Genomic DNA, 122,530 nt, shown 5'->3' on the forward strand with positions numbered 1-122,530 from the left:
CTATTTGACACTTAATGTCTTCTCATCACATTGAATAGTTGACTTTTGTAACAATATCATTTTTTAAAGGCACTTAATATGGTCAAGGCATGTTGTGACTTTGGATATTAAATGGTATAACATTTTCAAAAGTTGGGATTTACTGTAATAGCTGACACTTAATATTATCTTTTAAGTCATAAAGACTTTATATCCAAGACTCAGCACAATACAACCATCAAGACATACTGACAATTTTAACATTTGAGACTTCAATAACTAAGAGCATGCTGATTACAAGATAATAATGTCAAAACATTAGTAAATTTCTATATTCCATAAAAATTTGCTGTTTTCTAATGTCTTTGTGATGTTAGAACTTAATAATGCATGTACACATGATGTGGCACTGGAAAATGTATGCAAACAATACCTGTGGACTTCAGTCATGACCACAGGCATCTGCAAAATATATTGCATAGGTAAGCAAGATGACAAAATAATTTCAAAGCTCTAACAAGGGAAACAAAACTGATAATTAGGGGGTGGAGAGTACCCTTGTAGATGCCCTTGGTCATAACATTACAAAGTTACTCATTTGAAGCAATTCAACAATTTCAATTGGCACAAATTACCATCTTAAGGCCCATTTTGTTTTCAATTTAAACAGTTTACCATTTAAAAATTAAGGTTTAATTTCAAAGGAATTCATAAATATGATTACCACGTATTCTTATATTTCTTGGCCAGCCTACTTACTTTTAAAGAACACATCTAACATTAATTTCTTTCCAAACAAGTTAGTACCTGTTACAGGCTACTGAGAGCAAAGCTTTGCTTGCTTTAACACTTGGTATATTTTAAAACCTAAATCTTTTCATCATTACTAATATGTTAACATGTTGACTCATTAAATTAATACTTTCATATTTTCCATTGGCTTTGCACTTTCCTTATGACATGCAGAAGAAACAGGCCTTTCCTACTTTTCATGTAACAGGATACAATGGTGTAATTGATATGCTTGTTTTTTTATAAGCAGAATAAGCTACCAGTTTACTCATTATGTGAATCAGATTTAATGTGTGCAAGTTTCACAATTTTTGTTTCATTCTGATTTATTTAATATTAAAAAATACAAATCTTACAAGGGCTTCAACAATCATTTATTTTTCTAAATACACAATACACGAAGCTGGAAGGTGAGAGAACGCAGACACTCATTTGTGAGAGCACTAAACGTCCAATTTATGAAATCATTAAACAAATAACCACAATCATTTTATACAATTCACAAACAATTTACAAAATCTGTCTGGCATTAAATTAAGGCATTGAAGTTGCCAAACACTAGTTCAACTTTGGCAGTGATTTTTTTTTTCCTTTTCAGTTGTCTTGGTAACTGATAGTATGGTATCATATGAAATGGGATACAAACATCCACGGGCATTAGCGATTATTTGTTTTATCAACTTCACACAGTGAAGATCAGTTAAATAAATAAATTGCTCAGATATGCAGAAAAGTATGACAAACAGGTTAACTGAATACTGGCGACTGTTTGAACTACTAGGTTTAAAGTACCATCTAATCAGTTATACAATGCTGTTTATTACTGAATGGTATGAACTGCTACTTTGTGGTTAAGAAGTTCAGCACCATTAACTAGATAATTAGACATCTGACACAAACCAAGGACTAGATTAGCAGTCCATTTCAGTAAACTTACAACTAATTTTGTGAAGAGCTTTCAAAAAATGTAATAAACAGCCTTTTTTACAGATATGATATTACCAACTGTTTGACGTTCTAACAAAAAATATTTAACTACAATTAACAAAACTTTTTTTTAATAAATATGCTATAGTTTATGGAATTTTGAACCAAAACATTAATTTTATTCTTACTTTAATATGTTAAAGTTTCATCTTGTTAACATATTATGACCAATTACATATCTGCCATAAACCAAAGTGTTTACTTTGGCATCTTTTGTGTAGCTTGTCTGTCAATCTGGTATATTGTTTATGGTATGATGGTCACTTTGGCATTAAGCATGTAAGTCATCTTTGCATCTGGTGTTAACATGGCCATCAGTATCATCTATTATTGGTATTAGATATTTGTTTCAGTTACCACTTAAAAGCTTGATGGAACACATTTCATGATCAATTAAATACTTAGCATAAGTTGCTGGTTTTTTAATTACCCATTAAATGCTAACTATCACATATGATCAGTGATATACCTTAAAATTCTGGGATTGTGTAAGGCAGTTCCCTATTTAAATGTAGTATATAGACAGCTAACATCATAGAATATTTCACAGATACTATAAAAGTTGAAAAGACAAATCTTCCAAGTTAGTCTTATATGCTCTCCCTCATTTGACAGGTTTGTGTTGAGATTTATGACACTTGTAACATTTTTGAAAAGCCAGGAAACAACACACAAGATACAAATAAAATACATTTACAGCTGTCTCAAATTGCATTTTCAAGTAACACAGCACATTTTCACAAGCACTGAAACAAAGTTTCTTCTTCTTTAGATATTTCCACATATTATCCTACAGTGAGCAAATTTTGATTGCCAAGTGCAAAAAAAGGCAGCCTTTAAAAACTGTAATTATAGCAACAGCACTTGACACTATACTACATAAACTGGTCATAATAATAGTAACAAAACAAAACAGGGAGACCATTACTATCACTGAATGCATATACAGTGCCACTAGCATGAATCTAGATGAAAAACATTAAACTTGACCCTAGTAGACTAACATTTCATCAGTGATCAATTAATTACCATATGGCTGAAATGCTTCTGACAAAACACGACAAAAAAGATATTTCTTTTTCCTCTGCACTGGCAAGACTAAAATATATTTTGATCATTCAGAACTGGTCAGGAAGACAACAACTGAAACAAGAAGATTCAGTGGCAATTGTTTGTAAAGACAAGTTGAAAAGTTACTGTCTTGATAACGAGGGACTAATGATTAAATCATACTAAAACAAACACATTATCAGCAAACTGTGGTATTTTAAGACAAAGAAATGGACTTGCTGTATTTGCTAAACACACTTAAGACAACTGCACCATAACTACCTGTTCTTATTAATATGAACACTGTCAACAACTACAAAACTCTTGTCTTTTATAACAAAAATTTGGCAGTTTATTTTAGAGGGCACCTTCAAGTCTTGTCCACAAGACTGAAAGAGATACTTACATTACACACCTTCTTATGTAGATCTGTTGTTGGATGTTTTTCACATACATCAGGTATTTGTTAAATATCAGACATTGGTTCTGATTAAAGAACAAAAGAACCAACCATGAAGCAGTGGTTCAAGAAATGGACACACACACACACACACACAGAAAAAAAAAACTACTGTGCTACCTGTAACACAGTACTGACTGGTTCTGAGGAATGCTGATTCTTATGGATTGTGTCTTTAATCTTGTGAGACTTCCAGAAAACACTGACCTAATAATCTTTCCTGGAAACAACAGATCATACACACACATACACACTAAGTCTCTCATGCCACAACCACATTGATTCTGAACAGAGAACTATGTTTGTGTGTTAATTATAAAAGGATAAACTACTCTAATTTTAAGAAGGTGAACACTTAGGGTGCGGCTTGAAGTCTCCCTTATCTGCTTGTCGTTGCAGTTGAGTTATGGTTCTATAAACAACAGATGCACTGATCAAACCAAAGTCAAACAAGTTTGCCAGGTGCAACAAAAAATTGCTATACAAGTTCCTTCTCAAGACTTCATGGCCATGAAGTTCTACAAACATAGAACATGCCAGAGATATCTGACAGTCCCCAACAAATCTGAAAAAAACAACAAAAACATTATTAGACGTTTTGATGAAGAGAGAAAATACTGTTGTATGATTTCAATCTTTCACATACTAAGATGAAAAGCATAAAAATACATGACATTTCCCTAAAATTAACATATATTAGACAGTAAATACAGTAATAGTGTGTGTATATTAAGTATATCTGGGCAACATTATTTATAAAATTAAAATGCAAGAAACTATTAGAGTTTAATTTAGGAACTTGTCACTTAATTTATACAACAATAAAAGTGTTAACATTTCACATATTTCTGTATCAATTTAGTATGAACATATTTCAAACTACTAATGATTTATTATGTTTATAACAGTTGGAAAGTGCTCGGGATAAAAATAAATTAGATATATCAGATATAGATAGAATAGAAGACTTTAAATTCCTGTAAATGGCAAGTTTAACACAGAAAATTGCCCAAGTTATTATCTATTACTCTGCAATACAGTAATTAAAAATATTTTAAAGAAAGATTACAAAAAACAAAAAAACAGTTATCACTGTTAAATTGCAAGCCCACTTTTGGAAGAAACTTTTGTCATCAAGAAAAATTTAAGACTAAGGAAAGATTTTCAAAGTTTTTTATTTATTTATAGTCATTGTATATGCACATTAAAATACATGAATTCTGTCTAATTTCTAACCAGCAATAACAGTGCAAAAAACAATTTATGATATTAGCAGATGAAACAAGTACATAATTCATAAAAAAACTTAAAATGATCAGGAGCACTAACATTTTCATATAAAATAAATAGATAAATATACAAGATCATAACAATTACACTGAATTTAAATGAACATCATTATAAACATATGGTCAGTGTCATCTGCCTTTGGTAAATGTTAATAAACAACACTTAATTTATCTTTGATGTCAAAAAATAGTTAAGCATATATGAAATGCACTTCATTTTTTAAAATTAAGTATAGGTTTCACAGTTTCTCCATTACTTGAAGATTAAGATGTATTTAAGATTTTGGCATTAAGAATTCACACAATTATAATTTTAGGTAAATAGTTATACAGCATGAATGTCAAGTCTAACAACACAGATAAAATATAAGCTGATAATAATTATGAATTAACACCAGATATAGAAAATACTGGTTGTGGTGAGGACTAACCAGCAACAAAAAGACAAAGAAGTTGTCCTTTACTTACCACAGTACATTTATGTACTGAAGGTACTAATGCTGTTGATTCATTTATTATATATACATGTTAGCATCTATTGTAATTTGGGTAGTTAGTTATTTTCAACTTTGCAGTTTAACCATTTTGTGCCATAGAGCCTACAGATTTCTGCACTAATCCTCTTTCTACATATCCTTGCATAAAAGTATTTTTCTTGATAAGGTAGACAATGCATCACAGCAAAATGCTCAAGTTTACATGTGGTTACATGTTACATAGGTCACAGTAAATCATAAGAGTATTGCATATCTTCAGCAGAATAATATGTTTTCACAGACGTTTTGAAAAAATAAATCCTGGGATTTCTCAAATATTTCTTGTTATTTCTGCAGCTGTATATTTCTTTTTGACTACAATAAACTAAAGCACTAAATTTTCACTTTCCAAAAAAATCAAACATTAAATGTTGGGAGATAAAAATGATGTAGGCCAAACACATGTGCAAGTGATATTGGGTGCTATTAAAATATTAGTGAATATGACATCACAGAATAAAGGATTCTACCAGGAAATTATAATTTGTTTTAGTGGTTTTTAATTTTTAATGGGAGTTAATGACTATTTTAAAATGTAAAATACTTAAAAGTATATTAAAAAATAAATGTGAACTGAGCAATCATAGTGTCTTTATCCCAATTTTTGTAATTAAATTCAATGGGTGTGGCATTATCAAATCAACCTATTACTGCAAAGTTAGTAATACAAACAAAAAACTTCCATGCTATGAGAAACAAATCTTTTCAAATTTTATGTCTCATTTTCCTTTTAATCAACTGCCAGTTACAAGACTTCTTAAAGAAGTTTGTAAATGATATTTATGGAAACATCTATTTCAAAGCCACTCTATTTTACAAGAAAAAACCAACAACAATAGTTTGAGAAAATGACAAACTACACAACCTACCAATAATTAAACAGACAACTTTCAAAATAAAAACCAACCATGTCACAGCATCCCATACAAGTAACCCCAATATATAAATATAGCAGTAGTTTGGTAAAGGCCTCAGAATACAAACTGGCAGCCAAACCACAAATGAAAGAACTACAAGAATTAATTATACTTTCATGCAGTTCCACAGATGGATGGTCTGAGAGCAGTTAAAGTCAGTGAGAAGCAGATGCATCACTTTTAATACAGTGAATAATGACATGTAATAAGACAACTATTTCTTCACAGCTTGGGAAGCCAAATTGAACAGAATAGACAGAAGAGAAATATTGAGAATGACTCACATCAAATGACCTCTACCACTGTAGAAAAGAATGGGCTCTAAGAGCAAAGTACATACAGAAGTCAGTTGTTACTGGATCTATACATTAATGTTTGTTGACAGCAATGGACATCAAAGATGTTAACACACTTTCTTACCTTTGAGGACATCTTTACTAATGAGTTTAGGTTTCCAAAATTCTTGGAAAGAGGACTAAGGATTTTCTCTGATTCATGTGTAAGCAACTAAAATACCATGGTATTTCTGTTATAATATAATGTGCTATTTTGGCAGCTTGGCAAATGCAGCTGATGGTTTGTGAAGAGATCACTGCTACAATATACATTACAGTTTTCAATCGATGATTTCTACCTTTCTATTTGAATGACTAGCTTAATGAATAAGGTGGTGTTTTCAAGTAGGATAGGGGTCTTCTGTTCCTTCAGCACAAACCACAATACATTTGCTTGAATATCTGAACATTACCACCTTTGTTAACCAATCAAATTACAAAACTTGTTAATGAATTTGAATGTAACATTTCTTGCCATGTCAAGAGTAAACAGATCCTTTCTCCACATTCTACTGGCATCAACTGGAAGAAAACATTCATTTGAGCTTGATGACAGCCCCAATTGATGTTTTTCATTTCTATTCACTTTGGGTACATCCTCATCTAAGTTTTTTTTTTGTTTTTTTTGTCAACAGTAGGATACATTCCCACAGTCTCAGATTTCAGCTCATATAAATAAGACAAGCAAGCTCATTTCTGCCTCACAAACTGAAAAGAGGAATCATGCTAAATACTAACAGTAATCATGCACACTTAGTTTCATATGTTTGTTTTTCAAATAAAATAGCATTCTTTCTAGAGTGGATTTTTATTTATGTTTTCAAATACTGCACATAATAAATGGAAGAATTTCACATTCAATTACTTGAAATGCTGAGACTCTGTATAACTACATGTATGGTGTAAATTTAGTACTCATATTCATGCTAGCTAGTACCTGAACAGTATTACTAATCTCCTGTTGATATCTTTTTTTCTTCTCTCTCAAAATTTCATGCTTGTTATTTGTATTTCAATATTAGAATATATCAGATATCTACGTATTTATAATTAAATCATAAAAAAAATCTAAAAATTCTATGCCCGTCTGTATAGCCATGTTACACTTCTCACATCTGAAAACATTTGATACAAATAATATCTTGCATTTTAGACTAAAAGATTTACATTTAATGTTTACAGTCAAACTCAAATATATACAACATACCCATGTTTCATGACATGCAAGTTCCACATCTTCATTAAGTCTTTCTCTCCCTCATTCACATCCGTAAATTCATCAATCATCTACAAGAAATATTGATAGAAATCAAAATATTACAGTAAACCAAAGTTCATACTAAAACATAATTCTAAAGAGTTACCTCCAACTTCAATAATTAAAAAACACTCACCTATTTGTACACTTGTTTTTTTAAGAAAACCAAAGATGAGAAGCTAGTTTCACACTTATATTTTGTAACAAAAGACACTAGAATCTGCCCACTTTTTCGGATAACTCTGTATATTCATTTCAAAAACTCAGCCAAAAAACCAATCAAGGATATTTATCAAAATTGTTTCAAGACAGTGTCACAGGAAAGTTAAATTAACGAATCCACTTCCTATTTATTTAAATGTAAGATTTCTTCATTTTTCATGTCAAGAGTAAACAGATCCCTTATCCACATTCTACTGGCATCAACTGGAAGAAAACATTCATCTGAGCTTGATGACAGCACCAATAGATGTTCTTTAATTACTAAAAAAGTTGCATCTATGGTGTTAATTCCAACATATTTCTCTTGTAATTTAGTTAATAGTACAAAATGGCCTAAAGTTCCCCTTTTCAACTCATTGTGTCCACAATTGAAGTTATTTAATTGTTGCTTTAAAAATATTTATGTTGGTGCCTTATAAATTTAAAATAAACTCATTACAGTACAAAATATGTCATATAAATAGGCCACCTTTGTTAACCAATCAAATTACAAAACCTGTCCAAGAATTTGAATGTAACATTTCTTGCAATGGAGGATGTTACAAAAACAATAACACCCTGTCTTTCATTTCAATAAGTAGTTTTAAAATGTTTCCATTTAGTAACCATTGAGTTTTACAGTGTATTAACAGTCGCTCATGTTCATTTCCAAATACTTTGCACAAAGTAGCAAAGATCCTGGAATTTAAAGGACAAGATTTTACATAATTTATGAGCTTAGTACATTCTTGAAAAGTTGAACTCAAAAGTGAGGGCATAATTTCACAGCAAGATCCTTTCTATGAATTCTACAATGCACCCATACACAGTCTGGCATTATTGCTTGAACCCTCTAGAAAAGCCTGGTGTGGTGACCTGCCACTGCCCAAACTCTATCATTACTCAATCCAACACATTTTCTCCAGCAAATGCCATTTTGAACGATAAAAATCGTTGATAAGCTTAAAGATTTCATCAGCTGTTGTTCTTGTTCAAAGTGATTTACAAAATATTAAAATATTCAAACTTGTATCTTAAAAAGCACATCAGATTGGAATTGTGTGCTAATGCTGTTCTTTCATCCACTTGTAATGAAACAAACAAATTATTTTGTATTTGAGGTATGAGCATTTTCTGCCATATCCTCAATTCTGCATTTCACTGTATTATTGGATAGAGACAGCAAACTCAACAAATTTTATTGCTTTGTTCCATAAGCACAGTGTGTAATCTAATACCATGCAAGTAGCCTGTCTCAACTATCAGTTTTGAAACTTCACATGATACCAAAACCAAATTTTCATTGAAAGAATTCAATGCCTTCTTGCTGTTGTGTCTTGAACTAACTCAAATGTTATAGTATTCAATGGCCTCATTTGAGAATGACACGAATCCACCAACAGCAATGCTTGAAAGCCATGAAATTCATGTAAATGGCCAGTCCCACACAAAACCAGTCATACCATGTCAAGTAACATTTTATTGAGTTCATGATCTTGTACGATATTGATAGGATAATGTGGTATTTTTATATTCTTTTGAGGACTGGTAATGGGCCGAGGACCATACTTATGGAAACAATGCACCATGATAAAAGGTAAAAAATCCCTAAACATCAGATACTGTCACTGTCAAGTGGGTAAAATGGAATTTTTGGCCAGAATTTAGCAGCATGCATCCACTCAGGTTTAAGGAGTTAAATCATACTCAAAATGTACTATGATTAAAAATAATCAAATCAGCATAAGTAAGAGTTGAGTTTTCAAAAACAAAGATAACAGATACAAACAAGTTGGGTTTTTGTCCTAAGCCACTGAGGGTCATTCTCTCCTTCACTGTCAATATCAATTTCTTGTGGTCGTACAGCTAGACATGTTCCTGTATGATAGTAGAGCCTGAAAGAATAAGTTTTCTAATTAATGTAATAACCTCACTTAAAGTACTACTACTAGAAAATATTAAAATGCAGGTTATATGGCTAAAGAATGTGAAAAAACTTCTCATAGATGCATAAAAACAAGAACATCCTGCAGCATAGTTTCGACAACAGACTGAGTTCAGTGATTTCACCTTCTTTTTCTTGACCAAGTGAACTTCTTTACTTACAACGAATCAAAATCAAGTTTACTGTATAATCCAATAAAGTTCAGCAAATAAAAATGGAGCCAGTGTGATACATTCAGAACTGTAAGCGAGACACAATTAAGCACAGTAAAAATGTTAAAGTACAGTTTACAACACATTCAGAAAATGAGGTAGATAATATTTGTTACTAATTATACAAGCCAGAAAATTATTACTCAAACAATGTCTATATAATTATAAAAAAGCTGACCTGTTATGTCCTGATATGTATGGCCTTGGACCATCAATATCTGTCTCATCTGGTTCAAGAAACTCGGATAAGCTAGGAGGTGGTAATCTTTTTGGCCTAAAGTGTAAAATTTTATAAATTAACAACTTTAGAAAAGTTAAGTGTTTTAATACTGTACAAAAAGTTAGAGACCAGTAGGGAATATGGTAATTCAAAAACTTAAACTCTTACTTGTGTTCTTCTTTTACAAGTTAAGGTTTTTAGGAAATAACTGCTCATACCCCTCAGTTCTTGAAATCATAAAACATTCAGTACATTTCAGAAAAAATAAATCCTCTGCCAAGGTAACTTGAATTAATTTAATGACTACACAAATATAAAAAATGTAAAATATAGATAACATGTCAGAATTTTATCTTGAAATGTTCTAATGATGTATAATGACTTTTGTGTTTAACAATCATTTCTGTTTTTACAAGGTTCTGACAAATATCTGGTAAAATTGTTTCCACTGTTTTTAAAAGTTTTGTCATTTGATCAATTAGTGCTGTTGTGTAAGTTTCCAAATTAACATTAATACTTGGTACACTCTTTTTTAATAAAAGTGTGCCACATTTCAAGCAGTAAATTCTGAATTGCAATTACCATTTCTTTTCCATTATTGGGTAAGGCCAATGGATTGAACCTTTGAATGTTAGTGAATAAAGACTGAATATCAAAGATGACCATAACAAATTCGTTTGCATTAGGAAATTTTGAAATCTCTTGAGCAAAGGAAAAAATTATTTTTAATGGTAAATTCATTAATACTTAATAAGCTAAGTGCATGTACAAAATATTTAACATGTTAGGAGACATGGATAAACCAAAAATACTGAATCACTTGCAATTAGGCATTTTTTGATACTACCATGTTTCTAATATTTATTATAAAACTTTTGGTTAAAGTACCAGAAACATAAATGAAGCAGCATTCAATTTGAAGAAACAGACATTGTTTAAGCTACAAGTCAAGAAAAATGTTGGTATCTTTTGGTGATATTAAGCAAACACATTTTGTAAAATAATAAAAAATACAACAATTAGACAACTTTAGTTTTTAATAATCAAAAACACTAAATCTTGTTTAAACTAATTTCTGAATTAAGCTACCACTACACATCATTAATATAACACGATTTGTTGTAGCTACATATTTTGTTTCTGCAACATCAAAGAATAACTTCACTCTGCTTAAGATGTCAAGTGTACCATAATTTAATAAACTATTATTTAGACATTTGAAGTAAAAATATATATAAAATATATTGTTCAAATACAAAGATGAGATCAATCTCTAGTAATAAAAGTTTATGAATATTTTATCAAACAACTAAATTTTGAACAATATTTACTACACTGTTCAATAGCTAGTCAAAGTTTTGTGTTTGTTCTACATCTTAATATATACATCATTGAACTGTTAAGAAAACTTTATGGTATGATTGAAAAAAAACATTTTTTTATAAGCATGCATAATATTTAAAAAACCACATCTCTATTCTTAGAAACTGTGCAAATACTCAAGAATTTGAAAAAAAAAAATTATGTTTTGAATGTACTGAATTTTATGCACTTAGCTTCAATAAAAATTGGACCTTCAAATTTCTTTAAACATTTTCATGATATTTCTTACTATTAAATACTAAGTTTTCCTAACCAATTTTTTTTATTTATAAACAGGACTAAAAATACTGTAATAAACTCATGTCCTTATACCATAGTTACCAGTAATAATTCCCTGTTCTAAAACCCACTGGTAAAATGCTGACTGACACAATTCACTCATATATACACAAAAAATATTGAAGCATAAAATTATACACAAGTCATTTGCAAATGATACTGAGGGATAGTATACCACTTAAATACAGAAATACCTATATACCAACAAAAAATTAAGTCTAATGTTGAAAGTTATGCTGGTGATGGTATGCAAGATTTCTGTTGACCAAACATACTACTAAAAATCAAGCTTTACTTAGTGCTAAAACAAAAGTTAATAATTTATAAACTGAACTTATTTCTTAACAATTCTTTTTTATTATATAAAAGACCATTCTTCATATCCTATTTAATTCCCCTATACATTTTTCATTACCATACTCAACCTAATTGATCAGCAGTATATTAATGCATCAATACTTATACTGTAATCAGTATTTGACAACTTTATCATAAGTTTTGTGTCAATATAATATTAAAAAAAAAAAAATTTATACAATTAATATAAATTTCTAAAAAGTCTTAAAAAAAGCAAGATAATCAACTGTCTTTTGTTTTTTTAATTTAGCTGTCACTTCAACATGTCATATACTATCAAAGCAAGCATAGTTAATTCCCAGGCACAAATTCACAAAGCTGACAGACTAAAATCAAACTATCTATGGTTTATCATTCATATGATAAATAAGGCATTTCAAATTTTTTTATTATAAGACCTAGCTATCACATAACAATATTTCATCAGTCATTAACAAATTACACTTTTAACAAACTTACTTGCTAACCATAACATGGGTGACTGGTGTTCGTTGAGTTGGACCACTACTGTTAAAAGCCATACCTGTCTGCGAGTACAAATCATGAGGATTACCAACATATGAGCCATCATAGCAGTCATTAATGGACACATCTATTCCTGCCCCCTTAGGATGAGGCTGTGAGGAAATAAAACAATACTAAATGTATATGCAGTATTAAATCTCAACCTAACACCAAATGCTTTGCACAATTAAACCAGGCAACAACATTTGTAGAGCACTGAATCTATAAACACAAGTACTTATATAAAATTACAACAATAGTTCTTAACAAAAACAACTAGTCCACTAAAATGTTGTCATTTCTTTGAAAACTCTCACAGGAGTTGATTACAGAAAATAGCATTTCCTTTTGGAAAAGTTTGCTATTTCCTTATTTTGGGAAAGAAAAAATATGACACACTGCACTTCATAAAATAAAATGCTCAGTCATCAATGAACTAAAAACATAAGTTATAATATTAGTATCCACATTCCTTTCCCTGTTTCCCTAAATAAACAAATATCTCAAGTTTCATAAGCTTAGGACTTTCCATAATGCTCATACAAACAAATAAATGTCATGCCTTTTCTCTAAACAACTTAGAAATGTTCCCTACGACTTTTTTAGACTAATTCTATTTTTGATTATTTAGATGATACTGAAAATTTTCACATTTTGAAAGTTAAGAAGCAAGTCGGGTAACAAAATGTATTAGTAAAATATCTGAAACCATATTTTCCAAAAATATTCTATGACATGACAACACTTTTCCGAGACACTGGAAAAGACAAAAGAAATAAAGTATGAATCATTGATAGAAATATATGACATGGTAATTTCAATAAACTGAAGATGTACAACCAATCTGAAATTAGAATTTTATTATTTTTTTTTAATTTAGGTGTTAATACTGCAAATATAACACAAATATCTACCTCTGACCTCATGTTAATATACTTCAATCACCTAGATAATACAATAAAAGGATTAACAAATTTATTTTCAGTTGTGATTAGCTATTTTGTATTCATGTGATCACTTACAAAAATGAAGTCTTAAACTTGTCAGTAGCTTTGTACAGCTATGTTTAATAAATACTCTACAGTAATATTGTAAGAATACCATACTAAGACGGTGGTAAAAGGAACATAAAAGTTTAATAACACAACAAGAAAAACTTACAGAAGTGTAAGTGATTATACAAAATAAAGACAGTTTAACTTCCCTTCCTTGTTTCTGGTATGTCAGATGAATTGTAAATTAATAAGAGAAGTGTTAATAACATGCAGGTGTCCTAAGTATGATACACCAAAAAGAAAACAACACACACACATTAAAAGAGACATAAAAATGAACTTACTGTATATGTAAAAATAAAGCGACTGTGACATAATTTGAGATGTTTTAATAGAGAGTAAAGTTCTACACAGTTCAAAGAGCACCAAGGACAGTGTAGATCGTCCCTGGCTTCTGTTTGCTGTCGAGTATTGTTGTTGTAGAGGAATTGGTAGAATACTCTTTGTGGCTTCTTCTTTGGTTTTTCTACTGCCCGAACACCTCCACCAGATCTAAGATCTATAGAAAAATAATGTTATCATGAGATTTCTTTGTTATTAAAAACCTCCAACTACTAGTTCTAAATAAGAATGATTATTAACCATAATTAAATAAGTTTTTTCTTCTAAAAAAATGAAATTACAGTTGGTTGAAATATTTAGCCCATAGATCAGAGTTTATTTTAAACATCACTATCACTTAATAGGTTAATTCAAACATCAATGTCTACTACTATCTAACAAAGTTACTAAGATGAATGGAAGTTAACTGAGAATTAATGTTTTCCTAAGTTTAAGGGTATAGCTACAGTTTTATATGAAGTTCTTAAGTTGTCCAATAAATACTTAATAATGGAGAAAAAAACAACTATGAATTTGGATTACATCAAAAAAATGTATAATGTGTAATCTTCTGTCACAGTTTGTAATCAAATGATTCAAATGTAAAGAAAAAATATTTTTATACATTGTGTTTTAAATGTTTCATCAACAAACATAAAAAACAATAAAAATATTATGATTTTCTTGAGAACTTCATTTATTAAAAAAATTTGTGTGATGTACCACAAATAATTAGAAAGATTCATTGAACAATACTAATAACTAAACAATTTTATCTGAAAACTTGTTGCACTTAATTAAAAAAAATGCAAATTCACTTCAAAATGTCTAAAGTAAAAACTAAAGTTATGATAAACGTAACTGAATATAAATATTATTGAATCTACAAATCACTGAAGTTTGTTTTATACTTTGGAGAGCATTCATTATTAATGAGATACAAGTTTCCTTACAAGACATCAACAGATGTGTGAAAGAATATTTATTCATAAGATGTACTAAAGTCTATGTACAATCAGCTATACAAATGCTTTTGACAGATGTTAATTTTTAGCTAGAAGTTGTAACTACTGCAGTCATCAAAATAAGCATCAGTATAAGCAAAAAATATAGCAATAACAACAAAAGTTGGAATTTTAAGACAAATAGATATACTTTTAATGGGAATTTTTCAAAATAGTGTCACTCAACAAGATTTGGGAAATTTCAAAATATAAAAAACAAAAAAGTAGATGAAATTGTACGTTTTTTAAAGCTTAAACAAGATACTATTTAGCAAATTTTTACTAACTTTTGTGCTAATTAGTATAGTAATTCCACTACAAGAATGAAAAAATAACCACGTGTCAACAACACTGTTTTGTCCAGAAAGGGTTATTGTTACTTTCATTATCAGTACTAACTGGTTTCAATACATACATTTTTTTTTTTCATTTTTTTTTTTAAATAAAAGGGTTATTTTGTAATTTTAGCTCAGTATTTGGATTAAAAAGTAATCTAAATCTCTTAACTGGCCAAATTCTGCAAGATATTATTAGAATTACTGCTACTGATTTCTATCTAGAAATACTTCTGTAGGTAATAACCTTCAAAATGCCAGTCCAATTAACTAGCAACAATATTTTAAAATATAGTGATATTTAAATTCCTATGGATGAAAGAGTAACTACTTAATATCTAACATTAGGAAACATTTTATGTTACCCTTTTTTCTTATTAATTTCTTACTCATTTTGCTTGGGCGTTCTTCGTGATAGCTACTGAGAAACATGTGGTCAAGAGATGGTATTTCATCTGAACCATTGATGAAAGAATCATTCCACGCCAGATAGAAAGACACCAAAGGACTGTTGTTGAAAACATCAAACTGACCAATAACCTAAAACAATAAATTATTTAGCAACTAAAAAAATCTTTGACTGTATTTGACTACTTGGCTAAACATAAAGTTAAAACATAAATAAAGTCATAGGTTGATGTATTTTGGAGTTTCTAACTTTTCTTTCACAAGAACACCAATGGCAAGAAAAGTAGAAATAGAAGAATACCAATTAACAAACATTAAAAACACAACAAAAAGCTGTTGCAATATAGGATTAACATTATATGCTTTAAAAATCTTTGCTGAAGTCATAAACAAAACAAAAACACCAAAAATGTGTAAGTTTAGTTTTATTCAAAATTAAACATATTTAAAATCCTAAAGTCCTAATACCAACTAAAATATTTTAACCCAAGAAAACCAAAAATTCCAATCTTTTCTGTCAATACAAAAAAATAATAAAAATAAAAAGGTGATTACCATGTCTCAATACTGCTACATGTTCTTACATAATGTTCTTGTTTCCACTTAAAAGTATTTAAAAAACTTTGGCCTACTTCTTGGCAGCTTCTGTTTGAATGGTTTATCTTCAACATCACAGATTATAAATATTCCATTTTCTTATCCATTCAGCTAATTAAATTGGTAGATTTGTTTTATATAAAAAACATTCCCTTAAATCTGTGAGTTGTTTACCCTAGGACAGTTGCTATTAAAGTAAACTGCAGACTGCAGTACAGTGCAAGACTTCCATCATGATGGTATAGCAAAACGACCTATAGTGGAACCCCTCTAAAGCAGCCACCTTTGGGACTGAGACAAACTGGCCTGATTAGAGGGGTTCCACTGTACATAATTAGGGATTATGTAAACAAAAAAAGGGACTGTGATTGAATGACCGCTTTCAAGGGGTGACCGAATCTGAGGGGTGGCCGCTTAAAGGGGTTCCACTGTATATACATAAACTTGAGATATTTGACTTTCATGTACTTAGTGGCTAACTTTGGTGCTCTGGGTTGAAAAAGGTTACTAAAAATTGTCTGCATCATCATACTATTCAAGAACTTTGATGATATTAGTTTCTTCATATATGGTGCAAATTGTGCACAAATATAGTTAATCATTAGCCATCTTGAATGTTTAATTTTTCTTTATTTTGGCATCTTTAAGTATATTTTCCCATAAGTTTTGAAATGGTTTTAGTTAGCCACTGCAAGATAATCATAGGGGTGCTTTAAGGCTAACTACTAAACAGCACTTTATTCTAACAGTTTGAACTTCAATATAAATATACTTTAAAAATTACATTTACATTGCTCTCACACAAATATTTTACATGATACAATTCCTCGTGTACTGAAAAAGAAAAAATCCAACTTTTGTGTAAAGTTAAAATTACCTTATCCTTACTGTCTATAAATGTCTCCCACGAGGATGGCTTACGTGGAGAGGCTTTTTGTCCAAACTCCTGCAGTACAAGTTGATACTCCCCATCTGTTAGTAGACACTGTTGTATCTTGTCATATACAACCAGCTCAGCACCAAACTGCCACAAGTCTTCTGGAGAACCTTTGTGATTTTTTCTTCGTTTATGTGGAGGGTCTTCTGTTTAAGATTCATTATTCTACACAAAACTTTTACTGCATGACATGTGCAGTAGTTTATCCAAATATATAAATTTAACAAATATTTTGTTAAGCTAAAAATCTGTACAAGGACAAAGTTTTAAAATATAAATATGTCAATAAAAAAAACAATCAGCTGTAACATATTCTAACAGAACTAAATCCTGAATGAAAGACAGATTGCTTTAATAGATAACTCCAATAAACTGACACTAGACTACACCATATTTTTTCTTCAATATATGAAGTTTAGTAATCAATATATATACACATACAGTCAAGTTTTTGGTTAAATCAGATTAGAACCACTCATATATCATTTTTTGAGCTTCAATTTTAATAACACTAAAATACTATATACATACAATTATTTTTAGAACATGTACCCACTAATGATTACAAAAGTAAATTCAGTAGTTTTGTTTTATTTAACTCTTAAGGTTGAATTTTGTAGCCAATTTAGATTAATTGCACATAGTATAAAATTGAAAGGCTTTTTAGGTCAAAAATTTGTTATTCATGCAATTAATCCATCAATATTATGTTGGTGATATGTTCCAGTTTGATTTTACAGAACTGCTACAAATAGTTTGAAATGCAAATTTCATAATTGTTTAATTTAAATTAAAAGCAAGGAAGAACGAAGAATGACGTAAAGCAAATTTATTTTTAAAATACAAACATTTATTTCTTTTATGTAGTTAAACCAAGCATCTTTTACATAAATTCTTTCTTTAGGTTAGATAATAAAACTATCTCATAGAGAGAAAAATAAAATAAAATACCACCGTTCATAAAGCATAATTAACTCCAATTTTTTTTGTTGCCCCACTCCAAACACACAGTGGTATTAAATTACTGCGTGTGTATTTAGTTGGAAAGAAAATAATTTTTTTATTCAAAAAGTTATTCATTTTGAAAAATAGAACTTGCAAATTTATTCCTTTTTTTTCGATGACAGTGTATTAATAAACCTTCTCTTGTTTCAGACTAAATGATAGACATTCGGAACAAAATGTTAACCTAAAAAGACCCAAGAAATGAATACAAATGAGATACACACGATATTGTATACTACATGAATTTAAAATAGGTTCAAAAGCTTCAGAGGCTACAAGAAATATATATGTACAAGTTATGGTAAAAATTCGTCAAACATTAGGAAATGTCAATGATGGTTCACAAAATTTTGATCAGGAGAATTTAATTTCACAGATTTCCCACATACTGGAAGTTCAAGATCAACTGATAAGCATGCCCTGCAAGCCAGAGCTAAAGCAAATCCAAAGATGACCATGCAAGATATAGCTCAACAACTCCATACAACAATCATTACCACCTCTATGAGCCTTGAAAAAGTTTTGAAACTTGGACAACGGGTTCTGCATGGTTTGATGGGCAATCAATGTGCTCAGAGGGTCACCATTTGTTTATCTTTGAGAATAAGACATGTTAATGAACCATTTCTATAAAGAAATGTTGCTGGCAATGAAAAGTGGGTTCCTTGTGAGCATTTTCAACATAAGAAACAATGGTCAAATTTCTGTCAGACACCTGTTCAAACATTGAAGAGTGGTTTACACCTAAAAAAAAGTGTTTTTTTTTTGTGGGACCTAGAAGGTGTAGTCTATCACAAAATTTTGAATTCAAATCAAACAATCATGGTTGGAATACACTGTTATCTGTTGAGTATTTACACCAAGCAATTAGTCAACTGAAAAGGCGTAATGATTTTTCATGACAAAACAAGACCACACACTACAAAATCGACCCAATATTAAAATGAAATATGAATTGAAACAAAAACATACAAGTTTCAAATGATATCTAACACATTTTCAAACTGATTTGTTTATATTCACTATAATTTAGCATTTTAAGAATTAAGAATGAATTCATTCCAAACTGTCTAAATTTCTCCCAAAATTATTTCTGTAAGACTTACGCTTTTTGAATTATAAGATCTATTTTAAATTCCAGAAGTCATGGGTAAGAAAATATAAGGTTCCCTACATCTTGCAAAGAAATAGAGACCAGTTTGTAGCTCGATTATAAGAATCAATAATATGGCTAGTAGGCAGTGATAAATAACTAATTTATATTAGTAACAGAGATAATGATTACTGATAAGCAGATTGATTTCTTTAGCACTGATATCAGATATAAAATAACCATTACTTACCCGAGTCACTAATATCTCCATTGCAGTAACCATTTTGTTTGGATTTATTCCCATGAGCTATGACTCGAAGCAGCAGAACATATGACTTGACTAGATGTCCATTGGAAAGATTAAAATTGTCACTTGGAACAGAGATGGCAGTAGATTTATGAGGTGGGTTATTTGGGTCAGGGTTTCGAGGTACTTCACATCTTCCTACTAATGAAAAATAATTAACTTTAGCCATGGACTTTGAGATCAGAACAGCACAGATATAACTATATATCAATATCCTATTAAGAAGTAGAGTAATAAATGGAAAAATTTAGATATACTTTAATTTACTAAACACAAAAAATTTGCAATATAAAACTATTAGATATGAATGTTTCTCATGAAAACTACAAGGAAATATTTTACAAAACAGATGTAATATATATTTATGTAACAAACTAAATTTTTTGTAACACTAAAGAATAAAAAAAGACAATAGACAATTATCATTAAGGTTACTTGAGTTTCTCTCACTTCATTGTAAATCACTGAATATTTCACAACAAAAGCTAGCACCAAAGAATAAAAAGTTAAAAATGTTTTATGTATTAATGAAACCTGTTAACGGTTGGAGAGAAGATTAAACATTTTAAATACTTCTGTTATATGGAAAAATACATATTTTACCAACTATAAGTAGCTTGTCATTAAACCATTTTGAGATGCAGTAAGATGTAAAAAGATAAAAATTCTTTAAATTCCTTCTATAATAATTTGAACAGAACTTACATTAATACATACCTGATAACTGTATTATAGGACAAGAAACATCCTTTCTTTTTTTGTGGCAAATTTTGAGCAGAATTGCTTCAACTGTGACAAGGTCTCCACCAACTAGGAAGGGAATAACAAGCCTTGAAAACTGAACATCTTTTTGGAACTAGCTTTCATTTTATGCATTCAATGGATTCTTGAATTTTTTTACAACTTCTACATATATAATAAAGAAAGAAGCTACGGTATCTTGGCTGTGTTCATAGTACAAATAAATATTACACTATTTCAATTTACAAAATCTATAATTGCTTTAAGCATTAGGTTAATTCAGTTTCTTTACATTTCTTTCTGCTCGATTTGCTTTCCACATTTTTAAAAACTAGCAAAAGCTACAAATAGCTTTTTCAATACATTTTGCTACAATTATTTGGATTTCACAGGTCTTGGCTGATTAACCTGGCTTTACAACACAGTGTTTTTCAAAGTGCAAGTGTTTTTTTGCATCTGTTAATTAACTTTATAACTACTGGTTTTTCTACAGGTAGGGGTCAGAGGGGTCATACATGGGCTTGTATTCAAAATTTTATTGAACTACTATTTTCTGAAAGTACATCATTACGTTTAGCATTAATTTACAATTAAGAGACTAACTAATGTATACAACTAAAATTAGTCTCTTGCTTTAAAAGTAACTGTTAAAATTTTAAAATTTCTAAATATCGTTTTTTTTTTTAGTGTCACACTGTATGTTTGGTCAAAATACGTTTTATGACACCCACAGTACAATATTTAGTTTTTTATAAATTATAAACTCAAATTACCAATATTTACAAGCTAGAATATACAATAAGAACTCCCTATCTTTTCTACTTATTATTATTATTATTATATTTAGCAAATCTACCACTGTGGCTCTGCCCCTTTTCCATTTTTGGAAATACTTGTTTACAGACACCAACTCTGCTCTGTTAAGTATTTATAACCAATCAAAAGCTAAGATTTTCTCCCATATAGTTTTATCAGCCTTTGTAAATTATCTAGCTTTAGAAACAGGTCTTTTGGTTGAGAGCTCAATGAGTAGAGATGAAACAAAACAGTGATCGGGTACAATATTTTTTAGACCCAATACAGCTAAGTAAACCTGACAAATTACACAGAGAAATTATGTTGTATTGATACAACTTGTAATTTTTTTTTTTAAATTTCAAAATGCTTAGATAAATCCTAATAAGATTATTTTGTTTTACAACCTCCACATGCTCAATTTAACTAGACTTAGCAGTTTATGACAAGCAAGTTCAAACTTTTTCTGTTTTAACAAAAATAACTGAAAGTTAAGAATTTCTTTGCAAACAGTAATAATACATATAAATATGTAATGTATCATAACTAAAAGATGATTGTATTTTACAAAATACTGATGCACTAGTACTGTAAAGCTTTGTAAAAGCCACTTTTACGCTATTGGTTATATAACACGAGTTTCACATGCAACACGATATCAAATTCTGTGGCGCTATTGTTAGCCATACATGGTTAAAAACCTAATATAAATACTTGCACAATGTTACAAGATTTAAGCTATTTAGAATAAACAACTGTGACCTCTTGTTATGAACTTCAATCATTCTAGAAAAAAAAAAGTGCAACTTGATTTACATTTTTTTAAATGATGTATACTGTTAAGGTAAATAAAATATACAGCTTTTCTTTAAAAAAAGAGTTTGAAATATATTTACATGGTTATATAGATAACACAAATGAAACTTGACAAGTTTAAGATAAAGAAACATTTTTAATTTTAAAATTAAAATTACTTTGCATGTTAGATAGTCAACATTCTGAAAGAGAATAACTCATGATAAATCTTTAATTACAAAAAACTTGATGAATAAAAAAACCTGATATTTTGTGTATGGTAGCCTTGTAATATTAACTGATAATCTGCAAAACTTTGCCAAGATTTGAATACATTATAAAAACATTATACTGTGACTACTGTCACAGATAATTTGGTTAGTGCCAGCTGGGTGGAATCCACTCAGCCCAGTTGTACAGTTAAAGATAACAGGCTGCTGCTCCTCACATCACATCACTGTAAAGTCTCTAAACCTCACACATAAGATGAAAAATAAAAAAAACCTTTATTACTTATTACCTTTAGATGAGTAATCATGGATCCCAGTGAAGGTGAGAGTTAGATTTCCTAGGGGCCTAAAGTTAGAAACCAATACCATCAGATTATCTTTTGAATCTATTAAATTATTCAATACAAACATCCTTACAAAATCAATAGCCCATTATACAGATTTCAACAAACATCCAAGCTATGACTTTTTTGACCAAATTTTATTATCCAAACATTTACAAACAATAATCCAAATTAATCACCTTGTGATCATTTTCAGCAATAGAAGCATTAAATTCTGGTTTAATGTTTAAGGTATGAAACACACTTGCTTAGAGAGAATGCTAATAAATCCCACAATATACTGCACTTTGAGCTGTTTCATCACCAGTGAGAACAGGCAGATCAATCTTATACAAACAAACTTAGCACTGATGCCTGTGGAATTTAACTGAGAAAGTTGCTTTATTCTATGGAGCTGTTATACTCCCCAGAAATCTACTCATTGAAGAATATACAACTTCACACTTTAAGAACAGTAAAAAGAGATAAACAGAAATGCAAATTTTGACTGTTTAATGTATTGTAATTACATATACCAAAAGTGGAGATTATAAAATATTATTTGCACTGAGAAAATTAAATGTTAACAAGAAGTTATTGCATAAAACACATTTAGTGTTTATTTTATCTACCAATTTTTGGATCACTACTTTAGTAATTTTTCTTACAGAGTGCAAGTCACAGTCCAGTCATGATAGAAATGTTTTTTGTTTTTTTTTACAAGGTAGAACAAATTAGAAGTACATAAACTGGAAATTTTCAGTACACACCTATATATTATTTCACAGATGAAGAGGTTTGACACTCAGTTCACTGGTATAAGTTGACACAGCAATATTCAGCTGATTATTATAAATTTTGATATTTGGTATGAACAAATGTTTCATATTTCAAAGTTCAAAAGAGTATAAAGAGTCTATACATGAAATTATAACATTCTCTATCACCCAAACTAGTTGGGTTGATGAAAGTTCATTCAGCCTAAAAGTGCAGTATATTCAGCTGCTTAATATCTGTGTGTGTTATTCATCACAGGCAGACACATAGTTCAAATTGTACTACTGCACAGGGAACAAAACTCAAGCATTAAATTTAGCTGAAAATTAGATAATCTTAAATACTTTATTATTAAAGAACACACAAGTGTGTAAATAAATAAACAAATTCTGATACAACTTCACTTAATCCTTTCTGGACCAGAATTGGGTGTGTTAATATTCCTCAATTTTTTCTCTCCTCCCAGTAGAAAGAGTTAACCCTACTGCATAAATCTTATTAAAATTGTACCAAATAGTATCTGTTTCTACTTAAAACAGTTAACATGACTATGTTGTTTTTGGTTTTTTATCACTTTTCCATTATAAAATTTTGTTTAGACACCTTTTTTACAAAAACAAATTCAAAACACATCTTTTCGCCTTAGAATTTAATATTTTTTCCCTCATCAATCAGGAAGTTCCACTTTATATATATAGTCAATTTCAATGTAACTGATATTAATCAACTTATTTCTTTGACACTTTAATTTTGCAATAAATTTTGAAATAAAAAGAATTTCTAAAGAAATTATAAAAAATCCCAGATTTGTGGTTCATTTGTAAGTCTTCTAAGCTTCCAACTACACTCTCTTATTATTCTCTGCAGGAGTTACATGTAATCACTTCTTCATAAAACCATAAGTTACTTCTCATATCACTTTATTTACTTTAAATTGCCATAAGTAATTTATAATCTGCTCTGTTCAATTGTATTTAAAGACCTATTCCTCATTTATAGTTGCTACCACCCTTTTATATGATCTCACAGTATGTGATAGGAACAGAGGCCTGTAATAGTAAAACTTCAGACAGAGGAGGAAAATCACAGAGAAACATGACTTTGCTAACTGTATTTTCAAGGAAGGATATATTCTTAACAAATAATAAATGCTCTTGGATGAAGACAAGAATTCTAAAAGAATCTTTATGTGCATTATTGAAAAGCAAGACTCCTTGGAGCTGCACAGAAATGCAAGTTTGATTTAAAATAGTTAAAATTATTTTTAAATAAATTTAAAAATTTGATATACAGATGTGTGGTCAAAATGTGAAGCATGCTCAATGGTCCAGAAAGGGTTAAAACATGATGAAAATCAATATATACACACATTTTCTATTTGTATATTTTAACACTTCCATCAAAGTTAAACGATGACAAATATGCATGTACACCACTATTTACAAAATTCACCATTGGGCCAGTTTTTGACAATGAGTTAATAAATTGGTTTGCTATATTTTACAAGTAGTAATATGGAATTTTATTCTTTAGTTTTCTGTATTATACACACTTTTGAATTGCTTTAGAGCTCATGAAGTCAAATGAATATTTATACTACTAACATTATGATCATGACCAACAATAAACCACACAATGTGATACAATTCCAATCACTATTCATGTGACAATTTTGTTGAAATTTGGGTGTACTACTTGCTTTTATAACCACTTAATAAAAATTTTGAAAACTGAAATCTGCTGGATAACTAAGTCTCCTCTGAATGTGTTAATTGTCTGCATCCAATTAACATCTTTTTAAATATAATTTTGGAAAATTCTATTTTAATTAGATGTTGCAAATCAAAATACAAAATATCTTCCAAGAGCTTATAATAATCAAATTAACAGACTAGTTGTAGAAGTAAAACAATCATGTTGTAGCAAGTTGCTGTAACTTAAATCTCATTTCTTCATTAGTCTCTTACATGATTAATTAATTAATTACTCTATTCATTAATACTCCAAATAACTGATAAACACCTTTTCACTTTACAAGATACAGTGAGCAACACTGCTCACATCTGTAAATTTGCAAATATATGAATAAATACTACCAATTTCATCAACATACCATAATTTTATATGCCAACTATCACTTTGTTATGTTTATACCACATTCAAAATCAGATTTGGTTTGGAACTTTTATTTGTGATAAATGTTTAAAAAGTGAAGATAAATTCACTATCTTTCTCAGTTATTTAAGCTAATTAATAAAGATGGGATGTTCTTAACACAAAATTATTTTAAAACAAAACCACACCCCACTAAACTCAATGGTCTTTCAAGTTCAGTAAATGTATCCTCTCACAAGTAATATCTATTATCCTAAGATATTAGTTATTTTTCATGTCCTCAAATCTTCCAAAACACAAAATTAAAATCTATATAAAAGAAGTTGCCTGGTGAATTTATTTATATATAAGAAACAGTATGAAATAATAGCTATTACCATGTACAACAATTTATGTTCTTTCAGAGAAGTTTATTTCACCACAAGCTTTAAGCCATTTTTGCCAACAGCTTAGTAATGTTAAAACAAAAAATAACCTTCATTTGCTAATGATATTTTTTAAACTGAATTTTACACATGTATTATTTAAATTCTTGTGGGAAAGAAAAACCTCTTAGAAAAATCTACAAATGTTTCCAGTTTCTTTTAATTCAAATCTGTAAATAAGTAAAAAAAACTTAAATAAATAATTACATTTGTATTACAAGAAGTAGAAAGAGAATTTTTAATCAGTATTGTTTTAATTATTTTACCCTCGAGTTTCTGAAGCTTTCTTGAGACGAGCCTCCACCCTGGCTAATATAGAATCTACTTTAAATGTTTTCCTGAAAAAACAAAAGTGAAATTCATATTTATCAGAAAATATTAACTAAAACTTAAATTATTGAAAATTTTTATATAATTTCAGTACAATGTTTTTAAAACAATATTCATAATGTTCAATTATGAGAAGTGTAACTCAATAATTAAGGTAAATTGTGTATTTACTAAATGCTGTTTTAATTGTTGATACGTAACTATTTCAGACGAGATCGATATTTGACAGAACTTCGTGGATTCATATGTACACACACACAGTACAGTACAACTGAACTACTAAATTACACTTCAATTTTGTACGAAGTCTTATTTTGCCTCCTCGTGACATTGAAGAGCAGGAATAACATCAAAACCTGATGTCACATTTGTAATTTTCAAAAACTTCTCTTATATTTATCTCTCCAGGATAAAAATGACTTTCTAGTTCATACAACAGAGTAATTAACAAATTAAACCACTAAACTTAATAATTCACCTACATATTGAAACTTATCAAATCAGGAAGGTTCAATTTAATCAAAACTTTAGTTTAAAAAGTCTAACCATTCTTTTTACAAGTGTTGAAAAAGAATTTTAATTTTAATTTCAATTCTATCAATATATAAAAACACAAAACATACAAAATTATTAATACTATCTACATTAAACAATCTTTTTATTTATCATGACACAGATTAGTCTATTTCTTGGGAGGCAATATCTGTTGTAACAAATCTCTCTCTGGAACATTAATGACTAACTGTTCTGTTACTCTTTTTAGTCATTATCTCTTCGTATTTTGCTGGGGATTGATTTTATTTCTAACCAATCACTAGTAATTCCATGATTTCTACCAGTGCAAACATTGCCTTTGTTTATTCATCTACTTAGGTATTAATCTTGTATTTTAGACACTACCTGCTCTTATCAATCTCTGTTTTAAGCTTCAAGAAATTTTCCAACAAGATTTACATATTTTAAAGTTTGGCCAATTGGGTTTTGGTTTAATCTGTTCTTGCTACAAAAATTAAATTTCCAGATGAGGATTTCTTTTTACTTACTGAAAAATTGGCTCATTACAAGCATTTCATATCTGTCAAACATATGGTGTGGTATTATCAAGTGAAACTGATTTCCTCAAAAAATATTAGATAAGTCTACTTCATAATGAGGTTTGACAAGATAAATTAAGAAATTAGACTGAATTTAGCTAAAACACACACACTGTCTTTGTGTTGGTAACAATTAAAAATTGTTTTTATCCTGTTATAAGTCATATGCAGTGTGTTTATTTCTTTATTTAAAGTCAGTTTTAGCTATGACAATATTATAGTGAGTGATTTATATTTAATTTCTTACTCTTTCAAAGGGTGGTGGATAAAATATAGAAGAAAAGCAGCCTAGAGAAAATGTAATGTGTGTCACTCTAGGAGAAATTCTTTTTTCTTAATATTTTCTTGTAGAATTAGGAACTTAAAAGTTATATACTACTATAATTTGGATTATTAGCTCACTTTTATGCTATACTAATTGGTATAACTAATAAAAAGGAGTTTAATAAAATTTTGAACAGAAGATATTAAACATTTCTGTCATGAACAGCAAAGAATATCCAAGATGAGCAGGTTTAAGGAACGTTTTATTGTGAAACATGATTTTCAGGATAGGAAAAACTTGTACTTATTTTCAATTTAAAATTTTCATATTTTACTTGTGTAATCTCTAGAAAATCCAAAATGAATATAATTTTTTTTTTTAAATAATATTGTATATATTATCTGTGCTAACTCCAGGGCCATTAGAAACATTGTCAAAGAATATTAAAAATAATGGTTGACAACCCCAGTTCTTTCCATTTCTGTATTGACCATGAAATTAAAAATTACTTGTATTCACTGTTTAAACCTTTATTTTTATTTCTGTTTTATTTTTACATAAGTAAAAAGGTTATTTAAATGCATGGTGGTAAATTTCCTAATGTCAAAATTGTGTATGAACCAATTCTGTAGAAAACAAGACCAAGACAAAATTCAGATGCTCTATGAAAGATGAAAATATACTGTTTAATGATAATTCTAATGTTAGACCCATAAATTTCATTTTATGATCCCACTACTGCAAACAAAATATTTAAGTGTGCTAAGAACATAAAATAATGAAAAAAAGTAAATCTGTAAATTGAGCGTGTCTTTGAAGTACTTTCTTGAGACTAAGTACACAATAAGAAAACAATGAGGAAAAAAAATACTAAATGAAGAAGCTATGTTGGACTGGCTACGTAACTTTAAAACAGGAACCTAATAAGTTAGAAATGAAGTGAACACATCCCTTGATTGCCTAATAATCACAAGACAGACTAACTATCCTGACTTTATATGGATAATTCCCGTATTGCTAGCTTTCATATTTTGTCTATTGAAAGTTTGATGTTTGAATAAAATCTCTGTTTTTATCACACCTTTTCTTTAGTTAACCTTAGAATTCTATTTCATAATATATTAACATTTTACAATTGGAGACATCTTCTCTATTTTATTCACCACCCCTCAAAAGAGTAAGAAATTAAATGTAAATGACTACTTATAAAATTGTCATTGCACAGACAAACCATAATATTTATAACCTTTAATTTTGTTTGGTTACAGAGCTATCAATAGAAAATCAAACCCCTCCTGCCACACTAACTTGTCATATTCTCTCTTTCAGGATTTGTTAATAATTCTCTCATGTTTAATTATACAATTATACATTATTAATACCCAATATAAAATTAAGGTTTTCCTCTATCAAATGATGTATTGTACGATGTTGGGTTCTGAACAGATAAGCATCAATTTCACTCAGAATACAACCTTTGTTATCATGGAAGACATAATGGCTAACTTTGATGAATTTGTAACAGCTCTTGTCACACAAAGTCAGAAAACATTTGAGAGCTAGGGGCAATTGTCTACTTTTTGTATGTTATTAGTCTCAGTTCTTTGGTGTGTTACTTAAATGAATAAAAGTATTTAGTAAATTACTACCAAAAGTATAAAAAAAAATGTTTAATTATACCCTTGACAAACAGCAAGAAAAACGAAGATTGGGTTAGTACTTTATTTCTTGTTTATTCTTTATTCATTATTATAAAACTAACTAAAATGTAAAAATAGGTATTTTTAGGTTAGTAAAGAGTAGACTATATCAAGTAAGTAATATAATAAAAATGTTTCATGAGGCACACACACAAGCAGTTCATCGGTTCTTAAAATGAAAATTACTTTGCACATGGACTATTCAAAATAAATACTCATGTTCATAGATAAATCTTTATTTTAGTTTATTTAAAAAATTCATTAAAAATAATTTTTTGTATGTGAAAGACTTGTACTGTTGTATTAAATCTATGAAGACTTTGAACAAGTATAAAGAGATCATATAGTCAGTCAAACTGACTCAGCCCATGTTGAGAGAGCTAATAGCAACTGCTAATAAATTGGGTACACTTCTTTTACTTCAATCATGTAATGAGTATTAGGTATTTGTAGTAGAATGAAGTTGCCAAACATTTAATTTAATAAAATATACATATAACATTATGCAATACAACTTTCATTGTTTATTACTTCATATTTATAATTAATCAATAATGAATTATAATACTAAGTTTATGAATGTGATATTTGCCTGGCTTTATCCAATAATGATTTACACTTTTGAGAAAAATAAAATAAAATATCAGAAACAGAAAATTGTTTAATTTTATATTTTGATTGAATGAAAGATTGAATCAGACATGATTCTAATGATAATTTTTATTATGAACCAATCTTTCATTTATTTTTCTACTAAAAATATTTTGTTCACTTTATATAGATATAAATATGTACATATACGCAAATATTTTCCAATTTCACTAAACAAATCTGACAGCAACCCTAAACAAAAAGCAGAACAATGACAACAAAGTAAACAATAATCACTTCATAAATTATATACTAAATCCCTACATAGAACAAAAAAATTAAGGGGTTCGTATAAAACAAGATAGCTAACCTAATTAAAATACAAAAGTTTTTGAGACACTTCCAGAATCAAGTCTGACTGAAAAAAGCCTGATAAAAAAATTAAACAATGGGAAATTATTTTATCATACTAAACTTTTATAAAAAAAACACTAAAAAATTGAGTTGTAAAATAAAAATTGCCAGTGATTAAGTTTCACTTTACTAAAAAAATCTAATAACAGATTATACAAAAAACTATCTGCAGCCAATTGTTATGAGACAAAAAATATTAAGTTGAGAAATTTAAATAAGGTGACAGAATTCTACTTTTTACTTTAATGATTGATTGATTATGATTGTTTCTTTAGAGGAATGTCACAAAAGATTATCTGGTTTGTTCACTGCAGGGAACCAGGCTCCACATTTTGACATTGTAAATCTATAGGTTCACTATTGTCATATAATAAGACATAACCAGCAGTTCCCAAACTATGGGTCACATCCCCATGTGGCATCAGAAAATGATAGGAATTAAGCATAGTTTTCTTCTGGATTAAAAAACTTTGAACATTACCCTGTGAACGTGTCAATCACTATGTTATGATGGCTGCTACTTGGGGACTTGTAAGTTTTTGTTTCAAAATGTGCTCATATAGGACAAAATCTTTGAGTAATGTTGTTATACACTGAAAGATCAGCAAAGATGAAACAAACTACTTAATTCTAAACTACAGCAAAAACTTCAGGGTACCATGACAACACTAACAATGCCAAATAAAAGATGATCAATAAATGGGAAAGGAAGGAGGCAGTGCAAAACTTCATTATTGTTATTTTTTGTTCATATTTAAAACTCATTAAAAGATTCTTTCTCAAGAAACTAATTTTTGTTCACTGCTGTTCAGTATACTATTATGAAATTTTTAAATCCAATAGTATGAAGAAGAAATGAGGTTTCATAAAATGCAGGCTAGGATTAAAATTCTGAACAATGAAATAAGTATTTACCCTAACAGCATTTACCTATTCAAGAAAGATTAAATTCAACTTTGTTTGTAATTCTTGGAAAAATCCAATACAAATAATACAACTAAAACATGTCTAATTTCATTTCATGTAATTTGCTATGAAAAAATAATAAACTAGTAAAAATTAAAAATACAAATTATTCACTTACACAAACATGCCATAATGTAAAGTTAAAAAAAATTATAACTGCTACAATCTTCCTGTATTAATCCATGCATATGCAATTCCAATTATTTTACATGAACAGTTAGTTTTATTCCCAAGATTCATTAAAAACTTACCTATTTTTGTGGGTTCTAGACATTCGATGTCTCATGTAACTTAGTGCTCTATTCAAGAATATTGGCTACAAAAAAAAGTACAATAAATTACACAATAATGAATAAAAAACACTGATTTGGGACTTCCTCAAAGAGAACTTTTAATTGATATATTACTAAAAATTCAAAAGTTAAAATTGTTGCATAAAAGGAAGTTTTTGCACTCAGATATTTATATGTGAACTCTAAGCAAATGGCTTGATAAAAAAAATTTATCACAAACTGTATCATTTGATGCTTAAAAGGAGTTGTCACTTAGATAAAGTTGCTAAAATTTAGTCATTTGTTATTTTAAGACATCCAGCAATAGTCCAAAAATCATTAGAAAATATTTACACAAGTTTCCACAGGCATGATGTAGCCTGCTTCATGATAAAGAGAAGCAAACCAGAAAAATGACTGATGAAAGATTACATATGAAGCAGATGTTTATAAAACAATCACAATGTTTAAAAATTAAGTACACATTAAGGTCATTAAATAAAGCACTATGGCAGTGACTTCTTACAATAGGTGGCAGTAATGCAAACATTGCTTTCAAGCTGTTTTATTCTATCAGAAAACAAATACTCAATGAAACAGTTTGAAACTTGAAATGAACTTCTTACAGAATGCATAACTTATACAAAAATCTTACTTTATATGTGATACCTATATTAATTTGTAACTTTAAATTTCAAAAATATTTCCTTGTGTTGTTTTAAGAAACAATTAGAAATGCTTAAATTTTTCCTAATTCCAATTACTGATATTACATCTTACATTTTTGTAAATTTTCCAATACCATTTTTTATTTAATGAAACTAAGTTTTATCTCTGCTTCTATAAACAATGTAGCTTCATTGTTTACAACCACTGCCTTAAAATAATTTTGCTTTTACCAAAACATTTAGTTAGCTGGCTGTTATTATTAATCAATCTCATTTAATATATATATAATGCATTTTAAACCAATTTTATATTAATTGATAAATTCTTTTGGTGCTTTTTATTTTCCCATTCAAGCAGTTACTTAGGTCAAGAAGACAATGTAAACATGGCTTAACAAACAGAAGCCTAGCTGGTAAAACTTGATATGGTTAAGAGCAAAATGATGCAATTAAGCAAAACTCATTTTCCATGATAACATTTCCCTTCCTAATATAATGCAACATCACTGAAATGAAGTAGAATAAAACAAAGAAAGAGTTTTTTTACATGCTGAAAAAGTGTAAAAAATTGTTTACAAATATTTTTTCTTCTGCAAAATTTCATCAAAGAAAGTTTTTATAACTTAGGTTCTTATTTCTCTATGAAACTGAAAGCCATATTGTCATACATATGAGAAAAAAACAAGATTGTTACATATCTTGATCACTAGTCTACTGCTTTTCAAAGATGAGGTACAAGTAATAATACCACACCATGAAAACCAAGGTTTGGAAACAGTGATTACGTAAAATTCATAGAACTATATTAAAATAGTCACAAGGTTCAAATTAGTGCTGTTTTGTCTACAGTTATTTCAAATTTCATGCTAGAAGTCTACAAGTGTTGTATTATATCTAGAACAATTTCAGGAAACTCTTAAACACTAATGTTTTTATTTGGAATGAGCTGAAGTTAACCCAAAGTCAATAGGTGTAAAATTAAAGAAGTAAAACTTTTTGTTTATTGAACAAGTTTCAACTCCAAAGTATTTTAACAACACAATTTGTGGAAGGATATCTAAAAGTGTATCTCCTTTAATTTAATTCAATGGTACAATTTCCCTCAGAGCAGAATATGCCCATCTAGGAGTTGTAGAGTCAATTCTAATTTCATTGCTAGTAGTTCAATGATATATATACCCCGTGTTACAGGTAGAAACATATATAACAATGACTCAAGAAAACAGAACCTCTACCTTGACAACACAGGATTTAAAACTATATCTCCATGATAGAACATAAATGAAATGCAACTTCTCTGATAACAAAACTGAGAACATAAATGTGCATTTCAGGTTAATCTGAAGATGACCTAAGAAGTTTGAAACATTGTTCTCTACTTTATTAGTAAGTGTTAATTCCTATACCAGTCTTCCTGAGACACATTTTTACTTCAAAGGGGTTTCTCATCATCATGAGAACATAAACCTTATTTTTTCTATGATATAAGATCAACGAAATATATCATATATGACAACACTTATAATATAGCAGCTTCCACAAATAGATATGTTATGAAATCAAAAGTGAAATATTTGTTAAATAAAAGCATTACAAATTATAACAGGAAAACGTAAAATAATTCAACTATTACTTATTTCAAATTATACAAAGTATATTTTATTTTTGGAAAAAAATCATTTTACATCTTTAGGACTTTTTAGTCAAACTACTGCATGTCCATTAATATTATGCCACATTTTGCATCTAAGCTCTTCATATATATTTGTTCATGCATTATAATGTTTTTAACATATAGTCAACAGGAATTTACAGTGCTGCATGTAGAATACTTAATACACAAAGTTATCATGCTTTTGTAACTTTTATTATGTTATATACTCCTTCTAAAACTAGTAGTCTAATTTTACTGGGCTTCTACTATAGATAGAAGCAATGTAATGATTCTGTTTTATTAATTTAAAATATCTGTTCCTGCATGTGTGTGTATGCAAGACAGTTTGTAAACTAAAGCAATATATATATTTGTGAATAATTATGATTCATAGTATGCATTTGTAAGTGTTTGTATGCAATATGTACATGCAAGTTTTTGAAAGTTCAGAACTTACGACCTTCTGCAGTTTCCTAAAAACCTATCCAGTGCTTATCTAGCAAAAGAATGAACACTGTATTAAAACAAAAGAAAACTACTTATTGCATAAATCTATGAACATTTGTTACTGTATTTGTGACTGGAGATTCAATTACATCAGCCTACAAATTAAACTTCATAAAAGTTGTTTTTGTTTTAATGTCAAATTTTCTGTAATTCAGCTCCACATATTTCAAATGTTCATTTTTTCTATCACATACAGATTTTTAACAAATCAAGAGAGTAAAAACATAATTAGATAAAAATTGTTATTTCATTTGTTATTATTATGCCTGGGTTCTATAATAATGGATAAAACTCTCATATCATGATTGGTATAGAGAAACATGTTCAAAAGTTGACTTAGCATCAATTCTAGTTATTACCAAGTATATGTTTGCTTTTCTAGAACATATTACTTTAGTTCCCTCACTGAGAACTACATCTTCAAATAATATAAATTTAAGGTAAATTAGGTCTTATCAGCATGCACATATTGAAGTCACCAAGTTCTTTCACCCTGATGTAGTAAGATATTTACACAACAATTTTGTATGAAGATGGATATTATAACACATACACACACAAAAGAAAAAATATTACAATCATAAAAAAACTTCCAAAGAAATTAGAGAACACTAGGGATGTTACATAAATGTACTTCTAAATGAAGCCATTCAGGAAGTAAAATCAAATAAGGCAGTTCAACCCAATACCAAGAACAAAAAACATGTTAAAATAGGAAAAAATACTTTTCATTTAGTAAAAAGGCAATTTTTTTCTATTTGTTCAAATTACAAAATAAATTCTTTGTTCAAAAAATAAACTTTCAGAAAAGACAATATATCCAACTCAACATTAACTTAGAATATCCTACATTATATAAATTTAAGATAAGCTGACAACATTAGTAACTGAAGGTATGTCATAAAGCTACGGCAGTGCAAAAGTGAGTTCACATTCAGTATAATATAAAATTAAATAAATAAGCTTTTACATTACCTGAAAATACTGATTTCATAGTCTTTATTGCAAAATATAGTGCACATTCAGGAAAATGATTGTACAATAAACACACTAAAAAATTATTCAATCAACATTTTAAGAAAAACTTATGAAAAACCTAAACAAAAACAGTTTTCTTATTACCTTTAACCCTTTCATTACAAGCTTAGTATATGAATTCGTCTACACATTTGCATCATACCTTTTTATGCAGCAAACCTATCTTCACAAAACTTAGTAAGCTTTTAGTAGATAAGTATTTTGTATACAAAAGTTCAGATTTTTTAATGAAATATTTTCACCTAACATTTGTTGGTAAAAATGGTATTTCATTATCAGTCTGAGTGCAGAGATTTCATGTTATGATTAAAAAAATAATAATGTTCTTCCTCCCCAAAATCTCAAATAGTATTTGAGTAATATCTGAAACCTATTAAATACATTTCAAATGTTTGTTTTCAGTAAGACTATATTTTATGTTAATTTCTATACTGTAATTATGTGGAGCCTGTAACTTTACCAACCTCGTAAACATCATAAAAATTAGGAAATATAAATTATGCATTTTTTCTGCTACAACAACTGCATATTATAACATGAATATACAAATGTTTAGTCTAAGTAGCTCAGGTCTCATAATGCTATGTATGAACATATACAATTATTAGTTTTTATTGTACTGACCTTCCAGTCATGCCTACCTAACATTACATAACTTGCATTGAGGTAGTGCACATGCACTTATTGTCTTCTCTTATTGTTTCAGAGAATTAGCTTTTTGTACTATACAGTCACATCAAGTATTATACACCATATATGTGAAGAACAATGCATCAAAAAGTACAGCAAACAATTATCTCTTCTTGCAATGACCTCTGTACTTGGTTGCTGCTGGAGATAGGTTGCTAAGCTTTTTAAAATTTGCATGTGAAAGATATCAAACAAAATTGTTTTTAGGTTTTATACACAACACAGTTGAATAACCAGAAAATCATAAATAACTACACTTATACCATACAATTTTACTATAATTTACTAAGCTTATTAACAAAGATGTATTTACTTATTTAAAAAAATATGAAACTCTGAGCAGACTAAAAACACAACCTACCTCCTTTAAACCTTGGAACGAAAGAACATGGTAGCCTTTTCAAATATTAAAATGGTCAAGAAAGCCACTCTGGGAACATTCTAAGTTGTTGATTGGTTATTCTTGTGTCTTTTTGAAGTAAAGTTTATAAAAGGAACAGTTTCCAAAAATGAAAAAAGGTGAACAAGACCATTGTGTTTGATTCAGTACACAAGCCACATATCAGCAAAACAAAAAGATACGAGGTTCTTATTTTATATACTAGCTTGACAGCATTATCAATTCAAGTTCCTAATTTGTATGAAACTAAAGACTTGGTATTTTGACATCACAAACATTTAATTTTAAACAGAGCTGCATTCAACATACTAAGAGACTCCCTAAAATTCATATTTAAATGTGTTCTTTTAATAAAAACTCAAGTTTTTAATCTTGAAAATGTTTATAATATTCTTAAAATAAAGCTGGTGAATTAGCAGTTGTAACCAAATTTATATGTTCTACATCTTGAAATAGATTCTCAAACACAGAATAACATTCTAGTTTTAGTTGCATCATGGCTTTACACAGATTAAAAAGTCACCTCTGTGCAAGTTTAAGAAAAAATAAAAAATAAAATGTGATTATCTTACCTCATGATAAAGGAAACTTCTTTCCTCATAATCAATTAGAAATGTTAAATTAAGCACTTCTTTCCTTAAACTTATTTAGTATAGTTTCCATTTAATAATGTGTGAAACAACTTGCTATTATGTGAAACATTATGGCTTCATGCTCTCTCACATAGCAATATCTGAGCTTCATTTCATACCACTTTTTCAATACACAAAATTTACAAATTTACTTCCTAATTGTATCTATTTAACATTTTCTCTCCACTCAAATGCAAGAAGTCATTTTCAACCTTCTTTCCTGTGCAAAACACTAGATCCATATAAGAAAAAGCCAGAAAATACATATAATGAAACTACTCTTCAGATACTGAACAGGAACTTGTAGATAATAAACATCTTATGTATTTGTATGACTATTCCTGCAACTAGTTTTAAAATGTTTACCAATTACAAAACAAATTATGAATTCACCTAAAATCATATCACTAGAATTATACTTACATTACTTGAGGAATCTACAGGAATGTATTACTGAAGTAATGACTATGAAAATAATAAGTACCAATAAATCACAAGTCTAAAAACCATAAATAACAACCAAGACTCATTTGTTACAATTTTATCTCTCTGAACCACCATAGCTGAAAACCTTAGTATTATCACAAAGAAAAAAATGATAAAAATTAAATTTACAATGAAATTTCTGTTACTTTTACAAACCTGTATCCCCCATTATAAAATACCTCTTCAGAAATTTTAAATGGCAACTGCACAGACTGTTTAGAATCACTAAAGATATTCTGTTACCAAGGGCAAACTAAAAAGGAATATCAATGTTTTACTTTTCTTACACATTATGTAGAACCTATCAGCTACCTTTGCAATACATTTTTATGCCATCATTATGTAGAAACTACATAAAAATAGTGGAAAGTACAATGAAAATTTTATACAATGTAGATTTACATGGTCATATAAAATTGCATTCCCTCCATTACTGTTAATTTTATCTTCATCAAGTCTTGAAGTTATTAATTTTTCACTACTTGTTTTAAAACGTCATGTAATATCATCAGTAATTCAAAATAAAATAAATGACTAAGACAAATGACATATCAGAGCACTAGTATTTTACGTTCAAGTGCAAAATTACACTATGCTCAAAATGACTATTGAAACTCACTTTTTAACATCATAAGCCCTCAAGCTTACTGCTGAGCCACTGGAGTGTTAAAGCATTTTATGTCAAAGTTATTAACTTGTATTTGACAGCTTTCACATAATCAATACTTATATTTTTTGTAAAGCCTATGATTAAACTAGATACAAGATAATTTAAAAAAATATACTTACTGATATATGATGTCTTGTTCTTAGGTAACGGTAAATCTGGGTTGGTTCTATATTAACAAAGAAAATTAATTATGAAAACGAAAGATCTTCATGTATTTTTTATGCTAATTCAACTATTCTATAAATAGTTTCTGTACCTCAGAATGGCTGGTATGCATATTAACACTTATTAATATGGAGAGAACAATGTTTCAACCTTTCTAGCTCATCTTCAGGAAGGTTGAAACGTTGTTCTCTCCTTATCAATAAAAGTGTTAATACCCATACCAGCCACTCTGAGATACATTTTTATTTCAAGTGGGTTTCTCATCATAGAGAAATAATTTCTGCATTTTAATTATAACAATACAAGATTTCCATCTTACATATTCCTCTTCATACTAGTTCATAATTCTATAGTGGTGATTTGTGTGTGTGCGTGCATGTAGCAGAAACATTAAATATTTTGAATGCTTACAGGAAGTTGCAACTTATATTCATATGTAAAGAATATGTTTGGAATAAGACTAGAGCTAGACAGTCAACTCAATATAATTGATTATCTATGAGGATTAATACATCAATGAGTGTCGGGTATGATAAATTGATTAAAACTATAATCAAATGATTAATTTCATAAAAATAATCAGTTACTCTTTTTACTCATTCCAGCAGTTGAAATAATCAAAATATTTTTCTTATGATTATTATTAATTAATTCAAGGTTGTTCAACTGATTAGTGTCACAACTCCCAAAATATATCAGCTAATCAAAATTGCTGTTTCTCATTAATATTACTTTTATTTTCCCAAGCACGATGTGAGAGTATGTAATTGAATAATGAACCCAATTATTATAATTAACATTTTCCAACACTAAAAATAAATTTCCAATACATATTTACTTCCCCTCACATACTAAATGTTCTACTTTTTGTACTGCCTTTAAGCTCCCACCTAGCATCACATGTTTAAATGTAGTACAGCTGTATTGTAGCATGTAAATGAACATGCAATAAACCTCCACCAATAGCAGTGCAATGCATCCTTCTGGCATAGAGCATAACCATTACTTGAAGATTAGACAAAAAAAAGTGTGGAAAATACAATGAATTGTAAAAGGAGGTAATTATCTATCAGAAATACAATTTCATTTTTGGAAAAAGACAGCTTCCAATAGAATATATTACCTCCATTCAAGTAATAGCTAAAATCCCAGGTGGAGGGAACAGTGCCAAAGTTACCTAAATTAGCACTCTTCAGAAAGTGTTTGAAGAGAACCCGTGAAATGTGATACTCTAAGACAAGGGTTCTCAAACTTTCTAGACCTGCAGAGCTTCACATCAGAAAGAAGAAAAAAACATATTTGGTTGGTCACCTCCAGTTGAAAACCAAACAGCATCAGGTGTCTTTCTATCTGACAAAGGAGGAGGATCCCAACTTTTTTCATCTCAAGACCAAGAAGCACAATGGAAAAGCAACTTCCATTCCAATAACCCACCCAAGATACATGTACAGATCCAGTATACAGCCAGCACCAGCCCACCTGGGAACCCAATATCTGGAGAAAAGTAAGAAGAAACTAAAAAAACCTTGTGCATCAACTCCAGTCTTAAACCAGGTGCCACTGGGAATTTTCCGTAAGATTCAGGTAGGAGTAGAGTACTTACCATCCTCACCAACAGAACACCTTTGCTCTACTTTTGAGTGAGTAGATGCTGTCTCACTCAAAACAAAGATTCTATGGTCCACCACCCCATGTCCTGTACTCTACTAGAAGATGAGGGGAAATAATACAGTGAAAACGTATCTCAGAATGACTGGTATGGGTATTAACACTTTTATTGATAAGCAAAGAACAACATTTTGACCTTTCTAGGTCACCTTCAGGTTAAGAAATGACCTATGAAGATTGTAACATTGCTTATCAATAAAAATATTAATACCCATACCAGCCATTCTGAGATGCATTTTTATTTCAAGTGGGTTTCTCATCATCAAGGAATACAGTGGAAAGTCTGGAGGAATGCAACACCTGGAATGGGCCTTATTTATCATGCAATATGCTACAAGGTACCAATCAGTTATCTTACAGAACATACAATCTAATTAATTAGCATTACAGACCTTTAAAGGTCACATGATGTGGATTAAATGGAAATTATAACCAAACTGGCACCACTTGCCACTGAGCAATATTCAAAGATTTATAATTATAATTATAAATTAATTATAATTTATAATACAGGAAAGATGTACAAAAAGAGAACACACTTACAGCCAGAAAAATAGTATATAGAAGGGACAAGAGGAAATCAATATCCAGAACAGATAACCAAAAGATGAAGAAAATATGCAATGAAAGTGTGTGTGATAATCTACATTACAGTTTGCAAAAAATCTTCTAACAAATGATGGAAGTAAAGAGCCAGAGAAAACTAAGGGGTCGAATTTAGTGAGAGAAGACTTAAAAGAGTTTATGTGAATTTACAACCAGTAAAGGATAGAACAAACAGATTAAGTGATGTAGCTATTCCTTGAGAGTAACACAATAAGTATTTTGAGGAGATGAGGAATTCCAAAGAATAAATAGATGGGAATATAAACTGAAAAGGAGCAGAGTAGGCCAAAAAACAACAAACCACAAGCATGGGATAAAGAAAATGACATGAAACAGAATAAAAATAGTAGAGAAATGGAAGACAAATAACATAAGATGAAGTAATGGCATACACACATTGTACCTTCTATAGTCAAAGGCAAAAGAAAGGAGTAGAATCTAACCAAAACATAGTACCAGGAACAAGAGACTCAAGGGTCTAAAAGAAAAAGGGTCAGGGCATGGAGAGCAATATTCAGGTCCAAATCAAGAAGGTGGCAAAAAGAACAAAAAAGCACAGAAAAGATGAAAGGAGGGTACGTAATGATAAAAAGAAAACCTGAAAATATCAGGTAGAACAACTTTTTAACCAGCCATGTCTAAATAGCTGATGGGAAAAAAAATCTAAAAGACTGAAGATAAAAGAAAGGGAATAGAAGAAAATGTGACGCAAGGACCAACTACGGAATATGTGCCCTTGGAGCGGATGGATAAGGATGGGGAAGAACAAACTGAACAAAAAGGAAGAAAGGTTATAAGTAAAGAAAGTTTGGAATATTTCACAAAGGACTGTACAACACACACGAAGTTGGAGTGACAAAATTGCTAGATGGGAGAGAAAATTATTATGGAAAGAATGTTAAAGAAGGAAAAATAATGGAAGATATTAGTGTATGTTAGGTAAAGGTTGGGAAAACCTAAGCAAAAGACAAGATACGATCCCCAACTTTGAAGAAGAAACTTCAGTGTTTAGGACTGAAAGAAAAACAATACAGCACAAAGTCTTGCCTAGTCTCATGAAGTAACAATAAGTAAAAAAAGTCTTATGCCCGAAAGTAATGGTGAAAATAATTGATATGAAAAAAATAACAGAAACCTAGTCACAAAAAAAACATATTGGGGTAGAAAATGAGGCAAAAACAAGTGAAAAAACTGGCAAAATCTTTTCCATCACAAAGTAGAAACACTGACAGAGGTATTTTAGGCATAGAAAGCCCAGGCTTCATGAAAATAACTGCCACCAACTTCTTCAAAACTGTCATCTATCCCAACAGATCCTAAAACTAATGTTGTTTACTATCACGTATCACTTTCTTACTTGTAGTGGTTTGTTAGTGTGCACTGATAAAAAGTTGCATCTAATCAAAAACAATGAAAACAAATGCAGTCAAAAACTAATAAGCAAGCAACTTAAAGGAATAAAATAAAATTGGAGGCTATACTGATAGCTACACTTACAGCATTGATAAAAAATCTACATCAAACAGCTAGCCTGCGTATGTTTCACCCACCACCATACCACAAGTTAAACAAAACAAGCAGCCTGTAAACCAATATTTTATTTTAAGGTGAGTACTGTTTTATGCTTTGTGTCAACAGAAAACTATGGAGTTGCGACAACAAGCACACTTACAAGCCACAATATTGTTGTTGAGAATAAATTAGTCTAGGTAGCATTATTTTTAATTTCTCTGCAATCAGTTTAATGTGACTGGGAAATTCTATAACTTTTACTAATTCTAATCGCCCAATTGATTACCAATGAAACACTGCATAATATAACTTTAAATGAACACAAAATGGTTTAAAAACAGAAATAGTGAAATTCTCATGATGGTCTCACTCCTGTGCTTTTCATATCGATTTCCTTAATTAATTTCACCAGATATAGCAAGAAAAGGTTGCTATCATCCCAGGGGTTAAGAAAGAACTACAGAGCCTTGTACTGTACCAGCCAGCTCTGTTGAGACACAGAGAATTCAAGAAGATAGAGATGATCAATACCATTTAAAGATCTGTCTGAAAGCTGCCAGGATCACTGGTCAGCTCCTCATTATGTTACATTCATCTTCAAAAACTGACTTGAGTCCCATAACACCTATCCATCCATGGTACTCAGGGTAAGTGCTGGCAAGGTCCAGACTGAGAAGTTGGAGCAGAAGAGTGACTAAGAAGGGGAAGAAAGAACAATCCAAGAAATGGATGTGATATCATTAAACACTGACACTTATGCATACTATATTTCCTTTCATTATTTGTTTTGATTGGGAAATCATACTAATTTAACTCATTACCACCCAAGTCATGTTTAGAACTGATTTCATGGTTTCCATACTTTGAGGATTTTGCTTATTACAAATTTAAATTCATGATAGACTAGTTAACTATTTTGAGATGTAAAAGAACTGATTGCTATAAAGTCAACGATAATGTAAATATGATTTTTCCATCTCTCCATCAAAAGTGTTTGACATTTTATTGACAAATACTTGTCGACAAGAGGAAATGCTTTATATAGGAACATTTTCTTTCATTATTTGTTTTGATTAGGAAAAGATGCCACTATAAATGGAAACAAAAAGTTACTGTTATACCACACATTAGACAGAAATTAAATATTATGTATAAAACTAGGAGAAATGCCATCCTATAGGTTACCATTTAGTCAGGATCTTAGTGAGCTAAACGGTGTGCTTTTATATCACAAAATTGCTCCTGACTTCTGGCTACATCTTGGCAAGCAATTTCATATGCTTTTGTAATTCAGACTTGTTCCAGGCTCATTCTCATTGGATCTTTCCATACGATTTGGTGAGCAAGCGTATCTTTCTTTTCATAAATTACATCCAGATATTTAATTTCCTTTCTCAAGCCTTCAGACTTTCTGTGGTAAGTCACTTTTCCATTTGGCAAATTTTGGCATTGTGGTTTTTTTATCACTTTATGCTCATACTGAAGTAAAGAAATACTTATTTAACTTACGAATATTGCCACAAAATTCCCATGAATTGGTATGAAATGAGCCCTGTACAAAGGACTTGCAATTCCTTTAGTCACAAAACAGTTTAAATCACAGCATATTGTTGGATTCTCAAGCAGAAAAGTAATTTCTTCCAAAATATTACACTGACTATCCACCAGAAAGACTTGTTTTGAAATTCTAAATTAAAGTCACTTCACCACCATATCAGTAGTTTTATTTAAAAGATTAGTTTTGTGGATAATAATAAATGTACAAAATTAATGTATATTATCAGTAAAAAAAATACCACTTCTCCATTAAAAAAGTGGTTGATGGGAAGAAAAATTATAAAATAAGGTCCTATATCTTTTAATTTTAGCAAGGGTCTATTTTATATTTCATTTTGGTGCAATATAAACTGTTATTGACTTGTTTCTTTAAGAAATGAACACAAGCATAAAATAATTTTTTTTAACATAAGAGACACAACTGTAATGAAACTTTGTTGGAAACTTCCAACTATGATGTCAAAAAATCATGTAAAGTTTTATCCATGTCAGACTTAAATTGTGGGAGGAGTTTTGTGCACAGAGAAATATTAGCCTGTTTCAGATATATATAAAAATCATTTACATGTTCTGAAAAAAATGAATAGCTTGTGTTTGTATTCATGAAATATAAGTTCACAATAAAAGAGATATGTTGGTATTTTTAGTTTCTTTTCAATTTATGCAACACCACTTATTTAATTCACTAATTTTTATTATTATTATTTGTTTTTACAAGTTCCATTATATAGTACATTTTACAATGAGCTATGGGACTGGCCCCAAAAAAGGCATGTTCCAGGGGCCCATCTGGATCCCTAAAAAAAGTAAAAACATGAGCCCAAAAAAAGCCTACATTCTTGACAGCTTCAAACACTGTATTGTGTTGGTGTACACTTCAAAACAGGGGTAGAAATATTCTAAATTTTCAGCAGGACACTTGTCCTGCTGGACAGTGAAACTTGCCGGACATTTGAAATTTTAACAGGGCACCTCAAAATTGTCACCGGACCTTACCAAAAACAAGAAATCAAGTAGACACAATTATTATATAAAACAGAATCATTTTATTTATGGCACTGAAACATTATTTCAAAGCAAGGCTTGTATCCATTAAAAATGACACATCAATCAAACTGGTAGATTTAGTCATCCAGCACTAAGACATCAGCTGATGTAGACTCAGTATCTCTATTGTCTCTACGTGTGTGAGTTCCATGTGGACTCACAAATCATCTGTTTTTTTTACTCTCCTTCCACCAGGATTCTACAGACTTGCACAGTAATTCTGTGCTTGCAAGATCACAGGTCTTATTCTTAGCTAATTTTATTGTCATCAAGTCATTAAGAGAATCATTTATTAGTTTGGATGGCCAGTCATCCTTAATAACTGCCATCTGGGAAAATCCACGTTCTGGTTCAGCAGATGACATGGAAATCACCTGCATGAGGCATACCAAAGACAACACTGTTGATCCAGGGAAAGGTTTACCATCCTCAACAGTAATTTGACTTAACATGTGGGCCCACAATCCACTTACACGACTAGCCAGGGATTCATCTGATTTGGCAAGTCTTGTGGCTTTCAGCAGTGTCTCATGTAAGTCAGCTTGGCAAATATCAGCTGCAATGTTGAAATCCTTAGCTTCTAGCAGAGCACCAAAGTGATCCAATAGTGTCTGGAGTTCATTATAGCCATAAGATGACAATGCTTCCTTGCTTTTAGGCCAGTTGCTTGGTTCAAGAATTTGAAAGACACCAATAAAATCCTTATCAAGTTTATCAAATCTCTCATTCAGATATGTGACAATTTTACCTATGAAGATGGCAGTTTCTTCAACCACGGATTGAGCAACTGTCTCTTTTGTGGCACTTTTTGAGCCTCTGGCCCTTGTCTGACCACTAACAGCAATCACCTTTCCTCTATGTAACCACTTACCAGTTTGTTCACATGTTGTGAGCTCTAACAGTTTTCTGGGAACTCTCAACATGATTCAGATTGCCCAGCTTCTCTCTGTAAACAGTGAGTTTGTCAGAAACAATGTTCACAGTAGCAAAACTGTCTTGTATTTTGAGACTAAGAGATGTCAAAACAGTCAGAACTGCCAAGATTATGTCCATGTACAGGATGAATTTAAGGCTTGTCAAAGTACTGTATAATCCTGCAGCTTTCTGTCCACATTCCCCTTTGTCATGCAGCTTTACTTGATACAAATATTCTGCTAAAGCTGGCCAGTTATGAGAAACTGACTCCGGAGCATGCTCTTTGTAGGCCACCCACCAGGTTCCTGTCCCTTTTGTTGGTTTTACCAGATTCTTTGAGGCCAGCCCAGTTCTGTGGCAAATTGTCATAAAACTTCCATAGGTTTTCTAAAAAGGTTTGGATACTATCAAAGTATGGATGTCCTTGATGGTCTTCTTAATTGCAAGTTCCAATCTGTAACTAACACAGTGGATCCCTTTCAAATAAGGTGTTTGCACCTTCAATCTGTTGACAAGTCCTTTATTTGTGCCAAAAGTGACAGCTGCCCCATCAGTTGTCAGGCATACAATTGATTCAAGCCAGTCAGGAAACTTGCCATATATTGACAATGCTGCAAGTACAAAAAAATTAGTACCCAATATCAGTTACTTTCTGTTAAAAAAAAAATGTAAATTTGTACTTTGGAAAATTCAATTGCTCCGTTATCTATGACGCTAGTTGTGCTAGTTTAAGCTCCAATTCTGTCAGTGATAAATACATGGTTCTTCTAGGTTTAAATCAATTGAAAAATGTTTGAGTTTTCATTGATGTATATTAATAATGGAATGACTATGTAAACCTGAATTAAAACACAAATATACATGAAATATTGTCCATTTTAATTTTTCTTAATTAGGAATTCAGGATAAAACCAGAAAATTCTCATCCCAGGTAATTAAGAAACCTTTACCTGAACTAAGTGTCTATAGCAAGTGTTCAGAATCAGCCTTCTCAACTGACTGCAGACACAGGAAGTGGGTTACTGTCCAAGTATCTCACATAGACTATCTCCTGCTCAATGTTGGCAGTGTCTGTTGAGCCCAGTCATAATGCCAAAGAATAATGAGGTGTGCAGACGAGATATGACATTAATTCTAATTGTTTCTGCAATATACTTTGTAAAGATAACTGCTTGTTTGTCATTGGCATAATGTTCTGTTAAGTTCATACCAAAGTTGTGCTCCTGCAGCAACAGAAGCTCTTGAAAATTGCTGAATTGTTTGGCATTCAAAGCCATATAAAGGGCAGTCCTGAACAATACAAGCAAATGATCTTTCTCAGTCTGGTTAAGTTTGCTAAATTTTTTCATCATGGGAGTTAAATCAGGTGTTTCTTTTGCTGTCTTAGACTGTTGGCACGACTGTTTTCATGCTCCTTAACAGCACTTGCTCTCAGGTTGGAAAATCTTGTTATGAAGGTGTTCTTCTTCCTTCCACTACTTTGGTCATATTCCTGACAAATTGAACAAAACATCAGTCCGGTAGCGTTATTATATTCCAGTCATGGTCGGCCTCTATTCCATTCATCCTGGAAACGACGAGTAGGCTTAGCGCCAGTACTAGCAGTAACAGTTTTTGCTTTAACACTTAGGCTTGGGTCAACAAGCTTGGGCTTTTTCACTTGGGGTTCTGTAGTATTGTCTTCTGATTCATTAGTCTTGCTCATGAAGCGAAATTGAAATAGATCATGAGACTTTCCCGTTTCTTTACTATCAGATACCATGATCAAATCGTCATGAATGTTTGGCAGTCACGTGACTATCCGGGACCGCACGGATAAGGCAACCTAAAAAGCATATTTTGTGAGAGTTCACGACAGTTTTTTTAAAATTTGCTTTTTTTTGTCTTAAATTAAATCTTAAATTTTGCAAGTTATTTTCCACTCATTATAGAATATACTTTTAAGCAAAATCTTCGGGCTGTACATACACAGATTTTGCCTTGCTTATTTTTGAGGGGACAATGTAGTTGTGTCCAATATGTTAGGAATATGACCACCGGTCACAATGTCAGGTGATAGATGGGAAAGTGCCAGTCAAACATGATTTTTTAACGGACATGTCCGGCTTTAAATAGAAAATTTCGATCCCTGCAAAATATATTTTTCTTATATACCATTTGTTCTTGATATAATTGTAGAAAATTACATCACCTTTGCTTTATTCCCATACTTACCTCTAGGAATCATAAAAACCTTCATGTGCTCAGTTTGCTGAAACATTTGAGAAATTCCTCGACTAAACATAAAAAGGGTAGAGCCAGAATGCCTTTCACTCACTTGGTTGGCCACTTCACCTTATCTTCTCATGTCACATCTGTGACTTAATGAAATTCTGCAAAACTTTGTGGTTGTCTTTTAAATCTTTTAAACTCTAGTTATGCAAAGATAGATTATTTTGTATTTTTTAGAAAATCATTTGAAATGCTGGCTGCCTCCAATTCAAGCAAAGTCCAAAAGTACAAAAACCACCCAAACAACTTCTCCTACATCTATGAAAAATACTGCAGTTTCATGAAGGAAAAACATTCTACTCATGATAAGGGTAGCTAACTACCACTATTTTTTTGGTGTAAAATTAGTAACCAAGAAAAACTGGGCTCCACATGTGTATTATAAAGTATGCATGAATGGCTTGACACAGTGGCTAAATAAGGAGATAGTATGATTCCAAAGATCTAACTGCTTGTTATTTTTCATGACTAATGTTTCTGGATATTCAAGCAAAATTAAATAATACAGTAACTATCCATAAATTGCACCTTCAATGAAACAAGCATTGATATGGTCTTTCAGTGCCACATTCACCAGTAAATTTGGAAACAGAAGAGTTATCCTGAGTAAAAAACAATAAATCATATTCATCTGGTAATTCCATTCCTGTGGCACCTCAACATAAATTACCTCATCTGATCCACAGGAATAGCTAAATGATATGATTTATAATTTTTCTCTACGAATGCAACATGAGAAACTTCTTAACTCTTATTAACAGCAGTGGAATTTAGTAGCTCCAGGAGCAAGAGTTTAAATTTACCAGTCGTCATCAAAGTCTTACTTCTTCCATTAATGCATCAGCATTTGTACAGAAATGCAAAGTATCTTGCATGCTGTAGAAAGAAGCAAAAATACTTTTGCACAATGGGTTAAGCCACTAAAAATTATTATTTAACATTGTATAAGCAGACAAACATAGGAGTCCATTTCTTCCAGAAATAAATAACTAACTTAATGTTTTATAAGATGACATGGATCTAAGGAAGAAGAGAATAGGGGTTGGGACCCCTCCACCTATCTCAGAAATTGATAATTCTTTACATTTATAAGTAGGTATGGATCTACAGGAGAAAACTGGGATAGAGGAAACCACTATTTTTATTAGGTGCAGATGTAGACATCTGAACTCCACTTTTTTTTCAAAAATTTATAAAAGTAACAGAAGCCCATATGCTACCCTATAGTATCACAATGAAGAATCAGATGTCATTTTTAGTGATCAGTGATGTCGTGATAACCCACTTGAAGAGAAAAATACATATGTAAAAATGGCTCGTTTGGGCTGAGAAAATTTTTTTATGTATAGAAGCGAACAACGTTTCAACCTTCTTCGGACATCATCAGGTTCACAAAGAAAAGAAGAGGTAATTGACCAGAAGCTGACCACATATTTCAAAACAAGCCATTTTTACATACATAGATGTCATTTTTATTATAAAAGCTGTTTTTAGATTTTTGAAAATCATTACAAATTTTGTTAACAGCAGTCCAGTTCTGGATTAAACTAATATTTGATTATTTCTAAACTAATACAACAATATAAACATTATAATCTTTAACATAGTTACCATGGTAAATTTTGGTAACATAGCTTTTCTTCAAACATTAACGTCTCGATTTTTTTTGCACTAGTTAGTATTGTTTACTGCAATATTTTTTTGTTTTTTAAAAGCTAGGTTTCTCATAAGAAAGTAATTCTTTGTATTGTTGATGTCTAAAATAAGTAAAAATGCAAGTGTTTGTAAGTGTATAAAAATACTTTTTGAAAATATTTTAAAAACCAACATTATTTTAATGCTGATTGACTTAAGTTACTTTTGGATCATATGGCCAACATCGATTAATCCAAAATGCTATACTATTACAGTGGAAGTCACTTCTTTCAAGTAAAAAAATACTTAAAATTTGGTTACAATGTCATATAGCTAAATTTTAAAAAGTTAATTGGTACCATGCCATCATTGTAAAAATAAGACATTACTGCAGATTGTGTAAAGTTAAATATTGTTATTATTTAATAAGACAATAATATTATAATCTGAATATTTTCTAGTTTATAATCTTATCCATTCCTTAATGGTTTTCAATATTTGAGAAAGTAGTTATAATTATCAAAAGTCTTACTTTACAAAAATAAATGCTATTTAAATTAGGTGCTACTATAGGATGCAGTCTACAAAGATATACTATAGCATATGATTGCACAGATACTATTATCATCACTGTTTTAACTTGTGTGTTTGCAAATGGTACAAGTTATTATACATAAAGCTTTCAAACTAATAAAGTATAAAATACTATTACATAACATTTTGGTGGCAAATACAATTTTAATGAAACAAGTTGCAATAACCAAAACCAGTACAATTGTAACCTAAATTTAAAGTACTCTTTTGGAAGATGCATCTTATTAACTCTTTCACCATGGGATCAATGCAATATACACAAGTTTATCTACACATTTACATATGTTAAGTATTTGGATTATTACTTTTGATACAGCATATGTATCTTCATAAAATTTGGTAAATGTTTAGTAAAGATTACAAATATTTTGTACACACAAATTTTTATTGAAACTTTTTTAAAAGTTTCATTTGTAAGAATAGCATTTCATTACTAGTCTGAGTGCAAAGAATTGTTATTAAAATCTGTTCTTCATCCCCAAACTCATAAATATTATAGTATCTAAAACCTCCTAAATACATTTCAAATGTTTGTTTACAGTTAGACTATATTTTGTTATTTTCTATACTCTAAGTGCAGCCTGTCACCCAATCAACCTCACAACCATTGCAAAATCAGGAAGTATAAATTATGCTTTTTCATGCAAGAATGACTACATATCATAAACAAAAATACAACTGTTTAGTCTAAGCTTACGTCTCATAAAGTTATATATATTTATTATACTGACCTTCCAGTCATGCCTAGTTAACATTATATTAATGTCAACTAATCATTAATCACACTGACATGCACTTGCACTCATGTTACATATCCAGTAATGTAAAACTGACCTTTAGTCTTCCCTGTCTTGGCTGTGCTTTAGTGGACTTGTATTTTGTAATATATAGTTACATTTCAATTATTACACATTATATATTTTTATATAGATTATTACAATTTAGAAATAAATCATTAAACTTATTTTCTTAAAATAAAGAAAAATAAATCAAGAGGTAAAGCAAATGATCTCTTCTCACTACAAATTTGTACTGCTGTTGCTGCTGGATATAGGTTGCTAAACCTTTTATAATTTTGCACAAAATTTTGTTTGAGGTTTTATATATGCATTGGAACAATGAAAGCCCCAGTGCAGAGCCGAAGTCCTTGATGATGAAGAGGGTCTAGCATCTTTAAGGCCGATGGTCTGGCAGAGCCACAGACCAGTGATCCATAGTCTAGTTTCGATCGAATAAGAGCACGATATTTCTTTAGCACAGAACATCGATCCGCTCCCCAAGTGGTGGAAGAGAGGACATGGAGGATGTTCAGTGCTCTTGTACCTTTAACCCATAGCTGCTTGATGTGTAATATAAAGGTCAGCTTACAGTCAAAGATAAGCTCCAAGAACTTGGTATCAGAGACCACAGGCAGCACAACTTCACTGATAAGGAATTCAGGATCAGGGTAAATACCCTGTTGGCAGCAAAGGTGCATACAAATGGTTTTAGAGAGAGAGAAGTTAAAACCATTTGCTGTGGTCCACTTCAGTAAATCATTGAGGGCAGTCTGTAGCTGCTGCTCAATATACCTCATGTTTGACGACTGACAGATGTGAAAGTCATCGACATAGAGCCTGTTTGCAACAGTGAGAGGGAGTTGTTCAGTGATGGCATTAATTTTTATACTGAGAAGTGTTACACTCAGAACACAGCCATGAGGGACTCCAAGTTCCTGCAGAAAAGAACGGGAACATGTCGAACCCACATGAATTGGAATCTCCTGTCCATTAAAAATTAATAAAAATGGGCAAATGGCAATGTAACCCATATATGTGGAGGTCTCGCAAAATGCCATACCTCCATGTTCTAACACAAGCCTTCTCAATGTCAAAGAATATTGATACATGATGTCGTTCGAGAAAGGCTTCTCTGATTGATGTTTCAAGTCGAATCAGGTGGTCCATGGTGAAGCTGTGTCATCGGAGCCCACACTGGAACCAAACAAGACAAGCATTAACTATCCTCTCTAAGGTCTTATAAAGACAGCTTGTCAAAGCAATTGGATGGTAGTTTGAAGGAATCTTGGAATACTTCCCAGGCTTAGAGTAAGGTAGGATAATAGCCTAGCACGAAGCATCAGGAAAAACATTCTCCTGCCAGATCTGGTTAAAAACAATCAGAAGAATAGCAAGAGAAACAGGAGACAGATGGTGCAGCATTTCATAGTGTACATCATCAGGTCCAACCAATGTACTGCCAGACTGGTGAAGGGCCAGCTTGAGTTCCACCAGTGTAAAGGGATGATTTCTGTCATAGAGACAATCAGCTTGAAAGGAAAGATGTGATTGCTCGCCCAAGTCTTGATGGCTAAGAAGGTGGAGGAAGAAGCAGAAGTGCTAGATACCTGGCAAAAGCTTTAACCTAGAGTATCGGGGATGCTTCGGATATCAGCTAGTTACTGGCCATCAAAGAGCAAGATTAAGAGGGGAACAAAATTATATTACCCAGTGACCTTTCAAATCTTCTCCCATATGACTTTGGAACTGGTGGTAGAAGATATGCCAGTTATGAACTTAATCCAAGATTCCATCTGGCTTTGACGTCTTATCCACCAAGCAAAGTGAGGTGGTTCGAGAGTGTGGAATATCTATGGAAAGTATCCCAGGCCCATTTTTGAGCCTTCCATGCCACGTGGAAGGCAGGATTCCACCATGGACAAGGATATAGTGGGAAACGTCAAGGTTTTAGGAATACACTGAGCAGCTGCTTGTATAATACAGTCAGTTACTGCTGCCACACAGCCGTCTATTGACTAGGCTTCTGCTAGCCATTAGCCACATCGCCATTGGCAAAAAGAAACAGCCTGTGGCTAAAAAATCTAGTGTTGGTTTTGCCACAGTGGCAAAAGATAAGTTTTCAGTCTTGGATGGTTTTCCTTTATTTATTCTGCTCAAGTTTTGGTCTTAACAGTTTTCGTGGTTTTTATCACCATCCATGCCATTAATGATGACAAATGACCAGAGGCACCCCCCAGCAAGTTGAAGAAACAAGAAACGTCTTTAAAAACTACCACTGACTGTAATCTATATTTTCTTTATATATGTATTTTTATGATTTCAGGGCTATGACAACTAAAAAATTAAATTTAAAAAAAAAATTATTACTCAGCTGTGCTAATGATTTCTTTCATTTTCATTTCTTATGCAACATGTTTGATTCTGCCCATGGTACAAAAACAGCAATCATAGAAAACCTGACTTTCGTCAAACCAACATATGGTCTGTATCAAAGTGGATATCCCAAGTTTTGTTTGACATTTGTTTGAATCGAGATCATGACAACTCCTAAATCAGATAAAAAGACATCTAAACAGTTAGATATAGTTTTTTTCAAAAGAAGGTCGAAGCAACAACATCAACTGATGGTGGGAAATCCACTTCCAAAAGAAAAGACAGCTCTGAAGAAACTAAAGCTCACAGCAGTGATCAGACCATCGGTGTGAAAAAAAATATACCCGTGATTTTCACAGAGTTGTTAAAGAAACTTGGTTTTTACAGTTTCTTTGGCTGGAACATGTTTCCCAACAAAATACATTTCATTGCAAATTATGCAGGGACAACAAGAAAACAAATATTCATGCTACCACTGTGAAAACTGCTACTAAACCTATAAAAGATGACTTGGTGAAGCATGAGCAGTCAGAAGATCATTGCAGTGCAGTAGCATCACAAGTTTTGAAGAAGGATATGTCAACTGCTGCTGTGAATGTGTATGTGGCTTGTACTTTCTACTTGTACAAGCAAAGGAAGCCAACCAACTGTGAAGTTTCATTTCTTCCTTTCACTACAAGTATTCAATGTAAGAATATTCTTCATTCTAGTATTAATAAGATACTTTCTGTTTTCTACAGTATTTTCTTAAAAGAAAAGGCAATTTGACAATTTTCTAAAAGTGAAATATTTTGAAAATATCTATCAAAAATTAAGTAGCTAGCCAACTCTTCCAAATATCTTTGTTTATTACTTTAATTGGTGGTCTTATTTCAACACACAAGTTCTTATATATTTTTTAACAGGGAGTGACCTTTCTAAAGAAACTACAGACTCAATCACAAAGTGGAATAGAGAGCTTCATATACACCCACAACCAGTGTGGACGATATGTACAGTGCCCTATATCATGTAGTTCAGGATGAAATGCAGGCAGACTTTTGGGTATCTTCTTTCCCAAGGCAGATCGAGGATTGTTTGATGTTGACTTGGTTGGACTTGCAACTGATGGTGCAAATGTCATGGTGGGAATAAAAACAGGAGTTCCTACAAAATTTAAGGAGTCATTAAGAAGTCATTGTTTGACACACGGATTACAGTTGGCAGCCGAAAAGGCAGTAAACCAGGTGCCATACCTTGTGAAGTACATTTCAGTTTTGAACCAGTTTACAAAAAGCCTGAAATATTCTCCCAAATTGTGTCGGGTTCTGGAAGAGAGCAAAGTATTGCATGGAGAGAAAAGCAACAAAATCAAGCAAGTGTTCTTCACATGATGGCTCTCTTTTAATGATTCCATCCAAGCACTAGTCAACTGTATTGCATCTGTGATAAGCTGCCTGCAGGTCGTAGCAATGGAACGTAGTACTCCAGGCCAAGCCTTGCTACATAGTCTAGTCCAACAAATGTCATGCTACAGCTTTGTCATGATAACACTGCTGTTGGCATTCTTGGACTTTTGTCAAGATCTCTACAGAGAGCTGATTTATCTTATGATCAGGCTAAAGCAATTATTGATGAGTCAATTCTGTCACTGGTACACATCCCTGGTCCTTACACACAGACTGCATTGAAGGAACATCCATGAGCTCCTGATGCCAGTGGTTACACTTCTTATACAGGCCATGACATCAAAGATATTGATAAACAACGTGAAAAGTACAGATCAGCTGCTGAGTCATTTGTTGAAGTAGTAGTCACAAACTACAAGTAGCATCCCCAGATACTAACATCATGTCATTTTTTTCAATATTTAGCCCATGTCACAGCAGAGCAATATCTGATGAGGATGATTTGAAGAAACTCATCCAGCACTTCTCTCCTTTCGTCAATGAGGATGAGGCACTGACTGAAAGGCTGCTACTAAGGAACATAATGGAACAGGATGCTCACAAAAACGGAAACATGAAGAGCTTCTGCAAGAAATACATCCACCAGATCCATCAAACTTTTTCAAATCTGTCTCAACTTGCAGCAATTGGATTAATAATTCCAGTTACCTCTGTTGACTGTGAGCAGGGAATTAGCAGGTACAACAGCATCAAAACAGATGCCAGGAGTAGTCTGTCTGTGGCCAAGACAGAAATGTTAAACTTATCCATGGAGTCCAAACCTTTAGATCATTTTAACTTTGGCTCTGCATTCAGATACTGGGTCACTCACAAAGACAGCCGTGGGTACCATTCTCTGTTGAAGAAATGTGCTTCGGAACCTCAAGTGTCAACTTCTACCACATCTTTTGTTGAGAATGATTTGGCTGAAGAGCTGCCATTGGATTTATCTACTTACTAGTCATACTACTATATTCTAGTTTTAAGTCTTTTTTTTTTTATGTTTCTCTGTTATTTTGAGAAATGTATCTCTTTATTTTCCTCTTTATCCTGTTAATTTTGTTATTTTGTTTGTTTTGTTTTTGGCAGGGAAGATTGCTGAGGAATAAAAAAATAGTACAAAACTTAATGTCTTGTAGATTTTCACATAATTACAACTATTTTTTACTGGATGGAATTGACGCATATTAAAAGTCACGCACCACATAGTTTTTGGCAACCTAAAATTGTGGCTAAACAACTGTCACTGTGGCTAAAAGAAAATTACTTTGTTTAGCCACAGTGGCTAAGAGAGTTATTTTTCTAGTGGAAGCCCAGATTGATGGTTGACAGATGATGGCAGGATCAAGTTTTGCAAGAACAGTGAAAGAGAACCAGTTTGCCTGATCCAGCTTCCACCAGGGCATGAGGGTCAGGTGGCATCGACCATGGACAGTCTCTCTCAAGATTATAGGAAAATGATCACTGCCTCATGGATTACTGTCAACCCACCAAGAAAAATGGGAGAATAATAAAATAGAGCAAATTGAGAGATCAATAGCAGTAAAGGACTGACTAGGTGCATGAAAATAAGTAGAAGAACCAGTTTTGAAAATAGAAAGGTTGTGATCAGAGAGCATACACTTTACAGAGTGACCTCTTCTATCAATATCAGCACTTCTCCAGAGGGAATGATGTCCATTAAAGTCTCCCAGGATAAAAAAGGGAGACGGCAACTGTTCAACGAGAGCATTAAGGTCTGACTGATCATGTGTCTCTCCAGGAGACAGGTAGAGAGAATAAACAGTGATGGTATGACCCAAAGAAACATGGATGGCTATGGCCTCGAAGGGTGTGTCGAGTGGCAAAGACAGGGTGAGCACATGCTGATCAACCAACAGTGCCACCCTTCCATGCACTCGTCCATCACATAGCCTGTCATTTCTGTACAAAAACTGCTGAAAGGTGACTGTATCAGCAGGTTTCAGAAATGTTTCCTATAAGAAAAGACAAACAGGATGGTAGAAAGCAATCAGTGTTTTGATGTCATCCAGATTAGAACGTAAACCTCGACAGTTCCATTGTATCAGGGTGGCCATTTTTATTTACGTGTAGGCAAATTGGGTAGAGAATCCTTCTGTTTACGACCACATCTTTTTTTCCTCACTGTCCTTATTCGAGGGAGGTCTATTGACCTTCACGGATTCTGCCCTGGGTTGACTGGGCAGGTCTTTGTTGTTGGAAGAGGATTCCAGTGACTGAGGACATGAACGAATGATCATTTTGCATCTTGGGGCGGGAGAAGAAGATGTATCTGAGGAATTGCCTGCACCTGGAACCAAAAGATGTGAATCTTGGGGTTTGTTAGAATGTATGTAAGGGACAGAGATAGGTGTTGAAATTGATTTATGAACTTTTTTAACAATGTAGGACAAGAGACTTTACATTTTTTTGGAGAACGATTCTTTTGGAGGCACAGAGAGATCTGTCTGCACTTCCACTGTAGTTGTGGAACAAAGTGCAGCAGCATACTTCTGAGATGAGGTGGCTGACTGCAATTTTCGAGCATCAGGATAAGTAAATATTTATAATCTTTTACTGTTTCTAAATGTTAAACAATCTAGCTGCATATGTGAAACATTTCACACACAGTTTAGGCCTAAAAAGTAATTTAATTCTAAATTACTGTGCTTGAAATCTAAAATAAGATTTTTTCTGGGTTTTAATGTTTTTAATAAAATAATAAAAAATGTTAACAGAAATTTTGAAGTTTAATATGTTAATTTTAACTGTATTTCAACAAATGTTGCTCAAAAATATATTACAATTAATATTTTGTCATTTTCTGATGTGTAATTAATCTTATTATTAATTAAGAAAATAGAAAGTTCATATTTTCATTTCTGTTAAGCTGTAAAAATTGTCCAGATCATTATTTTAAAAGAAACATTAATGGACAATTTTTGTTTGTGAAAGAAAAAAGAAAAAAGAGGGCTATCACATGAACTTAAAGGTAATTCAAAAATTACTTAAACACAAAACAATGTTAATGGAAATAGGAAGATTGAAAATGTTATAAAACCAGCACACATCCTTTATTCTGTACAAAGATCCTGGACAGAGTTACAGTTGACAATCCAAATGTGTAGAAAGGCTGTTTAAAAGAAACAACTTTCCCTAATTACATTATAATGAAATCCTATTCTCTTTAGACTTACATTTAATATTTCTGTAGTTATAACCCAATATTCCATTTGTTCTATTACTGGTAACATCAAGTTGCTTGGATGGCTTATAAACTAAGTCATCAAAACATGAAGACCATATACCTTTGTAAAAATATTAAAACTATTCCTAACAGAATTATTGACATATATTATGATATTCCACATGAATTACTTTTATTATAATTAAAACCCATCTGCCATTTATTTGCCCAACTCACAAAATGAGGATGGTTGGTATCGATATTAACACTTTTACTACTAAAGCAAAGAAAACATTTTGAATTTCTTAGTTAATCTTGAGTTTAACAAAGAGAGAGTATACAACTGACTGCTGCCAGGTATGTCTTAGTCACAAGAGGATAAATGGGTGCAGGATTAGATGTTAAGTTATTAATTAGTATATGTATAAAGGTGTTCCTTTATACTGGTTTAATTTTGGTTTGAGTTGTTGCATAAATAGGGCTTCTTTGATTTTGTTTGTTTATATTTGTTTTCCTACTTAGTATCTGTGTGTTTTCTGTGGTTATGTTGTGTTCTTTGAATCTGTCTTCCATTTTAATGCTTGTTTCTCCAATACAGAAGTCATAGCAGTATTGTTGGTGTTGTGTTTGTCAGTGTATTTTTTTTATACAGTATGGTTTGTTTTGAATTTCATGCAAAGCTACACGAGGGCTATCTGTGCTAGCCATCCCTAATTTAGCAGTGTAAGACTAGATGGAAGGCAGCTAGTCATCACCATCTGACTCTTGGGCTACTCTTTTACCAATGAATAGTGAAATTGCCCATCACTTATAATGCCCCCACGTCTGAAAGGGCAAGTATGTTTGGTGTGACGGGGTTTCAAAACATTGACCCTTAGATTACAAGTCGAGTACCTTAACCACCTGGCCTTGCCAGGCCTACATAATATGGACTTTAGTTTTGTACCTGGTTTTTCAATAAATTTGGTGTTTACTAGGATGTTGTGCTTTGTTATAAATATTTTCCAAATGTTGATTATTTTTTTGCTGATGTCAGGAATATATCGTATGCAGCAGTGCAAGATTTTGTAGTTTGTTGTATTTTGGGATTTATTACTGTTTGTTGTTAATTTTTTTTGTGATCAATAGTTTCTGGAAGAAATTTGTTGATGCTGATGAACACAACTAAAACCAAAATTAAACCAATAAAAAGAAACACCCTTATACCTATAATAATTAATAACCTAACAATTAACTGCAATGCTCCATACAATCCCATACCCATTTACACTCGTCTCTAAGACATGTGCCTGGCAAAAGACACTTGCAAACTCTTTGTTAACCTGAAGATGATCTAATAAGGTTGAAACATTGTTCTCTGCTTTATTAGTAAAAGTGTTAATATCCATACCAGCCATCCTAAGATACATTTTTCTTCAAGTGGGCTTCTTGTCATTACAAACAACTCATGAAATGATTTGAATCCTGTTGTAAAAAAGTAGAAGCATGACAGCCACCTTTGTCCAACCAAGAATATTCTTTCATCTATGCCACTGATGTAAATCAAAATCAGCAGGAATCCTGAACTGCTCCCTGACGTATCCTACTTTTGTGATTAACCCACTTTGACTGAGCTTCAATTATAAGAACCCTTCACTTTATTCAATACATCTAGTCATTTTTTTTTATCTTACGACTAGTTACCTTCCAAAACCTTGGATAACTTTTAAACTAGCTTTTATGTGGTACTTTGTATAATTCTTTCCGACAGTCCAGATATACCAAATCCACATCTTTACCCTCATCTACACAATTCAAATATTTGTTTCCAAAACAGTCTCTCAGAAAGTTTGGAAATTTCACAAGGTAAAAAATTATACAAATATAAATTAAGAGCTTTTTTTTAAATTAAACATATTTACTATTAGCTAATCTTAATGCAATATGAGAAAGCATCTCTACTATATATAATAATCCAAAAAGGAAAAGGTTAAGAGTACAATCTAAATTATGACTATCTTACAGTTAATACAATTAAAGATAATTTGCCATATTACCACAGAAATAATCAATTGAGATAGTCATACTATAATATGATACAAATACCCATGAGATTTATGTCATTCATAAACTTTACTAATTAAAGCACCTCTCAATATCATTAAAATTATAAATAATAAAAAGCAAAGGATAAGCACTAACCATCAATGCATTCTACTAACAGAATGGGCCTGGTCCAATGTGCTCCCTTAATAACAGCTTTTTGGCTTATAAAATTCAACTACCCTACCAATCTAATTTACCAACCTCTACCAATATAACTTTAGCTAATCTTTTGTTTGGCATCTTATCAAAAGCTTTTTGAAAATCTCAGCACATCCAGTTCTCAATAACTTGGAAGCTCAAGTATTCCATGGTTTAAATTTTCATTTCATGCACTAAATTCAAGTCTAATGGGCATTTTGGATGCACAAAACTTTGCCAGTAAGCATTACCAAAAATACAGCTTACTGGTTAAATTAGTTCTTGTTACTCATAGAAAATGTAAAGTATGCAATGTCAATCCAGTTCTGTTATCAACAGCCAAGTTGTATTTCATGATACATCACAAATTTTAGCTATGCTTAAAGACCAATCAGTGAACAGCAGTGATTGTATGACAATCACCCATAAACAATTAAGTACTTCCTATATCTGTTAATCATTTAAAATATGTCTCACAATTGTGGGGGTGGTTTGGTAGGAAATCTAATTATCTCTTGAACTTTATTACAACTAGATGACTATATAGGTTTTATACATTTGAATGACAAAACAATTACTTTTAACCCCCAGTTAATTGTCTGATTACCTTAAGAATTTTCTTAATGGATAAATGTGAATGCCCTAAACTTAATAAAATTAACTCTGATTTATTTTTTTTAATCATCTTGAAATCGGACATCAAGCTTCACTACGAAGATAGGCGAGAATACTTTCTTAAAGCATAATTTGACGTCTCTATAAAATGTATATGTATGTAACATACATTAAAATACTTTATGGAGAATATACAGTAGTTAAATTGTTTTCATATTGTTACTTTATCTCAAGTCAGTGTCAAAATGCTCATATAGTACTGAGGTTAGAAGGTATCTCTTAAAGTTCAATTTTTCACTCTCACTTTTCTAGTTTTCACCAATGAGATTTGACACTAAAGATTATTTCATCTTCAGTCATGAAATCCTAGTGAAAACCAAGACTTCAAGTCCAAAACCTTTATATTACATAACAAAAGTTCCACAGATAATTAATTGAGATTAACTTGTCTGATAATTGCAGCACTAAAAATACCTTTTCCTTTCTTTCTAGTAATCATAAACTGTCACTGGTTTCAAAATTAGCAAACACCAAGAAAAAATATCTTCTTTTATTTCTACTTATAAACTATTTTCATTATGTCAGTAGTATATAAAACCACTGCAAATCCAGATGCTGTAACCATGTGTAATGGTGCAATAGTTAAAGCCATGATTTTGTATTGAAGGTCATGATACTGAACAATTGGAACCTTCTGTACAAAATAACTGATTTTATAAAACTTATCCTCAGTTTATTCACAGTTACACAGTATCTATCAAGTTCTTAATATCTCATCCCACTGTCATTTGACAACCAAGGAAATGTGCACTTCTTAGGAGCTTTTTCTACTTTTGTATGCCACCATCTATGCACTTTACCTGGCTTATTCCTACCTCTTATAGACTTTGTGTTACCTTACTTGGAATGAGAAATATAAAAATAAAAATTGATGAATTGTTTCTGCAGATGATGCATATTGTATTTAGATACTTCATGCACAATGATGATGACCATCAGTATGTACACAAGTCAAACAATTATTATATATAGACCAATAATTTATTGAATGATTACTGGAGCCTCTTTAGTAAATAAATCTTAACTGAACTGAGTGAAAAATGTTATGAAACTGTTGTTGAGAATAAGATAAATCCTCAAAGTTTTATGGCATTTATTTTATCTTGTAAAATACTGTTTGAAATACCTCGTGAAACATGTAAAACTTGTGTTATTTGCCCTACAGGACTAGAAGCCATTTCAAAAGTTTTTGAGCCTTACACCATCCAAATAACATGTAAAACCCATGAAAAGACTTATCAGTCAAGTGAGGATTTCTCTTCATTGATTCCAGTAACAGGTCATGAAACTAAGTGATTCAAAATGCATAAAATTCCAAATTCAAATACAAAAGTATTTTAACTTCTCTATGTTTATATACAAAATAATATCAGTCACTAACAAAGGTTGATATAATACAACTAATGAATATTTTTCACAAGTAACTTTTAATGCTTCCACTTTTATATTGTGTAGCTATACTAACAAACTGATAATGACAAGGTTTTGATTAATGATTTACTTTTACGTCACTTTATACAAACAGTGCAAATCTTTACAAGTTCTGATTTAATTTTTAATTCATTTTAAACATTAGGAACATGAACTCCACATCTGATTCTTATTTTTCCAGTGTTATATCTCAATTTACATTACAGAAACTTATTTCAGCATATCTGCAGTCTTGACAATTGTAGATGCTTTTAGGTTATTATAATCTACATTTACCTTGCACTGCTTTTGTTTTGTTTTTTTGTTGCTGAGATACTTGTTAGTCTCATGCTTACCTTGATTTTATCTTTGGAATCCTACTAGTGATTTTATCTCAATCTGTTTTGAACTTAACCGAGTTCTATGATATCCTTTCACAAATGCACATTCCCTGTTAGTGAACCATATTTTAGTACTAGTCACACAATAGTTCTATGTCAAGTTGAAAATTTTCCTGGAAATATTTTTTACAGGTTCTATTCATTGAATTCTGACTATATTACCTAAATGTCCATTTTACTGTAAAATTTCTAGATTTTTATATTACCTACCTCTGTTTTAAATAACACCCAAATTCAGATATATAAGCCTTTCCCTTTTAATGTTAACATATTATTATAGATATAGTGGTAAATGCCAAAGGAATTAGAGTTGCAAAGTTATTTCCATTTATAATACAAGTAGAAGCTACTCTGGAAATTGTTACCTTACTTCTATAGTAGGAAAAAGTTTTAAATATAATTATAGTAGTTTTAAAGCTTTATAAAATTACTTAGTGTAATATTTTATTATAAAATAAAGCAAAAATCACTTTCATCAAAGGAAAATCTTGCCTTTCTACTTATTTTTTCTAAGGATGCCACTTCTTATCTGGGTGCTAGAAAATTTATGAACTTGGTGTACTAAAATTTTCCAATACCTTTTTATAACATACAAACAATTAACTAAGAAAATTACAATGGTAGGGGTTAGGGAAAGACAATTTAATTGGAAGTTGGATGAATGAAAAAAAAGCAAAAGGTTATTAATGCAGTCCAGTCAATCTAAACCCTTGTTATTAGTGGAAAACCTCATGGGTCAGTACTTGGGCTCTTGCTTTTTCTTGTGTAATTAATAATATCTGTAAGAGACCAATTAGATATTCAGTAATGTTTATTGATGTTATTAAATCCTTTGGTATTTCTGGCTACCTTGTTTTTGAAATGTTAGAGAATGACTAATCAATTGATATGTTATACAAATATGTGACAAATGATATTTAGTAAGTGCAATGTAATGCATTTGGATCAAACGCTTAAGCTAAAGCTTACTTAATAGCGTGACCTCACAAAAAATAATAACAGCAATGAATAAGTCACTCTAGCCATTCAAGCATTGTTCTATTGCTAAAAAGAAATATAATTTTAGGGTTTATTTGTGGACACACTGATTACAATCAAAATATGAAATTAACTTCCTATATAAATCAATAATTAGGTCTCACTTGAATTAATGTGTACATCATTGGTCTCTATTTAAAAAAGATACTGACTTACTGGAAAGGGTTCAGAAGAGGTTTACTAGGACAAAAAGGTTATCATACAGGCATAGGAAAAAAAAAAACCTAACTTGTTTTTTCTAGAAAAAGGGGGTTATTGAAGTTTAATGACAAAAGCATAGTATTTTTAATGTTGTAGTCCAAATAGAACAGAATAGGAGGTCACTAGTTTAAGTTTAAGGGGAGCTATCATTCACAGTGCAGCAGCAAATAGTAAAAGTTTTAAGAAGGGGAACTGATGATATCCTGAAAAATAGAGTGGGTTAAAATATTTACTTCTCTCAAAAGTTAGTGGGAAATGATACCCTTTCAGGCTCAAGTTGTTCTTTGTTGTCCATACATAATGTTATTCTGTCAGTTGCATAATGCAAAATCTCTTCTGTTTAAAGCCATATTGGTGCCAATACACCACTGATTTTGGTTGTGTTCATACTTTCAAATAAGTTTCTTAAACTAATCTCTTTGATAACATACTTTTTCCTTTGGGAAGACAAATCTTTAGTTTGGAAGTTCTAGGTTTTTTTTGGTTTTTTTATTTCCCTAGTTATGTTAGTAGCCTACTAATCAGCAGCACTACTTTGTAAATCCCTATACTATGGGATGATAATAAGTTTGATATACAACAATTTTTCGAATTTAAGTATTAACTATCTACTATTTATCCTAATTACCATTACTGATTGAATATGTGAATTATATTTATACAAGCTATTTTCAAAACCAACTATACCCAATTAAAAAGCAAAGTGGCTATAATTCTCAAGTTAACTATAGCTTAATTTTATAAGAAACTAATTTAACACGAGTAATCCAATTATGTATCAAATAGTACTGCGTTTAGGACCCAATGTATTATTAAAACGTTATTCTTAACGTAACATTTCTATTAGGCCTAACGACGCTGCAAGATCCGAGAACTCGGGAGTTGCTCAGTTTCATACTATCACAAAGGCGAGTTGGGTGGGTAAAAATATCGTTAATACAGAGCGTCACACAACTACGAGTAACAGCAACTTATATTTTCAAACTACAAAATTTTACAGAACTTACTTTCAAAGGCTTGGAGAAACAGCTCATGATCTGTTTGCAGTTTTTCAGAAAATGTTTGTTTGGGTGGTTCAATAGGTTTGTCTTGCTTCTTTGGCGGCATATTGAACCCGTAATTCAAATAAATCAATAAAAAATCCGCGGGAATACTCACGGAGAATTTCACATTAAGTTGTACGATTCGGGGGAATTATGGGTGCTTTTAACACCATCTTTCGGGGACAAGCTCTGATACCCCAGAAACAAACTACACATAAAAAAACAACAACAATAATTTAAGTGTATAAGCAAATGAAGTATTTAGACAGTGTAGTCTAATAATAACAAAACATTTAATGTTAATTATTAAATTAACGTAGAAATTTTAAAACAAATTTGCGGTAAATTTTAAATTAATGAATTTCTGAGGTTAGGTTTGTTTGTTTTTAATTTCGCGCAAAGCTACTCGAAGGCTATCTGCCACAGCTGAAAGGGTGAGTTTGGTACGATGGAGATTCGAGCTCGCAACCCTCAAATTACGAGTCGAGAGCCTTAACCACCTGGCCATACCGGGCAAATTCTAAGAACAAGTATCATCAATTTAATCATCTAAATATAAAAATATAAATTTACGCTAAGAAAATTCAGCATTAATTTAATAATTAAAGAATTACATATTAAAGTTTAGAATAATTTTTTGAAAAAAAAAAGAGAAAGGAAAGTGATCAACTATGCGTATAGTATAAGTATTCAATTTAGTAGTGTAAAAAAATCACTCCAGACGCACAGTGATATGTTTGTAGGCTTATGACCCTAGAAACTATTTTGATGCTCGTGGTGGGTGGAGCTCACACGGTACGTACGGCACATTAAGTACATTTTTAGTTTAGCAAGGGGAATTGAACCAACGATTGTAACATTGTAATGTTGATTTACTGCTGTCCCACCAAGTAACTGCATAAAGGAAAGATTTGTAGCCAACTAATTGGAAATATGAATATATACACACGTGTGTGTGTAAATTAATTCAGCTTAAGAGCTGTGCTTCCCTTTATCACCAAAAGCTATTGCAAATTTTATATCATTCCAGTTAAAATTAATCTGATTGAAATTAAATTTGAACAATGATACTAAATGGTAATATAAAATTTCGTTTAATTTTAGAGGCGCTTAATGCACTCTTTTTGATATTTTACTATATGGATCACAACAAAAAATATAATGTTTATATATAAATATGGACTAAACATTTTGCAACTTTCAATATGTGTATGGGTGTGTATTTATATATATATCTGTGGATATGTAAGCTTTTATGAACGTATAGATAAATATATACAAAATAATGCCAAAAATGTTATGCTAATCTTAGAGTGATAGAACGATACTATTTTGTTACTTCCAGATAAGCTATTTTCCTCAACACATTTTATGAAACCCGTAAATAACAATAAGTTCTAGCAAGAAATAGTAGAAGACTGAAATTAAATGCTCATGATTTTAAATGAGTGTAGAGAATAAAGACAAAGACTGGACAGAATATAAAACAATAGTAAACTAACTTTATTCGACACTTAAACACAACGAAAATGGACCTGACATGGCCAGGTAGGTTAAGGCACTCGACTCGTAATCTGGGGAACACGGGTTCGAAACATGCACACCCTTTCAGACGTAGGGTCATTATAAGTGACGATCAATCTCACTATTCTTTGATAAAAGAGTAGCCCAAGAGTTAGCGGTTGGTGGTGATAACTAGCTGCCTTCCCTCTAGTCTTACACTGCAAATTTAGGGACAGCTAGCGCAGATAGCCCTCGTGTAGCTTTGGGCGAAATTCAAAACAAACAAAAAACCAAAATGATGAGTATGTAAACAGAAGGCGGCATTTTTATTGAAGTTTGAGATTTCTTAAAAATAATTTGTAAATCTAGGTGAAAAATCTGTTCCAGAATGAAAAAACAGTAAAAAAAAAACCCATTGTGTATCAAGCTTTATAATGTTATTCCTCTCAGATGTGTGCGCTATCTACGTCACTGTTGATTATTCCAATTGAAAAATAAGTATCCCCTGATATGCAAGCGAAAGAGCATGATACCTGCCATAGCATGTTCTACTTTAAAACAATTTTTTTCCACGCGAAGAAGCACACCTTTTGTTAATGTTGTACATTAAACCCACATATAATTGTTTGTTTTGTTGGATGAAAGCAAAGCTAAACGAGAGCTACCTACCCCTAATTTTGAATTTATAGACTGAAAAAAAGCAGTTAGTCAACGTCACCCACTGTTAAGTTAGAGTAATTAATAAAGACCATTTCTCTCACAACGCATCCGTGCGTCCAAAGTGCGACTTTTTTTTTCTTTCTTTTTGTAGTAACGTGGCACAAACCACAGAATCCAAGCTCCACAGTTTGACATACTAACAACTGGATCCTAAACACATGTGTACTTTTACGCATACCCATTTTGAGAAACTGTAGATGAACTTCAAAAGTTAATTAAAATGATAGAAGTACTTAATACGCTTCCTAACTACAACTGTAATTACAGCTACCAATTTTAAATCTCTTGTGAGACTTACCAAATAATGCCTGAGCAATAATAGGCGAAATACACCTTTTATTTTTATCTTAGCATATGAATGCAGGGTTTTACTTCATTTTACAGGAAATGTCCCTACATTTAGCATAAATCAGAGTTTGGGTTCTGTAACTAACACTTTCCACCAATTATTGACATATATATGTCACATTTCATTTCCAAGGAATAATAAGGGACCGTTTGTCTCATCAAGGCTATTCCATTTCCAACTACCAACCTACTACAAACAGTACATAGAAACAACCTTTCCTGTATGAAACCCTAATCTCTGACATGCTCGTCAAACAATCACATTATTAAAAAACAACTTCCCTTAAAAAAACGATAAATTCATGGAGTTTTGTCTAAGTTTTCCTTATTTTAACCTTATGTTCTCCAATCTCATTACCCGCATAGCTTTTTTTTTTTTTTTCTGTGAACACGGCGTATGAATTCATGGCTTCCTAGACTATAACAATTCTAAAACCTTAATCATGCTACAATGAACCATTCTCCTTCTTTTTGATAACAAGTCAAGAAATTTCATTTGGTCCTCATGTGGTACTATTGTAACAGTTGAAATAGTAAGAATTTCATCTTCCTATAGCTAGTTTAAAAATACATCTTTAGTTGATATATTCAGGTAAATATTTCTACATTTTCTTATAACAGTCCTTCATGTGGTATGGCATTCTTGCTAACCAAATATTTGCGCAAAGCTACACGAGAGCTATTTGCACTAGCAGTGTAAGACTTGAGGGAAAGTAAATACGGTAGTCATCACCATCCACCGTCAAATCTTGGACTACTCTTGTACCAACGAATAGTGGATTGACTATAACATAATAAAGCCCCTATGGGTGAAAGGGCGAGTGTATTTGGTGTGATGGGAATTCGATCTGCGAGCCTCAGATTATGAGTCTAACACTCTAACCACCTGACCATCGAACAGAAAACGAAGAAGCAACATATTTCTTTATAGTGGGTTCAAAACAGCTTAGCACGTTTTTAATCTCATTTATTTATTTATTAACTAGATAAGTATTTAACTATTTTTTGTCTGTAGTTTAAAAAGTACGTAATAACTTTCAAATTAGTCATTAAACACTAAAAAGCGTGTTACTGAAATTTAAACTATTTCAAAGATGTTACAGTGACACGCAATATGAAAAGAAATGCTTTAACTTTTCTTACTAGGAATCTGGTAGTCCTAATGATTGTAAGGTCGTCATACTGTAAAAAATTGCTAGAGCTTTGCGACGGTTTCAACTTCTCTTGAAGGGAAAGTGGTCTGAGGCCTCCGCAGCAGGTACACATTCAGAAGTTGGAGATTATATTGAAGCAGTTCAATTGTGCTTCTGCTACAAGAATAAATATAGGTTGTTAAAATAAAGGTAGCGGACATTACTGTAGAAGCGTTACTACATAAACGCTTCTATTAAATGAAATTAACTGGCTTTGGCAAAGCTGACGAAAAAGACTAGCTTGCTACGGTAGCGCCACTACAATTAGCGAGCTACTTCTCAAAACAATGTGTGGAAGGACTCCTCTCAACTCCAACAGCTAGTCATTGTATATAAAGACTTTGTTAATTTATTTACTTGTTCACATGTTCAATTTATCCTCTGCTTAACACTTACCTGTTAGTTATCAATAGACCTGAATAATACCTTCTGATAGTCTTAGAGTTAACACTAGTACCATAACAGCTTAGAAACGTCAGTCAATCTTCTACAGAGTTGAATATCATTTTGTTTTAAATTTCCGAGTATGAAGAAAGACACCAATCACATTCAAAGTCAAACGAGTGCAATTAATAATGTAATAGCGTTTCGCTGGAGATTTTCGTTATAAACTGTGCTACAACTTAAGACTTTCTGGATTTTTTACATATTAAGAGACCATATAAGTATTTATAAGTTTCTGTGAAACCATCCTATTCATGCGATATCAGCTTCACTGATAGTAATTTTAAAAAATTAAAGATGACTTCGGAAGGTCGAAACGTTGTTTTCTCTTCATCAGTAAGTGTTAATACCCATACCAGCCGTTTTGAGATATATTTTTATTTCAAGTGGGTTTCTCGTTATCAAGAAATACTCAAGATATTATCTGATCAGACTATTAAAGATTACCGTTCTTCTTTACATAACATAAAAATAATTATAATCTGCTATAGAACAGTCTTTCTTAAAAGAAAGCAGACATGAGACATTGAATTTTATTAATACGAGAGTAATATGTTCCAAAATATCACTAAACGACAAGAATTCAAGATATATAACATGTGGAACAACTCTAAACTACTTAAAACAGGCTCGCTATTCGCATTTTGAACAAAGTTGTTACATCCAAAGCATTCTTTATATGCTTTCTAACATAAATCTGTACACACGAAACAAGCTATGAATTCCTGGGTCCACTACTCTAAATGATGTTTTGATACTGTCATTCACGTACATTTCGATTTTCCATTCACCAAGAGAGTTGACATCATATATTCAAGACTTCATATTAACTGACTTATGTGTTATAACTCATTTACGAATTCCAAGACAATGTAATTATTTACACACAGTGAATGTTCTAGTCTGGAGTCCTTATAAAAGTGTTGATAGATTTAATCCTAAACGAATTTGTGGTTTTACAACATCTTTCAATATTTGCATAGTCTCAGAAATAACGAAAACTTAATATGAGAGATGCATAATAATATCTCCTTTCTTAAGAACTTTATCTGCAGCTGATATGGATATGAGCAAGCGAGTTAAAATATCTATTAGATTTAATCTTCTATAATACTAGATCAAATTGTATCTCTAGTCAGATGTATTCAGATAAGTTTTACTAAATCTTATATCGGTTTTTGTATACAGTTAATTACATCTTTTATATCTGACGTTGATAGGTCATGAATGTGTACTAATAACTTAGTTGTGTTAGAGCTTATATACAGCAATGACTACTTCGTAAAAGTTTATAGCAGTTTGGCATTGTGCTTGTGTTTATTCCATGGGGTTTGCCTGTCTAAATAGGTGGCACAAATACTTGTATAAGTTGGAAATTCTATTCCTTATATGTTTTGCTTGGGATAGTTATTGACAGAGATATTCCAAGAATTGTGGGGTACCTCACTAGGATCCCATGGTTTTACTTACATGTGGTATTGCATTATTCTTTTATCTGTCTTTATTCTGTGTGTGCATCTTTTGAAAGCACTCTCTTCTGCGAAGTAGCAAGTTTCTTTTCAAAGATCGCCTGGAAGCTGGCTAGTTTAGTTCTAGAACATCGCTATTGTAAGTAAATATATTGTTTCATTTCTTTACATGCGATATTCTTCTTTTGTTGTCTGTGTTCATTTATTACTCTACATTAAACTTCATAAACCTGCATTTTATTGATACTTGTCATCACCACCTGTAATATACTAAGCACATGAATATTCCATTGCCTCAAATATTTATGCCATCATTATTTTATTCGGTTGCCATTTCGTTTTGGAGGTTTCTAAACGCCAGGTGACTGTTTGTGAAAAACCCTTTTCCTTGTAAACTTTATACACTAGTGGATTTATGAGCTCATTACTAACTGAAGGTAAACTGTCCCACTATATTTTGTTATAAAAGTATGGATACCTACCTATGAGCAACTATAGTTAAGAAAAGTTTTTGAAAGTAGTAAAAAAGAAACTTTTTTTAGGGTTAACAAAAGTATGTTGGGCATTACAGAAATGAAATTTTTGAATTCCTCACAAATAGTATTTCAGATTTTGGCTACCAAGAGTCTAGACTAGCTGGAAGTTCTGGCTAAGAATTGAAAAGCATAATGGACTAATTACGTTGATTGTGTTCAAATGACAGCTGCAGTTAAATGGGGTTATTATCCTTTTTGTTAAGTGTGTGTTTATTCATAAGTTCTCCATTCCTAAGAAGGCTGTATAAATTAATATAGCTGAAGATAGGATGTAGTTTTCAAACTTTTATACATTAAATATTTGATTCATAGCTATACCTCATGAAAATCTTGTCTCTAATGCAGTTACGATTAATGCATGTATATGAATTTTTCATAACTATATAGTCAACCACTTCCGACTTTGACTTGTATATAATACAACACAACACGTTACAACTAGGCTGTGTTAATATTACTCTTCAGTATGATTTGCACCACATGTTGTGTTTGACTACAAAAAATCTGCTGAGTAGATTTAACTGTAAGACTCTTTCCATGGCCAAGATGATATGCTGTGGAATCCATGCTCTCCTATTAATTCATAATTTTACCATATTTATTTATTTAAATTAAAAACAGAATTGAATACCCCGAAAGAGCTCATTTGATAATTTAGATCTATAAGTCAACATATTACAATTTCACAACATGTGATAAACTGGAAAGTAATACAGAGATTAGGTACGTTATATTAAAACAGTTTTGGAGCCTCAGCACGTCATTACAGACATTACAGTTGACAAATCTATTCATGATCTACCTGGAGTGTATTTTCCATTGGTTCTGTTGTAAGCTCATGTTGGAGTAATAGTCCATTCATCATCACACAGTATCTACACCTGCGAGCCGTGAGCATACAACTAACTTACGTTATTACACATTGTACTTCAACCTGTAAGTATGATAGCACTGCACTGATTCTGTTTTCACTGGCATCAATGTCCAGAAAACAAAATCACCTTCGTGACAGTACTAGGTCAGCAATAAAGCAAGTTTTAGGGATTAGAATGCTTAATTACACTCCTTACATCATCCAAAGTGGTTTTCACTTTCACGAGAGCCAACAATGGTGCTGCTATCTTCAAGACGTTAGCCTAGTATGAGGCAAAACCAAGGTAATTATGGACATATTTTGTTATGAGCTAAGGAAAATCTTTCATCACAACTATCTTAGCTGTCTGTCAAGACTCCATCTCTAATCACAATGTGATTAAGAAGCTCCACCTCCTTTCATATGAGTAAATACTTTATTGGTTTAAGTTTCACGTATGCCTCTTATATATGTTCTGGAATATCATCTTCTTCTTTTCAGATGAAGACTTCAAAACATGGTGAACCACCAATACATCATCATTGTAGACCAGTCATCTCTCCCATTGTAGCCATTTGTATATAATTTCCAGTAACTATTTGAAAGCAGCTTATGCATTAAACAGACCAAATGAGACGACACATAATTCATACAAAATATCTCTAGTGCTAAGAGCAGTCTTTGCTCTGCTTTTGTCATCCATTTTGGCTTGCCAGTATCAATTTATTAGTTTAAAGTATTGAAGTAATTGACGCCTTCTAACAGCATTTAGACATTCATCAATCTGTAGTAAAGGAAAGGCATCAATGCAAGTTACCATGTTTAGACATCTGACGTACCTTCCTTCTTCCTGAAAAGCACTACTGGAAATGACCAAGCGCTTTCCAAAAGCTGTGTGACTCCAGAGCATCCACAGTATTTCAATGGTTATGGCATCCACAGTACTCTAAAATATTTAGCGTGGTAATTGTTTTAACAGATATGCATTGCCTATGTCTATATGGTGTTGGCTAAATGATGGTTCAACCCATTTGGTCAGCTGGTCATACAAATACTTTGGTGAATGTTGAGATCTTGCCTGTTTTTAAAATGAACTATCCCTGGAAACCATGAGAAAGTTGAAACCACGACCATTTCGGCTATAGCGTAAGCCGACCAGAAAGTGAGTGTGAGAAGGAAATGAATGATCTTGGCCTGGTGTGGTCGTTCTTTACTATCTAGTAAGATTAACGCAGACCACCAATATTAAAGGCAAATATCATGAACACATGCAACATGTGACACCAGTATGAGCAGTTACAAGTGCAATAAGATGTGCTTACTTTTCCAGTGTGTTTCTAGTTGTGGTATGTGTAAGTAGCACAGAAGCAACTTAAATTGATCCATGTCTGTTTCTATGGTAAATTGGTCTATTAATGTGTGGGCTACAGTGAATGTGAGATATGCAAAAAAACCTGAAAGATATTGATAAAATGCGTCCACACCACAAAGATGAGCTTTTGGTGCACTGGCTTGTTCTGAAGTCAAAAGATGAGAAGAAGCTCACTATGAGAAAATACGTAAATCAGTTTGCTTTAAGTGAAACTGCAAGAAAAAACAACAACTAATATTTTTAGGTAAAACCAGTTTCTCGACAAGTGCCAAATAGGCAAACCTGCAAATATCAGCAGAATCAATGAAGAAGTAAGGGGAATTCTGTTAGAGATAACTTGACTGAATTTCTTTCAGTGTAAAAATAATGAGCCTGGATATATTTGAATAAATGAATAAAATCTTTATTAGAACAAATAAACATATTGTGCATAGTTTTGTAGACGAAGTTATTAGTTTTTTCTACTTAGCTGACGACTTCACAGTTTTCTTTTCCTTAAGATTAATCTTTGTAGAACTAACATGTTGTTCTTAAAAGTCGTCAGTTGATGATTTCCTGGTAAAAACTGAATAAAGAAAGAAGCCAGAATTCAAAACGTGGTCTCGCTTTGAACGTCTAGTTAACAGTAATCTTGTGACCTTTGTGTCTCTTACAGTTGTTACATACGGTCAACATCATGGGATATTCAAATGGAACCTTTTTTAAAACTAGATGCTGCATATTATTGCTATACCCTCTTGAGAAGAAAATGCGTAACCTACTCCAGAGAACAAAGAAAAGAAGTAACTATAAAAAATAATCTTTACAACTTCTTTAGCCACATGCTACCATTAGAGAATATAAGCTAGACAATTACCAAATTTCTATATCATTTAAGCTGCTAGAAAGTGTGTGTTATAATGTTGTTATTTCATTTGAGAGTTATTTTCAGTTATGTGAGCCCGGCATGGCCAGGTGGTTGAGACATTCGACTCGTAATCTGAAGGTTGCAGGTTTGAATCCCCATCACACCAAACATGCTCGCCCTTTCATCCGTGGAGGCGTTATAATGTGATGGTCAATCCCACTATTCGTTGGTAAAAGGGTAGCCTAATAGCTGGCAGCGTGTGGCTATGATTAGCTGCATTAATGTAACTTGTTCACTTACAAGGGACACTAAATGCACTATATTAAGCTGCCCTCCCTCTAGTCTTATACTGCTAAATTAAGGACGGCTAGCGCAGATAGCCCTCGTGTAGCCTTGCACGAAATTCAAAAACAAAAAACCAAAACAAACAGTTATGTGGTGAAGATAGTTAAATGTTAAATCCAAATAACGATACCATGTTAATTTATTCTGTCATTTACGCTTCACAGGCTTAAACATTAATGTAACTTGCTCATTTACAAGGGACACTAATTGCACAAAATTAATGAAAAGTATAAACCTATATGTACAACTTTACAATTTAAAAAAGAAACACGTTGATTGATTCGTCCTATTGGCTAGAAATAACCCTTACTTATTAGCTATCTTTTGTTGCTTTGCTAACTTGTATTTATAAACTAACTTTAGAATTTACAAGAAAATATGACATCAAACTATTTTAGAACTTTCTAGGTGTTCTAGACCAATTTTATTAAACCTTTCAATCTTAACATCACCATTATGGCCCAGAACTCTCTCTAGCAAACAGAATATTAGAACATTAAAAACATAGCTTATAAAATTGTCCATTTCTTGGAATATAAAGTAATTTGAACAATCCTAATAGAAAAGCACTCTCCATTCACCAAGTCAGTTCAGTGACTTTCTCTTCTGAAGTCCATGTTATACAAATGGGATGATGTATTATTCCTTGCTGTTACTGGCCATCCTGTAACTGGAAGAACTTTTCCTGGTTAGGTAGAAAAGTGAATTCACTGGTGGCCACATCCTGATACAATGAAAGTATTCCAGATAGGAATTCTGAACCTCTCACCAAACTAAGTTTCTCCTCTCAAGTTCTTCTCAGAAGTTACCCAGTTAGTCATTCCCTCACTGATGTATTCCAATGATGATTATGGTAGATGGCCTTTGACTTAAATCCCTTTCTGTATCCCGTATCTACATTATTGATTCTGTTCAATACAATGTTTGTGTTAGTGACCTTTGTTGGTGTCGAGAATAAGAATAAGTCTTGTATTGAACACAGCAATTTATTAGTCCTTCATCATGCATATGTAGCGCTGTGACAATAATATTAATTTTTCACTCAAAACCATTATATGATGCTGAATGCTTTACTGTGCACCAGTTTAAATTTGTAATGCAAAATAAAATTTAGCTAAACCTACATCCTCAATTACCTTTAGAATATATCATTCAGGGTTGAAATTGTGCTGGTACTCACAGGTACTAAGTATAATTTTTTTTAAGGTTATACAGTACCAGAACTTATTTAGCTGCTTTACGGATGTGTTTGCGTTTCGTTGTTTCGTCAGATGGACACTCAATTTGTAGGAGTTTATGTTTACACGTGGATTTTTTCTTTTTCACTCACAGGCCCACTTCACCCAACTGAGTACCTCTACTTGTTTTGTGAATCTCACCCCTTATTTCACTATTTCACTGCAAATACCTTTGAAACAAAATAATTGACCAAAAGAAAACTTATAGTAGGCTTGTTTGGTGTAAAGTTATACACGATATTTACATCTCGTTGAATAAAAAGTTTGGAACTTAAATGAAATTACAATTTTCACTCATTACTCTTCCTAATGGATTAAAAAATAAACTATAAATACATGTAAAATACCAAATGAAATGAAAATGCAACTAATGAAACATTTAAATAACAGTTTGGCTCTTCCAAATACCTACTTACCTTCAAAGACTGTCCTCTCACGTCACTCTAATGAAATACATCACCATTAACATTATAACAAACGTTTATGTTATCACAAAATGATTCAAGTTTTTATTTAGTTAAATTATGTCAAAGATCTTAATACTTTATGTCCACGAGAGCTACTCAAATCGTCAATCCTCCAAAATATGTCAGAGCATTTGTTTCCATTATGTCACGTTCATTACATGAATGACTTTTGCTAATAACTCCTGGTATGAGTATTTTACATTTTATATATTGTTAGAGCGATGATCAGCATTTTCATTTCCATTGGAAGTTGAATCTCCTATGTAGTAATTGTCATATAGTACACAGAGATTTCCTGGTTGTAGAATTTGAATCTATTTGTTGCTAGTCCAATCCTACATCTGTATCTGTGCATGAAGACATTTCTCAATGTGCACTTTTCCTCACAAACGGTGAAGTGCAGAAAAGCTTCTTACAATAAGAGTAACTTTTAACTTCCATTTTCCTAAAACTTTATGTCTACGTGCTGCTTGCACCTATTCTTCTTTCAGTTCATCTCTAGAGGCAATTTTTCATCTTCAATGACAAACTGATTTAACAATTAATCTGTATATCCTATGTTGATTGAGATGGAAACTACCTAAAATAAGTAATAAAATTCATCATTTTGTGTGCATGGAATGCTTCAAGCTGAAGTTAATTCCATAAATATAGCCAGTTTCTATGTTTTATTATGTCTGGTTAATACTTTATTGTTTCTTTTAGCTAGTTGGGCACAAAACCATGTCCTCAGAGTAATGTCTCTTTTGGTTGAATAAAAGCTATTAATTCCTCACAATTGTGGTTTTAATGGTAATATTTTCCACAATCATAACAGTTTTCTTTTTTTAATATCCTCTAGAAAGAGTTAGTGTTCCCTACATATTTTAATCTACAATTCCTTGCAATATGTCTCGTTTTTCCAAATTTTGTGCATGGTTGACTGAGGTTTATCTTTGTTTTTCCAAACCTTGCTTTAGAACTTTGCTTTAAATACCCCCAAACCTATTACATATATAGTAAATTTTAATGCTTGATTGCTGATACAATTATCTGCATGAAGGTTATTTAATGTTGTCAAAACTTGTCATTTTAAATCGGCAGCAAGATTATTAATGTGTTATTTATCATTCTACCCATTTACTATGTAAATGATTTCAAATTGAGCCTGGTGTATATATTTCTCATGAAACTTTCCTGTTATTGTCCACTAGTTTCTTGCTTAGTTAATGGTTAGCTAAATTTTGGAACTTGATGTGGTATTGTCATGACTGGAGTAGTTCAGGAAAGTCTTCCGATAACAGGTGGAAGAGAATAGTGGTAATAGGTGTAGACAGAATAAGCTTTCTCTTTATTCATTTTGTAGAAGGTAATGTTCCAGACTGTAACTTTTAAGTTAATGCAGAGATATAGCTGTTTTATATGTCGCACTTAATATTTCATGTTCTGGAACCTATATGTTTCATTCTACTTCATCAATTTTGTCATTACAGCTTTTCTGTACTTCTTTTATGACCTTTTGCATTTCTTCGAACGTAATTATCGTAACTTCGCTGCACATTTCCTACAAGTTCGTTCATTTTCTCTTCAAATAATTTTTTTTTTTACTTTAATTCCGATTTTAAAAGTATCTATCTCTTTTAACCCCCTCCTTAAAATTATTTTGTCGTTGTCGTATTTTCAAATTTTCTTATGTGTTGTTCCTGGCCTTCTTTTAATTTTCTCTCTCGTTTTCCTCTGGTCTACTTTTAACTTTCTATATTTTCTATTTAAATCTTGACTTGATAATTTAAACCACTCAAGTAACATTTCACTCTCATTCCTTTTCCTAGTGATTACCATATGCACAACAGAAGTTATTTTTTTAAGTTTATTCAGAGTTCTGTCTTATTTTCACCAAAATAATTTCACTTCTTACCCCAGATATTGTAAAGTTGTTCTTTCGTTGATGGACTCTTTTAAATTAGCTGGTGAAAACAGATGAGCCTTCAATCTACATAATGATAACAAATTAGTCTATTGCTTTCTATATATTTTATAAGCTTATTTTTTGTTTTGAATTTCATGCAAAGCAACTTGAGGCTAATTTCACTAGCTACCCTTGTTCCTAGCTGTCGTTTTGGTCTTCTTTGATTTTTTATTTATAATGTACATTGAAAATTTACTAGAAAATGTGGCTTTAAAATCTTTTAAAATTTAAAATTTCCTGGGTCCCTCATATCTCTTTCTCTCTTTCTAGCAAGTAAACAAATTACGACATTGAAATATAGCTTATCACTATATGATTTGTCATATATGATCCGACTTCTAGATAACTAAGATTGAAATAATTTTAATAGTGTTTTCATGGACCAGGCACCAAAGATTTGGGCTGTATGGCAGACCTTAACATATAGTATAATTTTGGAATGACCTAACACTCTATTTTTAGCGTTTTCATATGGAACTAAAATTCCACAGACAGTTTTACGAAAAAATTCGTAAATTTAGTGATGGTATCGCAATTTTTTGACTCCCATAGTACACAGCAGTAAACCTAGAAGATGCACTTGTGGTGTTCCATTTTTGACTTACCCACTTGACCTCTTGGCTAAAATCAAGCGTAGTTTGTTGTGTTCTTGGCTATTTGTTTTTTTCTTTGTTTTCAGAGCAATTACGAATGCCTTGACCTCGACGTCAATGGAATAATTCTTATCACCTTGATCAATAATATTCTATTGGTTTCAGTACAGCCTGCTTACGGTAATACTGGACATATCGTACTGTAGTTTTTAGCTAAATCCCAAACTTCAATCGATGAAAGGGCATCTAGCTGTTTCAAAAGGTTGTTCTTCAATCTTGAATCTCTCTTTTACTTCTTTAAATGCCATCGACTAACATAGCAGTGCAAGTATAACTTTTCTCTGAATACATTTCTCTGGCAGAACTTGTTTCACATCGTTGGCAGATGAGAATAGTTTTGTTTCATCAGATTTCTTACAAATATTTCCAATAACGTTCGTAGACCATTTGTTCTCCTGGAAGTATTAGTGTGTATAGAATTCTTAATACAGTTAAGCAGAACGCAAGCAATTGATTGTTACTATCAAGATTAATAAAACTTGATACATACTGTTGAGCTTTTCATTTGGAAAGCTTGATGTTGCTGTGTATTCGATTCCAAAGAACTGCCGAACTGAACAGACATCGTTCCTGCGCCGTGTTGGCGTATTACGATAATGATTTGCTTTCACATTTGAGTTCTTGGATGATTTGCGTCGTTTTTTTGGTGTCACGAAATCCAAGAGTTCCTCAGAAGTATCGCTAGATATTTAAAATTCGTCATCACTCTCCAACATAGAATAACGTAATCAATCTTTTTCTTTCTTCGTGCCTTTACTTTGTTCTGAAACTGTTTCTCACCTGTTTTTGTGCCATTTTAACTTCTGGGTCAAACCGTTGTATCCACACTAACACACTTTGCACTTACAAGCCACTTTCTTCTTTTCCTCTGTTAATTTTACTTTATCAGTACAAGGTCACTGATTCTCGATAGTATGTCGATATCTATTTTGTAACCATTCATGAATTCGGTTTTCACAAAGGGAACGGCAATAAACAAACTATCCAGAATGACTTGAAAATTTAGGTGCTGCAAAATCTTGGATGCCTAGCCCGTGAAAGCTTTGTTTGAAACGCACAAGTTACTCTTTGATTTACTTCTAACTTTATTGCAGTATTAATAACTTTAACATTTTTAATTATTTGCACATCTCCAGTGAATCCTATTCTGCCAACAAGAATTACTAAAAAATGATCTTCTTTGGATATAACGTAAAACGCGTTTAAGTTTTAACACTCTCTTATAACTTCCAACTGTATTTATTAAATATATTGATACTATATTCTTGTATTTAATAATCACATGATGTATGACAAAAATATTTCGTCACCTTAACACTCTTACTCCTATTCTGAAGCCATAGAGACTACAAAATTGTGAGAGAATTCTACCGGTGTATGCTGAGAATCCAAACAATTGGGGTGTTCTCCGAGACTCCGACAGTTTATTTGTGAAAGTTTGTTTTTTGAATTTCGCGCAAAGCTACTTGAGGGCTATCTGCGCTAGCCGTCCCTAATTTAGCAGTGTAAGACTAGAGGGAAGACAGCTAGTCATCACCATCCACTGCCAACTCTTCCACCTTAACACTCTTACTCCTATTCTGAAGCCATAGAGACTACAAAATTGTGAGAGAATTCTACCGGTGTATGCTGAGAATCCAAACAATTGGGGTGTTCTCCGAGACTCCGACAGTTTATTTGTGAAAGTTTGTTTTTTGAATCTCGCGCAAAGCTACTTGAGGGCTATCTGCGCTAGCCGTCCCTAATTTAGCAGTGTAAGACTAGAGGGAAGACAGCTAGTCATCACCATCCACTGCCAACTCTTGGGCTATTCTTTTACCAACGAATAATGGGATTAACCGTTACATTATAACGCTCCACGGTTGAAAAAGTGAGCAGGTTTGGTGCGACGGGGATGCGAACCCGCGATCCTCAGATTACGAGTCGCACGCCTTAACCTACTTGGCCATGCCGGGTCCATTTGTGGAAGACGTTTAGCTTCGGGTGTAAACTTCATAGCATATATATATCTATTATAGTTCTCAGTACTAGAGCGGTGTCCTGGTGCGCTTTGATAACATTATTCTGCCATAGAAGCCATTACATCTTTATTGCACTTTACTTCTTACGTACATTTTAATAATTATGTTGGAAGTAGTAAGTTATTACGCTTAGAGCAAACTACATAAACAAGAGCAAAAATATCTAAATGAATCAGACATAAAAGTGCTAGATAAGATGTATTCTCTTTAGTTTACATTTCTATTACTTACAATTAAGCTATTAATTAAACTGTTATGGAAGCATTCAACGAAATTTTTTATTCAGCTATACTTATGATCCTTAATAGTAACTTTGTTTGTTACAGTTGTAGATGGCGTTTAACCGGAAAAAGTGAGGGACGAAAGATAATTTCGAGTTTTGTTGTTAAACACTAACAGTAAGTAATAACCTCGCTATAGTAAATTTTTCAAGCTATGTCATAACTAACATTAAGAGACTGTCGATAAGAAAAATGTTTTTTTAAACTATGAAGGTTATTATACAGCAAAGAAGCTATTTTATCTTTATTGAGATTTTGATATCACTACACTACACTGATAGAATGTTATTGATGAAATTAGATGTCACTTTTTAACACGATGATGATAAAGCTTAACTTAGCTCTTTCTGTAAGTATAACTGAGTGTAACTTGTTTTGTTTGTTTTTTGTTTTTTTTAATTTCGCACAAAGCTACTCGAGGGCTATTTGTGCTAGCCGTCCCTAATTTCGTAGTGTAAGACTAGAAGGAAGGCAGGTAGTCATCGCCACCCACCGCTAACTCTTGGCCTACTCTTTTACCAACAAATAGTGGGATTGACCGTTACATTATAATGCCCCTAAGGCTGAAAGGGCGGGCATGTTTGGGGCGACGGGGATGGGAACCCGCGACCCTCAGATTACGAGTTGCACGCCTTAACACACTTGGCCATGCTGGGTCTTGAGTGTAACTATAATTTAAAATAAAAAATACATATATCACAATTATATACATATGTAATAATTAAATAATTGACATTGGGTGAGATTTGGTTAAAAATTGTTAAATATGAGCACTTAAACTTTATCCCTTAAATTTTAATACCAGGGAAGATATGTATAACTATAAATTATAAATGGATTAAGTAGGTACTGGATTGAATAGTCTTCTTTAAAGAATTTGAGATTATGTTTCCTTGATTGAGGCAGAGACTGTTAGGCTCATTTTTAAAAGTGGAAAATTCAAACAAGAGATGTGATAGAGTGTGGTTTAATGCTGTGTCTTCAGAAAAGTAACATTTTAATGTATGATTGTGCACCAAACCACACTATTAAAGACATTGTCCAAGAATACTGCATTAATTAGAATGTATGTATCTCTGGACTTTAAGAAGATGAACTCTCGAGAACATCTCAGTCAAATACTACCAGTTTGATCATATGGCCATTACCAGGTGGTGAGGTAAGTTGGTTAAAATCATCATTGTTTGATTGAGAACATTAAACATTTCAGTAAATGTTTCAAGCAAAATCTTGCATGGAATGGATGGACTGAGTGACAGGTGGTGTAATGTGAGATGTAGAAGTAGATGGTCTAGCTTTTGATGCCTCAGAGCATTTAGATGAGACACATTTCAGTGACTTGACACAGTTGTTAGTGAGTGTTACCACAGGTTGGATCTAGTGGGCAGCTGAGGAATCTATACTACAGAGTTTAAAGCTCAAAGGTGAGAACTTTCACAGAACTTGCCCACATTTGGTAATAGTTTATAGACATTATATAGAAAAGCATTTCTTAATGCATCAAAGCCATGTTGACTTGTCAGTCCATTGCAGAAAACACTACTAAGCACAGCAAACATGATGCTCAGTGGGTTTGCAAGCTTTTCTTTGGTCCTGACACCATGATCACACCATTACTGCAGTTTTACTTGTACTCCCAAAAGTACCATAAACATTACTGATGTTAAATGACAGAGTAATATAACCTTTAGAGAATGCATGGTTATTTCCACTGGTGATTGCCAAGAAAAATGGAGGTACAACCAGGTTCTTTATGGACTTCAGAAGGGTGATGGGTGTTGATGCCTTTCCTATACCTCACATTCAAGAATATCTAAATGTATTGTTAAGTTTTGTTGATTTAGCACACTAGACCTAGCACCTTGACATTTGTAAGTGGAACTGGATGATTCAAGCAGAGTTAAGACTACTTTCAGCACTTTAGAATAACTGTAGAAATTTAGCTTCATACTATTTGGTCTGTATAATGCCACCATAATTTTTAAACAGGTTGTGGAACTTACATAGAGGGGACTTCACGGGAATGATGTTTAATTTCTTTGGATGACATTTATCTTTGGTTGCACATTTCTGTTTGCAGTTGAGAATTGATGTTATTCTAGTGCATTAAGAATGCAGGCTTGAAATTCAAACCATGTGATGCAGCTTCTTGGTCATATAATAGGTACAAATCGAGTATACACTGATCCTGTAGAGATTAGAGGTTGGGAACTGGTTTTACTTTCCAACAAATGAGAAATATGCTGCATTCTACGTTTCTCGTGATGACAAGAAACCAACTTGAAGTAAAAATATATCTCAGGATGGCTGGTATGGATATTAACACTTTCACTAATAAAGCAGAGAACAACATTTTGACCTTCTTAGATCATCTTCAGATTAACAAAGAGAGAGTTTGCAAGTGGCCATTGCTGGGCAAATGTCTTAGAAACTAGAGTGTAAACAAGTACTGGATTGTAGGGGGTGTTGCAGTTAGATGTTTGGTTGTTAATTAGTATAGGTATAAAGGTATTCCTTTATATTGGTTTAATTTTGGTTTGAGTTGTACAAGTATGTCTTCTTTGATTCTGCATTTATTTATATATACTTATTTCCCTACTTAGTATCTGGATGTTTTTTATGGTTATGTTGTGTTTATTTGAGTTGCAGCCTTTAAAAATGTGGTGTATTTTTGTGTTCTTTGAATCTGGTTTCCATTTTCCTGCTTGTTTCTCTAACATAGAAGGCATGACAGTTGTTGCATAATATTTTATAAATAATGTTGGTGTTGTGTTTGTTAGTGTAGTTTTTACAAAGTATGGGCTTTAGTTTTGTACCTGGATTTCGAATAAACATGGTGTTTACTGAAATGTTGTGCTTTGTTGTAAGTTTTTTTTTCCAAATGTTGATTATTTTTTCCCTGATGTCAGGAATATATGGTATGCAGCAGCACAAGGTTTTGTAGTTCGTTGTTTCTTGGGATTTATTATTATTTGTTTGTTGTTGGTCTAGGTGTGTGTGTATAATTTTTTCACTAGTTTTTGGAGGAATTTTGTTGATTTCATTGTTAATGTTATCAGGTGAGCATAGTTTTGTGGCTGTGTTTATTCTTAATGTGTTGAGTTTTTTTGTTTTTTTTTTTCATGTGCTGAGTTCCAGGGAATGTATAGTCTAGTATGGGTGATTTTTCATATCATGTAATACTTGGTTAAACATTTTATGATACATGGAATACTTAGCCCATTTAAGTTTATTGTTATAGTTTTTGGTTTTAATTATGTGATACATCAAAATTATATATAAAAAAAAAAAAGGTTGAAGTACATGATTTTCTCTTGTATGACCAGGAAAGAGGAAGCAGACAGTTTTCTTAAGGTTTGGTAAGATCACATATCTATATAGAAGATGAATCCAAAACTTTTAGTCTTATGATATGAAATTTTTAAAATTATATTACATCTTAATATTTTTCCAAGGGAGGGTACATGGATTTGGACTGACTTCCTACATTGGAATTAATTTCATTTGTTGTGAATTCTGTTTTTAATGATTCATTTAGTGAGGTAATGGTTTAAGTCAACTGAAATCAGCAGTTTTCAGTTCTATATAAATTGAACTTAAATTTACAACACATTAACATACTGTAGATACTTCATTGTACATAGTGAACAAAAGAGATCAGTTTAGTTTTACATTATTTGAAGAGTAAAGAATGTTATTTTTTGCCAAAAGCAAGTCATTAGGAATATTATCATATTTTGGTAGTGTTAATTAAACAATATGACTATTTTTTCAAGGACTGTTTGATTTTCTGTCAAAGCTGAATATTCTATAATAAGGACATGACAAAAATTTATGACTCAGGTTTATCCTGAAGAGTGCTGTTTATAATTTTATTATTTTATCAATATAAAAACTTTTAAGTTTTTAATCATTTACTTGTTGAGGATGTTTGCCTTGGACACTATACTTGTATGTATTAAGTGCACTCTCAATTGGAAGAATTTCTTCAGAATTGGTGATGGCATTTGTTTTGGTGCTTTTCTTGATTAAGTTACTTTTGGTAGCATTTATATCAAATTTATATCTAATTTCAAGGACTGTGAAGAGCATTTTTTTAGATAAAGATCCAGTAACTTAATAAGAAAGGAATATTTTTTAACATCTGAACATTGAGTTTAGTTTTTATATTGTGCTTATGTAAAAAATTGATTTAAAGAGTAAATGTTTGTGAAAATAATGGATTTGTGTTGCCACTTCTTTCAGTAAGAAGGTGTGTACATGGATCAAATGGATAAACTTCGCCTTCAGAAACTTCATTCTAGATTGCTGCAGGATGTTGGAGTGTCAGATGTTCTACCCATTTTGTTGCAAGAAGGAGTGTTGTCATTGGAAGATTATGAAGACATCAAAAGTTGTTGCACCAGAACCAAACAAACAGAAACATTACTGTTTGTTGCCAAGGCGAGGCAAAAGAGCCTATTCATGTTTTTGTCAAGCATTAGAAAACAGTTATCCCTGGTTGCTTACAGCATTGAAGAACTTACAGATAACAGAAGAAGAAGAAGAAAAAAAAGTAACTTCAGACAAAATGTCTCAGCGTATGTTTTTGGTTCATTGAAAGACCAACTTTTATAAGTCTTGTATGTTTAATACTGTCAGGAATGTTTTGAAGCTCTTTGTAAAATAAGTTGTTTTGAATTAGTTTTTAGGACAAATAATGCAAGTTAGAATTAAAAAACAGAATATATATTTTGAAATTATACACCTGAAATAAAAGTGAGTTTGAGATTAATTTCTTTAAAACAGGTTTCACATACAATCTTAAGTCAAATTTTCAAAATTTTAGATCTTAAGCATTATAGACATAAAAGTAATATCAGTTACTTATTTGCTCAAAAGTAATTATAATTACTGTGTATTTTTTGGCTTCTATATTATTTGAGATCAAATACTATTTTTTTTATTTATACTTCGAATGAAATGGATTTAATTTAAAATTTAAATAATGAACTTTAACTGCATGTTTGTTAGTTGTACCACCATGCTCTATTGAAAATTGTTATGATATTTTTAATAAAGAAAACAAGTTTGCTAAGTATTTTAATTTTTTCTTCAAATTGATACAGAAAATATTCAGATCATAAAAACCAGTCCCATGTACTTCCATAGACAAGAAAAGGCAATATCTTTTTTATAAATGCAAACTGCTTTTCAATGCTTTTAACCATTATCAGCATTATTCATGTTTAATTTCTCTTGATGAGTAAATTTTTCGGATGCAATTAATTTACCTTTTAACTTTGATGTAACAGATATACATTGTACATATAGAAACAAAGTAGAACAGTGAAATTAGAAATATTTAACCTCGCTTTTGTCTTGTAACCAACTTCAACTCAAACTTATACCTTCTAGCACAGTTACTAATTGCTGGTTCACTGTAACATTCTAGGAAAAACTAATATTCCTTACAAAGTTTGGAAATATAGGTTTTTATATAAAGTATGTCATTCTGAAGACAAATGATAAATGGTTAGTGTTTTGTAATTTTGCCTTCTACAGTGAAATCTTTACTTACCATTTTCAGAATGATTTCAGTTTTCCTTATTTTCATGAAAAATACTTCTCAGATTCTCTTGCTTTACAATACCTCTTTGAATTTATGCAGCTTTAACAAATGAGATGGTTGATATGTTACGCCAGAATGTTCAGCTCGTGCGACGTTGGCATATGTTGGCTCATAGTTTAGGGATGTCAGCTCAACGAACACAGATACAGGTACAAGCAAACCTTTACATGTGGGACATGGAACAATGTGTACTACAGCTTTTGGAACAGTGGAAGAGCTTGAAAGGAAACTCAGCTACACTTGGAGCTTTACTGGAATCTCTTAGAAAGGAACAATTCAATGATATAGCTGGTAAGTGTCAATTTGTAATGTTTGTTCCAGAAACTTGCTATTATCTTTCATAAATTCTTATATTTAGATACTGTGTCTCCAAGTTTTATGTAAACAAAACCATATATCTGTTATATCCTGTTTTGCAGTTTCTTAGATAAACTTCTTTGAGTTTCTGTAATTGGACTCTCTTCATTTTGTGTACTGATGACTATGTATTTTTCTAGTTTAGAACAGAATAATTTCTGAAATTTATCACATAACTTTGTGTAGCATGGTGTGGTATTTTAACCTTTTTACTGCAGCTGGGATGTATATTTATCTCTTATTTTTAATTAGTTGACTGAGTTCTCATTGCTTGCTGACTTTTATGGCACTAGTAGATTGGGTTATAATTTTATATATTGCATGATTGAAATTTCCATCTTATTGATGAGTGGTTCAGTATTTTGTGAATTCTTTATATTGTCCATTTTATTTTATGCAACGTTTTTCAACTATGGCTCCTAAAGTATTGAAATGTTTTTGTTTCCACAATATTGTGATGTTTAACAGTCAATGTAGTTATGTTATCTAGTCTCGTTTTAGTCATAAGGTTTGAGGTACATGCATGCAGCCAAATTAAGCTTATATTTTATTTTTCAGTCGCTCTTTAAATTTGTCATATTACAGATCAGTGTTTCTCAACTTTTTTGGTACTGCCTACCAGTATTAAAAATGTTTTAGAAAGGGGCATGAGTCCTCATTGTTTGCTAAATGAGAAACTGCAGATAAAAAGGGTTGGGAAACTGCTGAAGATGATTAATGATCTATCTGTTGCGATGATGATGACTTCCAAGGTTTTTTCAGATTCCATTGTCTTCATTTTTACAGTATTGGAGTTCAGTTTAAATGTCTTAGAATTTTTCAAAGTTTCTCATTGTTATTTGACTTGAATTTATACACTTTTTACATAAGCTTGTGGTTCAGAAAACCACTGATATGATTTCCATTATAGCTACCTTTGTTCCTTTCTTGTTTACTTAAGATAATACTTGCTGTGCCTACAAGGATATTATTGTAAATGTGCAATTGTGCAAGAAGGTTTAAAAGAACAGTATCCTTCACTGACAAAGCAGATGATATCTAGATGTTATATTTCTTATATGTTGAATTAGAATAATCAGTCATATGGTTAGAACTAGTTTCAGTGGGTAAATCTGCAGTTTTCTATCGAGTAAGGAGCATTGGATTCTAACTTAAGTTGATTGATGGGGAGACTTCTTGTGGGAAAGAAATACCTTAATCAATTCATAGGTCCAGTAGAAGGCAATAGTGCTGTGTTCTTTGCAAGTGTGCACATTATATATTATGCCTATTGATAATTCAAAAATTTTCATTTTTGAAATGATAGACACTTTTCTATATGCACAGTAGCTATTCCATGGGCATCTTCCTTTGAGATTTTGGGCTTGCCACTATCATTGAGCTATATCCCACCTATGAAATGTTATAATATGAATTGCACTAGCACTTTATGTAATCATCATGTGACAATAGCCTTCTGCCAGTAGGTAAGTTCCACTTGCAATATCTCCCCACAAGTTCTTGCACTTGGAATTATCTTTGACATTGTCTTTAATGGGCGTGTTTCTCTAAGTTTACACTTAATAATATTTTGAGATTTGCACTGTTTTTTCACAGTGTTAGCTGCCTTTGGTTTCATTTTAGTTTGATTTAAAGATACATTGCCACTAATATAACTAAAAAAAAAATTAATTTTTGAGGAATATCTTTAATGATCATGAATTCTCAAGTGGCAGTGAGTACTGCCTCTTCTAGAAGTTCTGATGCTGCCAACAACACCTCTACTTTGCCCTTAGCCACTGAAGGATTCTTGACTCTGGAAGATGTTACCACTGTAGTTCATTATGTTGTGCATTCTTTGATGCATTTTTGCCTCTTTACCTGTTGAAGGCAATGTTCTTCCTACAAATTGCTTCATGGATTTAATTACTCATGTTGTTGTTTTTTTACTTTCATTTTTTCCTTTGTCTTTCAGATTTTCTCATATCTTAATACATGACTTATGCTAAGGATCTTTTGTTTTTTCTTCTTCTTAAGGCATAAAAGTCCATTTTGATTCGTCGAACATCTTTCTTTCAACTGTCTTATCCTCCTTGACTCAAGGGTAACTTCATCATGATGTATGGCTATTTCACTTTTCATTTCTTGTACTCCTAATCCTTGGAGCTTTTCCTACCCATTTGAGGGACTGATCTAGTATATTAAGTAGAACTCTGTAGTGTTTAATTTCCCCATCTTCAAAATTTTCTTGTTCATCCCCTTTTTCACTTTTGAAGTTCCACACTATGCTCTTGATAGTTTCTGTGGGGGTCTATGGTCAGTGATTTTCATTACCTTGGTCAGGGTTTCATTTTTTGCTTCCCTCAGTTTAGACACCTGTATATGGTGAGGGGACCTCCTTGAGAATGGTCTGTATTTTCAGTTTATCTTTGGAATATGAACATCCACTTGCGTGTTTGCTGTGCTTGGTGACCTGTGAATGGGAGGAGAGGTCTGATCTGAACACACCACTTTGGCCTTGAATTCCTGTAGAAGGGTGACCTTGAGGTTTCCCCAACCCCTAGGACCAGTTGGCTGGTCCTGTTGGGCTAGGATGAACTGAGTACCAGTTGGATATTCTCAACAGGTATTGTGGACATTGAGCCTGATGTTAGTGTTTGGGTATATTGCTTACAAAACCCTGATGTTGCTGCAGGGTTCTTGTTTGGAATTTTAGTGCATCATCTTGTAGGATTTCTTGGTGGGTGGGGTCAGTGGGCACTGAACCATCCTCCTTTTATTATGGTCCCCTATCCAAAAAAATAAAAATAAAAACACAGGTCATTGGTAAACAACTACATCTTGACAACTCTAACCATCTATCTTTTAACTTTTCTTGATTCTGTACCTCATTTTCTGAGTTTTCATTTCTTGTCCTACAAACCTTTAGGGTAAATGTCTCCTTTTTTTTTTATTCAGAAGGGATCAGAGGCGATTGTTCTAATAGATCTCTCCATCCCCAGTCTAAATCAACTGGTATCAATATTTAATTTACATTTCTATCAGGATACTATCCCAAAGTCTGGAAATCAGCAACCATAAAGGTAATTCCTAAGAAAGACATTGGCTGTGAGTGATTGCACCATTTTAGGCATGGTTTTTCTATGGGTTTACCCCTGATATTGAACAATGCTGTTGGTAATGGTGATACTGTCCGACTTCTTTGCGTGTTTACTTTTTATGAGCCATTGACTTTTTTTAATTCTGTTTAAATCTTTATCCAAATTTTAGACCTTGATTCTTTTTTACTTAATTTATTCTTACTTTTACAATAACTTCTACATTTTCTTTACCAGTTGTTTGATGCAGATAGCTAATAAATGCCAACCAATCAAACAATAATATTCTATCTTGGCACTGTGTATTTGTCTTCTCTGTTATTGGAAAATTCTGAGATGTGATGGTCTTCACTCTACAGTTTGTACTCCCCATTCTTACCTTCATCTGGCATCTTTCCTTTATCAGAGGTGTTGTTAATACCTTGAAACGCATATCAAGGCTTTCTACAACCAGTCCTTACCTTTTTTCCTTGGTTTCTTGTCTCTCATCCCTCTATAGCTTTTTGTTTCCTCCTCCCTATAGGATTGGTTACCTCACATCTTATTGGTGACTCTTGATCTTCTGTGTCTTGAGCTATTATATCAGATCTTTTGACCATGAGAAACATCATGAGAATCATATGCCCCACTTCAGGATTTCATTTTCATTTAATCTAGAAGATAAGGGGCTGACATCCTGTCATTAACCTTTCCTATCTTCGTCACTATCTCGTGGTTCCTTAGTTTAATGTGAAAGTGTTTCTTTCTCTCCATTGCTCATGTTGTTATTTACTCTTGCTATCTAGCAATAAAAGTGCCATGTTTTATATCAGTGGTCCATTTACTACTTCTACTACCAGGCTGTCTATCTTTTGGCATTCTTTACCTCGTGTAATCAAGAATTGTTGGTATATACCATGATTGGTATGAAATGTCAACAGCCTTTCACTCTTTTTTCCTTTGATTATATATTTCCTCCCATTTTTGTTACAGTTTGTTCTGATCCTTACTAATTCATCATATTCTTGTCCTGTACCTTTGTCCAACTAGCTCCTTGTGGTTCTCCACCCACTTACCTAGACCCTCTTTCAGGCTTAGTATCCTCATCATTTTACCACCTCTCTCTTAAAATATGTTCCTGTCCTCTTCTTAGTGGCCCTTACAGATCCAACCTTTATGAATTAAATGCCTCTCATTTATTGCTTCAGCAGTCTTCCTTGATTTATTCACTAACTGCTTATTTTTTCCTAAGACTTGGGCTGCTTGGAAGAGAAATTGTACATTTTCTCCCAAATCTTTTCCATCATTCTTGGCCATTTGTTATAGTGCAGATCATCATAGCCTTTTGTATCCAGTTCAGGTGATCAGACACAGCTTCATTTTGTGGTTCTCATGATTATTTATGCCTGTTTTGGGACCCCTCTTCTTCCTGGGATGTTTTGTTTTCTATGCTTTGCAGATTGATTTGTCTATTCATCTGCATCATCAGTTTCTCTCTCATTACAGATGTTTGTTGGCTGTATTATGTCTCATCACATCATATCCATGACTTGACTGAATGTCTAGTCTTGCACTTATGACAACCATTAAACAAGATCATACATGCTGAATTGTAGACTACTCCCTACACCTTTCTATCCTTTTATCTGGTGGTTTTATCTTTTTCAGGATATTGTCTCCCTTCATTTTCTATTCTCCAATCTACTTACTATCTTTAGTGGATGAGTGTCTCTAATTCACTTCTCAGAATACTTACATCCTGAGATCTGCATTAGGTCCTGGGTAATGGAAAGCATTACACCCATTCACCCTGGCTCCTAAAGTTCCCTCTACTGAGATAGGATTTTCCACAAAACTACTAGGATGGTTTATAGATATATTTTATTGTATCTTCCACAGAATATCATTGAAAAAGCAAACACAAGGAAAGTGTCTGTCGACTTCCCTGGCTTGTGCATACCAACTTTCGAAACTATGCATACTTTTCCAGTGAAGAGTTTTGCAGTATGTGGGACTAATCAATCTGAGCACCTCTGGTGTTTCTCCAACGTAAATCCCTCTTTCCACTCTTAGTTGTTGAGTAAAGCATAACACACTCTTGCTACTAACAATTATTGGCCACTAGAGTGGTTGATTTAGAGCTGTGGTGCACGAACTTTTTGAATCAGGGGCCACAAACAGACTTTTTGTAACCGTTGGGGGCCACAAAAAAGTGAAGATTAAAATCGTCCCACATTTGTTTCACACAAGATGGACATCACATTTAAGAACACACAAATAATGATTACATCAAAGAGTTTGCACATTATTCTAAGAAATGTTATGATACATCAACTGCCACAAAGTCAGTGCGATGGATGGTGCTGCATGTCATCTACGAGCTTAGAAATGTCCAGCTTGATGTTTGACATTGAAAGATGCAAGACCGCTTCCAGATGATCATCAGTCAGCTGATTGCGAGTGTTGTTTTTGTTCAGTTTCATATGCGAGAAAGCCTGTTCGCAGCAGTACGTGCTGCCAAACATGCTGGTGTGAACAAGTGTGTTCTCTTTCAGATTAGCAAATGTATTAGACAATGTTTTGTAGAAGTCAAGCAAACTGTTTTCTAGGTAAATAGCACACAGTTCGTCAGATGCTTGGAAATTAGTAAGTTCGAGCTGATATTCTGCTGACAAGTCATCCACTGACACACTGAATGGATCAGCAAAAAGTTTCATCAACAGTCTGCATTGGTCAAAGTCATAAAACTGTGAGTTGAAGGATTGAATCAAGGTATCTAGCTTCCCAACATAAACTTGTGTGTCAATGTCCTGATCCTTCTGTAGCTGTGACTGAAAAGTGGGAAAGTGCACGAAGTTGAGTGATGCTGCTTGCTGCCGGAACAACTGCAACTTTGTCCTAAAAGATGAGACGTGATTTGCAAGCTGACAGACAAGCTGATTTTTGCCTTGCAACTTCAAATTCAGATCATTTAAGTGTTGTGTCATGTCAACCAGAAAGGTCAAATCAGCTTGCCATGCTGGATCAGTCACGGAAATCACTTCTGTGTCTTTGTTCTTACTTCTGAGGAATTCTATAACCTCATCAATCAACTCCCAGAATCTTCTGAGTATCTTCCCTCAACTCAGCCAGTGTACTTCACAATCACCATAGTCTGAATTCATTTCTTCAAGAAGACTTCGAAACTGACGGTGATTGAGCCCTCATGATTTGATGAAATTAATAGTTTTCATCACTAATACCATCAGTGCCTGAAAACCAAGTTCTTTACTGCACAGGTTCTGTTGGTGAATGACACAGTGCAACTTCACCAACTGTCTGTTCTGCTTTCCTCGATACTTTATCAACAGTGCAACCAGCCCGCTACTTTCTCCAGTCATGGTTGGTGCTCCATCAGTTGTCACACTTACCAGTTTCATGAAATCCAATGAAACACTACTACACAGTCGTACTGTCTTTTTGAATAGAACAGACCCAGTTGTTTGACCCTTCATGGAACCCATGCTGATTAGTTCCTCTGTGATGTCAAACGATGACAACACACCATGAACAAAAAACTAGTAGCTGTGCTGTTGAACTGATGTCAGTTGACTCGTCTGCTGCCAAAGAGAAGTAGACAAAGTTGGCTGCTTTATTTGTAAGCTGCCTTGTCACATCTGCTGAGAGGTGTGAAATTCTTTGTTGAACTGTCATATGATTCAAAGCCACCATCTGTAGCTTGCGAACTGCTTCCGGACACAACTTTTCTGGTGCAGTAATCACACATTGCTTGACAAAATCACCATCAGTGAACGGTCGACCATATTTTGCTATCATCAACGAAATATCGTAACTGATCTCACATGCTGCACCTAAATCTGAGAAATTGAGAAAACGTTCCGCTGCTGATTCAGCGACCACTGTAGAGATTCAATTCGAGCTGTTTGTTCATCAGCGACAATGTTGTGGAAATCTTTATGCTTTGACTCAAAATTACAAGAACTGACACACAATTTAAAACAGAAATCCACCGAAAAATAACCCATACTTGACTACACATTCCTTGGGACTCAGCACATGAAACAAAACAAAAACTCAACATACTAAGAAACCAAATAAACACAGCCATAAAACTATGCTCACCAGATAAAATTAACAATGAATTAGACAAAATAAAACAATACTTCATCAACATCAATAAGTTTCCTCCACAAACCGTAGAAAACATTATATGCACACACCTAGACAGAAAGCAAAATCAACCAACAAAAGTAAATACATCTCATGAATCAAAAAAATTACAAAACCATATACTGCTGCATGCCATACATTCTCGACATCAGCAGACAAATAACCAACATTTGGCTAAAACTAGTAACAAAATATGACATTCCAGTTAATACCAAATTTATTCAAAAACCAGGCACAAAACTGAGGTCTATACTATGTAAAAACTACACTGACAAACACCACACCAACATTATTTATAAAATACAATGTGATAACTGCCACAATTTCTATATTGGAGAAACAAGTAGAAAAATGGAAACCAGATTCAACGAACATAAAAAGTCACCTTCACATGTTTTCGAACACTGTAAGTCAAATAAACGCAACATAACCATAGAAAACACTCAAATACTAAATAAAGAAACAGACATAAACAAATGCAAAATAAAAGAAGCCTTACTTATACAACAACTTAAACCCAAAATAAACCAATATAAAGGAACACCTTTATACCTATATTAAAATAATAAAATAAATAAATTATATATTCAAACATCTAATACCGCCCTCTACATTCCGACACTCAGTTACACAACCCCTTCCAAACATGTGGTCAGCTTCCGGTCAGTTACCTCTTTCTTTCTTTGTGAACCTGACGATGACCGAAGAAGGTCGAAACATTGTTTGCTCTTCTATGTAAAATATTTTCTCAACCCAAACGAGTCGTTTTTGCATATATAATACAAATCAACCCTGTATCATAATATGACAATTTCTTGGTTGTTTGACTGGCTGGATTGGATGCAGTTGACTTTTCACAAAACTGAAAGGAATTCATTACTCATCTCTGTATATAATTTGGGCCTGTTGTGCAACAGAATACATACCAAACCATGTAGTCTAATCATTGTCCTAGCTGCTCTAAACTTCATGTCTAACTGACTGATTGTCCAGTTGATTGTGTCCTTTTTTACCCGTCCCTGCAATACATGGGTTCATTTTTCCATTCTCTTTTCATACATCCATCTTGGCAAAGAGTGTTATCTCACAAGTAGATGCAGTATCCCACAAGCATCACATCTTTTGTAAGCTCTCTAATATCATGTCACACACTCTGAGCTTTTACCCTTCAGTAACTTTCCCCAAAGGGAAACCATATAGGTTTTTGCAATTGCAAAGTGGGTTTCTAGCTACTGTGTGTAGTAAGGTAAGTCTGTTGTTTCAAAAGTTAACATTTTCTTTACCTGAAAATGTATTTCACTTTTCTTCCCCACTACCTTACATATTCTTATATAAGCATGAACTATTTTCAAGTGCAAATTATGGGGAGTTACTGCATATGAATAGGGTTATTATAGCATGATGATTACATCTTGCACTAGCACATATATATGTAAAAACGACTCGTTTGGGTTGAGAAAATTTTTTACGTAGAGGACTGAACAACAATAACTGAAGAAGGTCGAAACGTTGTTCACTCCTCTACATAAACATTTTTCTCAACCCAAACGAGCCGTTTTTACATATATATTTCTCTACAAGTGGGTTTTCTCGACATCACTTGCACTAGCACAGTTCATGTTATAATGCATGTCTTGGATGTGAAACAGCTTATGGCTAATGGAATGCACTAGATCTTAAAGGCAGACTCGTCTCTGCAGAAAAGCAAGTATCCAGTAAAAATACATTTTCAGGTGAGAAAATTATTAACATTTTTTTACAAATCATGTTCAGCCTTGTTCATTTCTTAGCCTAAAATTTATTCAGTGTAGTTAAACTTAATCACTTTGTTATATGTTCTGCTTCATAATGCTGTTAGAAAGCAGAACTGCCTCACAATTTTTGCAGAAATTGGTTTATATTTAGAATATTAGAGAGACATTAAGAATCTAAGATGGTCTGTTTTATTAGTTAACTTTTCATTATATTCATTTCTTTTTCCATAACAAATGTTTCTTAAAGTACAACACAACTGAATTAATGTGCTGTAGCCTCAAATGTTAAGAGACACTAGTTCTAGTTTACCACACCTTGCCTTTTGCTGTAGTTCTTTATTTGTCACATATTTACTTGATGCATTTGATGGATCAGTTCATGATTAAATTTTGCCATTCATTCAGGTATTTCAACCTTTATTTATTTCATTATTTTTAAACCAACTCAAACAATAAAGTTACATATCCATTTAATAAATTTCCATTCTTATATGATAAGTTCTTGAGTAACTTACAGTCAGTGTAAATTAAAGTGGTTGGTTGCATAGATTGTAATAATTCTGAGATTTTTTAATGACAAGTTTAGTAAAATCCTGCTCAATATTCTTAATTTCATGTACATTCTTACATTTTTTACCACATGAAAACTGCCAGTATGTCTAGTTGAGAATGAAATATTTAACCTGTTCAATATCTCCAGGTGATTTCTTACATCCTACATTAAAGATGTGAAAGAAAATATTAATGCATGTTTTTTTGGTTAAGAAATCTCTTTGTATTATGTATTTTTTATTTTTTCTTGCCCTAGTTTGCTTATTCTCTTTTTTTTTATTGTGTTACTTGTTTTTCTTTTTTGTTGAACAAATGAATTTAAATCTATTATTAATGTGCCACTCAGTCCACTTCTTGTAGAAGCTTCCTTTTTAAGGATTTACCCAAAACCAGCTTAGAATTTTATTACATATTTTCTGGTTTTTCAGAATCCTCAGTTTTTTTTACATTTTAAGTGCATATAAACCTGATATTTCTTCACCTGTTAGATTGAATTGGCTTTATTCACTAATTTAGCTTATTTGGTTTTATTTGAGTATATGTCTAGTAATATAACATTATTACTAACTATTATTACATTTCATAACATTATAAATGCAACCTTGTAAGTGATACTACTAAATTTCTGAAACTATGTAAAGATTCAACCAATACTAGAGAAGGTAATTATGCTATCCACTGCAACAGTTGATTTTAATTGATATATCCCACCTGTTTTCAAAGAACCCATTCATGAGATTGTTTTCTTTCTGAAATTGTTGCTGTTTTATTATTATTATAGTAGTGTGTCACTTCCTTTAGCTTTAAAACATGTTATGTTGCAAAAAGTTTTTATCTGATGATGTGTCAGTGGATTATAGAGCTTGGTATGAAAGCTTCAAAGATACAGCTTAATAGTGTTATTTTAAATTTATTTATATTAAAAATAATTGTGAATAACTATGACAAAATTGATATGAGAAGTTTTGACAGCAACAGAAAAGTTTTGTGAGAAGAAGAAAAAAATGCTTTGGTTACATGTAAATTCATTATTTTATTTTTTTTTCAAAAAATGATAATACTGGGAAATATAGGTATGATACTAATTGAACTGCAAAATAACTAATTTAGCTCGTGTATTTATTTCCTGAAAGGTTAAATATTATAATCAATCAGTGTTTGTTTTATATATAAAAAAGGTTTTGGCTTGTTTTCCTACGTACTGATGAATTTTTTGAACCCAATCTTTTCATTCCAGATAAACTGGAGGAAGAATTTATTCAATAAAAAGACCCCTCCATGTATATGATGATTGAAATGATTAAGAGAAGGTTTTATCAGTATTTTAAAAGTTGAAAATGTAATTGTAGATATACCAAGGTTATTTTTTTACTATTTGTATAATATGGTACTTTTTTATTAATATCCATACCGTTTTCATATTTTATGTTGTGTTGTCTGTTTATTTGTATTTTTAATTGTGAAAAAATGTTAAAAATATAGAGAAACATAATTTTAGTGATTATTGTATGAAAAAGAACATTCAGAGTACAAGAGATTATTACATAACTATCAAACTATACATTACTTAGGTATGAAAAACTCTTTTGGTCGACTATGAAGTTTTGTGTTAGTAGACAATGTGAGTCTTTACCTTTTGTGTTTGCTGTAGTGTTCATTATAAAGTTTTGCATATAGTTAATGATAAACATCAGTTTTAGCTCAGATATCTATTTTTACTCATTCTCTATTGGTTAATAATTAGAAGTCTAGAACTTTCATTACCCGAAGTCAGTCTTAGAAAATGAATCAGTAAAAATGATTTCCAAACAGTTAGTATAGAACACAATAATTTACCTATACATATATATGCCTACCTATACATACAAAACTACAGCAGTCAAAAACTTCATTATTAATGAGTGTTAGGGAGATTTTAATTAACTAATGATCTTGTAGTTTTACTGTTAATCTGTTGGTTTTTTTTCTCAGAGGAACATTATATGGGATGAGAAGAAACTTAAGTTCAGTATTATTATGGTGTCATTATTTAACAACAACATTCTTGGCACATTCATATACTTTGATGATTTCAGTTTATGGTATTTAACCATCTTAAAATATCTGAAAATACTTTGTTGTTAATTCTACTAATCTTTATGACATTATGTGCAAAGTTGCATTAACTCCTGAAACACGAGGGGACACTGCTTGCATGCAGCCAAAAATCCTGATTTCTCCACTGGACAGTGCCTGATAACATTTACATTTCTTTGGTTAAAACTAATCTGAACCATGCTATCATCCACCTTTTATAATAGACTGGAAATTTTATAAAGTATGGTGATAATTATTAAAACATCATAAAAAATATTCTAGCATAATGTGCAAAGAACTATGGATTTAAAAGAGTTAAAGTGTGTAACGTGATATTTTTTCTTGCAGACTGAATTAATTTTAAAAATAATTCAATGAGAATATATTAGAATTATAACTTGTCACAGTTTTACTTCATGAATTCATTAATTACATTACCTATTTAATTCATTAATAAAGTTTTCTTTTCTACTTCATACAAAACTTTCCAATTTCTAACATAAATAAACTTGTCTTTTTTTTTTTTATTATTATTATTACTGAGAAGTTTACAAAATACTTTTTTAGTATGAGAATTCATACTGAATGCTCCTAAGAAATATATTTCTAATAGGTGTTTTTACACTTTAAAATGTTAGGTTTCCAAAATGTGTATGTTTTTATATTAATGTTAATATAAGCTATCTGTGATGCAATATTACAGAAATGTAATGATAAGTGTGCAATTAATTTGAACCATTGCAATTATACCCATACACAGATTTCCTGCAAAGCAAAACTAGGGGATGCTAACTGGAGTTCCAGAATGTCAGAGTATAAGTCTGTTATTCTGTGAACTGTAACTGAGTATATTTTAAAGAAAGAGTTAACAGTTAATATAAAACTACAATCTTTATTTAAGCACAACAATCATAGCTACAAACACACAACAAAACAGGGACAAGTGTTCATTATAGAGGTGTTAGGTTGAAGAGAGAAAGCACTAAAGAAGAGTCTTGATAAGTCCTCTCGTCATTCCAATAGCTCTTGCTCCTCTAAGCTAAACCAAAATTAAGCTTCAAATATATTCAGAGTTCAACTCATAATGTAACCAAAATACAAAATGTTAGAAAAATCTACCTAGTAAGAGAGAACTACAAAACACAACATTAACAAAGCCAACTTGTTTTCATGACTGTATCTCAATCACATGATTTTTGTTACAGCGTTGTCCAAGCACAAGGATGAGTTAGTTCAGATAATTATCCAATTTACTTACAGGAAGGCCAGCTTTCTACTTTTACATGTTACAGACTATCTTTCCTGTAAGAAAATTCTAACTATTTACAAATTAGCAAATCTGGATTTTGAAAATAGTTAGAATTTGTGAAGATAATACTTCAAATAATTTGAAGTAGTAAGGTGACTGAAATCTGATGTTAATAGACAATTAAAAATGGTGTAAGCTGAAACATAGGGTGGAATAAATAAACATCTGAAATTTTTTTATCATCTTTGTTGAAACTACACAACACAATTTACTGTTGGGTTGCTAAAATATAGGGAGCCCCAGTGCCAATTTGAGTCACACCATGATATTTATTTAAAAAAGTAAGTATTCATATAAACAAACAACAATGAAATCATTTTCTCATGAAAGTTGATTATTTTCATAACAATTTTCAGTTACATCAACCTACTTTTAAAAATACATTTTTAAATACTCATTCACCATCAGTGGTCTTACAGGATTATTGATGAATTTAGTGTTAAGAATATGGAAAAAGTGTCCTATCCCAAGGTAAATTCTTGAGTCTGTAAGTTAGAGAGTTGATGTTGTTATACAATATCAAATGTACAGCTATACTTAACATTACATTTTGAATGTTTTGCATCATGATATAAATTGTTTATTTGAAATCAGGTAAGTTAACTTCATGATTTCATTTTAGTGTAATTTTTTTTCAAATAATTGTGTGGCATAGAATACAATAATATATCTGCTGTTCAGTATTGAAGTAAAAATTGTGATAAGATAGTCATTCTTCTAGTAGCCATTTTTCATTAGTTTGTGAATGTTATGCTTCCATTCTCATTAATGATAGGTCTTACATAACCTGTGTTTTCATTACACTATTGTTTGGTAATATATTATGTTGATTCATTTGATGAGTAATGCTACCAAGCAACTTTGATAAAATGTTTCAGATTTATCTTCAAGTTTACATGTTAGTCTTTGTGATTTATTTTGCAATAATACATTATGATGATCATGAATAATAATAATATGACATCGCTATTATTTTATAAAAGATGGCATCCAGATGAAATACTTTGTAAATTGCTGTTAAGATTTTTATGTGTTTAGAATTTTTACTTGGTAACAGCCCAGTTTGTTTACTATAGCAACAGACTAAATAGGAATAGACAAAATGAGAATAAATGTTTAAAAAATGCAATCATCAGGTTACCAAATATAGAAAAAGGTTTAAATACAGAAATCACTTTGGTACAGTTTGAGAAAACATTTACACACAGATTTATTAGGTACGTGCACATATATACTACAAATGTATTGCATTCAAAAAACACAGCTTATTCTTAAGAAGTTATAATACTGCTTTAAAGTTTTTTTTGTTTACAATAAAGTGGCATACAAAATTTACAGAAAAAATATAAAACATTTATTTTAGTATATGATAACGTTAGAATAGATGAAATGGAAATAAACCTTTTATGTGTTAAATAGTCTATGTACTCCATAAGACTTATGAAAATTTTTCTAGTTTTTTATATTGTTCATGAATCTTGTTTTGATAATTATTCTTTTCACATACAGTAAAACAATTTCCAGGAACATTTATTGTAACTTTCCAAAACGAAGCATGATATCTTAATATCAACAAAGTCTTTTGACTTCCATGATTAAAAAAGTTGATGAATCAACTTCAACACCCATTTCTGTCCCTAACATACATTACAGCAAACCCCAAGATCCACTTCCTTTGGTTCCAGATAAAGGCATTTCCTCTGGTTACATCTTCTTCTCCTACCCCAAGATGCAAAACGAGCATTCGTTCACATCCTGAGTCAGTGGAATCCTCTTCCAATAGCAGTAACCTGCCCAATCAACCCAGGGCTGGATCCATGGAGGTTGACAGATCTCCCTTGAATAAATACAATAAAGAAAAAAGACATGGTTATAAACAGAATGGTTCTCCACTAAGTTTGCTTACACATAAATAAAAATGGTCACTTTGATACAATGGAACTGTTGAGGTTTACATTATAATCTGGATGACATCAAAGCACTGATTGGTTCATACCTTCCTCTTCATTTCTGAAACCTGCCGATATAGTCAGTCACCTTTCAACGGTTTTCTTTGTACAGAAATGACAGACTGTGTGATGGGCCAGTGCATGGAGGGATGGCACTGTTGGCTGATAAGCATGTGCTCACCCTATCTTTGCCACTCGACACACCCTTGGAGACCGTAGCCATCTGACTTTTTTTGGGTTGTATCATCACTGTTTGTTCTCTCTACCTATTGCCTGGAGAGACATATGATCAACCAGACCTTAATGCTCTCATTGAACAGTTGCCTTCTCCTTTTTTAATCCTGGGGGGACTTTAAAGGACATCATCCCCTTTAGAGAAGTGCTGATATTGATGGGAGGGGTTGCTCCATAGAGTGTATGCTCTCTGATCACAAACTTTCTCTACTTAGTAGTGGTTCTTACTCTTATTTCCATGAACATAGTCTGTCCTTTACTGCTATTGATCTCTCAATTTGCTCTCCATCACTATTCTCCCATTTTTCTTGGAGGGTTGACAATAATCCACCAGGCAGTGATCATTTTCCTATAATTTTGAGAGAGACTGGCCATGCTTGATGCCACCCAATCCATGTACCCAGATGGAAGCTGGGCCAAGCAAATTGGTCCTCTTTTACTGTTATTGCAGAACTTGATCCTGCCATAGTCTGTAAGCCATCAATATTTGACTGTGTGGCAGTAGTAACTGACTGTATTATACAAGCAGCTGCTCAATGTATCTCTCGATCTTGCTTTCTGATGGCCAGGATGTAGCTGATACCCAGAGCATTGCTTATACTCTAGGTGAAAGCTTTTGCCAGGTATCTACCATTCTGCTTCTTCCTTCACTTTCTTAGCCATCAAGACTCAGGTAGAGAGATCTTTTCTTTCAAGCTGATTGTCTCTGATTATAATCATACATTTACAGTAGTGGAACTCATAATGGTCCTACATTAGTGATGTACACAATGAAATGCTGTGCCATCTATCTCCTGCTTCTCTTGCTATTCTTCCGATTTTTTTTAACTGTATCTGGCAGGAGAATATTTTTCCTGATGCCTGGTCCCAGGGTATTGTTTTACCTTTCTCTAAGCTTGGGAAGGATCCCAAGATTCCTTCAAACTACATCCAATTCCTTTGACGAGCTGTCTCTGTAAGACCTTAGAGAGGATGGTTATTGCTCGTCTTGTTTGGTTCCTTAAATCAAACAACCTCCTCTTGCCCACCCAGTGTGGGTTCCGATGACAATGCTCCATTATGGACCACCTGATTTGACTTGAAATGTCAATGAGAGAAGCCTTTCTCAAACAACAACGTTTTGTATCAATATTCTTTGATATTGAGAAGGCTTATGATACAACATGGAGGTATGGCATTCTGCGAGACCTCCATATATATGGGTTACATGGCCATTTGCCCATTTTTATTAAATTTTTTTTAGTGGACAGGAGGTTCCAAGTTCATGTGGGTTCGACACTTTCCTGTTCTTTTGTATAGGAACTTGGAGTCCCTCAGGGCTGTATTTTGAGTGTCACACTTTTCAGTATAAAAATTAATGCCATCACTGAACAACTCCCTTTTACTATTGCAATCTGGTTTTATGTTGACAACTTTCACATCTCATGTCAGTTGTCGAACATGAGGTACAGACTGTCTTCAATCATTTACTGATGTGGACCCCAGCAAAAGACTTTAACTTCACTCTCTCTAAATCCGTTTGCATGCACTTTGGCTGCCAACGGGGTATTCATCCTGATCATGAACTCCGTATCAGTGAAGTTGTGTTGCCTGTGGTCCCTGAGACAAAGTTCTTGGGGTTTATCTTTGACCATAAGCTGGCCTTTATACCATACATCAAGCCGCTATGGGTCAAATGTACAAGAGCACTGAACATCTTCCGTGTCCTCTCTTTCACCACTTGGGGAGCAGATCAGTGTTCTATGCTAAAGATATATCATGCTGTTATCAATTGAAACCAGACTATGGATCACTGGTCTATGGCTCTGCCAGGACCTTGACCTTAATTATGCTGGACCTCTTTAACATCATCAAGGACTTTGGCTCTGCACTGTGGCTTTCCCCACTTCTCCAGCTCAGAGCTTAAACATAGAGTCTCATGAACCTTCTTTGTATCTCTGCTGTTTGCAACTGTCTTTACTGTATGCTTCAAAACTTTGTTCCTTACTAGAGCATCCCACCTGGGGTTTTGCTTTCCTTCCTCAGTTGGTCATACTTTTTCAGAACAGATGGTCTGCCATTGCTCCTTTTGGCCTTCATATCCAGGAGTTGTTGGATGAGTTGGGTCTGTCCTTGGATAACACTGCTGTATCCACTGGTCAGCTCATCCCACCATGGCTTTTTACAGTCCCCAAATGTGATCTATCTTTAAGTCATCTGAGAAAAGCAGACACCACCAATTGGAAATACTGTCTGTTATTTGCTGAAGATCTTACAAACCATCCTTACATTCCTGTTTATACAAATGATTTGAAATCAGGTGACTGTGTGGGCTTTGCCATGGTTTGTTGTGGTTTGGTGGTTGAGCACAAAATCCACTCTACAGCTTCTGTGTTCACTGTTGAACTGTACCCCATTTGTCTTGTCCTGGATCACATAGAAGCTAAGCAGTAGTCAAATTGCACAATTTATACTGACTCTCTTAGTTTTTAAATGGTCCTAGAATTGCTTCAAGTTAGTTCACACCCTGTTCTTGCCGATATTCAAAACCAACTGGCCTATTTCTTTTTTAACATCTACTTTTGTCCAGTTTTTCTGGATACCAAGCCAGGTTGGTATTCGCAGGAACAAGCTCCCTAACACTGCAGCTAAATCTGTCTGCTCTGGTACTATCACAGCTGTGCCTGTTCCATACATGGACTATGATCCTGTATACAAGACTCAGCTCCGTGCCAGTTGGCAGTCGACTTGGAGTGAGCAACATGAAAACAAGCTTTTCCAAATAAAATTCTGTATTGGACTTTTGCAGTCTTACTACCATAAGGATCAGAAAGAGAAAGTTGTTCTAACTAGACTACGCATTGGTCACACTTTTTTAATTCATTGTTTACTTTTATCTGGGACTCCTGCACCAATGTGTTGTCTGTGTGACATTCAGGTCACAGTAAGCCACATTTTATTGTCTTGTTGTCATTATGACTCTCAACGACAGCACTATTTTAAACAGTTTTTGTCCCAAGGTTTATCTGTAACGTTAGTGTTATTGGTGATGGTGATACTGTTGCCCTTAGAAATGTTTTTAGTTTTTGAAAAGCCATTAATCTTTTTTATGCTATTTAAATTTTTTAATTTATACATTAAACTTTTTTTTAATGTGATTTCCCTTTAAGAGTCAAAGTACCTGTATTTTGATTTGAAATTAGAAAATGGCCGTAATGTCAAATAACTTGAAACCAGGAGTGGAAAGGCCAATTTCAGGTGACTCATGCTGCTGTTTGAACTACCCATTAGTCATCCTGGCAAGTTATAATTCATATTTTACTTCAAGTCTTTTAAAACTTTTACTTTACTTTTTGAAATTGGCCGTAACATCAAATAACTTGAAACGAGGACTGGAAAGGCCAACTACAGGTGACTAACAGTGGTTTTTAAACTTGCCTGTTAGTCTTCCTGGTGAGTTATGATAATTACATTATGCTGTTGTTTTGAATTAAGCTCCAGGCTACACAATGGGCTATCTGTGCTCTGTCCACCAGGGGTATCAAAACCCAGTTTTTATCATCATAAGTCCACAGACATACAGCTGAGCCACTGGGGGACGTAGTAATGCTACAGAAAGTCCTTTACAACTTGTATTACTGCAGATTTTCTCTTACCACTGTAGACTAGTTGTAAAAATTGGGTTTAATGCTATTTGTGTTTTTAATTCAAAAATTAAACTTTGTTTTACTTTAATTTCCTTTTATGAATTTTAATAATTTTACTTTAATTTTAACATTTTATTGGATGTGTGGTACAGATAGCATAGTTGCTTTGCAAAAAAAAACACTAAAGCAACCAACTAACCTTGTCAAATGCTTTCTGAAAAACCAGGTGCACTAAATCCATATCCTTATTTTCATCTACAAATGCAATAACCTCTTCATAAAATGTCATCAAATTAGTAAGTAAGAACTTTTCTTTAGTGAAACCATGTTCACTATAAAAAAGTTTAAACTTCATTATATGACTTTGCAAAGAATTTTTTTACCCGACTTTCAAAAACCTCGTGAACCACTGATGTAAAAGTAATAACACTATGTAACATAATTTTTACTCTTTCTTGTTCCTGGACAGAAAGTGTTATTTCCAAGTTGCTTATGTTTAAAGTAAATGGAAAAGACCTGTTTTTCTCTTCAAACTTTGCTTTTGTGACCTAGGAGCATATAACAAAAACATGATGGGAGACTATATTTGGGGGCTGATACGTGAAAGTGTTTACATTACAGTCGCAAATCTCGAAAAACTACTCACTTCTAAACATTTTTGTGTAACTTTAGTATAAATACATGTAAATCTTGATTCATATATTGTTTTATTCAGACCTTATGTAAATGAAAGTGTGCAAATTTGCCTGCTTTTACATAGAAAATAGGTTAATTTCTAAATTTCATTATCCAGGTCACAAAACAAAGTTTGAAGGGAATAATGGACATTTTCTGTACTTTTACAACATAAGCAATTAAGAAATAACACATACTATCCAGGAACAAAATTTGTGTTACATAGTGTAATCATATGACCTTGTGACAATTTTATCATTTCCATTTAAAAGAGGAATAACAAGTGCACAGTTTTAAAGAATTTAAAATAGTAGCAAGTGGCTCAAAAGTCCTTTGAATAATGTTGCCTGGCCCAGGAGCCTTATAATTATTTGAACTTCACAGTTTTTATTAATAAGCTCAGTTTTAACATGATAATATTGTTTAGTATTGTTTCTAACTAGCAGCTGTTCTTTCGTTTTTACTTGTAAAGGTTTGAGCAGAATTCAAGTATCTAGCCATCTCACAATAATCATATAGGAGTCTTCATGTACCATCCCTCAAAGACCCTCTTCCAATTTTAACGTTTTGCTTGTCTTTCTAATGTATTCAGAAGAATCTGTTCTGATAATATTTTACATTTTCAACCAACTTTTTGCACTTTCTTTTTGTTTCCTGATTTCATGTTTTACAAACTCCCTTGAACTTTTGTAATCTTCCCATCACTGCAGTAAGTTTAAGCTTCTTATATTTATAATGCTTTTCTTTAATTTTATCTTTTGGTTGAAAAATGAAACTATACCTGCAAGTATGAAAAAATGTATCATTTTTATTTCATCTAAATTAAAACATTTGTTCATATTTGTAGATTATATTTCAGGAAGTTAACATGCACTTGGTTATCATTGGTTATCATTTGGTTAGCAAATATAATCAATAAACTTAGTATTCCAAAAACTGTTTAATTTTAAAAAGCTAAGTTCAAGGGATGTCCAGTTATTCACGTTTGATTGAATGCTTACATGAAAAGTGCAATTTATCACTAATAACTTAATTTGCCTACTCAAAGAGTGCAAGCTAAACTAAAATAATGAAATGCTCTCACCATGAAATTTAGCTATGCTTTCCATAAACTGTCGAATGATCAATGTAGATAAGGTTTTATGGTTTACATTTGCTAGAAAACCTTGTCATATTGGCTTTACTTTCACCATATAGCTTACATTAGGTTTTTGGTAAAGCAGTGAATACATTTGTGAGTCCTTTTGTGTAAAAGTTGCTAGTATTCAGATATGTGTGGAGGAAATAATTGGGCTAACAAGAAACAAATGTACAATTTTGTAAGTCATTATGCCACTTGATTAGTTGATAACATTAACTGTGGATGAACTTGGTGCTTTGAAAAAAATTTTGGGAATCTGTTCTCAATTTTAATTAAATTGTTTGTTTTTGTATTTTAGGATGTCATGATAATGTAAACTTTCAGATTTCTGTGATGGCTAATCTTTTGAACAAGAAGTGTATAAACTACAAATCTGAAAACATAGTTTTAAGGTGCTACACTTTATTTGCACTTTCAACATTTAGTTTTGAATTTTTTTACTTGCCTTTTGTGTGCATTTATTTTAATGAAGGGAAACCATTTGACTTCATTTTGGATTTACTTTTTGATTTCTTGCTTATTCCATCTTGTGGATATATTATTTTAAAATAAAAACGACAGTTCTTGATTTTCTTTTACTTTGAAGATAATATCTTGAAAACAATTCAATGTGATTTGAAGCCTTGTTTTTAAAAACATTTTTTGGGTAAGTCTACTATTCAGGCTTAAAAATTTCCCAGATGTTAATACTAGTAAATGCTTCTCCACAAAGAAAAATATTTACATAAAAAGAAATATATACAAAGATTTGCAGTATATGTAGTTTCAGTCGATACATAATTTATAAAGGTCAGTGTTTATCATAATAAGGAAAATATGAAGAACAAGAGAAAAAACTATGACAACAAAATTTTAAGAAGCATGCTCAACACATATGTGCATTATAACATCATTCAGTACATCAGACAAGCTAAGTATTTGTGGCAAAAACTCAATAGGTCTGGCTTTTTATTGTAGATTATTTTTAACAATAAAATTTCCAGTTGAATATTGAGCAATTTTTATGGTACATTAAGCAAATTTGAAATTTACTGGTTACCAGCCAATATAGTCACCACACTAGTTGTAAACTGTTCTTTCGTTTTTGTGAAACTGAACTTTCTTGTCAGATTTCTTGAATTTATACAATAAAGCTATCATTGGGAAAATACCATTTTCTCTTCAGAAAATGCTTTATATTTACACTTCTTTTGTATATCTATTTATATGAAGAATTTTTGTCACAACTCATCACAGGTCAAAATAAGGATCATATGTATATTTATTTTTATCATAATGTCTGTGAGTTTTGTCAGGATCAATATAGGGATTTGTCAGTTGGCTATGAACAGAATTACTCTTGATGCTCATGAAAGTATTTCCTAACTAGTTTCAATTCCCTGGCCTTGTTTCTTACATCATGTCAGAAATTAACAACTTTTTTTATTTGTTTATGATGAAAGTCTTTTTTTGTTTATTTAAAAAAGTCGCAAGACATTTTCATACACAAATATCAACATTGTACATGATAGTTATACTTAGGTGATTTATTTAGTTACACTTTGTCACTACGTTTCCAGACATGATTTGCTGTCTTTAAAAATTGCATTTAGTTTCTCAGGGCTCTTTTCAATAGGGTTTTAGATTTTAAACAAGTACTACTGTAACATTTTACTATATTATGTTAACAGGTGATGGCCTATAAATAATAGGTCTGGGTTTATAATAATCCCACTTGTTTTATCTCAGAGTTCTCGTGGAACTATGACCATCCCTAGGTATATTTCTTAAGTACACATGCGTGCCATTTTTCCGCTGAAATGCAGATTTCCGCAGTTTTCAAATGGCCAACAATCACCCACGAGATTCGTGTAAATTCGAGGAGAAAATATGAGCGATTTGGGGGCCGGGTAGGTAGTTTTTGAGGAGAAATCGTATTTTTTCAATGTTTATTGCAAAAAAAAAAAAATCTGACCGCTATCTTGGAGGCAGTCTCGTTTCGTCTCGTTGCAGGTCTCGTAGTCTGGTATCGTGTGCATACCAGACGATAAAATATTCTCTACGCTCCAAAGAAACAACAGCGATTGAAATGTTTAAAAGGAAAGATGTTCATTTTGATGATGTAGACAAGAGAATGTGTAAGGACATTAGATCAGCAGCTTCAAAGTATACCTCGAAGCTGAGGGAGAATCAGAAGAAAAGGGCAGAAAGGCTTGAGGTCTATGGTTCTGTGAAATCTGGCCCAGCCACCTTGGCTAAAGAAAAAGTCCAGAAAGCCGCAGAGGCACAGAGAGGTGCCCATTCAGAGAGGGAGAGAAAAAAAGCTCGGAAGAGAGCACTGGAAACCCTTGTCTCGAAAAAGAGGAAAGTAGCCAAGATTGATTAAAGGAAATTAAGTGATTTGAAATTTGACTGTAATTTATGCAGCAGTGACTGAAAAACATTTTATTATTATCTGCAGCATACAGTGCCAGTGGTTTATTTTAAAGCATATCATTAATTTTATTTTGAAGCAATGTCAAAGCTTTCCTTGATTTGCTGTTTCAGTTTGTATTGTGAAAGAATGAAAAATATACTGATATTGAGGTACCAGTAATTTACTGACAAGATTGTATAGATGAACAAGTTTTACTGTAGGTAGTCATGTAGAGTAATTATAAGTAATTTGAAATTTTAATGGAATACATGCAGCAGAGCAGTAGTTGTTGATGTCAGTGACTGTACAAAATTTAATTTCTGAGGCATATCACTGATATCAGTAGTTTAATATTGAACCATATCAGTAATTGAATTTTTAAGCAATGTCATAGCTTTCCTTCATATGCTGTTTTAGTTTGTATTGTCAATTTGTGAAAGAATGGAAAATTCACTGACATTAAGGTACCAGTAGTATAATGACAAGATTGCATAGATGAACAATTTGAACTGTAGGTAGTCATGATTAGTCAAAAGAGTAATTTTATGTGATTTGAAAATTGTATGGAATATATGCAGCAGAGAAGTAGTTATTGGCAATGACTGTAAAACATTTAATTGGTAGCATACCAGTAGTTGATGATGATGATGTTATTGATGACAAAAAAGGATAATAATGAAATGATTTGTATTTGAAATATTTACTGAGTTATTTTGGCTTTATTAACTCATATTACTAATATATTTTGATTTAGAAAAAATTAAACTGAATAAATAGCAAATAAACAATCTTAAATTTCATTTATTTACTTTTTATTTTATTTGTTAATTTTAGATATTTTGATATATCTTCTAAAAAATGAATGCAAATTAGAAGAATAAATCAATCTGCTAAAAACTGTAAATGAAAGTTATAGTTTTTATTAGTTTGATTTAGTCTTTTAATTTCCTTTTGTTATTTTATATGATATATATTGTGTACTGTTCCAACATTGCAATGTCAAAAAACATAAAGAAATTATGTCCCAGATTGCACCAAATCACACCAAATAGCATCCATTTTTTAAAAATTTCCCGGATCCCCCTAGTCAGGCGCGGCTGTGGCGCCTCTGGCACCAGGCTATATACCTTTTCCTCTTTTTTTTCATAAATGTCATTGGCATGCCTGAGTACATATCTATATTTAGTGGCAGATGAAATTAATTTATTTAAATGAGGGTAGCATTTACTCTTTTATTAGAATTGGTAATAAGCCATCAAATTTTACAGACAAATTTTAAATGCAAGTAGCCACATATTCTGTCCTTAATATGTGTTATTCTGTACTTTCTACTTGGGCTTTATGGCATTTTCCACATTTTCAGATTTTCATCTGGTCGTTTTGAGATTTCTCACTAAAAATGCATTTGGCAGTAAATCTGGAAGTTATGGACAAAATGGCTGTTCTAGTGCATAATGAATGCATAATATCAAACAATGTAGTCAACTTAGTTAATGTACATTGTGAAATTTCAGCCTTAAATGAAAGTCTTTCTATGCAGTATGTGTGACACTTTTGCATTCATGTTCTAATTGTTGGTCCTTGGTTTGCTTTTTTGTCTTGGTCCCTGTAAAGTCAGTGTCTTCATTGTACTATATTCAATCTTCTGCATGCCTGTAGGTAGATGTTAGTATGCTTTGTCTTGTGTCTCAGTTGTATATTTCCTGATTTAAACTGATTAATTTCCTTGCAAAAAGAAGCTCCTACATGACAATGGATGTCACCCAAACCTGTCATTTAGTTTTAGTAGGCAGCTAATACTTTTCCTAGAAGCAATCAGCTAGTTTCAATGGGTTTTAATTAGCTGTCTAGGAATGAAACTATTTTTATAAATAGAGTGAAAACATAATATTTATGCTTAAAATTACCAGAAGTGTTAGTTATAAACAACAAAGTGATTTATGATCATGCAGAGAAATAAGCAAAGATAGATAAATAAAACTAAATATATTCAAGGTAGTGTATAATGAAAGAAAGAAGATGATTTTTCAAACTGTTTAATTGACAAACTGGAGAAATACATGGCATATATGTGAATTCAAATTGTGATGTTAATATACAGTATTTTGTACTTTTAAAAAATTCAAATTACAAGTCACTAAACTGAGGCCATTTTAAATATTCTAGCAAACTCATTCATTAAATATGAAGTAACTGTATGCTTCTTAAGATTTGTAAGTTTCATATCCTGCACTCTTTATGCACTTCAGGTGTTCAATAAAATAATTCACAATGTCTGGGTGAGATTTATCTGGAAATGTACATATCTTATCCAAACTGCAAATCCTTTCTACAGGATGAAATTGGTAGAGCTGTGTTGTTTGACCCATGTGTAGAGGTATCTGGTACGTTGTGTGATAAAGAATGTTTATACTAGACTAAAACAACAGATTTACTTTCCTAAATATTGCTGACCTCTTTTACTTTGATCTGTGTGTATACTAATAAACACTATAGTGGGCAGCATGAATAATGATCCAGGTTGTATGAATAACTAGAAAGTTATTAGTTCTATTGAATTTTACAATTGATTATTTTATTTTGACTTCACTATAACTAAAACTGCCTAACTGGTACAGTAGCAGATTGTATGGTTGTTAGTACTAATAACCTACTATTACAATTAATGTTAATTGTTATTTACTGTTTTAACCGTTTGCTACATTGATATCTAACAGAAAATTCTAAAATCTTTATGAAATGTACCTTCAGAACTTTTAAGTGAAGAACAAACCAAATATAGACTTAATAGGAAAATGTAAGAACTTGTAAACTTAAAAATCCCCAATCATACCATAGCATTTATGTAACCAAACTGGCCAGGCTTTTTTCCTGTGTGGTTTATTGTCTTACTTCTGGGTGGAAAACAGGTACATGATGTATAAATTAAAAAGGAACAAAAGAATTGCAAAAACCAAGAGAGACAAAATCATAGATATACTTAAGTTTTACATGCAGCCTAATCCTTAGTGCAGTAATCTCTTAAGTCCTCAGGTTATATACTTCAACTAACAGTTTACATACAATTGTAAGCCATCTAAAGCCAGTTTATACATTTTTTTTTTTCTGAAGACAAAGGTTGTACTGTGTAACATTCACCTATGTTAAATGTTTAAAAATGCAATTACAACCTTGTGGAATCTAATTAACAAAGGTATGATAAATTATATGCAAAAATTACATGGAAATGTGGAAACATTATCTGAATATACTTAAATAAAGATACATTCTATACTGATTTTAAAACACGGAAATTAGTAGTCACTTTAGCTATAACAATCCTTCCCTTTCTTATCTTGAGGGTTTTCCCAGACATGAACTTTAAACAGAACTAACCAAATCAGAGATGTAATTAAAAGTCATAATATAATATAATTTATTTTAGATGCATGGTATCACAACATTTTCATAAAGACAATATAAAGGTAATATGTAAACTACAGCCAACACTAAATACATAAAATTCAACTAAAATAAGGTTCAAAATATGACTAAAACTAGTGCAAAATACAATATCAACCAAATCAAATTAAAATATAACAACAATACAGCCAACCAGTTACATTAATATATTTACAAATCAAAAATATACAAGAGAGAGTTTAAACAAATTACAAATCAAAATTCAAACTACTAAATAAAATTTAACAGAAGACATACAAGGAATTAAATATATCCAAAATACAAAATAATCACAATAAAACACAGTAAACATAAATTGAAGGTACCATACAATATTTACAATTGCTGAAGGTCTAATTGTGAGCATGGGTTGTTCTTGTGTTTGGATATACTTGTTACCAGTGTTATCCATGGCATGTTTTTCAAACCATCAGCATAAGATATACATTTGAAGGAAATATTTTCCATGGTTTTTATTTGTGTTGGCAATTAATTGTGATGTCTTTAATTCCAATGAACAGCTCACTTTAGTCCTCTCATTCTTTTAGTACACTCATGAAATTCACAACACTTTTAGCTCCATTAACAAGCTAAGATTGCAATCCCCAAGAAAACCTCTGTTAGAGAAGGTATTAAGACCTCATAATCAATTAGTTCATGATTTGACACATTCTGAGAAAACGTTGTTAGATCCAGATCTAGCACATGGACATTACAGTGCAGTTTCAAGTATGACCTCAAGGCACATTTGTTCCAAGCACTAGTAAATACAACATTCATATGGTTTTGTATAAAGCAATGCACACGCAGCTACTTTGGTCAAACCCCTCACAACAGACAATCAGTAGACTGAGCTGCTTCACATTCATGTGTGTTTTTTTACCACTTTCTGGTCATTATAGAGACAGAATAAATTTCAAATGGAGAACAGGTGCAAAACTAGAAGAAAACATCTTAAATTGGTATCTAAAATCTGTAATTAAGTCAGCTCATTTCCAAGCAGCAAACAGTTACTTTTAACCTTGAAGGTTTCATAGCTTGTCTGTTCACAATGCCAGTCTACTTTTTGATGTAATGGAAACATAATTTGATTGAATAAGTGAGCTACTTTGATTTCATAAATAAATCCAGAATAACATTCTCATAGTTCACACACAAATTACTTTCCTACACTGAAAATAAATTTCCAATGGGTGTTCAACCACCTCTCACATAATATCTCTTTTTGTTCAGTGCTGCTATCTCTGTATAAAATATTTTGCTTGCCACTAGCCTTGAAACTCCCATCTATCCTATGATTAATATGGTTTACTGTCTGGCATATAAATTATCATGTGACAACCCTCCACCATTGGGTGTGCAACACACTCCTGATGCAGATGACCCCTTCTTTTCTATGTTGCCTAACAATCGTTTAGAGACTCCACAGAAAATAAGCACCAGTAGTAGGAAGGAATGGTTAAAAGCAAGAGAGAGGAGGTAAGAACATATCAAAAATATATTTTCAGTATAGGAAAAGGATAACCTTTAATACTGTACCTTGTCTCTTCTCACGTAATAGCTAGAATCCCACATTGAAAAGGTAGATGGACCAGTGTGAGGGATATAGATGAGCACCTGAAGAACAATCATGGAAGTGACCTCTATTAGGAGAGAAACATCTGTGGAAGACTGCATCATTTCTGTATCAGGTACATTATTTACCCAATGTGGTAGTAAATGTTGCATAACTGGGCAGAAATCATGAGGCTCACATTTCTCATCAGATAGAAAAAATGGTTGATTCAGTCTTACAACCACTGAAATCTCGAGAAAACATAATCTAGTAGATGAATACATTCAGGGCCTCCAACCACAGAAATAATGTTAGAAAAAGCTATGGTGTATAATGGCTATGAAACATCAAACTGTACCAAACAGGTCAATTCTAGTCCAAAACCAGGTGGCATTGGGTACATATCTTTTAACCTGTAGTAGGAAGAGGGTCCACACTGTTTTCAAGTTTAGGAGACTAAACAGGGCACATATGTGCAAATCTACAGCCAGTGGTAGGAATTGATGTGACAATATGGTAGTTTGCTCAAATCCAAGATGAAGTGGATTTGTTCCACTCCATGCAACACTGTCCTTTAGGTTTGAACCTCATGGAGGAGCTACATCTGCCCCACACAACATCAGCCTCAATTACACAATGTTGGCGCATAACTATGTGTTCATGGTAGGACTAGAAATTCCTACCAACACACATATGGTGATTTTTGCCAGTTGGCCCATCTCTAATGCAAAACTACTCTCTTAGAACTGAAATCCAGTTGATGGTAAGAGGAGCAATCCCAGCCAGAGGGCTGACATGCATTGTAGCAGATATACTAATGGTATAGTGTATGATTCAGTTACAGAACATCACTCTTGCTCCCAACTGAATGGAACTGGGCACATTCAGAAGGCAACCTCCACTGTCATCACACCAGTAACTAGGAACTGGGAAGTGATAAGTGCTCTCTTTCTTCAGTAGAAGTAGGGATATATTTGGGAGTGCAGAGGAATACTGACACTGGAGACAGTTTAATTGGTGATCATGAACTTTTTTTTTTTGAAAAATAGAAATCACTCAGTTTATTCAGTCAAAGGAAAAGTAGGGATGGTCAGCTATCTCCTCCTCCTTCACACATGATTGTCCATGAGTCAGTGCAGTCTGGAATATGCATATTTAGGAAGGAAAACACCATAAATAAAACCTTACATATGGTCTTGGGGAACACCCTATCTCAACAAGGTGAATTATTAGCCAGGGATATATATTGAATGTTCAAACACAAAACGTTGGTGTGCATGGAATATATGTTTATCTAGTGCAGTATCATTCCCATACAACAGATAGAACTTAAAGTTAAAATGCATGGATTACCAACCACATGTGCAACCTTGGGCGAAATAGAAGTGAATCCACACAATATCAACTTCTGTGTCCCATCCACAGAGGTGGAGTGCTTGGCCTACTAGGAAATAGATAATGTACCTTGAAAGACTTATGGTATGTTATGCAGTGAGGAATTTTATGACTGATATGTAATACATATACCCAAACAGGCAACACTTCCCACTGAGCAGGAACCATAACCTAATAGGGGCATGCCTCTGAAAGGAAAAGGAAACTTCCTGAGACACAGTCGAACACATGTTTGAAGTATGATAACGGGTGGAAGACGGTGCCCAGACAAGGAAGAAATGGATACCTGATGAAGGAAGTAGGAGATGTATGTATAATGGACAGTCTGTGTATCTGACCAAAAATATCCTCCAAAGGACAGAGATGAGATACCAGGGAGAAGGTAAGTGCTATATTTGATGATACATCACCTGGAAAAAGCGTTCTGGAAGAAGGAGACAGGGAAAAATGAGCCAAACTGGTAGGCTGATGAACTCGTCATTCAGAATAAAAGGAGAAATCTCGCACTGTGAGGGAAGGTGCCAACAACTGAAGAGGTGAGATCAAGAATAAAAGTAGGAAACAGCGAATAGTACAGACAGGACATAGAAGTATATACATATCTGACTGGGAAATAGAGGGAAGAGAAATTGGTGTAAATGAAGAATTCCACTCACGAGCCACTGAAGTGTTGGGCAGGGATGATCAATCCAGAGAAAAGACAACATATCTATCATGAAAAAGAGCATTTGAAACGTTTATGGCAAAGGTTTCAGACCAGTAATGTCCACAAGCAAAGAGGAAAAAGATGATACATGGAACAGAGGCAAGAGGCGCAAACAGAAAGAAGATAAGAGAGTTGAGAGTGATAATATAATGACACCCAATTTAGAAAGATTTCCAAAAAAGGGGAGGTCAACTAATCTGGAAGGAAGGCAATAGCAGGGATATGGTAGCAAATGAAAACACAGAGCAGTACCTGGAAATATAGAATGTATTGCACAAGGTTGCATGATAACCTGCAATGGATGAAATAGAACCACTATGACTGAAGAGTTAAATGAGGTAATACAGTAGGAGAGAGACAGTGAGCCAATAGAAACTTCACAGTGAAGTGGTTAATGGTGAAATACATTTCACTTGTACTGATAAACTACATGGGAGAAAGGGAGAGTAGAAATAGGATAAAATGGATGCTCCATGCATTGATAAACTGAATCTCTTTCACAGAATGAAGACGAGTGCATAGAAGGGTGGCACTGTTGGTTGATCAGCATGTGCCCATCCTATCTTTGTCACTCAACACACCCGTCCGTGTTTCTTTGGGTCATACCATCACTGTTTATTCTCTCTACCTGTCACCTAGAGAGACATATGATCAATCAGATCTTGATGCTTTCATTGAACAGTTGCCGTCTCCCTTTTTAATCCTGGGGACTTTAATGAACATCATCCCATCCGGGAAAATGCTGTTTGTTATTGATAGGAGGGGTAACTCTGTAGAGTGTGTACTCTGTGATCACAACCTTTCTCTTTTCAATACTAGTTCTTCTACTTACTTTCACGCACCTGGTCAGTCCTTTACTACTACTGATCTCTCTGGTTGCTCCCCTTCATTATTCTCACATTTTTCATGGAGGGTTGACAAAAATTCACGAGACAGTGATAATTTTCCTATAATTTTGAGAGAGACTGGCCGTGGTTGATGCCGCCAAATCTGTGTGCCCTGGTGGAAGCTTGATCAGGCAGACTGGCCCACTTTCACTGCTCTCACAGAACTTAATCCTGCCATTGTCTGTCAGCCATCAATAGACGACTGTGTGGCAGCAGTAACTGATTGTATTATACAAGCGGCTGCTCAATGTATTTCCTAAAACCTCGACACGTTTTCCACTATATCCTCGTCCGTGGTGGAATCCTGCCTGTCACATGGCACGTAAGTCTCAAAAACGGGCCTGGGATACTTTCTGTAGATATCTCACACTTTCAAACCGCACTGCTTTACAGCGGGTCCGTGCACATGCTCGGTAGATAAGACATCAAAGCCAGAAGGAACCTTGGATAAAGTTCACAACTGGCATATCTTCTACCACCAGTTTCAGAGTCATATGGGACAAGAATCGAAAGGTCAGTGGGCAATATAACTCTGTCCCTCTCTCGATCTTGCTCTCTGATGACCAGGAAGTTGCTGATACCCAGAACATCGACGATACTCCAGGTGAAAGCTTTTGCTGGATATCTAGCACTTCTGCTTTTTCTTCCACCTTCTTAGTCATCAAGACTCGGGCACAGGAATCACCTCTTTCCTTTCGAGCTGATTGTGAATATGATTGTAATCGTCCCTTTACACTGGTGTAATTCAAACAGGCCCTTCATCGGTTGGACCTGATGATATATACTATGACATGCTGCGCCATCTATCTCCTGCTTCTCTTGCTATTCTTCTGATTGTTTTTAACCAGATGTGGCAGGAGAATATTTGTCCTGATGCCTTGTGCAAGGCTATTATCCTACCTTACTCTAAGCCTGGGAAGGATCCCAAGATTCCTTCAAACTACCATCCAATTGCTTTGACGAGCTGTCTCTATAAGAGCTTAGAGAGGATTGTTAATGCTCGTCTTTTTGGTTCCTCTAATCAAACAACCTCCTCTCGCCCACCCAGTGTGGGTTCCGACGACAACACTCCACCTTGGACCACCAGATTTGACTTGAAACGTCAATCAGAGAAGCCTTTCTCAAATGACAACATCTTGTATCAATATTCTTTGATATTCAGAAGGCTTATGACACAACATGGAGGTATGGCATTTTGCGAGACCTCCATATATTTGCCATTTGTTCATTTTTATTAAAAAATTTAATAGTCAGGAGATTTCAAGTTCGTGTGGGTTCGACACTCTCCCTTTCTTTTCTACAGGAACTTGGAGTCACTCAGGGCTGTGTATTGAATGTCACACTTTTCAGTATAAAGATTAATTCCATCACTGAACAACTCCCTTTTACTATCGCAAACGGGCTCTATGTGGACGATTTTCACATATCATGTCAGTCGTCGAACATGAAATATATTTATCGGCAGCTACAAACTGCCCTCAATCGTGTACTGAAGTGGACCACGGCAAACGGCTTTAATTTTTCTCTCTCTCTCTCTAAAACCGTTTGCATGCATTTTTGCCGCCAATGGGGTATTCATCCTGATCCTAAACTCTGTATTGGTGAAGTTGCACTGCCTGTGGTCCCTGAGACCAAGTTCTTGGAGCTTATCTTTGACTGTAAGCTGACCTTTATACCACACATTAAACAGCTACGGGTCAAATGTACAAGAGCAATGAACATCCTCCTTGCCATCTCTACTACCACTTGGGGAGCGGATCGATGTTCTATGCTAAAGATATATCGTGCTCTTATTCGATCGAAACTCGACTATGGATCGGCATTAAAGATGCTGGACCCCATTCAGAAAATGGCCGTAACATTAAATAACTCGACATCAGGACTGGAAAGGCCAACTTTAGGTGACTAACGTTGCTGTTTGAACTACCCGTTAGTCAACCTGGCGAGTTATTATTAAAATTTTGCTACAAGTCTTTTAAAACTTGTATTACTTTACTCTCTGAAAATGGTCATAATGTTAAATAACTCAAAACTAGGACTCGAAAGGCTGGCGGTGGTTCTTGCACTTACCTGTTAGTCTTCCTGGTGGGTTATGATAATTACCATTATGCTACAGAAAGTTCTTTACAACTTCTCTTACTATAGTTTCTCTCTTAACGTTATAGACTAGAAGTTAACATTGGTTTTATGTTATTTATGTTTTTTAACTCTGTTTTGTTTTACCTTCATTTTTTTTGTGAATTTTACTACAATTTACTTTACTTTTACCTTTTTATCGGATGTTTGGCGCAGATAGCCTAGCTGCTTTGTGCCATAAAACATTAAATTAACCAACCACATCGATGTGGGATGATTTTAATGAGTTTGCGCAGATATTCCTGAGTGACTGATATTCCTTTTTTAAGTACTTCATAAAGTTCATCTTCTATATTTGGCTTGTGATCTTTCATTAATAGGGAACTGTGAATTGTCTCAGAAAAGAGGTGGATGGTTGAAAAGCACCAAAAGAAAGAAGTAAATGCAACATGAACGCGGGAAACTTAACCTAGGAAAACCTCACACAACTTGCAGGGTACAGAAGAAATTTGAACTGCTGAGAAGCCAGAAAATGAAAATAATAGTGGTCGAGGCATACTAGCCTCTGCATTCAGTAGAAAGATAACACAAAATACTCGGATGGTGAGGCACTGTGCGACAGGAAAATGGTAGGATTATATGACACTGGGGATACAGATAAAAGTTAACATATCTAAGAAATATAATCCAAAAAGGCTTATTCTTCAGGAGAGACACAGGCTGGAATAGCACTGGAAGAAGCAGACTGTCAAAATAATTATCGCCAATAACAGGTTCTACTGGCATCGGGTTCGCATCCGCGTCGCGCCAAACATGCTCGACCTCCCAGTCGTGGGAGCGTTATAATGTTACGGTCAATCCCACTATTCGTTGGTAAAAGAGTAGCCCAAGAATTGGCGGTGGGTGGTGATGGCTAGTTGCCTTTTCTCTAGTCTTACACTGCTAAATTAGGAACGGCTAGCACAGATAGCCCTCGAGTAGCTTTGTGCGAAATTCCAAAACAAACAAACAATCTACTGACATTAACAGTGACTGGGCAGGGTCGAGAGAAGACGGATTACCCATGTAAACTTCGTTCTCTTTCAATTCTATTTCTGCTTCATATTATATCTACCAACACATAATTCATTCCTCAATGACTCTAGCGCCAATTGCTTACCCCTCATGTTTTTGAAAAGTGTGCAAACATAAAACTTGGACACTATCTACTGGGTTAGGGTTACCTCAACTTAGGCAATGTCATGAAACTGAAGTAACCACATACAGAAACAAGAATAGACTACTCTACTCTAAACATGTTTTGAGTAGTCAACCACAAATTCTTGCATATACGCACTGTGTAATATAATATGTGCAAAACGAATGATAGCAAGATTAATTTCAATGTCATAACATAGCAAACAATCTAAATTACTACATTTATGGCCAGGTGGTTAAGGCACTCGACTTGTAAATTGAGGGTCTTGGGTTCGAATCCCTGTCACACCAAACATGCTTGCCCTTTCAGCCGTGGAGGCATTATAATGTGACGATTAATCCCACAAGAGCTGGTGATGGCTAGCTGCCTTCCCTCTAGGCTTTCACTGCAAAATTAGGGACGGCTAGTGGAGATAGATAGCCCTCGTGTAGCTTTGCGCGAAATTCAAAGCAAACAAAGAAATACTACATTTATCCAATTACGACTATCATTTATGGGTCTTGATAAATAAACTGCATGAGATAAACATGAAAAATAAACTAAAATTAGCAAAACATGATATATATTTTACCTGATTTACAGAGTTTGTTAATTTTACATACTGTGTTAAATTACAAACTTAAGAATGCACTTCAGGAAGATTGATATATACTAACCAACTCATTAGGCATGAGTTTAGTCCGGAAGTTTCTATATAACCTCACTTGAATCTTGAGAAAGCAAGAATATTTGTCAGAATCCTTGGCTGTCATTAACATTTGATTCCAACTGTAACCTTTCATTGAATATTCATCTGTTAGATTCTTAGGCTTGATTAGGACACTATTTGTAATCTGGGGGTTACTGGTTCGAACCTCATTACTGAATATGTTCATCTATTCAGTCGTGGAGGCATTATCCATTAATTCTTCTATTAATTGATAAAAAGTATTTCAAGAGTTAGCAGAAGGTGGTGTTGACTAGCCACCATCTTCATCTGTAACTTCAAAATTAGGAACATTTAATCTTCACGTAACTGTGCACGAAATTTAATAACATATCACAACTTAGCTGTGTAT

At 32.5% G+C, this 122,530-nt stretch overlaps 2 protein-coding genes across 7 annotated transcripts; one reads left to right on the forward strand and one right to left on the reverse strand.

The window, feature by feature from the left end:
• Nucleotides 1-1,123: 1,123 nt before the first annotated feature.
• On the reverse strand, nucleotides 1,124-65,242 carry Su(z)12 (Polycomb protein Su(z)12). Of its 3 annotated transcripts, none has more exons than XM_076472740.1 (15): nucleotides 65,036-65,242; nucleotides 38,464-38,510; nucleotides 31,579-31,643; nucleotides 26,234-26,305; nucleotides 22,618-22,673; nucleotides 20,484-20,576; nucleotides 19,710-19,904; nucleotides 17,302-17,507; nucleotides 15,809-15,959; nucleotides 14,044-14,258; nucleotides 12,660-12,817; nucleotides 10,140-10,235; nucleotides 9,594-9,699; nucleotides 7,553-7,632; nucleotides 1,124-3,833 (listed from the first exon to the last, which is right to left on the reverse strand). In XM_076472740.1, exons 1-15 carry the CDS (start codon nucleotides 65,133-65,135, stop codon nucleotides 3,608-3,610), a joined length of 1,866 nt encoding a protein of 621 aa, XP_076328855.1. In that variant the 5' UTR covers nucleotides 65,136-65,242; the 3' UTR covers nucleotides 1,124-3,607. The 3 variants fall into 3 exon arrangements, with proteins under 3 accessions (XP_076328855.1, XP_076328854.1, XP_076328856.1); XM_076472739.1 differs by having other exon boundaries at nucleotides 19,710-19,907; XM_076472741.1 differs by lacking the exon at nucleotides 65,036-65,242 and adding an exon at nucleotides 48,029-48,174 and having other exon boundaries at nucleotides 19,710-19,907.
• A 16,092-nt stretch (nucleotides 65,243-81,334) lies between these two features.
• On the forward strand, nucleotides 81,335-111,011 carry LOC143233353 (uncharacterized). Of its 4 annotated transcripts, none has more exons than XM_076469525.1 (4): nucleotides 81,335-81,426; nucleotides 85,555-85,889; nucleotides 86,960-87,211; nucleotides 98,047-111,011. In XM_076469525.1, exons 2-4 carry the CDS (start codon nucleotides 85,625-85,627, stop codon nucleotides 98,073-98,075), a joined length of 546 nt encoding a protein of 181 aa, XP_076325640.1. In that variant the 5' UTR covers nucleotides 81,335-81,426; nucleotides 85,555-85,624; the 3' UTR covers nucleotides 98,076-111,011. The 4 variants fall into 4 exon arrangements, with proteins under 4 accessions (XP_076325640.1, XP_076325638.1, XP_076325641.1 ...); XM_076469523.1 differs by having other exon boundaries at nucleotides 85,555-85,864; XM_076469526.1 differs by lacking the exon at nucleotides 81,335-81,426 and adding an exon at nucleotides 81,433-81,658.
• The last annotated feature ends 11,519 nt before the right edge of the window (nucleotides 111,012-122,530 follow it).

This window comes from Tachypleus tridentatus, chromosome 12 (genome assembly GCF_004210375.1).
Source record: "Tachypleus tridentatus isolate NWPU-2018 chromosome 12, ASM421037v1, whole genome shotgun sequence".
Lineage (NCBI taxonomy): Eukaryota > Metazoa > Arthropoda > Merostomata > Xiphosura > Limulidae > Tachypleus > Tachypleus tridentatus.

What these genes read in the sequence shown, in the direction of transcription:
- LOC143233353 (XM_076469523.1), top strand. Translation starts at nt 85,570, where the DNA reads ATGGATCAAATGGATAAACTTCGCCTTCAGAAACTTCATTCTAGATTG. An exon ending in AAGAAGAAGAAGAAAAAAAA is followed by an intron (nt 85,865 to 86,959) that starts GTAACTTCAGAC and finishes GAATTTATGCAG; the next exon opens with CTTTAACAAATGAGATGGTT. An exon ending in ACAATTCAATGATATAGCTG is followed by an intron (nt 87,212 to 98,046) that starts GTAAGTGTCAAT and finishes TTTTCATTCCAG; the next exon opens with ATAAACTGGAGGAAGAATTT.